The sequence below is a fragment of the Callorhinus ursinus genome, unplaced genomic scaffold (assembly GCF_003265705.2).
Source record: "Callorhinus ursinus isolate GAN/ISIS: 27379988/994484 unplaced genomic scaffold, GSC_fseal_2.0 scaffold20, whole genome shotgun sequence".
In the NCBI taxonomy this organism is placed as follows: Eukaryota; Metazoa; Chordata; class Mammalia; order Carnivora; family Otariidae; genus Callorhinus; species Callorhinus ursinus.
This window is the reverse complement of record NW_027397082.1, coordinates 20,310,384-20,454,562: the sequence shown is the minus strand read 5'-3', so window position 1 is coordinate 20,454,562 and position 144,179 is coordinate 20,310,384. Positions and strand designations below refer to the sequence as shown.

At 44.9% G+C, this 144,179-nt stretch overlaps 2 protein-coding genes, 3 long non-coding RNA genes and 2 pseudogenes across 6 annotated transcripts; 6 read left to right on the top strand and 1 right to left on the bottom strand.

The window, feature by feature from the left end:
• The first annotated feature begins 17,343 nt into the window (after positions 1 to 17,343).
• On the top strand, positions 17,344 to 17,754 carry LOC112830917 (ragulator complex protein LAMTOR3 pseudogene; annotated as a pseudogene).
• A 13,418-nt stretch (positions 17,755 to 31,172) lies between these two features.
• Positions 31,173 to 33,155, top strand: LOC112830817 (probable ATP-dependent RNA helicase DDX5 pseudogene; annotated as a pseudogene).
• Positions 33,156 to 48,122: 14,967 nt separating this feature from the next.
• Positions 48,123 to 54,151, top strand: LOC112830784 (uncharacterized). The gene is made up of 3 exons (XR_003210008.2): positions 48,123 to 48,389; positions 51,246 to 51,377; positions 53,344 to 54,151. It is a non-coding gene; the product is annotated as an uncharacterized lncRNA (long non-coding RNA).
• Positions 54,152 to 59,140: 4,989 nt separating this feature from the next.
• On the top strand, positions 59,141 to 62,728 carry NKX2-3 (NK2 homeobox 3). Its single transcript, XM_025880423.2, has 2 exons — positions 59,141 to 59,675; positions 61,176 to 62,728. Exons 1-2 carry the CDS (start codon positions 59,315 to 59,317, stop codon positions 61,919 to 61,921), a joined length of 1,107 nt encoding a protein of 368 aa, XP_025736208.1. The 5' UTR covers positions 59,141 to 59,314; the 3' UTR covers positions 61,922 to 62,728.
• A 4,485-nt stretch (positions 62,729 to 67,213) lies between these two features.
• Positions 67,214 to 139,235, top strand: LOC141374646 (uncharacterized). The gene is made up of 3 exons (XR_012381690.1): positions 67,214 to 67,338; positions 109,260 to 109,343; positions 138,205 to 139,235. It is a non-coding gene; the product is annotated as an uncharacterized lncRNA (long non-coding RNA).
• SLC25A28 (solute carrier family 25 member 28) lies at positions 121,320 to 131,169 on the bottom strand. Of its 2 annotated transcripts, none has more exons than XM_025880804.2 (4): positions 130,767 to 131,169; positions 124,747 to 124,975; positions 123,565 to 123,621; positions 121,320 to 122,172 (listed from the first exon to the last, which is right to left on the bottom strand). In XM_025880804.2, the coding sequence occupies exons 1-4, from the start codon at positions 131,055 to 131,057 to the stop codon at positions 121,655 to 121,657; spliced, it is 1,095 nt and encodes a 364-aa protein (XP_025736589.1). In that variant the 5' UTR covers positions 131,058 to 131,169; the 3' UTR covers positions 121,320 to 121,654. The 2 variants fall into 2 exon arrangements, with proteins under 2 accessions (XP_025736589.1, XP_025736590.1); XM_025880805.2 differs by lacking the exon at positions 130,767 to 131,169 and adding an exon at positions 130,458 to 130,739.
• LOC141374647 (uncharacterized) lies at positions 131,470 to 136,818 on the top strand. The gene is made up of 3 exons (XR_012381691.1): positions 131,470 to 131,588; positions 135,413 to 135,597; positions 136,746 to 136,818. It is a non-coding gene; the product is annotated as an uncharacterized lncRNA (long non-coding RNA).
• Positions 139,236 to 144,179: the final 4,944 nt, after the last annotated feature.

Sequence of the window (144,179 nt, the reverse complement as noted above, 5' to 3'; positions counted from 1 at the left end):
CTGGCTTGACTTCCTCATATATCTCAAACTTTTTTCCTTTGCCCATCAGCTCATTCTCTTTCTTACACCCAGAATCACTGCCCATTTCCATTGTTCTTTCTTTGCTTCAAAGCCCAGCTCATATCCTACCTTCTCAAGGAGATCTTCCTCCTAATGCTCTGTAGTCCACAATCCTTCCAGCTCCTGTATACGCAATTCTCGAAACAACGACAGTAGTGATGATGATACCAATAGCTAACGTTATATTAAGCTCCCTCTGTGCAGACACTGTTCTAAGTGCTTTGCACATATGATTTCATTTAATTCTAACAACCCTAAGAGGCAGTATGGCGGGAACTAAGACTGGAAGGATGGGTGACTTTCCCAAGTTGATACAACTATCAGTGTCTCAGATAGGACTCAAACCCATGCCCCAGAGTCTGCCTCATTTCTATAGTGCACTTACACTTTCATACTTCAGTACATGCCTGAGATGTCCTTGTCCTTCCTCTGCGTCTCCAGGCCATTTTCATTTGTTACTATTTCATATTTTCACCCCCTCCCCATTCAACACTGTCAAATAAGTGCTTGTGCTTTCCCTGTCGTCAGATTTACATAGTTACTTAGCAATTCCCACTGGTATCCAAATAGAAGACCTCAGCGTGTGCATGTGCAGGACTCTGACTTACAGAGATCCACTTTAGGGTGAAGTCTTTAGGGACACTTAATCTAAGAGCAGGGAGCATATGTTTATAAATCTTACCTTTGAGTTTCATCTTCTTCTTCATAATGTCTTTGACGTGTCAGCTGTAAAGCAAACCACAGAATGGCCAGACTTGAGTGAGGCAAAGATTTAATGCCGCTGCTCTAGTTCAAGTGGCTATACCTAGAACTACAGTTGTGTTTTGCCGGTCATCATGAAGTACACACACAGTGATTTAATGCAGCTTGGTTTACATTCAGAGGCAGCTCTATTCCAACAACTTGGAATGAGTGGTGGGGTTGCTATGAAAGCAAAGGGCAATTCGCTTGGTCAGGAATAGTTTTCAGGTGAAGAAAACTAGAGTTTTGGTTGAGAAAGACGTAAATCAATTCTTTTTAATTCCTTTAAATGGTTAAAGAACTTTTAGGATAAAAGTACGCTTTAAAACTTAAATGCAGACTTCCAATACTGAGCCAAGATACAGGACTGGTTTCTCCCATCTGAAACAACCGAAAAAGTTGACAAAACATCTGAAACACAATTTGAAAGGCACCAGATATTAAGCAAGGGATAGTGATCCCTGCCAGATGTGAAAAAAATGAAGTCAGCACTACAGTGGCCCTGGCTTACTGCCTTGAGAGAGTTTCCAGGTCATAGTGCAGAGAGGAGGAGCCCAGGCTGAACCAGGCAAACTCAGTGACTTGGGAAGACAAAGTTGAGAGCCTGAGGAGATCAAGGCTGCTAGTGCAGAGTATAAGAAAGGAAGGAATGGCGCAGAGAAAGGAAGCTCTGGAGGTTTGCAGAGGGTTCCCACTTGGGTATTCAGCTGAGGACTGATCAACACATACATGTAAGGAAACTATTTGAAGCCAAAGAAAGAACCATCCAAAAAGATTAGAGGCAATTGGCACTCACATAGAGCTGGGAACAGTGTCTATCCCCACCAGCTGGACTTGAAAACCTCAAGATTCATGGGCGGTGGGATGGGGGGCGGTGGGAGCATAGAGTATCCAGAAGGGTATTGCCTCAGTAGTAAGGACTAATTACTCCTAGACTGAACACTGCTCCAGTCCTGACTAAGGGATCTTAAGAACAAGACTCAAAGGATCAAACTGTTTCCAGGTGATTTAACCAAAGCCTAGAACAAAGCTCCAGAATATTTATAGAAATACAGAAATATCCAGTAACCAATAAAATAAAATCCAAATGCCTAGAATCCAATAAAAAAATTACTAACCATGCAAAAAAAGCAGGAAAGTACAATCCACAGTGAGATGAAACAGTCAACTGGAACTGATATAGGACAGATACAGATGTTAGATTGAGCAGAGAAGGATATTAAAGCAGTTGGAACTGTGTACACATGTTTCAAAAATTAAGTAAAGACACAAAAGATATATTTAAGGAAACAAATGCCATTTGTTTTATTTCTAATTATATGGTTAGAAAGAACATGTTTTTATTTTTTATTTTTTTTTTAAGATTTTATTTATTCATTTGAGACACAGAGATAGAGAGAGAGAGAGAGAGCAAGAGCAGGGGGAGAGGCAGAGGGAGAGGGAGAAGCAGGCTCCCCGCCGAGCAGGGAGCCCGATGCGGGACTCGATCCCAGGACCCTGGGATCATGACCTGAGCCGAAGGCAGACGCTTCACCATCTGAGCCACCCAGGCACCCCAGAAAGAACATGTTTTTAAAATAGACTACAGGGATGAACAATATTTTACTTTTTCCAAAAATATTTTGGCATTATGTTAATAGATTCCTTGTTTATTATCTTTTTGCTTTATAATCTAGTGTTTTGCTGTGGATTTTTTATTGTGGTAAAAATGCATAACATAAAATTTACCATGTTAACTATTTCTAAGTATACAGTTGAGTAGTGTTAAATATATTCACATTGTTTTAGAACCGATATCCAGAACTTTTTCATCTTGCAAAACTGAAACTCTATACTGATTAAACAACAATTCCACATTTCTCCCTCCCTCCTGTTCCTGGAAACCACCATTCTACTTTATGTTTCTTTAAATCTGACTACTCAAGATACCTCATATAAGTGGAATCAGACAGTATTTGTCTTCTTGTGATTTATTTTACTAAGTGTAATGTCTTTAAGTTTCATCCATGTTGTATCAAGTGTCAGAATTTCCTTCCTTTTTAAAGTTGAGTAATATTCCACTTATGTGTATACTACATTTTGTTTATCCATTCATCCATCAATAGACACTTGGGTTTCTTCTACCTCTTGGCTGTTATGAATAGTGCTGCCATGAACATGGGTGTACAAACATCTCTTTGAGATCCTGCCTTCAATTATTTTGAATATATACCCAGAAGTGCAATTTCTGTATCATATGCTAATTCTATTTTTAATTTTTTGAGGAATGGCCTTACCATTTTCCATAGTGGCTGCACCATTTTACATCCCCACCAATAGCACATAAGGGTTCCAGTTTCAACAGATTTTTACCAACACTTATTTTCTGTTGTTGCTTTTTCATAATACCTATCCCAAGGAGTGTAAGGTGATAATTCATTGTGGTTTTGATTCACAATGATTAGTGATGTTAGGCATTTTTCATATGCTTATTGGCTACTCATACATCATCTCTGGAGAAATGCTTATTTAAGTCCTTTGACCACTTTTTGATTAGGTTATTTGTTTTGTTGTTGTTGTTGTTGTTGTTGTTGAGTTGTAGGAGGAACATACACTTTGAAAAGAAAAAGATCCAAATCACATTTGTAGATATAAAAACAGCAATGTGTGAGATGAAAAAATACACTCGATGAGATTAATGGCAAGTTAGACATGGGAAAAAAAGATTAGGGACCTTGAAGATAGAGCAATAGAACTATCCAAAATAAAACAGAAAGAAAATATGGTAATTTTTACTCTGGAAAACACTATGGAGATTCCTCAAAAAGTTAAAAATAGAACTACCCTACCATCCAGCAATTGCACTACTAGGTATTTATCCACAGGATATAAAAATAGTGATTCAAAGGAGCACATGCACCCCAATGTTTATAGCAGCAATGTCCACAATAGCCAAAATATGGAAAGAGCCTAGATGTCATTGACAGATGAATGGATAAAGAATATGTGGTTTATATGTACAATGGAATATTACTCAGCCATCAAAAAGAATGAAATCTTGCCATTTGCAATGGTGTGGATGGAACGAGAGGGTATTATGCTAAGTGAAATAAGTCAGAGAAAGACAAATACCATATGATTTCACTCATATGTGAAATTTAAGAAACAAAACAGATGAACATAGGATAAGGGAAGGAAAATAAAATAAGATAAAAACAGAAAGGGTGGCAAACTATAAGAGACTCTTAATCATAGGAAACAAACTGAGGGTTGCTGGAGGGGTGGTGGATGGGGGATGGGGGAATCAGGTGATGGACATTAAGGTGGGCACTTGATATAATGAGCACTGGGTGTTACATGCAACTGATGAATTTAGTGATTCATAACCCCTGAAACTAATAATGCACTATATGCTAACTAAATTGAATTTAAATAAAAAATTTTAAAAAAAGAAAAATATGGTAATTTAAAAAAAATGGAGTATCAGCGATCTGTGGGACAATTTCAAGCAGTCTAAAATACATGTCATTAGAATTCTCTAAGGAAAGGAGAGAGAAGAGGAATGAAAATATGTTTAATAAATAATGGTAAAATTTTTTTCTGAACATAAGAAAACCCATAGATCCAAGAAGCTCAGTGACTTCTTAGCACAAGGCACATGAAAAACTATACCAAGGCACATCATAAACAAATTGCTCAAAAGGAATCATGAAGAAAATACATTAAAAGAAGCCAGAAAAAGAAAAAAAGAACACTGCTCTACAGGGGAACAAAGATAGGTTGATGGCAGATTTCTTTTTAGAAATAATGTAAACGAGACAATGGAGCAACATCATTAAAAAAAAATATATTGTCAAACAAGAATTTTTTAAAAGATTTTAGTTATTTATTTGAGAGAGAGAGAGAGCACAAGCAGGGGGAGGGGCAGGCAGAGGGAGAAGCAGGCTCCCCGCTGAGCAAGGAGCCCGATGCGGGACTTAATCCCAGGACCCTGGGATCATAACCTGAGCTGAAGGCAGACGCTTAACGGGCTGAACCACCCAGCCTTCCCTCAACCAAGAATTTTATATCTGGTGAAAATATCCTTCTAAAATAAAGGCTGAAAGAATTCATCAGCAGCAGATCCATACAAGAGAATTATTAAAGGAAGTCCTTCAGGCAGAAGAAAAATGATAACAAATGGAAATACAGATCTATACAATGGAATAAAGAAAGCTAAAAATGGTAACTACATGGCTAAATACATGAATTTCCTCTTTATTACTTAAGTCTTTTTGAAAGCTAATTGAATGTCTAAACAAAAATAATAACAATACATAAAAGTAAAATGTGTGGCAACAACAGTACAAAGGTTAGGTGGTGGGAAATGAAAGTATACTATTGTAAGGATCTTATGCTATTCATGAAGTGGTATAATATCATTTCAAGGTACACTGCGATATATTAGAGATGTGTATTATAAACACTAAAACAAATGCTAAAATAAAACAGAGTTGTAGGTAATGAATCAACAAAGACAAAATGGAGTCATTTAAAAATTTGCTTCATCCCAAAGAAGGTGAAAAAAGAGGACAGGGGTACAAAGAGTAGAAGGGACAAGTAGAAAACACATAGCAAGATGGTAGACTTAAACCTAATCATATAAATAACAACATTTATGTACATGGTCTAAATACCTCATTTAAGAGTCAGAGATTATTAGATTGGATTACATTTTTAGAAAGCAAGACCCAATTATATGCTCTATAAGGAGTGTACTTCAAATCTAAAGCTATGAATGGGTTAAAAGTAAAAAGATAGGAAAAGATACGCCACACTACACAGCAAAAGAAACCTGGAGTCGTTATGTTAATTTAAGATAGGATAGATTTCAGAGCAAAGAACATTACCAGGGATGAAAGAGTCGAGTCCAAAGGATATAACAATCTCCTAAACATTGATATACGTAATAACAGAGCTTCAAAACATATGAAGCAAAAACTGATAGAAATGTAAGAAGAAATGGACAAATCCACAATTTTAGTTTGATATTTAAGTACCCTTTTCTCACAATTGATTTTATCAATTCTATCAAAAGTAGAAAGAAAATCAGGATAGAGAAGAGTTAACCAACATTATCAATCAACTTGACCTAATTGACATTTGTAGAACATTCCACCCAACAGCAGCAGAATCCACATTCTTGTCATGTGTAAATAGAACATTCACCAAAATAAATCATACACTTAGCCCCAAACCAGTCTAAATAAATTTAAAAGAACTCAAGTCATACAAAGTATATTCTCTGACCACAATGAATTATGATATAAATAAAACCCAAAAGATCTCTGGAAAATCCCCAAGTATTTGGAAATTAAATGACAACTTCTAAATAACCCATGAATCAAAGAAGAAGTCAAAATGGATATTAGAAAATATTTTTAACTGAAAGAAAATGAAAACTCAATTTGAAAAGTTGCTTCCAAAATTCATATGGAAATGCAAAGGGCCTAGCATTGTCAAAACAACTTTGAAAAAGAACAAAAGTAGGAGGACTGACATTATTTGATTACAAAGCTACAGTAATTAGACAATGTATGAGAGTAAAACAATTAGATCAATGAACCAGAATAGAGTCCAGAAATAGATCCACACATTTATAGACAACTGATTTTCAACAAAGGTGGAAGGCAATTCAGTAGATTGTCTTTTCAACATATGACCATGAAAACATTAGATATCCATATACAAAAAATGAATTATAGGGGCGCCTGGGTGGCTCAGTTGGTTAAGGGTCCGCCTTTGGCTCAGGTCATGATCCCGGAGTCCGGGGATCAAGCTCCGCATTGGGCTCCCTGCTCAGTGGGGAGTCTGCTTCTCCTTCTCCCTCTGCTCCTCACCCTGCTCATGCTCTTTCTCTCTCTCTCAAATAAATAAATAAAATATTTTTTAAAAATGAATTATAGATTTAAATGTAAGACCTAAAACCACAACATTTCTAGAAGAAAACATACGAGAAAATCTTTGTAACCCTGGGTTAGGTAAAGATTTCTTAGACACAACCCCAAAAGCATTACATTCCATTAAAAAGTAAATTGACAGGGGCACCTGGGTGGCTCAGTCAGTTAAGCATTTGATTTTGGCTCAGGTCATGATCTCAGGGTCGAGAGATCAAGCCCCCCACTGAGTGTGGAGCCTGTTTAAGATTGTCTTTCTCTCCCTTTCCTTCTGTCCCTCCCTCCCTCAAAAACAAATAAATTGATAAATCGGACTTCATCAAAATTTCAAACTTCTGCTCCTTGAAAAACACTGCTAAGAGAATGAAAAGACAAACCATGGATGATTGAAAGGAAATATTTATAAATTACATATGTGACAAAGGACTTATATTCAGAATAAAGAACTCTCAAATGTAAAAAGAAAAAAACTACCTCATTAATTAGCAAGTAATCCACCCAATAAGTAAATGGCAAAAGATTTGAACAAATACTTCACCAAACGGTACATATAGATGGCAAATAAGTATATGAAAAGGTGCTGAACTTCATTAGTCATTAAGGAAATGCAAATTAAAATCACAACAAAATACTACTATGCACCTTCTTAGAATGACTAAAATTAAAATACAGACCATGCCAAGGGTTGCTGAGGACGTGAAGGATCTAGAACTTTCATCCACTGTTGGTGGGAATGTGAAATGGTCCAACCACTATGGAAAATAGTTTGGCAATGTCTTAAAAATTGCACATATAATTCACATGATCTAGCAATTCCACTCCAGAGTATTTACCCAAAAGAAATGAAAATATATATCTGTACAAAGATTTATACATGAATGGTCATAACAGCTTATTTGTAAATTGCCAAAAAGGGTGGTCTCTGAACCAACAGCATCCACATCAATGGGGAACTGTTAGAAATGCAAGTTCTCCTCCCCCACCTCATACCTACTGAAGGAGGTGGTTTTGGTCTCACCAGTTTCCCTTTGGACTGTGAATTGCCCCAACAATCTGAGATTAGAAACCAGACAGGTGATTCTGATGCAAACTAAAGTGTGAGAACCACAACCCCCACTACAACCCCTTAGCCCAGATGGTGCTGGTATACCACACGTTGAGAACAACTGCTTCAGAACAATGTTTCTCAAACTTCAACGAGTACATGAATCACCTGGGGAACTGCAAATTCTCATTCAGTAGGCTTGGGAGGGTTGGAGCTTGAGATTCTGTATTGTTAATAAGCTTCCAGGTAGTACTGATTCTGCTGGTCCTGGGAATTATGGTGAAGACAATTGTTGGAAGCGTCCTAACTTCTTAAATGCAGAGCACATTTGGCTATCTCAGTTCTTCTCCCAGAGAAAATCCATTGAGTGTTAATATGGGATCTTTTGCTCTAGTACTTACACAGTTTTGCAAGGAAACTAAAGCCCTTCCCTCTCCAGCAGAAAGGGACCCTGTTCTGGAATGTTCTCTTGGATGCCCTAGATTCTTACACTCCTTTAGAGCCTATCCCAGAGGTTTTCAACATTAGATTCCCCTATGGAGCTTTAAAAAAATACCAATGCCTGGGCCCCACCCCATGAGACTGTTTTAATTAGTCTGGTGTGGGGGTGTAGGTATCAGTATTTTTAAAGCTCTCCTGGTGATATTACTGTGAATCAGAGCTTAGAATCCCAGACTAGCCTCATGTGTACTCCCAGATTGCCCCCTCCCCCTCTAATATCCATTCAACAAATATTGATAAGCCATCTTCTATTTCCCATGCCCTGTGCAAATGTGCTTGGGAAACGAAGATGGTAAGCCAGATCCCTGTTCTTAGGAGGCTCATATTCTGGTAGGAGAGTCAGACAAGTGTATATACATTTTCCATACATATGATAACTGCTACAACAGAGATATTTCATTAAATAAATAGATATTGATGGAGAATTTCTAAGTTTTAGGCACCAGGAATGTTACAATAAGCAAGGCAGACACAATCCCAACTTCATGGTGCTCATGTCCACTGGAAACCCCAAATCACCTGGGACACAGAAAAGGGGTCCCTAATCCAAATTGTGAATGATCAGTAGAGGTCCCCCTAAGGTCCTGAAGCTTCTGTTGAATCTTAAAACTTCGTATCATTCAGGCCCAAGAAGAAGGGAAAATTCTCCAGGCAGAAAGAGCAGCACAGGCAAAGGCATGGAGGTCTGAAGAGCATGGCACAGTCAGAGAACTGGCAACACCAAGCTGAGGGATTTCCTGTAGCCCAACCCTTGGCATTTGTCTAAGGGTTTCTCCCTCCCTCCACCCCCATGCTTAGGGCAGCCTTCCCCCTTGCACTTAAAGCCCTCTTCATTGTTCAGTCAGACATGCACAATTCTCTTCCAGCCCATTCTATCAACACAGAACTCCACAATTCTGCCACTCTTTATGAGAGTCTCTAGTGAGGAACCCTCCTCCTCTCTTCTTCAAGACCCTAAGACCACTGCCCAGACACACCTGGATTTCACTTTTCTGCTACCACCAGGTGGAGCCCTTTCATTCAATTCTTCTGCTATTGTCAGACACACCCATTTTAGGTTCCCAACTAATTTCCTCCTCACTGAATTTCCTTCACTGGAACTATAATCATCTTTAATCTGAGGAAGAGGATCACAGGAAGTGTGTTTAAAACACAAACCAGTTGAGCTGCTCAGTTTGTGCCTTTCCCTCAATTCAAGCCATGCATGGGTTCATTCTTAGCTCTCACCTCACTTCACCAGCTTCCGTTAAAGCCCATTGTGCTCCTACCTAAAAGACTTCGCCACCAAGAGTTGGGTGTTCCCCACCCCTTGGTGAAGATTTCTTTCCACCCAGACAGTGCATGCTCAAAGAGTTGTCCTCCAGATAATTTGACATCCAGGTATGGAAGAGGGTAAATGTTTTAGGAAAAAAGTCAAGATCCGAAGTGCCAGTCCCCATTCTTACTCTCTGAGAGAGGACCAGAAGGGTCACGTAGAGGCTGCTGCTGAGATGCGACCTGCTGACTCCCTCATGGAATAACCACTATAACCTGTTTAACCTTCACAACAATTGTGGCAATTCTACCCCTAACCATTTCCCCTTGCCACCCAGCCGTGCTTAACACTTAGGCTGGAAAATAAGACCCCAACAGAAAGGTAGGAAGGACTTGTTATCAATGTTCCTGAGAGGAGAAGCCATGCCTAAGTCATCTTGGTATCCCACATAGCCCCTAGCACAGTGCCTTGACTAGTCTGGGCAGATCACTTTGTAATAGACACAAACATAGCAAAAAATATCTGATGGATTCCAGCTTCTTTGGAGAATGGAAGCTATACCAGGACAAGGCCAATTCCAGGTTTACCCAGAAGTCCACAGAGATATTCACTACTTCCCTATTTATTTCTACTTCCTCTATATGTGTTTAAAAGGTGATTCAATTGCCCCATCAAACAACATTTATTGAGTGTATGCGACCTACTGGTGCTGTGATACTATGACAGAATGAAAATTCTCAGATATAAGGACTTATCCTTCCGGTGACATAAATAACACTTCTAATGAGCTCTTCCTTAGCATGCGTGTCCACTTGAGGACCACCACAACGGCTCTGCAGTTAAAGATTAAAGATAGCTGTCGATTTTTTTTGCTATTTCTGTTGTGATGTGGAGTCTAATTCCTCTTTCCTTGGATCTGGCTGGCCTAAGTGACTTACTTGACCAATAGAATGATATGGAAGTGATGTTCTGGGACTTTCAAGACTAAATCTTAAGATTTAGGAGCTATAGTGGTTATTCCATGAGGGAGTCAGCAGGTCGCATCTCAGCAACTTCTACCCAGACCTCCTGGAACAATTGCTCTGGAGCTAGCCAGATGCCATATAAAAATCTGATTATCAGGGCATCTGGGTGGTTCAGCTGATTAAGTGTCTGCCTTTGGCTCAGGTCATGATCCCAGGCTTCTGGGATCGAGTCCTGCATCGGGCTCCCTGTTCAGCTGGGAGCCTTCTTCTCCCTCCCTCTCTGCTGCTCCCCCTGCTTATGCTCTCTCTCCGTCAGATTAAAATAAAATAAAATAAAATAAAATAAAATAAAATAAAATAAAATAAAAATCTGATTACCCTGCTGCTAAAAAGTTGGAGCTACCCACTTGGAATAGCCATGTGTAGAAAGAGATGCCTTACAAGCCCAGCTTCACATGAGGGAAGAAACCTTCAGATGGTTCTAGCCTCAGCTGGTAGCTGATAGCAACTGAAAGAACCACAAATGAGAACCACCAACCAAGCTCATCAATCATAATAAATCATTTGTTCTTAGATGCTACTCCAAAAACAACTGTGGCTAAGTAAGATATTACCATTGGGGGAAGCCGGGTGAAGGGTACACAGGAATTTTTTTGTACCATTTTGCAACTAATTCTGAGTCCTATAGTGCTATTTTTTTAAAGATTTATTTATTTATTTTAGAGAGAGAGAGAGAGCACAAACGGGAGGGGCAGGGGGAGAGGGAGAGAGCATCTCAAGCAGACTCCATGCTGGGCATGGAGCCCAAAGCGGGGCTCAATCTCACCATCCTAAGATCACTACCTGAGCTGAAACCAAGAGTCAGACACTTAACTGACTGTGCAACCTAGGCACCCCCTAAAGTGTTATTTTTTAAGTTGTTAAAAACTGAAACACTAGCCCACGTGATCTGGAAAAGGTCCATCTTAAAAGAACTAAAAACAGCTGAAGGTTTTCCCTGAGCCATGTCCCAGATGCTGACAATGCTAGTGCAGCCAACAGGTGTGTGTAACCACGTCCCTAAGCACAATTGCTGGCTTTGAAAGCTCAGGAGACGGCTCCGACCACCACGCCCACCCTCCCAATGCTAGTGACTCAGCCTCCATCCTAATGCCTCACTCATCACATTTGGCTCTCCTACCAGGGAAACACCCAGCTCTTCCTTTTGTCTAGTGAGGAAAGAGACTGCTTTAGCTCTTCATTTTTCAAAGACTGACATAACAGGCATGAAATGTCACTCAGCCAAAGGAGAGAGATTTTCTCCGCTAGTGTTTTTTAAAGACCTCTTTTCTTTGGTTCAAAAAAAAATCTCATGCAAACAAGTGAAATCATGTCCTTATTCTGCCATGCTTTAGAGATATCCCCCCATCTGTAGCTCTTCAGAGAGACCATGCCCCTCACAAATGGCATCTCTGAAGAAGAGACCCCAGCCCCACTCCCCAGATACAGCTTCCATCAGAGATGAAGTGTGGGAAGAGAACTTCTATCTCTGGTGATTTGTAGACTTGTGGTTCATGAAAAAATGGAAGCAATCACTTTGGATTAGGAGTAGGTGAGCTATAGCAAGAAAGATGAAGATTTGACAAGATCTATAGAACAATCCACAAATAGTTATTAGAGTGCCTAATTTTTCTTAGCTCTGAACCAGGTACCGTTGAGGTGTAGAAGTGTGAGAGAAAGACAAAAGATTCTAGGGGAAAAGCTTTGGACTTCCAGGACCTGAGCTGACATCCCAGTTTTGCCTCTTGCAATATGGTCTTGGGATGGTTTTTCATTCTCTCTGAGGGGTCAAGAAAGTTCTCCTGGCCACCCTCAGGGGCTTGTGAAAATCATAAGTGAGTACAGTGCTTTGTCAACTACTGGGCCAGAGAAGGCTATTATTATCCCATGCCATTGTGTACTAGGAGGTCAGAGAAGGAAGAGGGAACTGGGCAGGAGCTGTCAGGGAGGACTTTGATGGAGGACATTGGTCTAAAGTGGACCTTGGAGGAAGGAAAGGATTGGGAAGCAGAAAAGTCATTCCTCCCTAGGGGAACTGAGGGAGGGATTTGTATCCTGTGGGGGAGGGATGAAAGTAAGGAAACTTGACTTAACCTGTGAGAGGGGTTTTGATTGAGGAACCATATGGAAAATAAGTTAAGGGAGATAAGAGAGCCTCTGATTATGAAGGATCTAGAAAAACAAAGAGATAAGAAAGGGTAAAGAAACAAGGTGAAGGATGCTCACCAACTTCTTACCTGCACATCCCACAGAATATATCCAATACTCCAATATTCTGAAATATTTATTGCTCTGGTCTGTACAGCAAAACCACCATAGTGAACCATGTCATAGTGAAAACTATGACAATACTAATATAATCAGTTACATTGCTCGATGCTATATGTAGGGAAGAGGTACTGTGAAATTTTTTATGCTCTCAGAAATAAAATGATGTTTATCCAGTTGGACATCTTCTAAAAGATAAAATGATGCATCTTCCTAATTAGAAGTTTCTAGGAAAGGGAAACCTATTCTTCTTTTTCTTTCATACACTGACCCACTCCAGTATTAAATCAGCACACTGAGAAGAAAGGGCAGCACGAGTCCCTACACTGTCCTTCACCAATATTCAATCTGGCTGCAATCCCAAAATTCCAGTCTGTCATATTTCCTGACCATGGGCATCTTGCAACTATTTGTAGATTTGGGGTATCTTAGGGTAGTAAATAAATCTCCTTATAAAGATCATGAATCCCATGACAAGATCTCTCTCTCTCTCTCTCATTTGGTACAGTTGTTCCTAATGTTTCTTTGGCATCTTACTACTTACTACTTTTGGGGAGTCCCTTTTATCCTAAGCTTTAACCTAAGCTTTTTCCCCATGAAAAGGAAATAGCTAGAGGACCCTGGTTGGATGCTAGAGAAATGCAGGGATTCCAACTGTAAGAGTAAATTCAGCCATATTGTTTATCAGTTGATGCCTCGGGACTTGAAGTCTGAGATTGTCCTGCTGTTTTTTTTTTTTATTCCTGTTACCTAGCAAATAAATGTTTGTTGAATGAATAAAGGAAGACATTTAGTAAAATCTAATGGTAATAGTAATAATGTATAATGAAAATAAGAAAGGGTGATGAACTTCTGGATCCAATACAAAAAAGCAAATGAAAACGATCAGTGAAGAAATTCTGTATACCCAATATAAGTATAATCACGTCATCACCAGGAGCAAACATATATTAACTTCCCACAATGCAAAAATAACTATGCTGTCTTCTTAGTCTAGAGAGCAAAGAATAGCCATAATTCCTATCCTGAGGGAGCTTACAAATTAATGGAAAAAACAATACACAAGCTTACTCAATAGAAATATTTGAGAACAGTTATGTACAGAATGGCATGAGGAAGATGGCGTGTCAGAAATCGTGCTGGCAAGTTGGAAACTGGGTGGGGCTACTCAGGAAACATGAAATTCCTTCTCATCAACTACTATTCATTGAGGCTGATTCTCCTTGGTCATGGTGAGAAGATGAAATTAAGACTGAAAATGAGTTTGTGATTGAGAATAAGTGAAGTTGAAGTGAAAATGAAGAGCAATAAGAGGGTGGAGCCTAAGAAGGAAATAGAGACAGAGCTTGAGGAATGACTGGGGCTGGGTCACCCGTACCTTCTGGGATATTTTTATAAAAGGGATGGTGAATGGATTTCCTTTAGTACTTGAGTATACTGAGCATATCACTCATCCTGGGATAATAAAACTTTGTTCCCCCACACAATCTATGACCCCATTTTTCTTTTTTTTTTTAAATTTTATTTATTTATTTGAGAGAGAGAATGAGAGAGAGAGAGAGAGAGCACATGAAGGGGAGAGGGTCAGAGGGAGAAGCAGACTCCCTGCTGAGCAGGGAGCCCGATGCAGGACTCGATCCCAGGACTCCAGGATCATGACCTGAGCCAAAGGCAGTCACTTAACCAACTGAGCCACCCAGGCGCCCTATGACCCCATTTTTCTATGACCTTGCAGTGGAAATATACATAAAACACGTCTTGTAAAGCCGGGCACATAGTAGGTACTCAATAAATTGTGGTTGCCTTCCTCATCTATTTATCTGGTGAATGCTTTCATGAGAACGCTACAAGTTTTCTTCTCTGCCCTTGTCTTGTTGATTGTCCATGGCTGTTGGTCCTTTTTCCAACTCTGCTGTTGATTCACTATATGAACTTAGGCAAATCTGATGTTCTCTCTGAGCAAGAAAATGGGATAATGTCTGTCCAATATACCCCCCAGGCTGGTTAGGAGGATAGTGCTTGTGAAGGTACCAGGAAATGCATCAAGTGCTTAGCAAATCTAAGGTATTAGGATTAAGCCCTATTTGTATCACTCCCCCAAAGAGTATGTCCATCACCCAGTGGCTGAGGTAAGGCTAGAGAAGACTGTGTAACTTTAGTGACCTAATTATTGCACAGACCCCCTGGGATGGTTTCACCAGCTCTGTGGTTCTTCCACGGGGGAGATTTGTGCACCAAGGGTGTTTAACTGATGCTTTTAAATAAAATTTAAATAAAATTAAACTGCAGTTACAATTTGAAGTTAGAAAAGCAGACGAAATAAAATGGTTCACAAGTATTTATCAAGTAACCACGGAGACCCTTGTAAATACTCACATTATTGTAAAAATGAACATAACCTCTCACTTCCAGGAGTTTGGAGGTGATTCCATGTTGATATAAAGACAAGGTCACCAGTTACAAGCACACACACACATGCACACAGACATCCATATTCAGAGACACCAAAAGGATCATGCTTATTTTCAGGTTGCAAAATAGATTCAAGACTTCAGGAAAATATTCTGTCAAATACCCCAGGGGGCAGAGGGATTATTAGACTGTGATGGACATAGAATTCAGTTTCTGTCCTCTACATCCAAGCATACTGAGAACAAAAAATGGAGTTGATTCCTCCATGAGTTAGTTAAAATTTGTTTGTTTTGTTTTGTTTTAACACCATTATGCCATGAATTCATTGGGAATGGATCCCAGCAGCTCAGGTCCTTTCTGTTGGCTCCCAAAGAAGTGTGCTTCTCTGGGTGGAGCAGGCTGCTGCTTCACTGAACCCAGGTACCTTCCTCTTTGGCTTCCTTCTTTTTCTCATCATTTTCCTTCATACACTTCAGGAAGCTACCTCAACTCCTGGAGTGCTTAATATGCTGAATACATACTTAATTTGGGGGGCAAGAATCATGCCCTTCTTCATTATGACAATGCCAGCCGCAAGCTGGGTAACACAGTAAGCTCTTCCGGTTCTGCCATGGTAACATTTGTGGGACGAGTGCCCATTCCCTTCACAGTGACAATATCACCTCTCTTGTAGATTCCCACGTGTGCAGCCCAATGAACAACTCCATGCTTCCTAAAAGGCCTTAAGAACATATAATGGGTACCTCTCCTCTCTCCCTCTGTGTTGGTCATTTTGGCAAATTACTGGAAGATGGTGGTTCCACCCTGCCCCCCGCCCGCCCCCCAAAAAGCAGATACAGTTTTAACTTAGCTCATACAATGAGAATCACATATAATAAAAACCATGCTTGAAAAGTCCTTAAATTGGCCATGAAGTAGAATGGCTGTGCCCATACTCCCATGCTTCTCTAAAGACATACCCATAGGTTGGCCTAGCCAGTTAAAGTCTTTAACAGCAGGATCACACTCACAGCAACAGTGCTTACCGTACGACAGGCACCTGGCAAATGAGACCACAGGAGCTAAGAGCAGACTCACCTCTCCAGTCTCACTTCCTTTTGGGGCAGAATCAACCCACACTAGCATTTTAAGTCCCAGCTGTCTACTTGGCATATCCTATCTGCCTCTTTGCGGAGAGCCAAGCCTGTTTCAAAAAATCCCTTTTCAAAAAATTGACGTTATGGATATATGGTCTACAAACAATAAAATACGTCTATCTTCAGTACACAGTTTGAGGAGTTTGACAAATGTATACACTCATGTGACCAACACCACATTAAAAGGATAGAACATTGGGATGCCTGGGTGGTTCAGTCCGTTGAGTGTCAGACTCGATTTCAGGTGAGGTCATGATCTCGGGGGTCGTGGGATCCAGCACCACGTCGGGCTCCGTGCTCAGTGGGGAGCCTGCTTGAGATTCTCTCCCTCTGCCCCTCCCCTCACACGGGCGTGTGCTCTCTCTCTCAGATAGATAAATAAATGTTTAAAAAATAAAAGGATAGAATATCGCCATACCCCAAACATTCTGTTGTGCCCATTGCAGTAAATCCCCACTCCTGACACTATTGATATGCTTCTCTTTTCAAGTATTTTCTAGAATTTCATACAAATGGAATCACACAGTATGTACTCTTCTGTGAAAATGGCCCATTTAAACAAAGATTTAACCCATTCATGGAAATACAATGATTGCTATAGGTCGTAACATCTTTGAATGTAACTTAAAGGGAAAAGAAACATAGTCTGGCAATTAAGGAGGGAAGCTGTTCTATAAATATGGGGCAAATTGCCAATCTTTTAAGATAGGAGAATCAGCTGATCATTAAGCTCAGGGGACGTCAATAAGACCAACTTCAGGAGAAGGGTGGTTTGGGATGCAGCTTTGTGGAAGATGAAAGCAGATGAAATCCATTTAGATGGATGTGGAGGAAGGAAGGAGGTAAGGTAGGAAATGCCTGGAAATCAGTGTCAAACCTGATTTTGTCACTGAGAAGCCACATGACTGAACACTGTCTTCGAAGCTGTCCCTGAGTTTACAGCTGTGAGAATATGGCAGCCCAGAAGGCCGGGAGTGGAGATTGATCCTGTGGGAGAAAGTTCATCATGGTGGGTGACCTAAAGTCATTCCTGTATAAAAAATTACCAAGTGTTGAAGGACTCCATGCTACTGTTGTGTCAGATAGAAATGGAGTGCCTGCTGTTGAAGTGGCCAATGATATTGCTCCAGAGCATGCTTTGAGACCTGGTTGCTTACCTACTTTTGCCCTTGCAACAGACCAAGGAAGCAAACTCGGACTTTCAAAAAATAAAAGTATCAGCTGTTACAATAACACCCACCAGGTGGTTCAATTCAATCATTTACCTTTGGTGGTGAGTTTCACAGCCAGCAGCAATGCCAACCCAGGACTCGCTGTCAGCCTAGAAAGGGAGCTTGCTCTGTTATTTGAAGAATTTAGACAAGTCGTGGACGTTAATCTGGAGGTGGTTTTGATGTACACCTTATTTTCATTATAACAGACACAATATCAATCCAGCAATCTTTAGAACCACAATAATACTTGTATCCATGTACTCAAGAAAGGGCCCCTTTCCCCACCTTACACTAAAGAAAGAGCTTTAGATAGATATAATTTATGGACAGATTGATTGTTATCTTTTCTTGTATAGAGTCTTTTCTTAATTTAGTGAGATCTGGGGATACCACAGAAATGGTTCAGTACATTAGTTCCCACGGAGTTAGTCCAGTCACCCAATATACATGAGATGTCTATTCAGTGGGTCAGAATCAAAATGGTACTTTGGTCCACTTGTGCCATGAAGTGCTCCCTATTATGTAATATGCCCAGGACTGCAGAATGAAGAAGACCTGTTTTATTATGAATGATAATGAGGACATATTTTTCTTTACATTGTTTTCTTTCTTTGCATTGAGTGTGAGGAACATAAAATAGCTTTGTGAAAGTAATAAAATCAGTACAATAAAAAAAAAAAGGAGCCACATGACTTTAGGCAATTCATGTGCCCACTCTAATCCTGGTTCCACAAGGACACAGACAACTGTATAATAAAGGCATCAGACTAAGACATGATTTCTCAGTAGCTACATTATTGGATGTAAGTTTTGTGAAGGCAGGAACTTTGTCTTTTATTGCGGTGACCCCAGGACCTAACAAAATACTAGCACTTGATAAATACTTATTGAATGAATGAATCATCTAAGGTCTCTTCTAGCTCTGATACCCTACTACTTTGAACAGAATTGTCTGATATGATGTTGGTTAGTTTCCTAGCCCCTGCCAATAGCAATTGGGTCCCAATCTTGGCCCAAACTACCTCTTTGCCACAAAACCCATGTACGTGTGGAAACTAAAGGTTAATCTTGCCAACCCATTAAAAGCCACTAAGACCAACACTTCCCATTATACTCAAAGGGAGAAACGGCCTCCAGCCTCCCAGGAGAGCCAAAGGTAGAGGACAAAATGGGGAAAGATCTGACCCTATAATTTGTAGCAATAAAACTCATGACATATGGATCTTCTAATGGGGTACACTTGGTGGACAAATGAGGCTGAAAAGTCAGGTGTGAGACCTTCCAGAGTTAAGATGGTTGTAAGCACAGTTTTCTTTGGCTTCACAGCTTTCATTCTAACAGTTTGGTGGCCTCTGCCACATGGCAAAAAACCTTATCCCAAAGGCTGCAAACTCAAATGCCCTCAGGGGCTGGATGAGTACTGGCTGAAGGGGGTTGGGACTATGCCAATACAGAATGGGAGGAGTAAGCATGGTGACCTGGACAGGGCATACTCAAACTTAAAAAAAATCTAATTCATTTTTAGATATTGTGCTGTCAGAAATATTGCTTCCAGAATTAGGCTTCTGGTTTGTCAGGCTGCAATCCAGGTGTGTCACCTCATGACTCTACTTATGATGGCAGGAGCCTCTCAATGGCAACTCTTTGGAAAGCCCTGTTCATAGTAGGAGAGGAAGGAACCCTTCTTGAAGTACTAAGTTGTAGTGACAGACTGGGGTTTTATTGGGCTGAGGAATATGATGGACTGAGTCCCTTTTATCACCTCTTCTCTACCTTGCTTCCCAGGAAAGTGCCTGCTCCAATGTTGGCTGTTTATTCATTTCCACACTTACAGCTTAGTCCCCTTGAAGCAAACCTGGCTTCAGTGGATTCAAAACATTCCAGTTCTCAACTGTCATGCCTCCTTTCTCTCCCTCCTTCCCTCCTCAGCATGACTTCTTCCTCTGAGGGCAGAAGCTCGGTCATTTTATTCCCCCTTCCTTCATCCACTCCATGATTTTTGACCCTGGCATCCCAACTTTCTCTTCTGTAACATTCTAGGTTCACGCTTCTCTTCCTACTACAAAAACTACCCGGTAGACTTAGTCACATAAAGGTATTAATGACTCCATATGTTACTCCTCTAAGAATGTTTCAAAGGGGGTATGAGGGCAATACTGAGTGCAAAGGCAATGAAAAAAGCTGATCCTTGGCCAGTTGATCTTCCAGGTGACCCTCAGATCACAGTAGCACTTTCATCTTGTCAGTGGAATAAAGACAGTGAAGGGTCAGGGAAACTTGTTTCTTGTGCTAGGAAGTGTGAAGAATAAAGCTGACTTGGCAGAAAGTTTAGCAGCTATCCACTTAGGTTCACATTCCAAGTTTGCTTCTTACTAGAAGATCTTGGGCAAAGTACTTAACCTATCTACGCCTCAGTTTCCCCATCTCTAAGATGGAGATCACAGCAGTATCTACCTCATACATTGCTGTGAGAGGTCAAAGAGTTAATACATCCAAAATCCAAGAAGGCTTGGCACATGCTAAGAATTCAATGAGCTTTAGCTATTATTGTCAGCAAACTGGGAGCAGTGCCTCCTTGATAGATTCGGATAATTAGATGGATACCTGCATTAAGACAGTTAACACAGTAGTTAGCACACAGTAAATGCTCAGTGAATTCCTATGGTTGTTACAAGTTGTGATAGGCTGAATTATGGCCATCAAAAATATCCAGGTCCTAATCTCTGAAACCTGTGAATGTTACCTTATATGGCAAAAGAAACTTTGCAGGATCTTTTTTTTTTAATTATTTATTTATTTGAGAGAGAGAGAGAGAGAACAAGCCTGAGCGGGAGTAGGGGAAGGGCAGAGGGAGAGGGAGAAACAGACTCCCTGCTGAGCAGGAAGCTCGATGGGAGGCTTGATCCCAGGACCCTGGGATCATGACCTAAGCCAAAGGCAGACCCTTAACCAACTGAGCCATCCAGGCACCCCTGTAGGATCTTGAAATGGGGAGATTATTCTGGATTATCCAGTTGGGTCCTCAATGTAATCACGAGTGTCTTGTAAGAACCCAATTCAAAAATTAAGGAATGACTTGAATAGACATTTTCCAAAGAAGATATTTCAATGGCCCATTAGCATCTTGCTCAATAGCACTGATCATTAGGGAAATCAAATCAAAACTCCTATAGTGAGATACCACCATGTTCACACCCATTAGCATGACCCCTATCAAAACAATGGAAAGAAACAAGTGTTGGGGGGACGCCTGGGAGGCTCAGTCAGTTAAGCATCTGCCTTCGGCTCAGGTCATGATCCCAGGGTCCTGGGATCCAGCCCCACATCGGGCTCCCTCCTCTGCTGGAAGCCTGCTTCTTTTCCTTCTCCCACTCCCCTTGCTTGTGTTCCTTCTCTCGCTGTGTCTTTTATTTATCTTAAGATAAATAAAATCCTAAAAAAAAAAAAAGAAACAAGTGTTGGTAAGGATGTGGAAAAATTGAATCTCTTGTACACCGTTGGTGAGAATATAAAAATACCACCACTGTTGGTATAGCTGCTGCGGAAAACAGCATGATTGTTCCTTAAACAATAAAAATAGAATTACCATGTGATCCAGCAATTCCACTTCTGGGTATATACGCAAAAGTACTGAAAGCAGAGTCTCAAAGAGATATCTGTACACCCATGTTCACAGCACCATCAATCACAATAATTAATGCCTGAGTGCAAAGGCAATGAAAAAAGCTGATCCTTGGCAACCCAAGTGTCCATCGACAGAAGAATGGATAAGCAAAATGTGGTGTATACATACAAAATGGAATATTATTCAGCCTTAAAAGGAAGGAAATTTTGACCCATACTATAACATGGATGAACCTTGAGGACATTAGGCTCAGTGAAGGGAGCCAGCCACAGAAAGATAAATACTGTATGATTCCACTTATTTAAGATACTTAAGAGTAGTCAAATGCATACATAGAAAGCAGAATGGTGGTGCCAGGGGCTGGGAGAAGTGGGAAATGGGGAGTTAGTGTTTAATGGGTGTAGAGTTTCCGTTTTACAAGATGAAAAGAGGTATAGAGATGGGTGGTGGTGATGGGTGCACAGCATTATAAATGTATTTAACACTCACCTGTACACTCGAAGATGGTTAAGATGGCAATTTATATTATGTGTATTTTACAACAATAAAAAAAATTGAGGGAGTGAAAAAGGAGGCAGAGGGAGACTAGACCACAGAAGCGAAGGTAAGCAGATGCAGAGGGAGAAGATGCTGCCCTGCTGGCGTGGAGGATGGAGGACAGTGCAAGCCAAGGATCGACTCCAAGCATCACAGCGGGAAGGAACGAGGACTGCATCATCCCCTGGAGCCTCCAGAAGGCACCAGCCCTACCAGAATCTTGGTCTTAGCCCCATAAGATTCAGTTCAGACTTCTGGTTTCCAGAAATATACAAAGAATACATTTCTATTGTTTAAAGCCACTAACTGTGTAGTTTGTTATGGTAGCTATAGGAAACTGATACAGAGCACTCATTCTATCCTGAGTCTCTTTTATATAGCCCAGCAGGATCTTCAGGGAAGTCAGAGGGAGGCGAATCCATAGAGATAAACAGAAATATTAGCACTCTTGGGGGGAAACTCATCTCATACCTCTCTTGACCATCGCGGATATCCAATTAAACTTTCTTTCGCCCTGGGTTTGGAAGGAGGGAAAGGAGCCGATACTCTTAGTCTATTTGTAGTAGTGTGAAAGCCAACAGCCAAAATGGTCATTTTTGCAGTTAAAAAAACAAAACAAAACAATGGAGTTTGTTATTTCTTTTTTAAATGCATCAGCAGGGCCCGTGGAGAAGGTCTGGAAAATGACAGCTAAGATTAGCTTCCAACCTCCCCACTGAGACCTTGAGTGGCTGTCAGCTCTGCAGGGACAGCAGCAAACCCTCACGCAAATGGCCTATAAAAAAGGCCTTGTCAGAGGCACCTTGACCTGCCAGGGCTTCTCTGGTACTCGGATTCCCAACGGCCCTCCCAGGGTTACACTCCCTCGCATGATGTATTTCCCCTGCCTTTTTTAGAGCTGCATTATGCTTGCTCCAGGAAACAGCCTCTTCCTTCTCATAAACACAGCCTTGGGTTCCTGACCAAGCACCCTGCCACTCCACAGCTCCTCGTTCATCCATCACACTTTGCTGTCACCTTGGCCGCAATTGTGGAGAACTAGTCTAATTCCAGAGGTGAACCCAGGGTGGGGAGAAGGAAGGGGAAAGCCCTGGGAGCAGCTGAGGGTCACACACACCCCAGTTCCAGCCTGCTGACGATTTCCCTGGAAGCTGACTCGCCAGCACAGTGAGCAAACCTTTCCGATGACCCAGGGGGTCTGATGGAAAATTCTTGATAAGGTCACCACCAGAGCTAGGCTTGGCGTCTCTACTCCCTCGGCTGAGTGTGCAGTGCCCAGGAACAGGATAGAACAGAGACCTTATGGAGAGACCAAGGAGACCTAGTGAAAAGCCCTGGCTCCTTGTAAGCACGGTAGAAATGGCTAAGGGGGGATTTGAAGGGTCAACGTGACCCACCCCCAAATATACACTCCATTGGCTCTGGCGGTGCCCGTGGAATTCCCACCGGTGGCTTCAGAAGAACTTGCATTTATTGAGTGCTTACTATGTGCCAGACACTATTCTCAGCACCTCATTCAGTTTTCACCACGGTCCTGTCAAGTACATACTCTTATTGTCTCAGTTTACAGATGAGCAAATCAGGACTCAGAAATGTTAGGTAACTTGCCGAAGGTCACAGAGCTAGTAAGTCATGGAGCTGAGATCCAAACCCGGTAGTAGCCCGATGTCCACACTTCCAACATTATGCTATCCTGCTTTTCAGGGGCAGTTAAACATCGAAGTCAAGACTTCTACCCACCACGGTTTCACCTCTGGAGTTGGACCAGTTCTCTGCAATCACAGCCAAGGGCATCAAGGGCACCTGCTGGGTGCTGAAAATGTTCTTTATCGGCATGTAGATAGTGGCTATCCAGGAACATACTGCATAACAATTCATTAAGCTGCACACTTAATATTTGTGCACTTTCCTGTATGTGTTATACCTTACTTAAACACACACACATTCTCTCTCTCTCCTCTCTCTCCTTCCTCCTCTCTCCCTCTCCTCTCCCTCTCCCCCTCCCCCAGTCTCTCTCTCTATCTCATTATTACCAGGACTAGGGTAATATGAATATTTTGAAACACACAAGCTATGTAGGACATAGGGTGGTGGGGGGCAAAGAGCCTTGTTTTATAACCTCTTGGCAGATTTTTGTTTAGGAGGAAGGTAGTTTAAATGAACAACAACAGCAGATTTGAATGTAATACGTACTTGCAAGAGAGCAGAAGCTGGGAGTTGTTGGTGCAGGGAAACAGAAAGGAGTGTCCCATTACTTTGTCCTGGTTTGAGCCAGTGACCCCTATGCTCCCAGAGGAGCCTAAGGTGATGGAATGATATATGTTTATTTTATCCATACTTCATCCCATTCACAACCCTTCAAACTGGTGTTTCCTTTCCATAAACCACTCAATTCAATAACATACTCTCAGCTCTCAACACATCTAATGGTCTTTTCTCAGTTCTCATCCTCCTTGACTGTCCTGTAACCTTTGGTCCGTTGATAAGCCCTGCCTTCCTTGGTGGGGCTCTTCATCAGACTTTGGTGATGTAACACCATCCTTCTATTATTCTCTTCTCTGATGCTTCTTCTCTGTCTTCTTCATTTGTTCTTGGTTTTCTCCTTCCTTCTCCTGATGACCCTATATATGGCCTCATCCTTGGCCCACTCCACTTCCTCCTCTCTACTGTCTCCATTCATCTCCTGCCATGGCCTCTATCTACCGTTGCCTCTGCTTCAGTGATTTTTAATTCTACAGCTTCAGGTTTCCTTTTCTGAGCTGCAACCCTGAATCTCCAAAGGAACACTCGACACCTTTATCTGGATGTTTTCCAAAGGCAATAAGTCAAAGTCAATGGTTACTGCCATCCTTTCTCCAAAACCAGCTCCAAGCACAAATTCTTCCTTTCATCCAAGCTCAAGCCTTGGCATTTTCTCCAATTCCTCTTCCTCTTCCCCAGCATCCAGCAAATTCCCAAATCCATTTAGCTCTCCCTTTGCAAAATCTCCCCAAACTGCTTCCGTCCCCAAGAAAAACCCTCATGCATTTGCCTCCCACTCCAGATGGAGCAGGCGGAGGCCAGTCTTTGGAAAGGTGGTTCTTTCCCAAAATATCTTTCTCTAAAGCCCAGAATCCTATACAACCAACTCATCACTGTTCATAGAGTATAACTTCCTCCTGTGGTCCTTTTTTAAGATACAAAACTCCTGGGGGGAAGGTCATTTGGTTTTGAAGTAAGAAGATGAGCTAGAATTCCTGTTCATTAGTGTATAAGCCTATAGCAAGTTCTTAACTTCATGGAACCTTGGTTTTGTGGTCTGAGAAATGGAGATATTGTCTTCCCTAGGTACCTTACAGCTAATGTTGCCTTAAGACAAAAAAATATTTTAATTTAAATTTTAGGGGCACCTGAATGGCTCAGTCAGTTAAGTGGCTGCCTTCAGCTCAGGTCACGATCCTGGAGTCCCAGAATCAAGCCCCACATCCAGCTCCCTGCTCAGCGGGAATCTGCTTCTCCCTCTGACCCTCCCCCCTCTTGTGCTCTCTCTCTTACTCTCTCTCTTTCAAATAAATGAATAAAATCTTTTTTTTATTATGTTATGTTAGTCAACATACAGTACATCATTAATCTTTGATGTAGTGTTCCATGATTCATTATTTGCATATAATACTCAGTACTCATTGCATCATGTGCCCTCCTTAGTAGCCATCACTGGGCATTAGAGGAAGGAAGGGAAAACTGAAGGTGGGGAAATCAGAGGGGGAGACGAACCATGAGAGACTATGGACTCTGGGAAAGGAATAAAATCTTTTAAAAAATAAATTTTAGTTAGCGAACATAAAGTGCAAAATTGGTTTCTGGAGTAGAATTCAGTGATTCGTCACTTACATACATCACCCAGTGCTCATCACAACAATGCCCTCTTTGATACCCATCACCCATCTTGCACATCCCCCACCCACCTCCTGCCATCAACCCTCAGTTTGTTCTCTATCGTTAAGAGTCTCTAATGGCTTGTTTCCCTCTCTTTTTTTTCTTTTCCCCCTTCCCATATGTCCATCTGTTTTCTTCCTTAAATTCCACATATGAGTGAGATCATAAGGTATTTGCCTTCCTCTGAATGTCTTATTTAACCTAGCACAATATACTCTAGCTCCAACCACATCGTTGCAAATGGCAAGACTTCATTCTTTTTGATGGCTGAGTAATATTCCCGTGTGTGTGTGTGACTGTCCGCATCTTCTTTATCCATTCAAATCTGTATTTTTGTATCCTTCCAGTAAATACCTAATAGTGCAATTCCTGGATTGTAGGATAGTTCTATTTTTTAACTTTTTGAGGAACCCCAAAACTGTTCTCCAAAGTGCCTGTACCAGTTCTCATTCCCACCAACAGTGCAAGAGGGTTCCCCTTTCTCTGCATCCTTGCCAACACGTGTTGTTTCTTGTGTTGTTAATTTTAGCCATTCTGAAAGTTGTGAAGTGGTATCTCATTGTGGTTTTGATTTGTATTTCCATGATAGTGAGTGATGTTGAGCATTTTTCATGTGTCTCTTAGCCATCTGATGTCTTCTTTGGAAAAGTCTATTCATGTCTTCTGCCCATTTCCCAACTGGGTTATTTGTTTTTTGGGTGTTGAGTTTGATAAGTTCTTTATAGATTTTAGATACTAACCCTTCATCAGATATTTCATTTGCAAGTATCTTCTCCCATTCCATAGGCTGCCTTTTAGTTTTGTTGATTGTTTCCTTCGCTGTGCAGAAGCTTTTTATCTTGATAAAGTCCCAATAGTGCATTTTTGCTTTTCTCTTGCCTCCAGTGACATGTCTAGTAAGAAGTTGCTACAGCCGAGGTTAAAGAGGTTTCTGACTATGTTCTCCTCTAAGATTTTGATGGATTCCTGCCTCACATTTAGGTCTTTCATCCATTTTGAATTTATTTTTGTGTATGGTGTAAGGAAGTGGTCCAGTTTCATTCTTATGCATGTTGCTGTCCAGTTTTCCCAACACCATTTGTTGAAGAGATTCTCTCTTTTTTTTTTTAAGATTTTATTTATTTATTTGACAGAGAGAGACACAGCGAGAGAGGGAACACAAGCAGGGGGAATGGGAGAGGGAGAAGCAGGCTTCCCGTGGAACAGGGAGCCCGATGCAGGGCTCGATCCCAGGGCCCTGGGATCATGACCTGAGCCCAAGGCAGACGCTTAACGACCGAGCCACCCAGGTGCCCCAAGACTGTTTTTGCCACTGGGTATTCTTTTCTTCTTTGTTCAAGATTCACTGATCATAGAGTTGAGGGTCCATTTCTGGGTTCTCTTTCTGTTCCATTGATCCATGTGTCTGTTTTTGTGCAAGTACCATACTATCTTGATGACTACAGCTTTCTAATAGAGCTTGAAAAAGAAAAAAATTTAAAACTTACATGCTCTTCAATATTTATTGTGTTTTTTTTAAAGTTCCCAGCAACTTTGTGTGAATGGTTTTGTTGGGTCCCTAGAAAAAGGACAAAGGTGCTAGGTACCTCAGGACAAAGAGCTTGCTTGGGTCTACATTTTGCCTTAGGGAAGCCCTATAATTCTATCATGTAGATAGATAGTATCACAATTACTTATATGCATGTGCATATGCATCTTTGTTTATTCGTATATGTCTGTATATATGTATGTGTATGTATGCATGTATATGTATATAAATATATATACATAAATATATAAAATGACTTGGAATAATACCAGACTAAGGGGGGAATTGAGGAAGAGTAGTTTTACTAAAGCCTAAGAAAACGTATATAGGGTAAAATGTCATGATGGCCAGCAATATGTTAAAACACTCAGCAAAGAAACAGAAATAAATGAAACTCTTCAGAGTATAGGGATAGAGGGTACATACCTCAATATCATAAAAGCCATCTATGAAAAACCTACAGCGAGTATCATTCTCAATGGGGAAAGGCTGAGAGCCTTTCCCCTAAGGTCAGGAACGCGGCAGGGATGTCCACTCTCACCACTGCTATTCAACATAGTATTAGAAGTCCTAGCCACAGCAATCAGACAACAAAAAGAAATCAAAGGCATCCAGATCGGCAAAGAGGAAGTCAAACTCTCACTCTTTGCAGATGATATGATACTGTACGTGGAAAACCCAAAAGACTCCACCCCAAAACTGCTAGAACTCATACAGGAATTCAGTAAAGTAGCAGGATATAAAATCAATGCACAGAAATCAGTGGCATTCCTATACACCAACAACAAGACAGAAGAGAGACAAATCAAGGAGTCTATCCCATTTACAATTGCACCCAAAACCATTAGATACCTAGGAATAAATCTAACCAAAGAGGCAAAGGATCTGTACTCAGAAAACTATAAAATACTCATGAAAGAAATTGAAGAAGACACAAAGAAATGGAAAAACGTTCCATGCTCATGGATTGGGAGAATCAACATTGTGAAGATGTCAATGCTACCTAGAGCAATCTACACATTCAATGCAATCCCCATCAAAATACCATCCACTTTTTTCAAAGAAATGGAACAAATAATCCTAAAATTTGTATGGAACCAGAAGAGACCCCGAATAGCCAGAGGAATACTGAAAAAAAAAAGCAAAGCTGGCGGCATCACAATTCCGGACTTCCAGCTCTATTACAAAGCTGTCATCATCAAGACAGTATGGTACTGGCACAAAAACAGACGCATAGATCAATGGAACAGAATCGAGAGCCCAGAAATGGACCCTCAACTCTATGGTCAACTTATTTTTGACAAAGCAGGAAAGAATGTCCAATGGCAAAAAGACAGTCTCTTCAACAAATGGTGTTGGGAAAATTGGACAGCCACATGCAGAAGAATGAAACTGGACCATTTCCTTACACCACACACAAGAATAGACTCCAAATGGTTGAAAGACCTAAACGTGAGACAGGAGTCCATCCAAATCCTAAAGGAGAACACAGGTAGCAACCTTTTCGACCTTAGCCGCAGCAACTTCTTCCTAGAAACATCGCCAAAGGCACGGGAAGCCAGGGCAAAAATGAACTATTGGGATTTCATCAAGATAAAAAGCTTTTGCACAGCAAAAGAAACAGTCCACAAAACCAAAAGACAACCGACAGAATGGGAGAAAATATTTGCAAACGACATATCAGATAAAGGGCTAGTATCCAAAATCTATAAAGAACTTATCAAACTCAACACCCAAAGAACAAATAATCCAATCAAGAAATGGGCAGAAGACATGAACAGACATTTCTCCAAAGAAGACATCCAAATGGCCAACAGGCACATGAAAAAGTGCTCAACATCACTCGGCATCAGGGAAATCCAAATCAAAACCTCAATGAGATACCACCTCACACCCGTCAGAATGGCTAAAATTAACAAGTCAGGGAACGACAGATGTTGGCGGGGATGTGGAGAAAGGGGAACCCTCCTACACTGTTGGTGGGAATGCAAGCTGGTGCAACCCCTCTGGAAAACAGTATGGAGGTTTCTCAAACAGTTGAAATTAGAGCTACCGTTCGATCCAGCAATTGCACTACTGGGTATTTACCACAAAGATACAAATGTAGGGACCCGAAGGGGTACATGTACCCCAATGTTTATAGCAGCAATGTCCACAATAGCCAAACTGTGGAAAGAACCAAGATGCCCATCGACAGATGAATGGATAAAGAAGATGTGGTATATATACACAATGGAATATTATGCAGCCATCAAAAGGAATGAGATCTTGCCATTTGCAACGACGTGGATGGAACTGGAGGGTGTTATGCTGAGTGAAATAAGTCAATCAGAGAAAGACATGTATCACATGACCTCACTGATATGAGGAATTCTTAATCTCAGGAAACAAACTGAGTGTTACTGGAGTGGTTGGGGGTGGGAGGGATGGGATGGCTGGGTGATAGACATTGGGGAGGGTATGTGCTACGGTGAGCGCTGTGAATTGTGCAAGACTGTTGAATCACAGATCTGTACTTCTGAAACAAATAACGCAACATATTTTAAGAAAAAAGGAAAAGAAGAAGATAACAGGAGAGGAAGAAAAGGGGAGTATGTCAGAGGGGGAGACGAACCATGAGAGATGATGGACTCTGAAAAACAAACTGAGGGTTCTAGAGGGTAGGGGGGTGGGGGGATGGGTTAGCCTGGTGATGGGTATTGAGGAGGGCACGTTTTGCATGGTGCACTGGGTGTTATGAACAAACAATGAATCATGGAACACTGCATCAAAAACTAATGATGTAATATATGGTGATTAACATAACAATAAAAAAATTAAAAAAAAAGAAACAGAAATAAATGGAGTAAAAGGGGAACATGTTAATAATTTGTAAATCTAGACAGTGTGTATATGGATGTTCTATGATATTCTACTTTTACATGTTTCAAATTTTTATTAAAAATGTTAATGTATTAAAGACAGAATAATTAATAATATAGAAAATGTTCATCATATGTTATTAACTTTAAAAAGTGAGTTAAGGGGCGCCTGGGTGGCTCAGTCGGTTGGGCATCTGCCTCTGGCTCCGGTCATGATCTCAGAGTCCTGGGATTGAGTCCCACATTGAGCTCTCTGCTCAGTGGGAAGTCTGCTTCTCCTCTGTGCTCTCCCTCCCTCTCTATCTCAAATAAATAAATAATCTTTAAAAAAAAAGTTAAAAAAATAAAAATAAAAAGTGAGTTAAGAAACAATGTGTACAGGGACGCATGGGTGGCTCAGTTGTTAAGCGTCTGCCTGCCTTCGGCTCAGGTCATGATCCCAGGGTCCTGGTATCGAGCCCCGCATCGGACTCCCTGCTCCGCGGGAAGCCTGCTTCTCCCTCTCCCACTCCCCCTGCTTGTGTTCCCTCTCTCGATGTGTCTCTGTCAAATAAATAAATAAAATCTTTTTAAAAAAAGAAAAGAAACAATGTGTATGTTACCATATTTATTCAAAAAAAAAAAAAAAGAAGAAGAAAAGGAATATAAACTATAGCATTGACAGTAAATTCCCCTCAAGATTGTAACTTGGTTGTAGCTGGGTGGGATTATGGTTATTTTTTTAAAATTATTTTGTTTTTCTGTATTTTGTAAATTTTATTTAACAATCATTTACTTTTTGCATAATTACATTGTGAAAAATGTCTAAGAATAAACAAATAGGAGGGTGCCTGGGGGGCACAGTTGGTTAAGCATCTGACTCTTGGTTTCTGCACAGGTTGTGATCTCAGGGTCCCGAGATCCAGCCCCGAGTTGGGCTCTATGATCAGCGCCTAGTCAGCGTGAGTTTCTTTCTCCCTCCCTTTCCTTCTGCACCTCCCATGTGCTCTCTTTCTCTCCCTAAAATAAATAAATAAATCTTTAAAAATAAATAAATAAACAAATAGGGGCACCTGGCTGACTCGGTAGAGCATGTGCGTTCAAGCCCCAAGCTGGGTGTAGAGCTTACTTTAAAAATAAAAAAATAGACCTCATTCATTTCCACCGGTCTCTTGTCAAGCAGCTCCGGCTCCTGCCCTCGCCACCCCTCTGCCGCTGCCGCCCCCGCAAGGCTTTGCCATAGCCAAAGCCACCTGCAGCGACTCGTCGCACCCAATTCTCTCCACTTCGTTCCCCGCCAACCGCAACCATTGACACCATGTCAGGTTATTCAAGTGACCGAGACCGCAGCCGGGATCCAGGGTTTGGTGTACCTCGATTTGGGGGAAGTAGGGCAGGGCCCCTATCTGGAAAGAAGTTCGGAAACCTTGGGGAGAACCTAGTCAAAAAGAAGTGGAATCTTGATGAGCTGCCCAAATTTGAGAAGAATTTTTATCAAGAACACCCTGATTTGGCTAGGCCCACTGCACAAGAGGTGGAGACATACAGAAGGAGTAAGGAAATTACGGTTAGAGGTCACAACTGCCCAAAGCCAGTTCTGAATTTTTATGAAGCAAACTTCCCTGCAAATGTCATGGATGTGATTGCAAGACAGAATTTTACTGAACCCACTGCTATTCAAGCTCAGGGATGGCCCATTGCTCTAAGTGGATTGGATATGGTTGGAGTAGCACGGACTGGATCCGGGAAAATATTGTCTTATTTGCTGCCTGCTATCGTCCACATCAATCATCAGCCATTCCTAGAGAGAGATGATGGGCCTATTTGCTTGGTGCTGGCACCAACTCGGGAACTGGCCCAACAGGTACAGCAAGTAGCTGCTGAATACTGTAGAGCATGTCAATTGAAGTCCACTTGCATCTATGGTGGTGCTCCTAAGGGACCACAGATTGGTGATTTGGAGAGAGGTGTGGAAATCTGTATTGCAACACCTGGAAGACTGATTGACTTTTTAGAGTGTGGGAAAACCAATCTGAGAAGAACTACTTACCTTGTCCTTGATGAAGCAGATAGAATGCTTGATATGGGCTTTGAACCCCAAATAAGGAAGATTGTGGATCAGATAAGACCTGATAGGCAGACTCTAATGTGGAGTGCAACTTGGCCAAAAGAAGTAAGACAGCTTGCTGAAGATTTCCTGAAAGACTACATACATATAAACATTGGTGCACTAGAACTGAGTGCAAACCACAACATTCTTCAGATCGTGGATGTATGTCATGATGTAGAAAAGGATGAAAAACTTATTCGTCTAATGGAAGAGATAATGAGTGAGGAGAATAAAGCCATTGTTTTTGTCGAAACCAAAAGAAGATGTGATGAGCTTACTAGAAAAATGAGGAGAGATGGGTGGCCTGCCATGGGTATCCATGGTGACAAGAGTCAACAGGAGCGTGACTGGGTTCTAAATGAATTCAAACATGGAAAAGCTCCTAATTCTGATTGCTACAGATGTGGCCTCCAGAGGGCTAGATGTGGAAGATGTGAAATTTGTCGTCAATTATGACTACCCTAACTCCTCAGAGGATTATATTCATCGAATTGGAAGAACTGCTCACAGTACCCAAACAGGCATAGCATACACTTTCTTTACACCTAATAACACAAAGCAAGTGAGCCACCTTATCTCTGTGCTTCGTGAAGCTAATCAAGCAGTTAATCCCAAGTTGCTTCAGTTGGTCGAAGACAGAGTTTCAGGTCGTTCCAGGGGTAGAGGAGGCATGAAGGATGACCGCCGGGACAGATACTCTGTGGGCAAAAGGGGAGGATTTAATACCTTTAGAGATAGGGAAAATTATGACAGGTTACTCTAGTCTGCTTAAGAGAGATTTTGGGGCAAAAACTCAGAATGGTGTTTACAGTGCTGCAAATTACACCAATGGGAGCTTTGGAAGTAATTTTGTGTCTGCCGGCATACAGACCAGTTTTAGGACTGGTAATCCAACAGGGACTTACCAGAATGGTTATGATAGCACTCAGCAATATGGAAGTAACGTTCCAAATACGCACAATGGTATGAACCAACAGGCATATGCATACCCTGCTCCTGCAGCTGCGCCTATGATTGGATATCCAATGCCAACAGGATAGTCTCAATAAGACTTTAGAAGTATATGTAAATGTCTGTTTTTCATAATTGCTCTTTATATTGTGTGTTATCAGACAAGACAGTTATTTAAGAAACACGGGAAATGCAGAAATGACTGCAGTGCAGCAGTAATTATGGTGCACTTTTTCGCTATTTAAGTTGGATATTTCTCTACATTCCTGAAACAATTTTTAGGTTTTTTTTTTGTACTAGAAAATGCAGGCAGTGTTTTCACAAAAGTAAATGTACAGTGATTTGAAATACAATAAATGAAGGCAATGCATGGCCTTCCAATAAAAAATATTTGAAGACTGAAAAAATAAATTAATTAATTAATTAATTAAAAATAAATAAATAAATAAATAAATCCTATTAGATGGACAAACATTTCAGAGATTGAAACTTGTATTGGTGAAACTGTGAAAAAAGGACACTTTCTCTTTTTTTAACAGCTTTATTGAAGTATGACTCATCCACAAAGAACTGCACATATGTAATGTATACAACTTGATGACTTTGGACATAGGCATACACACCCAAGAAACCATCACCACAGTCAAGGAAATAGACATACCCATTATTTCTAAAAGTTGTCTTGTGTCTGTGTGTGTATGTCTGTCAAAGATACTTAATATGAGACCTACCCTCTTAGCAAAGTTTTAAGTGCCCAATACAATATTGTTAACTATAGGCGTTATGTTGTACAGCAGATCTCTACAACCTACTCATCTTGCTTAAATTAAGCTTTATACCAGTTGAACAACTCCCCATTTCCCCTTCCCCTAGCTCCTGGTAACCACGATTTTGTTCTCTGCTTTTGTGGTTTGATTGTTTTAGTTTCCTCATCTGAGTAGAATTATGCAGTATTTGTCCTTCTATGACTGGCTTATTTCACTTAAAATAAGGTCCTCCAGGTTTACCCATATTGTGGCTAATGGCATTATTTTCTTCTTTTTTAAGGTTGAATAACATTCAATTGTATATGTATACCACATAGTCTCTGTCCATTCATAACTGCCAACAGACTGTTGGGTTGTTTCCATATTTTGGCTGTTGTGAATAATGCAAAACAGGCTCTTTCATATATTTGGTGAGAATGTAAATTGCTATGACATTTTTAGTGTGTAATTTGGCAATTAAAATTCTAAATGTGTATATCCTATTTTTTAAAAATAAAAAATAGAAATTTAAAAGAAGAGTGAAGGAAAGACTAGGAAATAAAACCTTGAAAAGAAAAAGTAGAGATGAAATAACTCCTCAATAGTGGGTTGGCTGAATGCACTATGGTTTACCCACACCATGGAATACTATGTAGAAGTATGTGAAACAGTAGCAACAGAAAGTGCAGTTTGGTAGGGAAAGAGGTGCAGAAAACTGCGTACAGAATGCTACCACCTATGTAAAAGGCTAAAAGGGAAGAAAAAAAGAGAATGTATATGTGCACAAAATATTTCTTAAAGATACATTTGAAAAACTTGTAATATTGGTTGCCTCTAGACAAGGACACTAGGAGCTGGGCACACTGGAAAATAAGAGACTCATACATCTTGAAATTTGAAAACCATGAATTTAATAACCATTCACACAAGTAAATACAGTTAAATACAAAATACAATGAAACAAAAAAGAGAGGATGCGGTGCCAAGTCAGCACATTACCAGGTGAGGGAAATTATAAAAGAAAGAACAACCAGAATGACATCAAAGATAATTTTAGAAGCCTCTGATCCCTATTTTTTACTATGATTCTACAAAATGAAGCTACTGGGAATAACACTACTCTGTACTGATTTACAGCGTGGCTTGGGTTTTAATGATGGGTTTGGAAATTGCGGTTCTAGCTTTGAATTGCCCCTGGTGAGGCAATGGGAAGTGAGGTGTTCCTCCATCATTTTTTCTTGTAATCACACTGTCATCTGCTCCTCCAGGAGCAAGCCCTTCCCAAATGTTCAGAACTGTATCACAAAGGGCAAAACCTCATTAGGTGTACAACTTGCTTTGGTGCACTGATCACCTTTGAAATCCCTCAAGATCCAGACTTCTGGGAACCCTCTCTTCCCCTGGGAGATGTATGCTCAAGGATCTTAGCTAGCTATGCATTAGGGCAGGCAAACACAGCTCAGAGAATGTTTTCTGGAGCGAATACAGGGTGACTGGCTTGTCACATGTCAGTCTTGAATTAGTTCCAAAGTTCCCCGCTGACTAAGGAGCCCAATGCAGGACTTGATCCTGGGACCCCGGGATCATGACCTGAGCTGAAGTTCCAGTTGACATTCTGCTGTTGTGGGAATCCAAGATTCTCTTCATTACCCCCGGGTGATTAAAGAGTTAGCTGAGCATCTAGGACATAGACAATTTTATTTGATTTTTTTTTTGCATCCTCTTATATATGTCTGACTACTCTCGGAAATAAAAATTGGATGTGAGATGAGGCGCCTGAGTGGCTCAGTTGGTTAAGATCACCATACAGTGAAACTCAGTGTCCAGAACTCTACTCCTGCTCTCAGAAGCTCCAATCAGCATTTTAGGTGCCCATCCTTAATCACCACCATTCAAGTATGACCAGATATCTGAGGAAAGACATTATTACGAAATGCAGAGACAAAACAAACAAACAAATGAGCCAAACAAACAAACAAAAAACCCTAAAGCATAAAAAAATGTAACGTGGTAGATACAGCAGTTATGCAGACAGAAGAAAACACAACAAACAAAATTATCACTATTACCTTTGGAGAAATAAGAGAAGAAATTACCATCATGAAACAAGAATGGATGTGGGTTTCAACAAAGACTTTTCAGAGGACAAACTTAAAAGGAGTTCTTGAGAATTAAAAACATAGATGCCACACTGAAAAGCCAAGCCATTAGGCTGGAGATTACCAAGAAAATCTCAGGGGACGCCTGGGTGGCTCAGGCGGTTAAGCGTCTGCCTTCGACTCAGGTCATGATCCCAGGGTCCTAGAATCAAGTCCCGCATCAGGGCTCCTTATTCAGCGGGGAACCTGCTTCTCCCTCTGCCTGCCGCTCCCCCTGCTTGTGCTCTCTCTCTCTCTCTCTCTCTGACAAATAAATAAATAAAATCTTAAAAAAAAGAAAATCTCTCAGAAAGTTGAGCAAAAAGTCAGAGATTAAAAAAAAGAATGAAAAGAAAAGTTAAATAGAGGATCAGTCCAAAAGATCCAATATCCAAATAATAGAAGAGAGTAGGAGGAAAAAAAAAAAAAAAGCCCAGAGAAGCTAATGATTAGTAAGATAATCCACGAAAATTTCCAAAACCAAAGGACATGAATTGATATACTCAAAAGATCTACCAACTGCCTAGCACAATGAATGAAGGCAGACCCATATTAGGCACATTATTGTGGAATTTCACAAGATTGCGTGAAAAGAAAAGTTTGTCCAAGGTTCCAGAGAGAAAATATAGGTGATTAGGGAGGAGAACTTCTCAACACTAACAAGGAAGCTGGAAGACAATGAAGCATTGTTTTCCAAATTCTGAAGAAAACTTATCTTCCAAAAAGAATTCTATATCCAGATAAACAATCAATCAAATATGACTGTAAAAGTCACTTTAAGCCAACCTAGGACAGAGGTGAATGGAATCCCCAAGACAGTGACAGCGATCCCAAGAGAACAGTTTTCTCCCATTGAAGAGGACAGCCAGTTCAGGCTGGAGCAATAAGACCCAAGGACCATTCTTAAACACTGTCATCACCAGGATTTCCTCGGCCACTATATCATTTTTTAACCTGAGGACAGAGTGCCCAGATAAGCCTGGTCCAGTCTGCACTGGCCATGTGTGGATCAAATTCCAGTTCTCCCTTCCATGTTAGTTATAAGGGCCAACTGAAGACATTCATTTCACCCCTTGGAAGTCATCTGGAATCCAGAACATTAGAGAGAGAAACTGTAGGTGCTTAGAAGCAAAACGTATAGGGCATGTTTGTCTACGAGATATCCTGCCTCTATCCCATACTACAGCCCTTGGATTCCCTGGTTCTAGAGCCCATAGACTTCAGGACTTGTTTATGGGCTTGCCCATTGGCTTCTCCCAGGTGGTTCAAGTAAACTCTTAAGAAAGCTACAGGAGGATTATGACCCAGAGACTGTTCACCTTCCCTCCTGGGAGCCTTCATAGTAGTGGCAACATTGTCTTTTACTCACACAGCTAGATTTGTTTGACACTCAGTATCTTCCCCGGATTAAGCAATATTATGTTTAGGGATGCATACATAGGTTTAAAAAAATCTAAAGAAAAAGTTAATACTATCTAGGGGAAAAGGAAGGCATAGAGTTGGGGAAGAGCACATAGGAGACTTTTAAGTACCAACAATTTTTTTTTTACCTAGGTGGTGAGCTCATAAGTGTTTATATTATTGTGATTATTAATGAACATATGTGTTTTACACCCTCCTTTCTGGGAACTTAGTACACACACACACACACACACACACAACTATATAGAAGGGGGGAAAGTCCATAATCCCAACACCTAGATTCAACGAGTGTTAACCTTTATAAGTATTTCCTATCATCTTTTTTCTGTGCATTTTACATCATTGAGATCATATGGTGCATACATTTTTGATACATGCTTTTTTTGAGAGGCTATATGATATAAGTACCTTATGTTTTTAAATGCTTTGCATATTTATCATTTTAGGGATCATTGTAATAGTATATTGAAACTCTTCCCCGTTTCAAAAACCGTAGCTCTAGGAAATGACATGCTCTGAATCTTTGTGCTAGTGGAAGCTTGTTCCCTGAAAGCTTGTACCCTGAAAATGTTCTCAGGATAATCCAGACTGTCTTCCCACCACCCAATCACCTTGTCAAAACACACCCTTCTTCAGGCTCCCTCAAATCTCTCCACCTCCAGGAAGCCCCAGCACCATCCAGGGAAACCTTCTTTAACCTTCCAGGCTGTTACGTCTTCTGCCTCTTTTTATAGCTGTTTGTGTTCATTTCTTTTCTCCCCTCGTGCACTATAAATTCTTAGGTCTGAGACCTGTCTCCAGAGGACCTGGAAAATACTAAGTACTCCATAAATAATAAGTGAATAAATTCGAAAGACTACTTTTTTATTCTTTGCTTTAATATCCTGCATTACAAATAGTGTTTGTCTATATAATTAAGTCACTTATAGGCTTTCACCTAAATTGAAGTTTCTCAGATGGAAACACATTCTGTTTACCCATAATGCCACATTCAGAAATTGGGAACATGACCACCCCTGCTGTCTCTAATATTAGATTTGTTATTTGCTTTGAGGGTTGGATTAAGGAATGTTCAAGCTCTAAAGATAACAATTTGTGTTTATTGAAGGCCTAGTATGTGCCAGACACCAACCAGCCTAAACAGTTTGTATACATCTGCAATTTAATTCTCACAGAACTGCCGTGAGATAAAAGCTGTTTAGTTTCCTCATTTTACACCTGAAGACACAGAGTCTCCTGTGCAGGGTCAACTAGGTTGTACATGGAGGAATTAGAACTCCAACCCAGACCTACCTGTGTCCCATACTCCTCACTTCTAGGCAAAACTCTCTCCTCAGAAATGAAAGTATTATAAGATCTACATCCCGATCTTCAACTCTCAATTCCATATTGCAAAATGAGTTATCCATCAAATGGCTAGCACTTGAGACACTTGTGAATATACATTTATACTGATAGGTGCAAAAGAATGGCAGATAATGTTTAAGAGAGATATAAGAAGGAAATCTGTCATTTAAAGAGGGGGGAGGAATCCTCAGACAGTTGCCTATGTACTTTCAAAAAAAAAGATTTATTTATTCGAGAGAGAGAGAGAGAGAGAGAGAGAGTTGGGGGGGAGGCACAAAGGGAGAGGGAAACCCAAGCTGACCCGGCACTGAGCATGGAGCCCTATGAGGGGCTTGGTCTCATGACCTGAGATCACAACCTGAGCTGTAACCAAGAGTCCGACGCTCAACCGCCTGCGCTACCCAGGTGCCCAGATGTGTATGTGATTTAAGCAGCAGAGTCTGTTGAGTGGTAAAGACCAGAGCGGCACCAAAGGCAAATATCATCAGCTCTCCTGCAGCTTTGCCTGGGGCTCATCTTGCATCAGATGGAAACCTGGGAATAGAACACAGATAAAGTGTAATTAACAAGGAGTTGGTTTCCGGCACACTCAAAGATAGCCAGCATGTAGCACAGAACTCCTGAATGAGAAGAGGCGGCAGAAGCACAGGCTTGTGCTTTGAGTATCATATGTTATGTCTCTAGCTGCTGAATATATAGCAAAAAATATAACTTACTAGAAAATGTTGAACTTCAGCTACATTCTTAATTCCTTAAAAATTTTGTTGTGTTTGAGTAGAGTTGACACACAACATTATATTGTGTACAACACAGTGATTCAACGTCTCTGTATGTTATGCTATGCTCACAGTGTTCCCCTGCAACACTATCTCAATACCATCGACCATATTCCCTTTGCTATCTTGTATTTCCATGACTTATGCATTCCATACCTGGAAACCTGTATCTCCCACTCCCCCTCACTCATTTTGCCCATGCTCCACTCTCCTCTCCTCTGGCAATCATCAGTCTGTTCTCTATATTTATAGGTCTGATTCTGCTTTTTGTTTATTTGTTTGTTTTGATCTTTATATTCCACATATGAGCGAAACCACATGGCATTTGTGGTCTTTTTTTTTTTTTGGTATGACTTATTTCACTTAGTGTAATACCCTCTAGGTCCATCCACGTCATCACAAATGGCACAATCTCATCCTTTCATATGGCCATGTAATGTTCCCGTGTGTGTGTGTGTGTGTGTGTGTGTGTGTGTGCCCATGCCACATCTTTTTAAGTTTATTTGTCTACTGATGGACACTTGGGTTGCTTCCATATCATGGCTATTGTAAATATTGCTGCAATAAACATAGGGGTGCATATATCTGTTCGAATTAGTGTTTTTGTTTTCTTGGAGTAAATACCCAGTAGTGGAATTATTGGATCATTTTAATGTTTCTATTTTTAATTTTTTGAGGAACCTCTGTACTATTTTCCACAGTGACTGCATGACTGTGCACAAGGGTTATTTTTTCTCCATATCCTCACCAACACTTGTTATTTCTTGTCTTTTTGATGCATTCTTAATTCTTAAATCTTAAATTCTTAATTCTTGTTCAGTTATTGGAAGTCCATTTTTCTGGGAAAGACGCCAGGCAAACATTTCTTGTCTCCCCCTTCCTCCCCACTTCTGCTCCTGTCTCCTTTCCCCTCTGCTGTCTCTCTCTCTCCCTTTGGTAGGCAGACTAACTAATGGTCTCTAAAAATCCTCATACCTGAATCCCTGGAACCTGTGAATATGTTATCTTGCATGGCAAATTTGTACTGTGATTAAGGATACACACCTTGATACGGGGAGATTATCCTGGATTATCCAGATGAACCCAACCTAATCACATGAATCCTTAATAGGAGAGAAACCTTGCCAACTGTGGTCAGAGTGAGACTTGACTACAGAAGGGTCAGAGAGAGAACCAGTGGGGTGGCAGCTGAGAAGGCCATAATCAGTCATTGCTGGCTTCAAAGATAGAGGAAAGGAGCTATTAGCTAAGAAATGGGGGCAGCCTCTAGAAGCTGGAAAAGGCAAGGAAATAGATTCTCCCCTAGAGCCTCTAGGAAGCCTAACACTCCTTTTAGCCCAGTGAGACCCATGTCAAATTTCTAATCCATAGAACTGTAAGATAATACAGTTATGCTGTTTTAAATCATTACGTTTGTGGTAATTTGTTACAGAAGCAGTTGAAAACTAATTCTATTTTTCCCCCCTGCCCTCTCTCCCTCTTTCTCTTTCTCCCTCTGTTAATTGTGTCCTTATTGACTAGTGTGTGTAACTGTGCTTGATTCTCCAGTCCTTTGTATATCCTTGAATTCCTCCGAGACCACCTTCCCAGGGACAGGTACTGCAGTAACTTCCCTGCACTTCAACCTCCAGATTCTCAAGTCCACTCATCTCAAAAAGAAAATCAGGAAACAAACAGCAACTCTAGGGGTCACTCTCTGCACTGACTAAAGGGACTGAGGACAGAAATCTTGTCTGTCTTATTTATTGCTGAATGCCCAACACCTAGAACAATGTTTCGTACACAATAGTAACTCAGTAAACATTTCTTGCTTGATTACTTGATTGATGAATTTAATTTAGAAACTTGTATCTTTTTCCCAAGCCGTGCGCTGGAGCAAATTGCTACTACTGACATTCTGAGTATCACCATGACCCCATCTTCCTCCAAGGAGAAGGGTGAATGCAATGGGTCCACTGGTGTGGAACTGAGGTTGAAACCAACCCCAGAAGTAGCTCCACTTAGTCAATGAGGACTTTGTGTAAGTATAGCTGATGCTGTGCCTTATACATACAAAGCTTCCTTAATCCTTCATCCAACCAAAATTAAGAGTCTGTATTTGCAGCACCCTGTGCTATGGCCTAAGGACACAAAGATAAATAGGATACAGTCACTGCCATCCCAACATTGACAACCGACAACCTAGGAATGGCTATTGCCTGATTTACAATATGATGGACACTCTTTTTTTTTTTAAACATTTTTTATTTATTTCTTTGACAGAGACAAAGCGAGAGAAGGAACACAAGCAGGGGGAGTGGGAGAGGAAGAAGCAGGCTTCCCGCTGAGCAGGGAGCCCGATGCGGGGCTCGATCCCAGGACCCTGGGATCATGACCTGAGCCGAAGGCAGACGCTTAACGACTGAGCCACCCAGGTGCCCCTGGACACTCTTTTTTTTAAAGATTTTGTTTTTAAGTAACCTCTGCACCCAATGGGGGGCTCACACTTACAACCCCGAGATCAAGAGTCGCATGCTCCACCGACTGAGCCAGCCAGGCACCCCTGTTAACACTCTTTCACACACAATGATCTCATTTAAATCTTCGAACAACGCTCCAGAGAAATAGGTATCATTAGTCTCATTTTATGGATGAAGAAACCGAGCCTGCAAGGTTAAAGAACTTCTACAAATGGCAAGTAAGTGGTATATGCCAGGCTTGGAATCCAGGTCCATCTGGTTCCAAAAACATGTAGTAAACTATTCACATTGTAGAGTGGCTTACAGTTTACAAAGCACCTTTATCATGCATTATCTTACTGCTTCCAACAAGTTTATGAAAGAGGCATTACTATACTCATTTTACCAGAGAAAACTCAAATTCAAATTATTTGCCCAAATCAGAAACTTCCTAAGTGACAAAAACAGAACTGAACCCAATCTTCTGACTCTTGACCCTGTTCCCTTTCCACTCTTCCCTGTTTGTATTAAACTCTAAAATCTGCACACAGACCCACCTGCTAGCCCAGTGAGAGTGTGATGTGAGACCCTGATGAAGACACGTGTGAGAAGACAAAGGGAGGCAAATGGTACTGCTAAAGTTGAAGCTCACTCCAGGTGAAAACTGGTTTGTTAGAGTTGCGTTTACTCTTGCACTGTCTAGTCTAATCACTTGTTTGGCCTGGAGCCAGCAGTGTGTGTCATAACTATCCTCCAGTGTCCTGTTGGGTATATCTTGCACATTTCTTAACATTTGGAAGAAGCCCCACTTTGTTCAACATTTTGACATTATAATGGTGCTCATCAAACCTCATGGTCTAACTAGTCAACTTTTACAATAGAAAAGACAGGTCCCCAACTAATCATGATGCTGCAAGCTCTTCTTCCCTTCCAATAAGCCCTCTTTGGCCTCCGGTGATTGCACAAACATCAAATCAGACCTGGGTCAAAAGAGATCTGATGATTATCAGGGTTACTTAAGATTGGTGGGGATAAGAGCAGGTGTCTGAAAATCTCTTAAGGGTAGTGATCATCTCTTTATTCATTTATGTATCTTTTATAGTATCTAGGACCAGGCCTGGTCCGTAGCATCCATTGAGTGAATGAATGAATGAAAGCTCCCAAAGTGCCAACAATGGTAAGACTTTGTAAAGGAGCTCAGAATTCAGGAGCACTGAAAACAAAAAAGAAGCCAGTACAGAGAGCTGATGGAGAAGTTTACATAGGCCACAGGGATGTGGCTTGCCACTGACCATGAATTATGCCCTGAACTAGCCACCATCAAGTGTGACAACTAAACTTGGCATTTCAGTATGGTGGAATTTAGACCTGCCTCTGCCACTAGAAATGTGGCCTTTGGCAAGTTTCTATTCTGATGGGTAAAATATGGGATCAAAGAGGGGTGGGGACCAGTTAATATCCAAAGTTTTTCCAGAGCCTCTGCCAACCTGTTGGAACCCTTCACCAAAATGTCCCATTCCAGCTTCTTTCCCTGGTGTTCTCCATGCCCCAGCTTGCTGTGCCCTCCACATTCCTTGTGTACCACCTCAAAGTGATGGTAGAACTTTTGCCGAGAACCCCCGCTTTGCCACCCCACCTCTCAGCTCTCCAGGGGGTCTTCTTTCCTTATATCATCCACGCAGCCAACCAAAGTGCTGATCAGTGAAGTCCTGATAGACTTGGCATGAAAATAATCCTTTGATTATTAAGTTTAAAATACACTTTTCTGGGTCTCCCCAAATCTCAGAAGGGGCCCCAGAATTTTCTAACACCCCCAGAAGATTCTGTTGTAGGTGATCCAAAGACCACTTCTTGAGATGAAATGGTCTAAAATTTGATCCTAGACCAGTGGTTCTTAACCTGGCAGTTTATGGATTCCCGAGGGACCTGAGGATAGAATTCAGGGGATTCATGACCTTGAAAGGGGAAAAATATATATCTTTATTTTTTATCAGTTCCAACTGTAATTTAGCACTTCCTTTAGTTTTGAATGTAGGTAACAAACTCAGTAGTATTAGTAGTACCTGTGACTTTGTCACCAATAGAAATCCTTCATATTGTCATAGCACATTACTGCTGCAGCAGACACCTTGAATTCCATTTATATTCATCACTACTTTGAATTATGGTTGTTATTAGACTCGCCACTAGCTTCTGTTATTGAATCAGTAAAGAAGCATATAAGGGCGCCTGGGTGGCTCAGTCGTTAAGCATCTGCCTTTGGCTCAGGTCATGATCCCAGGGTCCTGGGATCGAGTCCCGTATCAGGCTCTCCTTGCTCGGTGCGAAGCCTGCTTCTCCCTCTCCCACTCCCCCTGCTTGTATTCCCTCTCTCACTGTCTCTCTGTCAAAAAATAAATAAAATATTTTTTTAAAAAAGAAGCACATATATTACTATATCACTATTTTTAAAAAAAACATTTTGATAACTGGGGTGCCTGGGTGGCATAGTCTCTTGAGCATCCAACTCTTGGTTTTGGCTATGGCCTTGATCTTGGGATCCTGAGATGGAGGCCTGCAATGGGCTCCATGCTCAGTGTGGAGTCTGCTTGAGACTCTCTCTCTCTCTCTCTCTCTCCCTTTGGCCTCCCCCCCCCATGCTCTGTCTTTCTCTCACTCTCTCTAAAATAAATAAATAAATTTTTTAAAAACATTTTGAAAACTGTATCTTAATATCATTGTATATATTCAATTTTAAGCATTTAAAATATTATTGGGGGGGGGTGTCTATAGGCTTCACCAGACCAACTTTTGTCAAAGTTGTCAAAGGGGTCCTTGGCACAGGGACAAAAAAATGGTTAAAAGACCTTGCTCTAGATAGAATCAGTTACACTAAGGGACCAAAACCAATTTCTGTCACCCTTCTGCTCCCTGCTTTTTCTCTATTGCCCCTCCCCAAAAGCCAACTCATTAGCCAGGTGGAAGATCTCACAAGAATTACTGAACTCTCAGGGCTACAGAAGGAGCTGCCTCCAGGCACGGACTATGTCCTGAAAGTGACCTTGGTAAAGGTTAGGAGAGTCTAGGTTCTACTGAAGCTTCCCTTAGCCTGGCCTGGGGAATTTGTTTATCTCTTTGTTTTCTCAATCAATCAGAGACACCTTTCCTAGTTCAAAATCCTCTGTTTTGTCAGTATAAATATTGACTTGAGGGGGTAAGAAAACCACACTCCAGATGAGCAGAAACTTCCCAGAACAGGTCATTAGATATTCATCAGAAAGAGAAACTCAAGCAGAGAAGGAGGACTGTCTCCTGTGCTGGGTGCCAGAACCATCAGCCTGACTTGATTTCATATACCGGCTGGCTCAAGAGTAAATAAGGAGGGTATTTCCTTTTGGAAAGAAAAGCAGAAGCAAGACCATACAAGCTGGCAAAATGAGTGCCCCAGGTCACAGGGTGCCTGGGCAGTGCCCACCAGTTATAATTCTCCTGTGCTTTATAGACTCCTAAGTAGCTGCGGAAAGCACCATCCAGTTTACAAATGGGAAAGGAGCCTGAAACACAAGCATTCTGGCCCCTGGCACCATCTACACTGGTTGCTCTCTAAGAGCTCCTGGGGACCTGCGGAGCTTATCTGTGCCCCTACAGCCGGAAAGGAATCAGCATTCCTGGGGTTGTGACTTAAAGAAAATTAATGGCTGGGCTAGACGTGTCCTGGGGACTCCCTACCCTTGAAGTCCTAACACCCAGGGCGGCATTTCTAGGTTGGGGTAATGCCCTACCTTCTGGCTTTGGTCAAAATTGGGATTTCTTAGAAGGTTGGGGGCCCGATCAGGGGCCATAAATCTTGGAGAACCTTCACCGTTTTACAAGGGAGTTTGCGGGGGCTGCTCTTCTCCTTCTCGCAGTCTATTTACAACGCCAAAATCTCCGTGTTAATGGACCTGGGATAATGGTGTTTACTTTACCGCGATAAAGCGCTCAGCTCCCTGGGGGAGCGGCTGTAAAATGTCCTGGAGGTAGAAGTGAAGGGGGGCGCCGTAAAAGCGGGCGCTGGAAGGGGCGAGGCACCGGCTTCTCTTCCAGGCGGGCTCTCGCCCTGCACCCCCTAGGCCCGGCTGAGCGGCGCAGGCCGCGCGGGTGAGGACGGTTCCCACATAAATCACCAGCGCCAGAGTCTCGGGAAAAGGCGCATTTTTCATTGCTAGCTGCAGGGCAACTCCCGACAGCGAACGAGAAACAGAAGTTCTCTTTAGATAAACCGTTTACCGGAGCGCGCGTCCTGGCAGCGCGGCCCACAGAGCATAGGGCAACGGGGTCCTGGCGCTGCGCCCCCACCAGCCGAGTACCTTGCGGAGGCCCCCAAGAAAACCCAGATCCTCCAAGGGGCTGGCCCCACGTCTTCCCAGCGGAGGAGAGAACGTGAGAGCCAAGAGGGAAGCAAAAGGAGAACTTCGGGGTCTGGGGAGACTGAAGTGGTGCACCGAGAGACTCTAGAGTCCGAAGACCTGAGAGTTCAACTCCACATTTACTAGCTGTGTGATCTTGAGGAAATGACTTTACTTCTCTGAACTCCAGGAATCTTCCGTTACACAACGGATATAAAAAGTACTACCTTCCTAGTCTATGTTCAGAATTAAGAAATTATATCAAACGCGATTTTTATAACCTGTAAAGCCAAAATGATTAAATGTCCATGGGAGCGCCTAGGGGGTTCCAAGAAGCACCTGGAATTGTTGACAGAGGGCTGCATGTGCCCATGCGCATTCTTCCGGGGAGAGGGTCCATAGCTTACATCAGGTCCCAAACAGGTGCTGCAACCCCAAAAGGTGAACGATTACCGTTCTAGTCCTGTAGTGTACTGCATGTTCGGGTCCTAGTGCCACGCTGGCTGTGAGACCTTGCCCAAATTACCTAAACCTTCTGTTTCCTCCTCTGTAAAATGGGATAATAGTTCCTAGGATCTTTGGGGAGGATACAAATGTTTGGCATGGTGTCTGGCGCATAGTAAATGCTGACTAAATGTGAGATATTTTTACACACCAACCCTAGCCCTGTAGTAAAGATGTTTGGCTCTAACGTCAGTAATTCCAGGCCTAGTCTTTTCAAGCTGAGGGCTGCCAGGTCTCCAAAACCTTCCCTGGTCCTGGGCACCAGCGAGCGTGCCACTTGCCGGCTTTCCAATGGCGGCCCTTCCACCGCGCAGGGTGGGTGCGCAGGCCGCGTTTTGCCCCCGAGTGCTCAGTGGGCGTGCGGGTGCACACCTAGGGCCAGGTGCGGTGGAGCCTCTCCAGTTTGAGGAGCTGCGCGCTTGCTGGGCGGCCCCCTTTGAAGGCAGCTCTAACCATGCCGGCCGCCAGGCGCCCGGGGCTCAGCCATAATCCGGATTTGGAGGCCAAAGCACTAAGCTGGCCGCCACCGACAGGGGGAATCAAAGCGGCCGCCGTCCTGGTAGCTCCAAGTCTTGTTTACTTGTTGACGTGTGCGCACCCAAGCGGGACGACCTCGAGTGTTCAATCAGCCTTGAGAGAAGAGAGCACCCCCCCACCCCGCTCACTCTCCCTCTCTCTCTCTCTCTCTCTCTCCCGCTCACCCACACCCACCCACACACACCCCCACACACACACACACACACCGGGAGCAGTCACCTCCAGCCTCCACCCCACCGGAGGCCGAAGCTTCCTATCGCGAGCAGACACGTTTCCTTCCCTCCTAAGGTCAGAGGTCGAACCCAGGAGGGGCCTGCTCCCTCTTCCCTCGCGGCCCACCCCGCGCGGCTGCCCGGCCCCGGAGCCCCGTTTCCAGCCGCTCCTCCCCGCCCCCCCCCCCAGCTCGCCATCCATTAGTGTAATCCGCTGTCCAAACACTGCGGCCGGGACGGCCAGACATTGGTGTAAACAGACCCCGGGGGACAATTCTAACGATATAAATAAAATAACCATTAATAGCGAAAATTGTTCGATGAGCAGGAGGCCGAGCACCCGGGACTCCGGTCTTGCTCGGGTTTGTGTACACAGCGTGGACACCACGCATCTGTCAGGTGAACTGGAGGTCCTTGTCCCCACCGAAATCTAAATCCAGCGCAGGTGAGGTCCCCGCAGGCGCGTCAACGGCCACCAGGCTCCTGACACGCACAGGCCTCAACACCACGGCTCGGGACAGACGCACACGCCCAGAGCGCAGTGTCGCTGGTGCTCGAGGTAACGTAACCGCCAGAGCCCGGCCCCAAACACAGCGCCTTAACCCGGCTCTCCCCCCAAAATTCGCGCGCCTGTGTTTAGCCACGGCCCCCCCACCTCGGGCGCCACCCGGCCCCATCTGCGGCCTCGGTGGGCTCAGGGACGCAGAGCTCACACCCAGAAACAGAAAAAGTCAGCCTCCACTAGTCCCGGGGTCAATAATAATAAACTAACATTTATTGAGCTGGGCACCGCGCTAAGTGCTTCACAGAGGTAATCTCCTCTAATCCTCAGAGCGACCTATGAGGTAGGTATTTCTAGTATTCCCAAGTCTCCAAGTCGGTAAAGTAGGGCTTGGCGCTAAGGAGTTCACCCAGAGACAGAGCAGAGACAGGATTTGAACCCACCACTGTTCTCCAGGAAGCGCGCCGTGCACACCCGAGAAAGGCAGGCACTTGCTCAGATTCTGACGCCTGGCTCCAGCGTGTCCCGGGCCCCGCCAGGCTGCGGTGATTTTCCAGTGGGAAATTGCTACTTCTGCGGAGGGCGTGGGCAGAGTGGCCTGAGATGTCGGGACAGTGAAGGAAGGGAGCTGCCTGGAAAAGCCCCGGTGGCCTATTCTGGGTGCCCGGGAGTTGGTGGCTGAAAGCGCTCCCAGAGGCCTCGGCCCAGCGGCTGTGCTCTGGTGTTGAAGCTGTGTCCGCAGCTCTGCGACTGACCGAGGCCGCCTGGGCCAGGCCGGGGAGGAGGTGCTCCCAGACCAGAACCGGGGCCTCCAGGCTAGGGAGTCGGCTCAAGCAGAAGATCTCCTTGGGGCCAGGTGGCTGTGAAGTCCAGGTTCCTGGAGTTGGGCTGGAGTAGGGCATTCTCTCCAGCCCACCCAAGCCTTGGAGTCTTGTAATGGCATCTAGCTCACAAGCCTGAAGTCTTGCATCCACCTCTTACCTGCTCTGGGACCTTGGGCAAATCATTTCGTTTTTGTGAACCTCAATTTCCATGGCTCTAAAATGAGGGGGAGAAGCAATATCTGTCCCATGGGGATCCTGTAACAATAGGGAAGAGATCACACATGCGGAATGCTTTGTTCACCCGCGGGAGGTTTATTATCAGGATTAGTATGAACTCCATGGCAGGTGCCTCAGAAGGCAGAGCAGAGGGCTGGCAGCCCCTCTTCTTTCTGAAGAGAAAGCAAGAAAGGACAGAGATGGGGAGAAAGGAAGCAGCTCTGAGGGGGTGCTGGTAGGGAGAAGAGGAGAGGGGGCTCCACAGCTCAGCCCCCACCTCCAAGGCATGCTTATCTTCAAGGCAGCTTTCATTCAGTCCCAGGGCGTGGGGCTTGTGGACGACTGCCTGGGCCCTTGTAGGAAGATTTGTGGTGGGGGTGGGCTGTCCACTACCCAGCAGGAATTCACAAAAGCAGAGAGAACAGTGCCTGGGCAAGCATTCCCTTCCTGCCTGGTGCACAGCCTGCTAACACTGGGGCTGCCCAGGGAAGGGAGAGGAGCAAAGGGAGGGAGCTCAGTGTGAAAGGCAAGGAACTTAACCTTGGGCAAGTTAGTCACCTTACCTCTCAAGAGCCTCAGTTTCTTACTCTATATAATGATTACATTAATGAGGCCATTAGACAAGACCTGTTGCAAGAAGCAGAAACAATAACCAGGATGGACACTCAGAAGAGTTTACAACAGGCCTAGTGCCAGTCTCCCCTCTTCATACCCGTGACTCTCCCAGCCCCACCAAGGCAGCTTGCCCACAGTCTGACAGTTTATGCATGAGTTGGTGAGTGGGGAGGCTCTTTTTTTTAATTATGTTAATCACCATACATTACATCATTAGTTTTTGGTGTAGTGTTCCATGATTCATTGTTTGCTTATAACACCCAGTGCTCCACGCAGAACGTGCCCTCTTTAATACCCATCACCAGGATAACCCATCCCCCCACCCCCTCCCCTCTAGAACCCTCAGTTTGTTTCTCAGAGTCCATCCTCTCTCATGGTTCGTCTCCCCCTCCGACTTACTCCCCTTCATTCTTCCCCTCCTGCTATCTTCTTCTCCTTCTTCTTCTTCTTCTTCTTCTTCTTCTCCTTCTCCTTCTCCTTCTCCTTCTCCTTCTCCTTCTCCTTCTCCTTCTCCTTCTCCTTCTCTTCTTCTTAACATATAATGTATTATTTGTTTCAGAGGCACTTAATCACGGGGCCTTACTGTGTGCTTGTAGGAAAGCCCTGAATGGTGGCCTATGTTATCTATATGACCACTGCCTTATGAGAGGATTATTGTTGTTACTGTTAGCAGCAGTATTCTTCTACAGTTACTAGTGCTCCCTCCCAATCCCAAGATGTAGGAATCATTAACTCCTCTGTACAGACAAGGAAGCAGGCTCAGAGAGGATAAGGGACTTGCCTGAAGTCACACAGCAGATCTGGGACAGAGTGAAAAGATTAGAAACCAAGCAATTTCGTAGGCCAGCTGTTCTCCCATCCCAGAAGGGAAAAGGAGAGAAGCAGGAACGCAGGGCGTTGGGTTGAGGCCGGGTGGGGGAGGGACGCCCCCCCTCGCCCCCCACCAGGGTAGGTCCAGGGCAGCTGATTTATTTACATTCCAGTGTGGACACCAATTGGCCAGATCTTTATCTAAACATGATAACAATGACATGAGTCTTTGGGGATTTGTTTACTGCTGCTAAAAATGATGCATTTGTGGGAGCGGGAAGCTCAGTCTGGGTGTGGGATTTGTTTGCCGAAGCTCCAGAGGGTGGGGAGTGGGAGTGCCGGAGGCTAAGAGGGGGCTGTTGGTCCCAAGAGTATATCCTAAAACTCCAACGATTAAGAGAACTGGTCTCCTTGTTTGGGGACAAAAAAAAAAAAAAAAAAAACCCACACACACACACATACACACAAAATTTGATTGATAGTTTAATAATGCTTCCCCCCACTCCCGAAGTAAGAAAAAGGAGCGCCTGGGAATCCAGCTCCCTGATCTCTGCTCAGTGGAGGAGAGGTTCAGAGACTCCCTCCTTGAGCTAAACCACCACCCCACGTGTCCCCTTTCACATTTACTACCTGGCTCTCTGTGCTCAGAGCTCTGTAAGTGCTTTCCTTCCATCATTTCTTTAATTCTACTGCAAGCCTATAAAGTCCAAACCATTATTATCTCCTTTTTGTAGGTGAGAAAACTGAAGCTTAGCAAGGTTGAAGGACTGACTCAAGGTTACAAGATGACAAAGTGACAGGACGGGGCTCCAAACCCCTCTGATGGACTCCAGGGTTACTGCTTTGGCCCAAGACAGACAGAGGAGGTATGATCATGATTTAGAGAAAGCCACGTCTCCCCCCACCCCGCCATGGCCCACCCCAAACCCAGCCTCCTTCACTCTGTGGGCTCTCCCTGCAGAAGAGGGTGTCATAGGTACGATGCTTGTGAGGTTTGCATGCCTCCTATAATAATGGGGGAGGAGCATGTAAAGTTTTTTCAAAGTCTAAATTACAGAATAATTTCAGTGTAGTTTGATTACTTTCAAGAACACACACAGTCATTACAACTCTAGTAATAAAACCTATGCCCTCTTCTCTAACTGCAGTGATCCCCGTGGGGCCACTTTGTACAAGACTAATTGTAACAATCCCATAAATTGCCCGTATGGAAATAGTGCGTTGCATAGTCGTGGAAGCTAGTTTTATGCTTGGACCATTTAAACATTTCTCTCCAAACCTCATGTCACTACCAGCAATCACATTATTGTGGGAAAGAAAAAGAAGGGAGAGGGATTCAGAATGAGTGTTGGCCCAGCCCCCCTGTTTTGCCCACACTCTCTAAAAGAGCAGAGCCCTAACATGGAGTCTACATTTGTGGGCACAGTCCTGGGAGCCTCCTTGCCCATGCCCATCCACACGTGCACACACTAATGTGTTCGCACAAGAAAGCACCTTTCTTTTCATCCGAAGAGAAAGAGAAGTCCACTGAAACATACATGTCAGGTCTGTGTCCATCTGTTGGAAACCCATATTTATCAGAGTGATGCAAGTGTCATCAACCTCAGAAACATGGTTGCAGATGGGATGGAAAAGGGTAGAGGTGGCCAGCTGCCTACCATGCAGCTGGGGATCCTGACTCACAGGGGATCAGGCCCCAGACCCTGTCTCCTCTCCAGAGGCCAATGACTCAGTGGCCCCACGGACCCCATACCCAGTAGCTAGGAAGAGGATAAGAGATTATAGGTGGGCTGAGAACAGTTACAGCGTGCTCAGTCCTTGCGCCTGCTGGCCAGTGTGAGCCAGGGTCTCATTCTCCTCTCCCAGATTTGGCCCCTGCATTTTAAGGCAATCTCTGAAACACTTCCCAGCTGGGGTGATCTCAAGGCCCCTAATCTAAAGTGGGGCTGGCAGGAAAGAAACAGGAGGAAAGATCAGTTCAGTTGGATAGTGCTCCTGTGTAGTGGGGGAGGGGGCCAGCCCTGATCTGGGAGCCCCGATCTGTGCTCTCAAGGGATGTCTGGGGCCCAGGCCTTACTGTTGCCTTTAGCTCCGCTGTGATCCTCTCCAGACTGCCACAATAGTAGGAAACGGAGGCCCCGCAGGATCTGCCTGGAGCGGGGATTTCCACAGGGAGGGTGGCCAAGCCTGCCACCTGGAGCCCCACAGACCCATCAGGGCCCTCAGTAGAGGTTGCTTGGGGTTGGGGGGCTGGAGCAGGGTGCAGAGGAGTGTGCCTATCACAAACTCAAAAGTGCTTGGGCATCTTTAGGAGCCGCTCCTGAGGTAGAGTGTGAGAGCATGAGTAGAATAGGGGAGAGGGGTCTGGGGCTCAGGAAAGAGGCCATGCTCAACTAGTCTGACCCCATCCTGTGCAGCCCCCTCTGGCACACATTTCAAACACCTGCAGGGGCCAGGGACAAAAATGCTTGAGAGCTTCAGAGTGGAGAAGGGGGGTGGAGGCGTGATGAGATAAGATGGGGGGAAAGGAAGAGAGAGTGAAAAAATCAGAGTGGGAAAGGTAGGGAGGAATGGAGATGGAGTGAGAAAGGAGGCCCGGGACAGGAGGAGGTGAGGAAGAAAGGGGGAGTGAGGAAGGGAAGGGGTAGAGGAGTAGAGCTGGGCCCAGTACAAGAGGGAGGAGCTCAAAGGGGAAAAGGGTTGGCTGCAAGGGGTAAGAGGCGAACTGCCACGGAAGTTCTGGGGTCCCAGGCTCCGAGGCTCTGCAGGGTTTCTGGCTCTCAGGGTGCCAGGAGCCCCGAGAGGTAAGAGAGTATTTCTCTCCCTTGGCAGGAGCGCGGAGAGGTCAAGAGGAGTTCCAGAACCTACAGGCATGTCCAAGGACAGAGGCGAGACCCAGCCCGCATCTCCCAGGGGAGCTCCTCGCTAAGGTCCCAGGCTCTTGGCCCGCAGCCAGAGAGAAGTGCGCCCAGGACAAAGCCCAGCACTCAGAGCCCCAGCCCGCGTGGACAGAGTGCTCGGGCTTGGCGACAGGGCGCGGAGTGAGCCCTGGCAACCTTACAGTCCCCCTAGCCTTGATGCCATCGAACTCTTGACCTCCGACCTGACACACCGGAGTCTCTACAGGGCAAAACCGTGAAACCCAGAGACCCAGAGTTGTGGACCTGGGCCTGGCTCCTCAGGCGAGTGGTGCCTTCCGTCCCTGGGACTGTGCGCCCTGGCGTGCCGCGGCTGCCCGGGGCCTTGGTCCTTTCCAGGTCCGGTCCTTGGCCAGTTCTGAGCAAGGCCAGCCCCTGCCCCGGCAACATTCCTGCAGAGTCAGACAAGCTGGAACTGTTGCCAGAGCAGTGGGAATTGTTGGGTACCCCCAGAGCTTCAGGAAACCAAGGGCAAGTGGGCGACTAGGCCAGCCGACCCCGATGCCCACTGATGCAGCAAACGTTCCTCCTGAGTCTTGGGATTCGCTCTCCCCAGTGCGGACCAAAGACCGGGACCTCAAGGCTGGATGCACTGTAGGCGGGATAAGACTTTTATTAAGCCACAAGAATGTGGCAAACGTTTCTTTCCAAATGAGAAAAGTCTTTTTCCTTCTCAAACGATTTTAAGTGAGATTTTCGTAAAGATTTCTATGTCCTAGGAAGCTGGGGTCCGTGGCTTGCGGTTGAAAGCAGACAGGACTGGGAAGATCGCACTAGAAAGAGTTACCAAGAATCTCTGCTTCTTGGAACGCGATAACCACATTCCCCCACCCTTCTACCCTTACTGCTCAGAGATCTGCACAGAGCAGGCAGGCACTCTGGTTTCAAAGAATTAATCTGCCAAAGACTGCAGCCGTTCTTCTGAATATTTTAAAAGGTCTATAGACATTGAAACTTCGCTACAGGAAGTTAAACTCGCACTAAAAAAAATAATAATAAAAGTTAAGGAATGCATCTAGAATTCCAATTTAATCCCCAAGTTAAAACTGTTCACTGCACTCCCAAATAGTACATGCAAATAGCACAAATAAATGTCTGTATAGGCATCCTTTATGTAGGTATTCCTGTTTTAAAAAAATACTTAATTTTCATTCGACAAAGTTAGGCTTTCTTGTGTGTTTTATCAGCAGAACAGAACTGGTTTTGTTGACAAAAGCTGTATTTACATTGTATTTACATTATCTTCACATTTTCTGGAGTGGGGCAGATACACATAAGATAGATGTGGAAGATTCTCTCCTTGAGAAATCGAAACTCACTTCCTCAGTAAGGGCCTGTAATTTACAAAGAACTACTTGCATTATTGAACTTGGACTGATTTTCTACCAGGGAAGGGAAGTGGTGGGTTATTTAGAAAACTCCGTTCCAAATACAATCTGGGGGAAATCTGACATTTATACAAACACATGCAAAATAATTTTTTAAAAATCTAAATGCTCAAAAATCCATTTTAAAATCTCTCTTACAAAATTACCAAAACTTGGAAAAAATTCCTCTCAAGGAATTAGATGATTTTAATGCTTTCTGGGACTGACCTCCCTACTTGACATTTCTTTAAAAGTAGAAAAAGTATTTACCCTTCTCACAAAATACTATTGCCTCTGGATTGCTCAAAAATTTTGGAGAGCTTTCCAATATCCTTCAACTAAAAACCAAACCAAAACACGGACTTACACACCACCATCAACAACAACAAAATAACAAGAACCTATTTAGTGCTACTGCCAAAGAAGAAATGTCTTTTTTTTGGGTAAGATGTCATTGAATGACATTTCTAGAAGAGCAGTAAAAATGAAACATGCAATGAAAAAAATTTACCTGCAATGTTCTATAGTTTTGGCTAGCTGTGTTCGTCGCGGGATTATTTCTCACACTTTAATAGACAATTACTTCTGACTGTGGTGCTACATTTAGATTAGAAGCCGTGATAACTTTCAACTTTTTTGTGACCGTGGTTACACAATTAAATCTTTATTTGAATAGTTGAAAGGTAATAACATAAGTAGTGGCCCATATAACGAAAATAATCGGTATCTGCCTGTATTTCTATGTGTATTAAACAATTTTTGTGTAGAGAATAGTAACTTATGGGAACATTTTATAGTTTTCAAGGAATAATCATATTTTAATTTGATAATATATTTATTGCAATGGTTAGCATGTGGCTTTTCTCCAAAAAAGATATAATTTTGTATATTGCTTATGCATCTATACAGCATTTCCCCCTCATAGAATTTGCCATCATTTTACTATGCTCTTTGATCATATATGGGCAGAGGGGGATTTGCATAAATGTGTAATGTGACAAAATCGCAGGTAGGTAGGCAGATACACTCGATTAAAATAACATCAAATGCTTCCTTGGTTGCAGCGATATTTATCTGACAGTAATTAGCTAAACTGACTGGAACAAAAACCTATTACTAGTCGAGCACAACTCCAAGATTTCAAAGATCCTCTTTTCCGACAAGAGAATGCAAATGCCCCAGAACGCGATCGTAACTGGATACGCGCGTCGGAACCAGATTCCACATTCTGATAAGTGACTCCCGAGAACCCGGCTGCTGTAGTGTATCTACAGCCCTGGCATTGTCCTCCCGGACATCGGAGCGAAGCTGGCCTCGCACACGCTCACGACCGTCCAGGCTGAGAGCGCGGGAATGGCAGGCTGCCTAGATGGGATTGACCTGGTGGGCATCCTTGGCAGGAAACTCCCCTGTAGCGGAACCAAGACTGACCGAAGGGAGCCTGAACCACCAGGAGGAAGGCATCTGGAGACGACCTAAGCCCCAGCTCGAATCATAAGGCCAAGATCAGCTCTAAGTAGCGGGTGGAAGTCTCCCGCCCACTAGATCGGCCCTGTGCAGGGTTAGGGATGAGAAGAGAAAGGGGGGACAGGGCACGCTAGGCCCCTGTGCTGCCCACGCTCTGGATCCTCACGCCTCCAGCCGGTCGGGCCTGAACTATGTCCCTTGGGAGGCCTGCCGAGGAGCAATCTTGTCAGAAGCTGCAAGAGAGAACCACTCAAGCCTGGCACAAGTGTACCTGGCGGGGTAGTGGTGGCAGTGGGTTTGGGGGAGAGCGGACTGCGCGGGCCTGCGAGTGGGGAGGAGACAGCTTTCTTCGTACCCAGTGAAGAGGCAAGCTGGTGCACTCCCGGCAGCAGCAGCAGCAGCAGCAGCGGGTGTGTGGGCGTGTTCCCAGCGCCCCTGGCCACGGGTTCTAAGATGGGGTTTTTTAGGGATGGACTTAGGGAAGGCCTAAGAACGAAGAGCTGCGGAGAAGCAGGAGACTGTAGCAAAGAGAAATGCAAACTTCGTTGGAAACTGGGGAGAGAAAGTTTCGGTAGCTTTTGTCTTTTACCTTTTTTTCTCTTAAAATCACCCAAAACAACAAACAAAAAAAGGACACCACCCAAAGAGGCGGAAAAAATTGGGAACCAGAAACATTCTCCGAGATGGTCTAGCTCAGGGGGGATGGGAGTGGAGGAGTGGGGTTGGAGCACAGCTTCCTTATTTTAGGCTTGCCTGCCAATGCGACGCACACCCACTAGGACCCCCACCCCACAGTGCCGCGCACTCACCCCCACCTCTCTCTGGATCTTTTGCGCCCGAGGGATTGCGATCCGCTGCAAAACCAGGCGCATTCTTCTCTCTGCTGCCCCTGGCCTGGTTTGGAGACGCCGGCCCCTCCTGGGACGTCAAAAGTCTCAATGCCGAGAAGACAGGCACCGGGCGGCCCTGCGGCTGAAGAACGGGTGTACCAGTGCAAGGTCCTGCCCACAGAGGGTCTCTCCCACCACCCGCCGGTCGCCGCCACCCTAAGTACTCCCGGGTGCACGTGGCCCGCGCCGCATCCCAGCTCCCCGGGCGGCCTCAGAGGCTGACACCCCGCACCATTTCCGCTCCCTCCTGAACAGCCCCGCCTCTCTCCCCTCCCGCCTTTCTCTCCTTGGCCTTGGGCACCCACAACTCCCAACACCGCGGGACCCGCAGGGCAGGTCGCCACTCTCGCCGCCACTCCATCCCGTGTGTGCCGCGCTCGGGGGCGTTGTCCACAGTCCCCGCACCTTTCACCCTCCCCTGCCAGCTGAGACCGGTCTCCCCCCCACCCCCACCCCCGCTCCACCATCTTGGCCGCCAAAAAGTGCTTGGGGCGGCCGGGGGCGGATGTCGGGTGCCTCGGTTAGGCTGGAACCGGTCTCTGTATTTTTCAAGGCCAGTGCTGCGCCTGGGTCTTTCTGTGGGCCTCACAGTAGCGACCGCTGCTCCTCACTGGCGAGGCGTGGCGGCTGGCGAACGCCTATCGTGCGGAAGGTGATCCCCACCAACGTAGAGTTCCCAGAACGTCAGGGGACCCCACAGATTCGCCCAGAAAACACCCGGGGGCCGCACGAGGGCGCCAGAAGACGTATAGGTTGGAGAAATCAGACACCTCCGAGGGTAAAGGCCTAGATCCAGGGCCCCGGTTTCAATATGCAGAGAAGAAGGCCTCCATGGCTGGGTCAACTCCCTTGTGACAGATACTGCTCTCAAGACCCTACGAGGCCACCCAATGTGTGCAGCACTCCAGCCACGCCAGCACCAATGCAGTCAACAAGCACTGATGCAGAATAGTGGGAGTTGAGGTGTACTGAGCACTTAACATGTGTGGGGCCCTGCACTAAGCTCCTGACATGTTTTGTCATTTATCCCTGGCAACCACCCCTGAAGAAGTATTACGGATTCCTTTTTGTAGACAAAGAAACTGCGGCTTAGAAACGCCCAAGGCCACACACCGACTAGCTCAGGATTCGAACCAAGACCTGTCAACCAACCAAGTTCAGTAAGAACACCATCCTCCTGTCTCTCACATACCTGCTTAGTGCGGCAGCTGCAAGAGCTACAAGGACAAATGCAACCGGGACCCTTCCCCCCCCGGGGCGGGGGGCTCATAGTTTACCCTGGGCCACCAGGCCGGCAATATCTAGTACTAGGTGGGAAGTGATAAGTGACACGAATGTCCTTTACTAACATGCGCTGCAAGTTCAGATGCAGGAGAGATGACTTCCGGATAGACGATCAGGGAGCGCTTCCTTGCAGGAGGTGGTATTTGAGCAGAGCCTTGGAGAACAGCTTTCCACTCATGGAGACAAGGGCAGGGAAGACATTCCAAGTGGAAGGAACAGCTCGAGCAAAGTCAACAAGTCGGGAACAGACACGTTGCCCATCCATTGGTACCCAAAACATTCCGTCTTCTTGGGAATCCAGAGGCCGGTATTTACAGGCCAGGAAGTTTTCTTGCCCTGCAGCAGCTGGAAAAACCACGCTCCTGGGCCATCTTTCCCGGCAGTTGGCTCGTGGACAAGAAGCCTCCGCGAACTGGCCGTGGCCGGGAAGGTACGGCCAGGCGGGGCGGGAATCGGTCGTTCGGGTACCCGGGGCAGTGCCGCCTCGCCCACAACGACTTGGACTTCGCGACTCTATACTAGTCCTTTATTTCTGGTAGCGCCACAGCACCCCACTCAGTGGATGCGGGGGGCGTGGTCCACATGAGCCGGAACCAATGGGGAGGGATGCCGAGGCGAGAGCCCCGCCCCCGACGTGACGCACGACCTCCGGACACAGGCTTCGCAGCCCCGGCCCCAGTCCCTGCAGTGGCTGTAACAAAACCCAGACCCCCAGGTCCGGGCCAATGGAGGCGATTTAGACTGGAGCCGGACCGCGTCTGTCAAAAGCCCGACTCGGCAGCAGCGGCAGAGTCCAGGAGAGCTGGAGCCGCAGCGCTGCTTCCCCGCCCCCGCCGGGATTTATTGAGTATTTGGACTGGACAATTAAGTGGCCCTGATGATGTTACCAAGCCCGGTCACCTCCACCCCTTTCTCAGTCAAAGACATTTTGAATCTGGAGCAGCAGCAGCAACAGCACTTCCACGGCGCGCACTTACAGGCGGACTTGGAGCACCACTTTCACTCGGCGCCGTGCATGCTGGCCGCCACCGAGGGGACGCAGTTTTCTGACGGAGGAGAGGAGGACGAGGAAGAAGAGGGCGAGAAACTGTCCTATTTGAACTCACTAGCCACAGCCGACGGCCACGGGGCTTCGGGGCTCTGTCCCCAGAGCTATGTCCACACAGTCCTGCGAGACTCGTGTAGCGGGCCTAAGGAACATGAAGAGGAGCCCGAGGTCGTGAGGGACCGGAGCCAAAGTGAGTAGAGGGGGAAAGAAAACGCACCCGCACATCTGGAGCAATGGCGGAGCGCCCACAAACAGCCCACAAACCTTGCCAGCACTGCTTCCCGCCCCTTTAACCTTTGCCTGGGGTCATGCCTCACCCTGGTCAACGACAGCTCCGCAAAGCACAGGTGCCTGCGAGGGAGCCGGGGCGGAGGGAGAAGGACGAGGTGACCCCGACAACTACTCCACCGGGACAGGAGAGGCGATGCAAGCCCCCAAGGGAAGGGAAAGTAGTTCTTGCTGCCCTGACGCTGATAAGCAACACGGGCTCATGCTGGATTCTGACAACTCACAGCATTTTTGTTCTTCCCAAGACCCAGAGAGACAAGAGCTCAAATCTCTTCCTCTTTCCCCCTAGGGCGAGACGAGGTCTTTGAGGCCGGGACAGCCGTCCCCTCTTCTCCAAAAAGACGATCCAGGCAGGTTGTGTTGGCAGGGCGCAGGAACTTTGGTAGAGACCAGCTGGGTGGTTTCCTCACTTCTCTGCTTGGAGTTCAGTGTCCCGGCACCCACAGCACCCGGCGGAGAGGGCGGGGATGGTCGGGGAGTGCGTGGGAACACAGTCCATTACCCGCGTGCATAGCATTCACACCCCTGAGGAGCTGGCCTTTTTTGAAAACTCATAACGTTATGCTTTGTGTCCTGGGCTGTGGGGCTGCAGGCCGAGTGAAAAACGCAAACTTAGTCCTAGATCCCAGCCGCTCACATGGGACGGGAGGTGAACTGCGTAGGGAGATCGGATAACTGAATAAAGCCCCCAAGGAAGTGTTTGTTTCTGAGGGGAGAGAGTCAAAGAATCTCTTCCCCAAGAGGAGGTTTGATGGGGCGGCAGCCAAGGCCTATACTCCTGACAATTCCCCTGGGCCTAAAATCGACACGAAACGGTATAAATCAATCAAATTTCTTTTTCTCTTTAAGGTAACACAGACATCGTCACGCGGACATTTAGCTGGAGGCCTGTTGTCTTTTAAAAGCAAAAAAAAAAAAAAAGTTCCTAGGCAATACAGGAGCGTTACACTCAAGCATTTCCGAACAGAAAGATTTATTCACACGACTCACGCCTACCGGCCCCCAAATACCAATATGCTTCACACCTTCAGCTATCTGTAAAGCAAATGAGTTTGCAAATACTCTAGTTGTTACGTAGCTGCAAACTTTCATCCTGAAAATAGTCATTAGCACGCCGAGCCGCACATTTAGTAGTCTCTTTCTCACAGATGCTCAAATTCTAAATAAACCCGCACTAACTACCCCTCCCCATGGAACACGCTTCTGCCCGCTACGGGCGTTCTGAGGGTACTTGGGCTGTCGCAGGGTCCCATGGCGCCAGGAACCACAAACTTTCCAGAAAGTTCAGGCATTTACTACCGCATGCTCCGCGCTGCCACCAAAAGGGCCACAGTGCTCTGGGATAGGAACCGCGGTTAGGCGGGGAACTAAGCTGAGGGACGCTGTTGTGCTTCTTCCGCAGAAAGCTGCCAGCTGAAGAAGCCTCTGGAGACGGCCGGAGACTGTAAGGCGGTGGAGGAGAGCGAGAGGCCCAAGCCACGCAGCCGCCGGAAGCCCCGGGTCCTCTTCTCGCAAGCCCAGGTCTTCGAGCTGGAACGCAGGTTCAAGCAGCAGCGGTACCTGTCGGCGCCCGAGCGCGAGCACCTCGCCAGCAGCCTGAAGCTCACGTCCACGCAGGTGAAGATCTGGTTCCAGAATCGCAGGTACAAGTGCAAGAGGCAGCGGCAGGACAAGTCTCTGGAGCTGGGCGCGCACGCGCCCCCGCCGCCGCCGCGCCGCGTGGCCGTGCCGGTGCTGGTGCGGGACGGCAAGCCGTGCGTGACGCCGGGCGCGCAAGCCTACGGCGCGCCCTACAGCGTGGGCGCGGGCGCCTACTCCTACAACAGCTTCCCCGCCTACGGCTATGGGAACTCGGCCGCCGCCGCCGCCGCTGCCGCCGCCGCCGCCGCCGCCGCCGCGGCCTACAGCGGCAGCTACGGCTGTGCGTACCCGGCGGGCGGGGGCGGCGGGGGCGGCGGGGGCGGCGGGGCTACCGCGGCGGCCGCGGCCATGCAACCCGCCTGCAGCGCGGCCGGAGGCGGCCCCTTTGTGAACGTGAGCAACCTGGGCGGCTTCGCCGGCGGTGGCGGCGCGCAGCCGTTGCACCAGGGTGCCACGGCCGGGGCAGCGTGCGCGCAGGGCACCTTGCAGGGCATCCGGGCCTGGTAGGGACGCGGCGGCTCACGCGGCGGGCGCCCCACTGCAGCCTGGCACCGCGGGACTGAAGCGCGAGAAAGGCTGGATCCCAGGGCCAGGGCCTCTCGTTAAAAAGCAAAAACAAAAAACAAAAAACACATGTCTCGCTCCCCAGGGCCCCGGAACACAGCTCCCGCGAAGCCTAGAAGGGGGCTGAGGGGCGAGGAGGATCCCCGGGACCGGACGCGGAGACTGTCTCTGAGGCAGAAACTCCGGCTTGGTGCCGGGGAGGACAATGGCCCCGACTCTGGCCCCGAAGAGAGTGCGAGAAGCTGGGACTCTGCCGCTTGGTTCTCCCAGAGCAAGAAGGCCCTCTGTCCCCTCCGCCTTCCCGCGCCCTCCTCGAAATGTCGACAGAAAACCCAAGGACAAAAAGAAAAAAGAAAAGCATGAAGGAGAGAAAAAAGGGTGTCGTGGCTTGAGAAATCCCCAAGCCCTTACCGACACCTCTGCCCCTTTTGCGGCCCGGAGCGTCACACCACAGTCGATTTTCCTTTTCCCTACCGCCCGCCCTCCGCAGCAGATACCTCGGCCTGGATCTCCGGATTGTCAGGGAGTAGAACTCTGCGAGAAAAACCAGCGAAGCAAGATCAAACATGGGGGGGTGGGGCTGAACAAATCTGGGAGCTGGTGGCCCACCGGAGGTGTTACCAGGTTTCGTTTCTGTTTCGTATTCTGTATTCAGCACATATAATATATCTATAACTGTATCCACACGCCGTGTACACACCCGCTGCCATACACTACAGGAGTCAATAAACAAGGTGCAATATTTCCAAACCATTGGCTACAGACTTTGTCTCACTCCCCAAAAGTGGAGAGGGATCCTTTGAACAGGGCGGGTAGGGAAGGAAAAGGTGTGTAAGGGAAAGCAATCTTTCCTGGGCGTTCGCAGGCTTGGCCTCTTCTGGGCCAGCCCCGGGCTGCAAGTTTTGCGTCCTCTTGGTTTCGTTCATTAATTTCTCTTTACTGTTGTGGAAGAACAGATCGGAGACTCAGGGCCTTTGGAGGTCCCCGGCTTTGTAATCCCCACAAGTTTTACCAGATGCTTTGGCTAGTGTTTGGGCCTGCGTTAGACCAAGGCTTAGACTCTGCCCCACCTCGAAGTTCGCCGAGGAAAAGGAAACCTCGCCCCCTGGGCCAGCCGGAGGCGGCGCGAAGGCGGCTCCTTCAGCGGCCGCCGTTGGGGCCTCCAGCGCGCCCAGGGGCGCTGCGCCCCGCCGCGGCCGAATTCTCCCCCTCGGCCGCCCTCCCTTCTCCCCCGGCGGCCGCGGCTTTATGCGCCTCCTTGTCACTTGCGGAGAATGCCTGTGCGAGGCCTGTGCTGCCACACGGCCGATTGTGAGCGTGCCAAGGCGGGTGAATGGGGAGGCCTCAGAGCGCCGCGCCATTGTGGGGCCGGGCCTCGCTGAAAGACGGCTCCGGGCCGGGAAGGTGCGGAAAGAATGGCTTTTTATTGGAGTCCCGAACAAAAGGTGTGGTAGGAAGGCGAAGTCCCCTGCGCGAACAAAAACCCCAGCGCGTCGGGATTGACGTCCCCCCCGAGCTCCCCATTGCTTCTCAGAGCGGGGGCTTTGTGTAGCAGTCTGCTCAACAGAGGGACGGAGAAATGCGCGGGGGTTTTGTTCCCCACTTTTTGTGCGCTGGGGGAGGGAGCGGCAAGGGGGGACGGGGGCTGGGCGGGCAGCAAGGAGGGGCGCGTTGATTAGGCCGGCCAGCCGCGGCGCGGAGACGTTCAGCGGGAGTCGGCGGCCTGAATGCAGGGTCATTATTGCTACAAGTTTAGCAATTTCGCCCTTACAGGAGGGGGCGGGGGCTGCTAGGCTGCTGCGGGGCCGCCGGGCTGCGGATCCGCAGAGACCCGGAGGAGGAGGAGGAGGAGGAGGAGGAGGAAAAAGGAGGGGAGGAAGGGAGGGAGGCAGGCAGGCAAGGGAATCCTCCAAAACCCGCTGACCGCCCAGGATGAGGCTTGGACGGGTCCAAAAGGGCCTAGCGGGCGGCTGGAGAGGCGGTGCCTAGGGGCGAAGACCCTCCCTCCCCTCGCCTCTTCCCAGGCAGAAAAACCCTGGAGTTCAGTGTGAGTTGTAGTGCACTAGATTGCCGGTCCCTCAGCTACTTGCCGCCAGTTCCCTCCTCTCCTAAGCCTCCCTGGAGCTGGGACAACTCCTCCCACACCCTTATCACCGCCGTGTCCCCCAAGTCCCCTTCCTAGCGAGCCCTCTTCTGAAGCTATTATATTCCCATGAGTTGCTTAGGCTAAGGGCTGGGGAGGAAATTCTCACTTCCTAACACGTTTCTCACTGCCTGCAGCCTCGGACCACTGATTCATCCATCCATCCAGTAATATTTACTGAGCACCTGCTAATATATGTTCACTTGCACTGTTCTGGATGCTGAGGATGGTGAAAAAAAAAAAACCGATGTCCACAGGCTTGTGGAGTTTATTTTAAGGAGTGTGCATGGGGGGAGGGAGTTAGACAACAAACAAGTAAATGTAAAAATAAGTAGATTAATTCTAAAAAGGAACTAGAAGCAAGTGCTGAAGGGACGGTTCTTTTGGAAAGCCACTTAAGTTGATACCTGAATGACAGAAGGGAAGCCAGTCCAAACAGGGCTTTGCTGTTCCAACCCCATGCCTCTGCACTTGCCCCTCCCCACGATATGGATTGCCCTTCCACCCCCATCTTTCTGGTGAACTCTTGCTCCCCCATCAAGGCCAGTCTTCTTTCCTGAACCACCCAAGTGGAGGTAATCACTCCCTCATATATGCCACAGAGTCTTAGGTACTTTCCAGTACCACAACATAGTGTCATGCGAAGATTTATTTGTTTCTTTCGCTCCTCATGAGGTCCTAGTGAGGTCATGGGCAACCAGGTTGACATCTTTTTCCTCTGGGACAGATAACACAGTAAGTAGGAGATCATGGGACCAGAGTCCTTACATGCCACCCTCCGCAGCACATGCAGTGGCCCCGGTGACGTGGAGCTGCGGCATTGGGTGCTGGTGGCAAGGGACATGCTGAGCTGGACTCTTAGTCCACCTGGGCGGGGCCAAGGCACCTGAAATTGCCCGCAGAGACGCACAACCCATGGAGATCCCAGAGAAAAGCCCTGCCTTTGGTACCCTGCAATGCTGCCTGGAGACACAGCTTCCTGCAAGAGATTGTTACCCCTCACCCTACACCTCAAAACATAGTAAAGGAGGCTGAGAACTTGGTGATGACCTGATACCCTGGGCACAAAGTTTAGGAAATGGGAGGGACAGGAGACAGGAGATAGCAAGGACTCAGGAGGGGAGGGGTCAGGAGCTGAGATGTGTACGATAAATCTGCGACCTGCAACATTTTTCCAACATTCGCTAGCTGAGGGGTATGGTAGGTGATCAAGAGGCTGCCCTTGAACTCCAGGAGTGCTCACTTCTAACTGGATTTCATCACCTGCGCTCTAGGAACCCAAGATTCTGGGAGCAGATGTCCTCGCTCCGCTGGGGGTTTCCTAAGTAAGCAACTCCTTTTTCTCCAACCTAGTCTGTGTCCCGCGGGCCATGGCCTCTCGATGCTCCCAGCACCAGATCCCCACCTTCCATGCCCGGCTTCCTCCCAGCCCCACATTCATTTTCCTCCGCTCTGCATCCTCTCCCGTTTCGAAAAGAGGCGTGTGACCGTGGTAGAGGAAACAGAACTGGTTCTATGGATTGGCTTCCACACAGTTTGCGTGTCTTGAGATACTTAAAGCCAGACTGAACCAGCTCCCTCCCTGGCTCACTACTCTTCCCCAGAGCCTCCCGTCTCTGGGTATAAATAGCTCCCATTTCTTGGGCTAAAGGATTTCCTTACTGCTAGTTGCCGGCCCTCAAAGGGTGAAAACCCTTGACCAACACAGCCACCTCTCTTTGAGCTCCCCCTGCAGGGGAAGAGACACACCCCACCCGCAGGCTCAAATCGCGGCTTCACTGAATAGTTTTGTGAGCCTGGAGGAAGAGTAAAATATCTTCTAATGATCTAAAGGGAGACTTTGAGCAGGTGAAGTAAGTCATCCCTTTGGGTTCTGGTTTCCGAGCTCTAAGGCAGAGAAGGATAAACCGTATGATTTCAGAAGTCACTTCTGGCTCAAACTCCCCTTACTTCCCTGAATGCATGGATAACCCCTCCCTACGCAGTGACTGGTACTACGCTGGGCTTATGAGGTGGGTAGGTGCTACTGGTAAGAGAGGTGGGAAAGGTTAAGACGAGCAATTTTTTCTTGCAGAGCCTAAGCTTGAGGGGGGTTAAGAGGTTGGCTCTGGAGTCAGGCTTCCTGCATTCTAATATCAATGCCACCACAACCAGTGGTAGAGACTTTGAGTTAGGAGCACTCTGAAACTCAGTTTCCTCCTCTATAAAATGGGTATAGCGCTTCTCTCGTAGGTTTTTTTTTTTTTACCTAAGCAAAACGCACGAATAATAAGTGTGCAATTAAACGAGTGTTTATATATGAAAACACTTATGTACCAATCACCTTGCCTTTGGAAATTAAATGAGGTGATCCTTGTAAAAGCAACTTAGCACAGTGTCTAGTATACCTCAGGCCTTGCACCGCTAGTGTAGGCCAGGCCGGCGCTCGCTGCCTTGTATGCAGAGAAGCCCAGGACTCTGTTCTGCCTTTGCGGCACTCCCAGGTCCGAGGGGGAGCGCGGCAGGCCGGGGGATTCGCCACCCCAACGCGGCAGGCACGCATCACCACGGGCAGGCGGAGCCCAGCGGGGCCTGCAGAGCTCGGAGAGCTTCGCGGAGGCTTGGACCTTGGCGGGTTCTGGGGAACTCAACTGAAGGGGAAGGTGAAAGGAAGTTCCGGGCCGAGCGGCGACCCCCCCTCGGGCTTATCAGTGCGCGGAAGACAGGGTCGGGAGGGGAAACCCAGCCCCTCTGCGGAGGGCTTCCCCGGGGCCCCGCGCCCGGCTGGTCCCGGGCCCCGCCGGCGTGACCCCGGGCCGCGCGACCCCGCGAGGGTGGCGCCGGGAGGGCGGGCGCTCCCTTGGAGAAAGGCGCGTGCGGGGGGCGGGTTGGTTCGGCGCCTCACTCGTAGTAGCCTCCTCCTCCCGCGTTTACCGGTCTGGGCCCCGGAGCGGACTCCGCGGGCGCCTTCTCCCGAACCGAGGGCCCGAGCCCTGGGAGGCCGGCGGACTCTCCGCCAGCGGAGTTCGGCGCTCGGCCGCGGCTGGGCCGGGCGCGAAGGGGGAGGATCCTCGGACCTGCCGGGGGCAGCGCAGGTGCCGCGCGGCCGGGCACCGCCTCCCGGACAGGCCTGGCGCGGGAGCGCACCCGCGAGCCCCGGGAGAGCCTGGCCGCCTCTCGCGGTGGCCGCCCGAACCTGCGGAGCCGGCCGTCCCGACGACGCGACCCGGGCGCCCAGGTAGGACGCGCCGGGGAGGGGGTGGTGGGTCCGGAAGGCCTCGGTGGGGAGTCCGGGGCAGGCCTCTCCGGGAGGGGCCGCTGATCCCAAGGCCACATTTGCTTTTTTGAAAGGTCGCGCTTTTTCTCAGCCTAGACCGTAGGTGACATTAGTAACAGCAAAGTTTTCTGACGGGGCTTAGAAAATGTATCAAAGTATGAAACACGTGCAGAAACGACGTCAGTGTACCACTGGCTGAATCCTCAGAAGGCGAACACTGGCCATGAGACCAAATCCCGATGAAGAAACAGAACATTACCAGCCCCCCAAGTCCCCACGGGTTCCCTTGTTGTCACTGTCCCCACCGCCAAAGGTAACCAACTATCGTGGCTTCTAACAGCACAGATTAGTTTTGCCTGGTTGGAACAGTATATACACGGAAGCCTGTAGAACGTCCTCTTCTATGCCTGGCTTCTTTCGTTTGTGACATTTATCGATCTTGCAGCGTGCACTTGTACATAGTTCACTCTCATTGCTTTAGAGTATTCCATCGTATCAGTGTGCCGCAGATAAATTTATCCGTTCTGTTCCTGGTGGGCCTGTGGGTAGTTTCTAGTGTTTGTTGTGAATGGTGCCGCCACAGACATTCTAGAACAGCATCCAGTAGAACTTTTCTGCGGTGATGGCAATGTTCTCAGTCTGTGCTGGCCAGTGAGGCTACTAGTCACATTTGGCTCCTGAGCACTTGAAATGTGGTTGGCTGAGGAATTGGATTTTTTAATTTTCTTAAATTGTCATTAATTTAAAGAACCCCATGCATCAGGCAGCACAGTTCTAACATGTCTTTCGAGGACTGTAATAAATGTTTCTAGTCAGTATACACCTAGGAGTGTGATTGATCTGTTAGAGGGAATGAATACCAGCTTCCAGATTGTACTGAGCAGTTGTCTCAAGTTGGTGCATCTGTTTTCACTCCCATGGGCAGTAGCACCACATGCTCCTCAACTCTTAATATTTTCATTTCATTTCTTTTTCATATTAGCCATTCTGCTGAGCGTGTAGTTAAAATGAGGCTTTTGTTCGCTTTGAAGTAAGATTATGAAAATTGCCACTTAACCATGGTAAAGGTGATGATGATGGTTGGAGGGGTTCTTGGGGACTGAGAGTTGTTATCGGGTCTTAAGTTTACCCTTTATACCACCCACCCCTGCGTCAGGCCTCCCACCCAATCAGCCTTCTCCCCCAGAAACTGGACCTGGGTTAGCAGGGCATTAGGAAGGGGCCATGTGTTTGGAGGTGATCCATTTACCATAGCTCTTGTTACATTATGCCTTCTTCAAATCAGCGCGCTTCTTCCTTTACTGTTACTTATCGGAATAGCCCACTAGAGGGGATGATGAGATTGCCTGGCAGCTACAGCCATGGCAGAGAAGCCAGATTTGGGGCTGGCTCAGTTTTTGTTTGCAACTTGGCTCTGCCTTCTATAAAATGGCATTAACACTCTCTGGGTGTGCTACTTCACTGGTTTGCTGAGAAGCAAAGTAAGCTCTGAGGAGGCAGCAGAAGTTGGCCTACTATGTGTCAGGGTGTGTGTGTGTGTGTGTGTGTGTGTGTGTGAGAGAGAGAGAGAGAGAGAGAGAGAGAGAGACTTTGTAGAAATTCTTTGTAATCCTCAGAATAGTCATGTGAGTTAGGTATTCCTTCTTTACACTTGCAGACACTGAGGCTACAGGACACTGAACCGCTCTCCTCTAGGCCACACAGCTAGTAAACAGCAGTAACCCCAATAGGACTTTCCACCCGTGCCACCAAAAACAGTTCTGACGTTTTTTAAAATCTCCCTTCCCTGGGTAAACAGAGCCCTGGCTGGTGAAGATCTTGAAATTCTGGATCAAATTAGATATCCTCTGTGAAGACTCCCTTTGGACAGAACCAAACTGATCATTAACCTCTTGTGTGTGGCTTGTTAAGCAGAGAAATTGTTTGTTATGTTGTAATAACAGTGAAATTCACTTTGTGTGATACACAGGATCTTGGAAAGCTGTGTGCAAAGAGCCTTTTGCTTGTGGGGAGGGAGAAAAATTGAGTACATTTTAAGTTCATCCGGGAATTTGTTGCCTAAAAGTATCCCCAAATGAGTTATTTTTAAAGTGAAGGATCCTTCTGAAATATGAATAATAACACAGCATTTGGGGCACCTGGTGGCTCGGTAGGTTAAGCAACTGTCTTAGGCTGAGGTCATGGTCTGGGGGTCCTGGGATCCAACCCCATGTCAGGCTCCCTGCTCAGTGGGGAGTCCGCTTCTCCCTCTCCATGCTTGTGCTCTTTCTCTCACTTGCTCTCTCTCTCAATGAATAAAATCTTTTTTAAAAAATAACACAGCATTTGCTTTGTAAGTTTGGGTTTTCAAGTAATAAACAAGAGCAACTCAAAATCATATATAAGATTCATCAACATTTCGCACGTATTTCCTCTTTTATTGAGAAGGGTTTTCATGAAAGACTCACCTGGACCATCTTGACGTCTCGAGTTCTCTGGGAGGTCCACAAATTAGTTCTCTATCCAGATGAGAAGTAAGTAGAAAGCCAGTACCCCCAGTGGCTACTGGTGGATTCAGGCTTCGCTTGGGTGGGTTTTACAGTCCCTGATCATTCGGTGAGCCTCTGAGAGGGGGCTCAGGAGTCAAATGGGTTATTAGATTAGATGACCTTCAAGGTCCCTTTCAGCCATGAGATTCTTTAAATTTGTTACATACCTATAGATTCAGCATAAATTTCAGCTGTGCTGGTAAGAAGGGCCTCAGAAATTGCCGGAGTCCAACTCTTTCTTGATGCTGAATCCTGTGTGCAGCATCCCGGGCAAGTAACTCTCCCATGTCTCCTGGACACCACCCATGGGAGAACCACTGACTCTTTCACTCCCAAGTGTGAGAAAGTTCTGCCTTATAGTCAGGTGAAATCTTCCTCCTGCATCTTCATCAGCAGCTCCTCTTTTCTTTCTTTCTTTTTCTTTCTTTCTTTCTTTCTTTCTTTCTTTCTTTCTTTCTTTCTTTCTTTCTTTTTTTAGATTTTATTTATTTGAGAGAGAGAATGAGAGATAGAGAGAGAGCATGAGAGGGGGGAGGGTCAGAGGGAGAAGCAGACTCCCCGCTGAGCAGGGAGCCCGATGCGGGACTCGATCCCGGGACTCCAGGATCATGACCTGAGCCGAAGGCAGTCGCTTAACCATCTGAGCCACCCAGGCGCCCATATAAATGAAATAAATAAATATGAAATGAAATTTAGGAGAAAATGCTCAGAAAAGTATAAGGGTAATATAAGTTAAGTATATTATTCTTAAAAATACTCATGTCGTAAACATTGGCAAAATTTATTACCTGATTGATACTGAGCACAGGTTTAGCAAACAGCAGGAACTTGAGGGATTCAAGAAAGAAGAGCCAAACCCAGAATCCCGGCTCTTCCTCCTCCTCCTGTTTAATCCTTAACAATGCCTCCGTGCCCTCTCCTCATGAATGTGTGAAAGGAGAGACACTTACATTGTCCCATCGATGGTTGGCTTCAAGGACAAGGAACACTTGTCTGTTCAGCACCTTAGCGCAATGCCCGGAACATGCTGGATGTTTTGATAGGCACTTGACAAAACAACGAACTGGGCATACGACTTGCTGCAGATGCTGACGTTGTCCGACGTTTCCACTTCCTCTGGGGTCCTCTTCCTGCTCCCCCATGTGAAATGAGAGAGTGTCAGAGCTAGGATATCAGCCCAACCTACTCATGTTAAGGATGAAAAAAATGATCCTAGAGAGGAGGGTGTCTGGCCCCAGGTCACCCCCCTTAGTGGCCTTCTGATCCTTTGTCCAGTTCTGTGTTTCCTCACTGTATTTCAATAACTCCCTCTTTTCAGTGTTCTGTCCCCACACCTATCCCCAGCCCTTCTTCCTCTCTGGCAAGTTTCCTTTCCCACATCCCCTCTCCCAGCTCTGCACTCTGCATGCCCCCAATTTGTGTTTAATGCTGTACAACAGTGTCTCTTGGGAGTGTTAAAAAAAAAAAAAATACCTCCGAGGTTGTGAGCACACACACTTTAATAAATGTGTGACTCTTTGGGAGGAACAAGTTACGGTTCAGAATCTCTTTAGGGGCTCTCTCTAGGGCTCAAATACCCTTTCAGAATTTCCATGAGTCTAGAAACGCAGGTGGGATTTTTATAGTAATAAACCATAGTCCAGATGCCTAAAGTGCCAGGCAGTGTACTAGACAGCCTAGAAGGCTCTTGGCACCCTCTGCAACTCCAAGTCATGATAGGTCCATTTTACAGATGAGTAAACTGAGGCTCAGAGAAGTAAAAACAACTTGCTTAAGGTTACTCAGCTAGTATAGAGCAGGGGATTGAACTGATCTATTTGCCTTCTCCAGAAAACTCTGAGACACACTGACCAACTGTTGGCCGCTTCAGATGGCTATCCACTTCCTCTTCCATGGCTGCTCTTGGTAAGGTTTCTCATCTAAGAACTGTCTCCATGCCCAGGCTCTATCACTGATCCCATGTGTTTAGCCTCTCTGGACCCCAGGAAGCAGGTCCCTGCCTATGCCCTCTAGTGGTCACAGGAAGATGCACAACCCTTTCAGGCATTCAGGACCTCTTTCAGCACCGTCTGGTGCGGGCTAGGGACCCAAGGCCACGTGGAGTCAGACTTCAGAGGTGCCTAAGTCTCCCAGGCTTCCCTGGACCGAGGAAGGAGCTGGCTTCTCTGGGCCCTCACTCCTGCTAGTCCTTTAAGAAAGACCCACCCATGTTTGACAATGGCCAAAATTAGATTAAGAGAGGGCCTTGGCATCAGCCCCAAATTCCTCTTCAGAGAGTCAGCAAGAGCAGCTGACTCAGAGTCTATATAATTGATGTCTATTCTTAGTGTCCACCGTTCTTTGTTCATTGACACCCCTATGCCTGGTGTGCTAAGGTCCCAATGCACTTGTGTGCTCTTGAGTAGGTCTCAGTCTTTCTGAGCAACAGTCCCCATCTGGCAACAGGGAACACCTGCCTCATTTACCTCACAGGGATGTGATGAGGATCGAGCCAGAGAGCAAATGTAAAATGGGGTTGAGGTTTGAGATGGTCCGCCCTCTCCCCCTCCATCTTGGGGGCGCTGAGCCCGTGTGCAGATCCAGCCTCTAGAACTGCTCACAATCGGCTCAGCATTTCCTCAGATAAATAGCAAACTTGCTCTGAGTGGATTCTGGGTCACAGACAACCATGGGACATCCCATCTGTGGTAGTCTGCTCAGGCTGCCCTAACAAAGTACCACAGATCAGTGGCTTACACAATACAAATTTATTTGTCCTTTAGACAAATTAGAAAAAACCGTTGCTTCCTCCAAATGGACATGGCTTTGCCAGGTGCTTGGCTTGGTGAGTAGATACAGGTGTCTCTTGATCTAGGCACCCTTGTTCAGTGAATAACCCACACAACCAAACGTGGGGGCTTTGGTACCACAGGCATCTCCAAATCCCTCTAGTCCCCGAATAACATGACACTGAATGGAAAGTGAACAAAGTGCTCTGGGAATTCAGGACTTAATAAACTCAAAGCCAGTCAGCAAGACTGCCTGCTAATTGCATGTCACAGCCTAGTGGGGAAAAGGAATCACATGGCTTGTTGCAGAAGGTACTTAGAGGATGCAGAAGGGCAGACAGAAACAGGAGCTGCTGATGTCGGTGAGAGAGGCGCTGGGTGTGTGCTGAGTGCTGAAAGGAAAACAGATCATCTTCTGTGTCCATGGCCCGTATCCCTGGCCCCTCCATTAGAGTGAACTATTGTGCGTGAATGCAAATTTGACATGTAATCTATAGACTTTGGGGTTGAATCTGATTTTGTCCACCTGGTAAATGAGTGTAGGTTAAATGATTTATCTTCTCCCTGGAGATCAGAATTCCATTTAAGTGGCAACTGGGTCTTTTTAAGCTGTTAGAATTCTTGTCGCTCCTGCAGCATCCTCACATTACATACCCTGTGTTATTATATTTGTTGTGTTCAACAAATAGGTTCTACTCAAGGTTTTGTCATGAACTGACTGTATGACCTTGGAGAAATCATGTAATTTCTCAGGCCCTCCATTTCTGTCTTGTGGGGGGTGCACTGACACGATCTATTTGCTTTCTCCAGGAAACTTGGGGTAAGTGAAGTAAAACCGTTTCTGTAAAAGGAAAAGTGGGAAGTTGGTGGGAGAGAGGGTTAAAAGATTACTGGGGACAAGTGGTGCTCACTTGTGTCACTATGAATTCTTCCCACATTGAAATCTTCCCTCTGTGTTGTGGGAGAAATAGGTAGATATGCATAGGTTTTGTTTTGACTCTAGGAACAATTTCCTTTGGCTTTAAAGTTTACATTGGGGTAGTAAGGGAAACTGCAGAGGAGACAGGTAAAGGGGTACTATCTGTTCAATTTTTCTGTAAATCTGAAAATGTCCTAAAAACTAAAGCCTATTAATTCTTTAAAAACCCTGTGTTTGGTTACTTAATTTATTTTGGATGGTGGGGGCAGCCAAAGTTATCTTCATTGTCACTGAGAACACGGAACTCCCTGTTCCGTGGAGGTCTGACAAGGAGCCTTGCTTCCTTCCCACCCCTATTTCTCCTTAGTCCTTCCCCTTCTCAGTCAAGGGCACCACCCCTCCCCCTGCTCAGTCTCCCTTTGTCTCCCTCACCCCACATCTAGAGTGTCATCGAGTTCTGTAGGTAGGTTGTGCTTTAAGCTCCCTCTGCAGCCCATCCAGTTTGCTGCGTCTCCTAGTCCTCTCCTCTGGAACGAGCCACCACCATCCTCTTCTTCCCAGCCTGGCTTCTTCAATGGCCTCTTAAGTAGACATCCCATCTGTGGTAGTCTGCTCAGGCTGCCCTAACAAAGTACCACAGATCAGTGGCTTACACAATACAAATTTATTTTCGCACAATTCTGGAGGCTGGAAGTTTAAGATCGTGGTGTTGGCAGGGGTGATTTCTTCTGAGGCCTTTCTCCCTGTCTTCACATGGTCTTCCCTTCATGCCTGTGTATCTGTGACCTAATCTCCTCTTCTTATAAGGATACCAGTCATAGTGGATTAGGGCTCACCCTAATGAACTCACTTTAACTTAATAACCAAATAAAGTCACGATCTGAGGTATTGGGACTAGCACTTCAACATATGAATTGGGAGGGGGGACACAAATCAGCACATAATATTACTTCTATTCTTGTGTCCCTCTGACCATTTTTCATGTAGTCACCAGAGTGATCTTCTGAAAATATAAGTCAGACCGAGTTATGTACTGCTTAAAAGCCTTCAGTGGCTTCCCAGTGTACTAGAGTGAAATCCAGACTCTTCCCCGTGGCCTGCAAGGCATGGTCTGAGCCCTGTGACCTCCCAAAACTCTCTGTGCCTCTACCCCTTGCTCACCACTGTGCAGCCACATGCCCTTCCTCGAGTTTCTAAAACACAGTACACTCTTTTATACTCTGCCCACTCTTCACCTGACTGCCTTCTACTCAGTCTTCAGTTCTCGGAGACCCCTTCCCTGCATGCCTGGTCTCACGTAGGCACCCACTGTGTTTCTCTCCTCTAGCCCTCAGTTCCTGTACGTGGCAGCTCTTTGTAACAGGATGATGTTATTTCATGGTTTTGCATGATTCTTTTGTCTCCTCCAGTAGTTTGCAAGCTTCCTGAGGACAAAGATCATTTCTGTTTTGTTCACACCTGTATACTTGTCCCTAGCATGGTGCCCCAGAGAAAGTGCCCATCAACTGCTGAAAGAGTGACAGAGTGCATGGGGAGTTAGACTTTATTTTGCAGGCATGGGAAGCTGCCAAAGGATTTCTCGCAGAGAAACAAAATGGTCAGATGCACTAAATTACAGAGATCACTCGCCACAGTGGGGAGGGGTGGATTAGGAGGCCAACCCTGGAGTTGGGGAAACTAGTGGGGAGACTACTGCATTAGTCCAAGTGAGAAACGATGAACCAGGATCATGGAAATGGGACAGAAAAGGAGAGCACATTTATAAGATGTGACAGTTTATCAGATGTAAGCGGTGAAGGAGGGGGGGAGACTCCGGGGTGACTTCTGGTTCTAAGGCTAGGAGAGAAGGTGAATGGGAGTATCTTTCATGAAAACTGAAAGAGGAGAGGGAGAATTGGGGGGTAAATTAGGACACTTATCTCCCTGCTAAAGGGCTCCCCTTAAAGACAGGAACTGTGTTGACATTCCCATTTAAAAATGCCTTGCACATAGTAGGCTCTCGGTAATCCCAGGACAATGAGTGCAGGCAGGCCCTTAGTCACATGCACAATGTCAGTTGTGGAGACACTCACACCTGCCCACAAACCCTGACACCCTGGGGATGTTGGTTCTCCGAATTCCCATGTCACTCATATCTTCCAGCCCTGCTCAGCCTGTTCCATTCCTGATGGCCACTCACTCTTTGCTTGTTTTCAGCCCTGGTAGAAACAAAGCAAGCCCCAAATACACCAGCCAACTGGCAAGTGATGAGTGATTAGCTGCCTGGCTCTAAAAGGCTGGAATGAGGCAGCCTTTCAGTGCTAAGTGCAGTAACCCTAGCCCTTGGCTTGCTGTAATTCTAGATGGAGGTGGTCTGGGATTGGGTGTGGACAGGGCAGCAAGAATAGACCCTGGAGGTCCTCAGCCAGGCAGTGGGAAGAGAGTGCATCTCTCTGCAGTCAATTGAAAGTATGAAATTAACACTCAAATGGAGGTAAAGGAGATGTGCTAGATTATGTGACAGGATGAGTGGTTCTTTTTACTAAGGGAAGGCTCTCTGCCACGCTTGGTGGACTTACTTAATCTTCCTTCTTGCTCCTAATCTAAGATAAGGACCATATTTACAGGGAGCAAGATTCCTATTTCTTTTTTCTTCACCCTATTTCTGCCAAATGTTCTATAGCTCCCTGACTTTGAAACTCAGTTTCGTCTTTGATGAAGTGGGAGTCATGGCCCACACCTCAAAGGGTTGCTGTGAGATTCTCAATGAGCTAAAGGATTTAAAGGAATGACTGGCTTATAGGAGGCATTCCACCACCTAGGTGGTTAGCTCTTACTAAAACAAGTCTCTATTTCAGAAATACCAGGGCGCTGGAGAAATGCAATCAGCTCTCAGATGTCCGTGGTATACAATGTGATTAGTATTTATGTGCTCATTTAAACTGTGCTCTAGGGAAGGTCAGTGCCTTAATGGAGAATATACAAGAGTGGCTGGCTAGTATTTAATCAAATATTCACTGCTGCTGTGGGGGCATCAGCCATTAATATCTCCCATTAGTACCAGAACATTGTAATTAGCTCAATAAATGTATTAGGTATTCACTGGGAGAAGAATGTGGCTTGTTAATAAACCCAGTTAGAAATAAGTTTTCATCATTAAAATCAGTGTTATATTGGGGCGCCTGGGTGGCTCATTGGGTTAAGCATCTGCTTTCAGGTCAGGTCATGATCTCAGGGTCCCGGGATTAAGCCCCACGTGGGGCTCCCTGCTCAGCGGGGAGCCTGCTTCTCCCTCTCCCTCGGCAGCTCCCCCTGCTTGCGCTCTCTCGCTCACTTTCTCTCTCTCAAATAAATAAATAAATAAAATCTTTAAAAAATAAAATCAGTGGTATGGAAGATCTGCACATTGACTAAGATAGTTTACAGTTGCTCCCCACCCTTGCACAGTAGGAAAAAAGAATTTTTTGAGTTCTGTTTATTTTGCCTTTCTGGACGGTTCCTGAGGCTACATTCTAACATGGTCCTGTGTCCAGCTATGATGTCAAAGAATTTGATTTACCGGAAGCCTTAGGGTTAACTCAATTCTGCTTCTAGATCATGGAGTTCCCTGGAATAAGCCATGCCAGGTCTGATTAGAGCCCCTGAAAGGACAGAGCTGTGATTAGCTTTCAGGACAGATTTTATGTCCACTCACTGATAAAAGTGTGTCTAATAAATGCCCAAGATGTGGTGGAATTGGATCTGAAATGTGTGTGAAGCTGTGGGGGGGGGCAGCTGGCTCTCACTATCCCATAATGTCTACCAAAACAACCTAATAATTTGTGCATAATTAAATTTGTTTAGGTCAGTTTATAACAGCTACTGTTAATATATATTATTGCTGAGGATTTCATTTACCTTATTTCATTCAAACTTCAGAACAAAGTCATGAGGTAGGTCCTATCATTATTCCTTAAAAACAAAACAAAACAGTAAACGCCAGTCCAGAGATCTTAATGTCTTGCCCAAGATCACATAGCGAATGAGTAACGGATCAGGATTTGAACCCAGGACCAGCTGAACCCAGAGACCTGACACGTAATCACTACACGAGACTTTCTGATAGTATTTGAGGGTTTGACTTTGAACAACTTTTCTCCTCAAACAGGGTCAGTCTGTAGTCTGAGTCACCTAACGGCTCTGCCTTCCTCATCTCATCGCCCCCCTGCTAAGAAACCAGCACCTCCAGCTGAGAGGGAGCTGCCTCACAGTGATGCCTCTGTCACAAATTCTGGCCACAGCCCTCTCTTGACTCTCTCTTTTCACAGCTTCCTTTTTCCGGTTTTCCTCCCTCCCCCTTCATATAGACTCTTATGATGTCACAGTTGGAACATCCAGTCCCCTGCTAGGGGAATACATGAATACACAGAGTCCCAGAGGTGCTTCTCCATCCTGGCTTGAATGCAGCCCAGATTGGGCATTGATGCCGTATTCAGATGGCTCCAATCCCTCGGGAGTCTTTCTTCTTATTGACCAGACTGCCTTCTTGTCATTCCATCCACTGGTCCTGACTGCCCACTGGAGTCACTCAGAAGCCCCATCCCTGTGTCTCATGACAGCTCTTCAGCTATGTTAGGATGGATTCATGTGTCACTAAGTGTGCTCTCTTCGGGAGGATCTAAGGATGCCAGATGCCTTGAGATATAACGTGGGGTCTTTCCAGGTTCTGCAGGTCTCCCCACAGGAAGCTTTGGAACCTGAGAGACTGTGGCTTCACAGGAGTGTCTTCTGTCTTCTGACCAGTTTTCCAGAGTCAAAAAGGGAAGCTGCTAAAGCCCTCTCCCCCTTTACTATTCTTTTTAATTGAACTATAACTTATACAGTTCTTTACACAACTTTTTTGTTTTTAAAAAATTTTTGTTGAGATACAATTTATACACCATAAAATTCACTATTTTAAAATGTATAATTCAGTGATTTTTTAATATATACACAGAGTTAGGCAACCGTTTTCATCACCCCCAAAAGAAACCCCATGCCCATTTACAGGGACTCCCATTCCCCCTCCCCACAACCCCTGCAACCACTAACCTACTTTCCGTCTCTGGGGATCTTCCAATTCTGGAATCTTGCAATATGTGGTCTTATGTGACTGACTTCCTTTACTTCTCATATGGTTATCAAGGTTCATCCGTGTTGTAGCAGGTGTCAGGATTTCCTTCCTTTTTATGGCCAAATGATATTCCTTGCATGGATATACCACATTTGAGTTCTGTTCATTTTGCCTTTCTGGACGGTTCCTGAGGCTACATTCTAACATGGTCCTGTGTCCAGCTATGATGTCAAAGAATTTGATTTACCTGAAGCCTTAGGGTTAACTCAATTCTGCTTCTAGATCATGGAGTTCCCTAGAACAAGCCATGCCAGGTCTGATTAGAGCCCCTGAAAGGACAGAGCTGTGATTAGCTTTCAGGACAGATTTTATGTCTACTCACTGATAAAAGTGTGTCTAATAAATGCCCAAGATGTGGTGGAGTTGGATCTGAAATGTGTGTGAAGTTGTAGGGGTGGGGGGCAGCTGGCTCTCACTATCCCATAATGTCTACCAAAACAACCTAATAATTTGTGCATTTTGTTTATCCGTTCATCAGTTGGTGGACATTTGGGTTGTTTCCACTTTGGGGCTGTTATGAACAATATCGCTGCGAACATTTGGGAACAAACTTGTGTGTGAACATGTTTTCCATTCTCTGGGTCTGTACCTGGTTGGGGATCGCAGCTGCACAGCTTTAAGTGTATGTCTGAGGCATTTCAGGTCAAGCTCTTTTCACACATAGAGGTTTCAGCCAGGGCTTGGGACTTAGGTGAGCAGTCCAGGGCTATCTCACCAACGAAGGGTGACGGGATCCAAGTCATCTGGAAACGCCCAGCCAGAATCCTACCAGCAATTCTTTTTCCTCTCTCCCATGCCCTGAGGGGCTCAGTGGTTTCTTTAATTCAAAGATGCCATCCATCTGATAATATTTCAGAGGGCTAGGGTAGAGGAAGTTGTAGCAGGGAAGTTTCTTCGGACATTGACTGTAAGGTACCTCCTGATTTCAAAATGTTAAATTGTTTTTCGAAGGGATTATCAGACTTGGGGAGATTAATTATAGCCTTAAAGTAAAAGGTTACCCTCAGAGTCCAACCCAGCATTTTTACAGAGGAGGAAAGGGAGGGATCGTTCCGTAGTTTAGACAACAGCCACAGGCCAACACTTACCACTGAGGCTGTGGAGGGCAAGTGCTGTAGACACAGAAGAGGTAGGCGGTTGGGGCTGGGCCGAAGTCCATCCCTGGAGCTTCTCTGATGTGGCCTCTAGGGACACCCTGTGGAGGAAGAGGTTACTCTGTGCTGCATCAGACACTAAAGGTTAGGGATCTGCTCCTCCATCCTCCGTACCTTGGCGTCTCGGGAGCTACAGTTCTCTCCATAATGCTTCAAATCACTTCACCTCTCCGGGCCTGGGTGTCCTGCTCTGCGGTCAGGGGAGTGGTGCCTTCCCCGCCTGACTCACCTGGTTGTTATCAGGACCAAACCAAATGAGATAACGAGGAGGGAAGCCTCCTCGTTAAAAGCCTTCCTTTAAAATGAAGACTACATGGTGGGTGATGATTTATTGTGGGCCTGGATTCGTTTAAACTCATGTAGCTAGCTATTCATGCCACAGATAGGAACGAGTACTTAGTTATAGTTGAACCTCAGCTGCCTCTTCAGGTAGCTGCCACGACATTTTGATTACCCACTGTATACTTTTGTTTGTCCTAAACCACTCTATCTAACTTGAAAAGGTGTTCCTTAGGGCTTCCTCCTAATACTCACACCTTCCTGGAACTACGGTTTTTCTGGCAGTCTCCTCGGGTCAGAGCCTCATGCAGCATGTACCGCAGTTGGCTGCAGATCGACAAAACACTCTCCGGGTTGCCTCTAATGCTCTTTCCAGCAGTGCCCGGTGGGCACCTTCTAAGATAGGAATCTTTCAGGCTTCAGTAAAGATTTAAGAACTCGAGGCAACCTCCTCACAGCATTCACTTAATGTTGTCTTTTCATTACCATATGCCAGGCTTACCAATGAGGCACGTAACACTCCTTGATGTTCTGATGGCTTTGTAATTACACAAGTGGCAAGAAAGGAAACTTGAAAAGTTAACGGCACAACCCAAATTGTCCATCAGTGCGTGAATGGATACACAAAATGTGGTATATACATGCAATGGAATATCACTCCACCTTAAAAGGAATGAAGTACTGATCCATGCTACAACATAGATGAACCTTGAAGACATTATGCTGAGTGAAATAAGCCAGTCACACAAAGACAAATACTGTATGATCTAACTTATGTGAGGTACTGAGAAGAGTCACATTCATAGAGAAAGAAAACAGAACAATGGTTACCAAGGGCTGGGGGGGGAGGAGAGAATAGTAAACACTAAATTTTAGATTATGTAATATATGTATGCATATAATCATATGTATATATAATATGCATAAATATATATATGTCACAAATTATTCATTCAGCTGGTTGATGAACATCTGGATATTTGGCTTCTTTCCAGGGTTTGACTATTATGAATAAACCCACTAAAAAAAAAAGTCTAAGGCAGCAGCATTTAGAAAGAGTGTTGTGATCTGGGAAGGGGATAGGTAGGTTATCAAAAGCTGTCCACCATCTTTCCATACCGCCGTAATGGCATTTGTGAACATCCTGGCCAACGCTCTGCTCTCAAGGGCATCAACACTGCTGAGAAGAGAGGCAAACAGTAGGCTCTTATTTAGGCTGTGCTCCAAAGGCATTTCTAACTGATGCTGAAGCATGCTTACGTGGGTCAATGTGAAACCATTAATTATCACAGACCTGGGGGAATCGTTGTGAACCTACGCTCAGGTTAAACAAGTGTGGAGTGATCGACCCCAGATTTGGTATGCAATTCAGTGATGTAGAAAAATGACAGAACAATCTGCTCTCATCCCATCAGTTTGGTTTCACTGTGCTGATGACCTCAGCTGTCATCATAGACCAAGAGGAAGCAACGCTAAAACAGATAGGACAGAAAATCCTGAGATTCCTTTATTGGGATGTACTACATACATACAAATACAATGCCTCAATGAACAACAACAAAAAAGACTCTTGTTTCTTTACTGCTATACGTATGTGTGGTAAGAAGTCTTAGATAACTATCACCCAAATGCAAAGACTGAATAGCTCTGTATGGTGGGATTATGAATAATTTTTTTTCTTTTATTTCCTTTTTATTTTTTCTTTAAATATTTTATTGATTTATTTGTTTGAGAGAGAAAGAGAGGGAGCACATGAGCACAGAGAGAGAAGCAGATTCCCCGCTGAGCAGAGAGCGGAACCCGGGACTCGATCCCAAGACACTGAGATCATGACCTGAGCCGAAGGCACTCGCCCAACCATCTGAGCCACCCAGGCGCCCTCTTTCCTTTTTCTTCATAATTTTATTATTTGTATGGTACAAAAAGTACATAAAATTGTTTTCTAGTGTATATCTCTGCTTCCCCCTCGCCGTGGTAGAGAACTCAAGTAAGGAGATAACGGATTTTTCTTCTAATGATTTTACTGTTTCTTTTCCAGTATGTTCTTACGTGTTTACATGTTGAGAGGAGCTGTGGCTCAAGAGCGGAGCCCATGGCCTTGGAAAAGTCACTTAATCTCTCTGAGCCTCTGTTCCTTTACTCTTTACATGAGAATAGTGATAATAGTAACAACAATAGTAAAACGGACCTTTGTTGTCCAGAAGAGCGCAATATGATATGGAAGCACTCGAAATGCAACTGATGTCAGTTACTCTCCACTACTGAAGGTCCTGCCAGCATCACGCAGATTACCACTGGAAGTAGGGTTGAGGGGAATATTTTCTGGATCGTCCCCTATAGTGAACTAAGTTAAAACTGTTACCTCCTTGCCTTCCTCACCTTCACCTGCACATCTTTAATGACTAGAATGTCCTAGAAAACAACCACTAGGGGGCATAATTTCATCACTTGAAAACCTGGGTCCAGCTTGTTAACCAGTGCATTATTTCCATCAAAAATTGTGTGAGTATGAACCTATTAAGGAAGCTTTCAGGTGGAGGGAAACCCAAGGTCATAGGCTCACCGTTCCCCCCTTTATGGGTCGACTCCTCCCTTGCCTTCTTTCATCCTCTCTTTCATAAACGGCATCCGTTTCCCTCGCCATGTTGGCAGGGCCTCATCAACTCAGCCAGACGTTGCCAGAAACAAACTTTTTTCCCCTTAGTGGACGGGGTGGCTAAATGTTATATGTTATTTCCAAGCACTGCTCAAGGCTGCTATGGAAAACTCTTTGGTTTGAAGGACTTTTTTCTTTGCTTTGACCCAGCTCAGTGTAGCTGTCAAGGTCAGAACTATCTCCCTTTTTCTCTTCCACCTACCAGCTCCTTAGCCAGTGGTCTAAGGCTATTCCTTAAAAAATTTTTTTTTTCATTTGGGGAATGGTCAAGCTTTCCCAGTCAATCTACTATTGATGATGACACGGGTACCCGAATCCCTGCTTTGCTTCTCAGACTTAGAAGGCTCACTGCCTCTTCTCTTTCCGATGCTAAGATTTTTAAAGACTAGCAATTCTCAGACTTTGGTATGAGTGACAGTCAAGTGGAGGATCGTGTTACACCCCTTTGGATGGCTATTATAACACTGAGGGGGGGAAAAAAACAGAAAATAACAAGTGGTGGAGGGTATGTGGAGAAATTGGAAGCTCGTGCATTGCTGGTGAGAATGTAAAATGGTGCAGCCGCTGAGGAAAACAGGGTTGGTTATGATGGTTCCTTAAAAAACTAAACATAGAATTACCCTTTGATCCAGCAAGTCCACTTCTGGGTACACGCCCCATAGAATTGGAAGCAGGATCTTGAAGAGATATCTGCACACCCATGTTCATAGCAGCATTATTCACGGTAGCCAAAAGTTGGACGCAACCCAAGTATCCACTGATGGATGAATGGATACACAAAATGTGGTCTATACATACAGAGGAACAGCATTCCACCTTAAAAAGGGAATGAAATTCTGACACATACTACAACATGGATGAACCTTGAAGACATTGTGCTGAGTGACAAAAGGACAAATATTGTGTGATTCCAATCATATGAGATATCTAGAATAGGTAAATTTGTAGAGACAGAAAATAGAATGGGGGTTACCAGGGACTGTGGGACGGGCATTGGGAGTTGTTTAATGGGTACAGAGTTTTAGTTTGGGATGATGAAAAAGTTCTGGAGATGGATGGTAGTGATAGTTAAGTACATTCACAATAGTGTGAATTCACATTATTCTGAACGTACTTAATGCCACTGAACTATACACTTGGAAACAGTCAAAATGGTAAGTTTTTATGTTATATATATTTTAGCACAATGAAAGAATGTCTTTAGTAAAGTCTTAAAGTGGAGGGTTTCATACTACTGATTCCATAGGTCTGGATTGAAGTGTAGGAATCTGCCTTTTTTTTTTTTTTTTTAATGTAGGCTTCATGCCCAGCTTGGAGCCCAATGCAGGGCTTGAACTCATGACCCTGAGATCAAGACCAGAACTGAGATCAAGAGTCAGACACTCAACCAACTGAGCCACCCAAGCATCCTGGAGTCTGTCTTTTTTAAGTCACTGGGGGTTTCATTGCATGTGGCTATGGAGAAACATTGGCATTCAGTGCCTGTGGCTATGTTCATGCTTCCCAAAAGCCCTGCATGAGGATCAGCCACCCGGGCTTTAAAGTATAGACTGCCACTTACCAGTATGTGAGAAGCCACTGGACCTTTCTGTGCTTCAGATTTTTCATCTTTATAAAATGAGACTAATAATCCTACCTACCTAATAGGGTCTTTGTAAAAAATTGAAGAGTTGATATATACAAAGTGATTTTTTTAAATGATTCTAACACTTCATGGCAGGGTCTCCTTTTTACATGACTGTGAATATTCTCAAGGGCCAGGAAGCTGTTGCAAATTTTAATGAGTTTAATTAATGAAGCAGGGTTGGGAGTTAGAGGCATCTCTGCTTCTGCAAAGGGTTTGGTGGTGAGGATCTTATCCAATGAGAAGCAATGACATTCTGTCAAGTGGTGGTGGGGGTCGCGATACATCTGATAGAGTTCTAATAGGTTTATTTTAAATTATTCAGATGCATTTTAAAAGAATCTCTTGAAAGAATTCATACTATGTTAATAGAGGAGTAGGATTTGTGGCAGAAGGTAAAGGGGAACTTCCACTTGTCATCCTATTTACTTCTGGGTTGTTATGTTTATTTTATACTGTGAGGCTCTGTATTACTTTTGTACTTAGGGAAAAAAGAGGTTTTTTAGTAGGTATGAAACGTGGCTGTCCTTTCCCATTCAAAACAGGATTGGCAGTAAAAACACAAATACCCACTCAAAATGATATCCTTACATCATAATATGGATGATGTTACCTTATACTTAGTAATTCACAAAGCATGTTCACATCCATTGTCTCGTTTAATCCGTGGCATGGTTTGGTGAAGTAGGTGCATTTTACAGCTGAGAAGCAGAATGCACAGGATATGCACATCCCTGTTGTCCCAGCTGCATTTCACTCCCTCCTTATCCTCTGAGTGTTGCCCTTGTTTTACTCTGCTGTAGTGCTTCTAGCACTTATTCCAGTCCTACAATAAAATATATTTGTAATTCATTTACCTGTGGATAACATCCTTCACCGAAATGGCCCAAATTGAAGAGACTGTTTAGACATGAGATGGGCAAACATTGCAACGCTTGCCAGGTAAGAGCTAGTGCTGTTGTGTTTGTTTGCCTCCAGAGGTTGTCGTAACAAAATTCCTAAAAACGAAATATTTCACGCGTATATGTTTTAACAGAACCATCATCTTGTTTAGTCTGCTTGGCAGGCAGAAACCACGTGAGATTTTTATTGTGCAGACCTTTCTTTCACAAAAAGCTGAAATGTCAGGTAGTCTCTGAAGGGCTGTAAATGCGTTTCCAGTTCGGGTAGAGTGAACCTCATCATCCGAGAGGAGGTATTCCTGCTGACAAATGTGTTACTCTTAAGTGATCAGAAAAATACGGATGATTTTATGTTGTTTGCACTGTAGCTTCAAAGATTTATTTGGATATTTATTGTTTAATGATGGGCATCAGTGGCCACACAAAAATGAAAGTGTCTTTGAGTTGCCTCAGACAGCACTTGTAAACCAAGGGTTTCTCCAGGATTGGCTAAATAGTTTGCACAGCCCAGTTAAGATGAAAGTGAAGAGCTCCTTGCTCAAAAATTATTAAAAATTTCAAGATGGCAACATCAGAGCATTAAACCAAGTGCAGGGCCCTTTGCAGGTGCACAGGTGGTACCTCTGTGAAGCCAGCCCTGGGTTTCTCTTACATTTAAAAAGTGTTTATGTATTTGTAGATATGACATTAAAATATTAAAAATTTTACAAGATACAAAAGTAAGTCTTGGGGTACCTGAGTGGTTTAGTGGATTAAGCTTCTGACTTCGGCTCAGGTCATGATTTCAGGGTCCTGGAATCGAACCCTGCCTCTGGCTCTGTGCTCAGTGGGGAGTCAGCTTGTCCCTTTCCCTTTCCCTTTGCCCCTTTCCCCCCCCCCCCCCCGGCTCATGCTCTCTCTCTCTCTCTCTTTCAAATAAATAAATAAAACCTTCAAAAAGTTTAAAAAATAAAAGTAAGTCTCTAGGGAAGGGAAATCTCTCTTAGTCGTTTCTTATGTATCTTTCCAGAGATTTCATTCATTTACAAACATACATATATACAATATATTATCTCTCCTCTCTCAAGACACATATACATACATATAGTAGCATTCTTTACACATTGCTCTGCATTTATTTATTATTTATTTGAGAGAGAGAGCACAAGCAGGGGAGAGGGGGAGAGGGAGAGGGAGAAGCAGACTCCGCTGAGCAAGGAGCCCAATGCAGGGCTCAGTCCCAGAACCCTGAGATCATGACCTGAGCCGAAGGCAGACACTTTGTCCGAATGAGCCACCCAGGCGCCCCTGCATTTTTTGTTTTCTTAACAATATATCTTGCAGATCATTCCTGATCACTTACATAATTCTTTTCCATGGCCACATAATATTCTGCTCTGTATATGTAATATAATTATTTAACTAGTTCCCTTTGATGGATATATAAGTTGCTTTCAATGACCAAAAATACTGCAACAAAAATCTTTGCAGATCATCTTTTTACATGTGTGAGTTATTCTGTGGAATTGTCAAGTCAAAGGTTATGATTTGTTTTAAATTGTGATAGATCTTGCCCATTGCCCTCTAAAGAGACTGTATAAAGATACACCCTCACCAATATAGATTTTCATCAGATTTTTGGGTCTTTGTCAGTCCCCTGGGTGGGACACAGTGCTTCATTGTAGCCTTGATTTTCATTTCTCTTATTATCAGTGAAACTGAATATCTTTCATTGAATATCTGGGAGTCAGTCTGTTCTGTGAACTCTCTGTCCTCATGATTTCTTCATCGTATTGTTCATTCATTTTTTTCTTATGATTGGTATACGTGCTTTATCCATTGAAGAAATATGTTCTTGGTTTGTGAGGCATTGAAAATATTTCCCTCGGTTGGTTTTATCTTTCGAACTCTGTTTTGCCATGCAGAGTATTTTTAAAATGTAGTTGAATTTGTATTTGTATACTCAGAAAGACCTCCACTCCCATCCTTCCTTCAGGTATTTCTTTGATTTCATTCCTTCACATAAGCCTTTACTCCATTTGAAATTTAGTTCAGTGTAAAGTGTGAAATAGGGATCCAGCTTTATTTGTTTTCCAGATGGCTACCTAACTGTCCGACCAATAGTTATTAAATAATTCACCTTTTCCCTCACTGATTTGAAGTTCTGTCTTTATCTATAGTGAGTTCCTATATGTGTTTGTGTCTATTTCTGAACATTTTATTTCATTTACAGGAATTGTTAAGCGTAATGTGTCAAAAATTTTTTTTTCTGGGGTGTCTGAGTGGCTCAGTCAGTTAAGCGTCTGCCTTCAGCTCAGGTCATGATCTCAGGGTCCAGGGATCGCCTTCTTGGGCTCCCTGCTCAGCAAGAAGTCAGCTTCTTCCTCTCCCTCTGCTCCTCCCCCTCACTTGTGTGCTCTCTCGCTCTCTTTCTCTCTCTCTCAACTAAATAAATAAAATCTTAAAGAAATTTTTTTTTCTAAACTTTTTTCTAGTTTGAGGAGTGGTCACGCAGAGATATGGCTTGTCCAGAGCCTCCTAATTCAACACAGTAATCCCTGAAAGGTTAATAGATGTTTAATTTTGTAAGTATTTGAAGGAAAAAAATTATTATGATGGTTAAGAACATGGATTTGGGAGTCACACCTGGGTTTTGATCTCAGTTCCACACTTACTTTAGCTGTGTGACCTTAGGTGAGTTACTTGCCTTATCTGATCCTCGATTTCCTCATTTGTAAAACAAAAATATAGTACCTGCCTCATTGAGTTAGTTGAGAAGTAAATGAATGTAAAGTACTTAGACCAGTGCCTGATGCAGAGTAAATTGTTGTTGTTGTTTACTCATAGGGTGACCAACTCATACCTGTTTGTCTGGGGTTTCCCTGGTTTTATCACTGAAAGTCCCAGGTCTTGGAAAATCCCTCAGTCCTGAGAAAACTAGGACATTTGGTCACCCTTAACCTTATTGCTATGTGCAGTGTGTGCCTCAAAACCACACTACTCAGTACCTACATTGATTAGCTCAACTTTTATAGATACATCACCAAATGAAATTTTTTTTTCATACACATAAAATCCATGCTCTTATCTCATTCCAGTTGAGTGCCCACCCCCCACCCTGGGGCTTACAGACATTCTTTGTCCATCAGAGCCTAATCTAGGATTTCCTCTGGTTTCCACGGGAGCCAAGATCAAAGAGCCCCCTCCCACTGCCAAGAAGGAGAAGGTGTTGGGAGAGAAGGGGGGGTGGGGGTCAACGTAGGGCTAGACAGAAACACAAGGTACGATGACTCCAGGATATTGGAGACTGGGAACACTTTGCTTCTAGAATAAAGAAACAGAACAGGCTCCCCAGGTATAACTTGCTAGAATGTAAAAGGACAGTTGTTCTCCTCACTGACCATTCTAACTTCAGCTCTGTAATAGACTAGTAGGATGTATATATCACTGGGGAGGGAGCACGGTTATGTGTTTATCAGATCCTGCCACCAAAGCTGTGCCTACTCAGAGGAGGTGTGTGGCAGTTTCTGAATCCATTAGGACAAAAGTGCCAGGTGCCTGGCTGGTTGGAGGGGAGAGAAAAGAGCATTATTTGCATTGAAGCAATCAAGACTTGGGCTTAATTAGACTAAATTTAACGGTGACTTTCTGGACTGAAAGTCAGAAAACTTAAAATGAAGTTCTCATCCCATCCCTTTCTTGAACTAACTCTAACCCCAAGGACACATGACATCCACAGAAGCCTGTGAATGTGCTCCCTTAGAGCCCACAATACAGGGACCCCCCCACACACACATCTTCCCATGCCCTCCATTTCTTCCTTTATAAAATGAAGGACTAAATTTGATGAGTCTTTATCATTCCATTGGAAGTCTTTTTTTTTTTTTTTTTTTAGTAAGTTCTACACCCAACGTGGGGCTTGAACTCCCAACCCCAGGATCAAGAGTCACATGCTCCACTGACTGAGCCAGGCAGGTATGCCCAACTGACAGTCTTTATGGTTCAGTTCTAAGCACCACACTGGGAGAAATGGGATCCTGGCACACAAAGCTCCTTCAGTAAGTGTCGATTGGAAAAACACTGTATTCTAGGTTTCTTCGACTCTTTCCCTGGAGAGTAAAGTGGTAGAAACTAACAAGATGATAATGACAAGGACATCTGTTGTTTCAGCTTCACCTGCATCCATTCACCCTTCTTTTGGTGACTGTTCTTAATTTTACTTTGGGGAATCACCTCTCCTAATTGGACAAAGTCTGGCCAGTGAAGGCACCCCAGTCTCCCCTGGCCAAAGAATGAGCAAGTGACCCAAGTTCTGCCAATCAGATGCCCTCTTATCTTGAATTTGAATCTTAAGCCAAGTGATGTGAAGATTGAAAATGGAGTAGATCTATGCCAAAATGTCCCCTAAAGCAGGGGTTAGCAGACTATGGTCATGGACCAAATCCAGCCCTCTGGTAATATTCATAATTAAAGTTTTATTGGGACACAGACAAAATCATTTGTTTACTTGTTGTCTGTGACTTTCATGCTACAATGACAAAATTGAGTAGTTATGTTAGAGACTGTCCCACAAAGCCTAAAATACTCACTGTCTGGACCTTTGCAGTATAAGTTTGCTCATCTCTACCCTAAAGGGATTTCCCATTAATTCCTGCTACCTAAATCCCAGGAGCTGTACTGGTTCCTGCCCATTTCAAATTCTGGTTCTTCAGGTTTTCTTGGCTTCTGTGAGCTACTCCATATTTTTCTAAGAAATTTCCTTCCTGGGGCGCCTGGGTGGCTCAGTTGTTAAGCGTCTGCCTTCGGCTCAGGTCATGATCCCAGCGTCCTGGGATCGAGCCCCACATCGGGCTCCCTGCTCGGCGGGAAGCCTGCTTCTCCCTCTCCCACTCCCGCTGCTTGTGTTCCTGCTCTCGCTATCTCTCTCTGTGAAATAAATAAATACAATCTTTAAAAAAAAAAAAAAATTTCCTTCCTTCCTTCCTTCCTTCCTTCCTTCCTTCCTTCCTTCCTTCCTTCCTTCCTCCCTCTCTTTTGCTTAAGTTAGAGTGAGTTGGTTTCTGTTGTTTACAACCAAAGGAGCCAACTTTTTGGCATTTAAATATGTTTTTAATTTTTAAAATCATTTAGAGAAATAAATATTTGACTAAATTTTTCTATCTGGCTATATGTGACCCTTTAATGTAGCACTGATAGGGGAGGGACCATATCTCTGTGGAGCAGCACAGATGTGGCAATGAAAGCAAGTGGTATAAGAGTTTGAACGAATATAAAAATGAGTGGTATTTTAAAAAATAAGAGTATTTATTTTAAAAATTCCCATTGCTTTGGTCTGTTTTATCCACAATATTTTATGTATTTTAAATTTTCAAATAATATTAAAGGAAAACATGAGATGTTCATGTTTGGCTAAAGAGAACACAAGCTTATTGGGTTTTTTAAAGATTTATTTATTTATTTTGGGGGGCAAAAGTGGGGGGAGGGGCAGAGGGGAGAATCTCAAGCAGAGCCCTCACTGACCAGGGACCCTAATGTGGGGCTTGATCTCACAACCCATGAATCATGACCTGAGCTGAAATCAAGAGTCGGACACTTAACCAACTGAGCTACCCATGCACCCCAAGCTTATTGTTTTATAGCAGAAATAATAACTGAATCGTGGAATGAACATTGGGTTAGAAATCCAGAATTCTGGGTCCACATTCTGCCTCTTGGATAATAGCACTCTGTATGTGAACATCACCTCCACATAAGGTGATACACAATTGCATTATGTTATAATTATTGGTGGAAGGAAAAGAGAGTACAGTCACAGATCATTTCTTTAACTTGGGCCAAGAACCAGAGCCTGGTTGGTGCCGGTGATTTCAGAAATGAATCCAGTGCTGATGCTTGTGTGAAGGAAGGAGACTGATCCTCTGGATTTGCAGAGTCCTGGAAAATACCTCCAGTGATGAAAAACATCTCTTTGGATTAGGCAGCCTCCAATAAGTAGGTGGATTATCCAGCTTCCTTCGTTCAGAACTGACTGGACTTGTTAGACGACTTCCTAACTGTCAGGAAGGAAGAGGGAGGGATGTGCATGTTAAATCTAGTGCAAATATGAAGTGTGCTGAATTGGAAGACAAGCTTCTTTCTGTGTATGAACAGAGGATGACCAGGGAGTAGAAGTGGCTGGGGCTGGGCTGATGGCTAGAGATGGGAGAAACCCCCAAATTAATTCCAAATGATCACATAGTCATGGGAGCCAGAGAGGCTGGTGGTTTGAGGAGAAGGGATAGAAAAAAAAAAAAAAAAGAAACGGGAAAGAGATTTGGAAATAATTTCTTCCCTTCACCTTTCTTAGGCTAATAAGCATAGAAATTCTGTGGAGCAGATGTCTCTTGAGCTAGAAGCCACTATCCCTTGCAAAATTCAGGAGGTTTCGGTGAACTCGGTTGGGGAAAAAAAGTGACATCTTTATTTTCCCTAACATAAAATAAGATGTAGTATTTCCTTCAGTTACAAAATGTACACCACAGACCAGCTGTATTGGTGAAGCTGAGACTTGTCGCCAAAAGAAATCACGGATGTTTTCAAATCAAGTTATTGTGTTGCAGATCTCATGAAATATTTGTGTCCATCATTACTTTGGAATTATGATAGAAATTAGACTCACTGCAGTCTTGTTCCTTAATGTGCAAAGAAGTATGTGTTATTACTGTATTCCATATTTTTATTTTGATAATTGTATTTCAGTGTAATTGATTTCTTTGGTGATCCTATATACCTTATTTTATACATTTGGAAGTATGACTGTGAGAAGGGGTCCTGAGGTTTCACCAGACTCTAAGGGCTCTGTCCCTAGAGCTCTGCTCTAGACACTGACCTGTGGAATAGCCCAACACCTTCCACCCCCTCCGCCCATGCCTTCCACCCCTTGACCCAAGCCTTTAAGAAAGCTCTGTAGAAACATGGACGAATGTTTCAGATAACGTGCTAAAAGAGTATTTCAGCATGGCTATAAGGAGGTAAAAGTATTTGTTCTGGTTCTTGTATGGGGACAAGAACTGGAAAATAATTAACAAAAATGAAACTAGCTCCGTTCACTTTTAAAGTATTATTACATTGTCTTTCCAGTACTATTTGTAAAAAGAATGTGATCTCTTTTCTACATAAGTAATATATTTTCTTTGTTGAAAAATCATAAAATGTACGTGAGTAAAAAGAAAATATGTCCAATCTTCCTTTTTTTTTTAAAGATTTTATTTATTTATTTGAGAGAGAGAGAATGAGAGATAGAGAGCATGAAAGGGAAGAGGGTCAGAGGGAGAAGCAGACTCCCCGCTCAGCAGGGAGCCCGAAGTGGGACTCGATCCAGGGACTCCAGAATCATGACCTGAGCCGAAGGCAGTCGCCCAACCAGCTGAGCCACCCAGGCGCCCATGTCCAATCTTCCTTAACCAGTTTTTAAAAAGTAGGCTGCATTCTATGTAGCATTTTAAAAAATGATACAGAGCTATATATTCTGACATGGCAAGATTTCTATCATACAGTAAGTGGAGAAGAAAACATAGTACATAAAACAGAATCTCAGTTTTGGTTTTTTTTAAACCTATGTATGAAAATGCCTAGGAGGGCACCCATCCAACAAGCATTGGTGTTAACAATTGGCAATTATGTGCTAATATTAGTCAATACCAGTTTTCTCACAGGAAAGGAAATCCTTCAAGGAAAAGCACAGTGTTGACGCTAGGATTAGCAGCTTCAGGGTGTGCCAGGTATATCCTGTGGCAGCCCATAGAGGTGGCTCCTTGTGTCAGATGGCTGGTGCCTGGGAGGGGCCCGCCGGGCACCCCCGCAGAGACTCCTGGGCCTGAGCCTCAGCTTTACAGGCTGGAAACCCAGAAAATATAAACACTTTCAGCTGCCTCAGTTATACCCACAGTCAAGCTGGGTCTTCCTGAAGATGCCCTCCCCACCCCAGCCTCTCAGGTTACTTTGATTGGATTTTGGTGTTCACAAATTTTCTTGGGACTTCTTTCTTAAGACTTTTTTTTATTTTTATTTTTAAAAAGATTTTATTTATCTATTGGAGAGAGAGAGGGAGAGAGAGAGGGAGAGAGAATCTGAAGCTGACTCCGCACTGAGCACAGAGCCTGACATGGGGCTTGATCCCACAATTGAGAGATCATGACCTGAGCCAAAACCAAGAGTTGGATGCTTAACTGACTGAGCCACAGAGGCACCCTTAAGACTTAGTGTTTTTAGAGCAGTTTTAGGTTCACAACTAAATTAAGAGGAAAGTGTAGAGATTTCCCCCATGCTCCCCTGCCCTCACACATGCAGAGCCTCCCCCTTTATCAGCCTCCCCTACCAGAGTAGCACTTGTTAGCATTGATACACCCATATAGACACATCATACTCACCCAGGGTCCATAGTTTACACTAGGGACAAACGTATAATGACATGTATCCACCATTATAGTATCATGCAGATTATTTTCACTGCCCTAAAAATCCTCTGTGTTCCACCCATTCATACTTCCCCCCATCTTGAGACATTTTAAAGATGGCAACTCTAATTCCTAAAAACTGGATCCAGTCCCTTTTCATTGTCAGAGTGGGACTGTCGGCCCATTAAACGGAGCACACATCCTTTCCCCATCCCACGGTCCAGGATCCTCCAAACCCCAGGGAACTGAGCCCTATTGACAGAGGTGTGAATTGAGGGCCCCTGAGTTTGGGCCTGTAGATGTGGGTGTGCCCTTTTAGGCATAACCACTGTGAGCTTAGTCCACCCAGGCTCCAGGCAGGGGCTGCTGAGACCGAGGGTATCCTGCCCCTGGACAGCTGGGACCAGGCTCTCTGGCTTGTTCTAGGACCTGACTCCGGACCCTGGGCTCAAAGGAGCATGGTTCTCTTGGCAAGTCTGTAGGAGGACTGAGGTATTGGGCTGAGTGTGGTCTGGTGCGAGCTTGTTGGGGCTTGAGAGGGCTGTAGAAGCTGCTAGTCCTTTCTCTCAGCTGGACTTCACTACAGGCCCACGAGGGCTTGAGGCGGTGCTGTTTTCATTCCTGGCCATTATTCCGAGACAGTGGATTTCTTGTCAGCAACAGTATTTCTTTATTATTGAAAGACATGCTGCTGACAAAAATGTTTCACCAAAGCCTTCCCTTCCACCTCTGACCTTCTGTGCAAAAGATACTGTCCACCTGCTCCCACTGCACCCTTGGGGTATACCCAGGCCATCGTCACTGCATTGGCCATATCCAAATCCTGCGTGTCTTATTTCCTTAACATTTTCCTTTAAATGTGCTCCCTTTTCTCTTAAATAAATTAATTTTGTTAGGAACTATGTCAGAAATATCTGTGAAATTACAGATTTAATGAGCTACATTTTTCTGAATATATTAAAATAAATACATAAGTATGAAACATTTAAACATTTTCCCATGGGTCCTCTAAAACCACCCTCCCCAGGTGCCCCTGACCAGTGGTATCCCAGCCCAGCCACAGGAAACCCCAGCAAGGTCTGTAAACTCCTCAGGAGATGTTTCTGGGTCATCCGTGTCGTCACTGCTGACTTAGTTCTCTGAAACCACTCAGTCTGCATCTGTGGGCAGATTCTGCATCTCCACTTGAGGTCCCACCCTGGGAGTGGGGAGTTCCGTGGCGAGGTGCCTGCTTCCAATCAAAGTTAGATTTCCTTCATCTCTGGTAGAGAGAGACCCATTCTTTTACTGGTCAACGATGAAAACAGGGTGAGGATTCTAAGTGGCTTACCTCCCTGAGGAGTGATGGCCAGACAAGGCCCTGGAAAAGGGGGCATCAAATGAGGATCGAAGCTGGGGGCTGCCATGGAGAGAGGATGGGCTTGCTCGACTGTCTAATTGAAGGACAGACGGTTGCCTCTTTTCACAAAGGTAACTGATGGATAAATGTTTGCCTCTTTTCCACAGAGTATTTGAGGCATGGGTGGCTGTGAAAACCTGAGGGCTTTGTGGGTCCCAGGTCCATCAGCTACCAGCCGTGCAGCCCCAGGCAAATCCCTTCATCTGCCTGAACCTCAGCTCCTTCCAGTAGAACGGGATTGGTGACATTTAGTCACACTTGTCTTATCTGCTATCCAGGCTGTGGCAAGGATTAAATGAGCAAAGGAAAGCATGACTGATCTGAACACTCTAAGGCAGGGTTCTCAATGCTGGATGCACTCTGGAATAATGTGGTGGGGGAGAGGGGTAACTTAAAAAACAACCACCAAAATCAATGCTGTGAGGCCCAAACCCAGAGACTCTGATTTAACTGGTCTGGAGTGGGTCCTGGGCATCTGGATTTTGAAATGTGCTTCTGGTGATTCTCATGTGCAGCCAAGATTGAGAACCACTTCCCTAGAGATGTGCCATCCAATATAGTAGCCACTTGCTACATGTAGTTATTTCAACTTAAATTAGTTAGAATAAAGTAAAATTTAAAATTAAATTCCTGGCATCAGGGAAATCCAAATCAAAACCTCAATGAGATACCACCTCACACCCGTCAGAATGGCTAAAATTAACAAGTCAGGGAACGACAGATGTTGGCGGGGATGTGGAGAAAGGGGAACCCTCCTACACTGTTGGTGGGAATGCAAGCTGGTGCAACCCCTCTGGAAAACAGTATGGAGGTTCCTCAAACAGTTGAAATTAGAGCTACCGTTCGATCCAGCAATTGCACTACTGGGTATTTACCACAAAGATACAAATGTAGGGACCCGAAGGGGTACATGTACCCCAATGTTTATAGCAGCAATGTCCACAATAGCCAAACTGTGGAAAGAGCCAAGATGCCCATTGACAGATGAATGGATAAAGAAGATGTGGTATATATACACAATGGAATATTATGCAGCCATCAAAAGGAATGAGATCTTGCCATTTGCAACGACGTGGATGGAACTGGAGGGTGTTATGCTGAGTGAAATAAGTCAATCAGAGAAAGACATGTATCACATGACCTCACTGATATGAGGAATTCTTAATCTCAGGAAACAAACTGAGTGTTACTGGAGTGGTTGGGGGTGGGAGGGATGGGATGGCTGGGTGATAGACATTGGGGAGGGTATGTGCTACGGTGAGCGCTGTGAATTGTGCAAGACTGCTGAATCACAGATCTGTACTTCTGAAACAAATAACGCAACATATTTTAAGAAAAAAGGAAAAGAAGAAGATAACAGGAGAGGAAGAAAAGGGGAGTATGTCAGAGGGGGAGACGAACCATGAGAGATGATGGACTCTGAAAAACAAACTGAGGGTTCTAGAGGGTAGGGGGGTGGGGGGATGGGTTAGCCTGGTGATGGGTATTGAGGAGGGCACGTTCTGCATGGAGCACTGGGTGTTATGAACAAACAATGAATCATGGAACACTGCATCAAAAACTAATGATGTAATATATGGTGATTAACATAATAAAAAAATTAAAAAAAAATTTAAAATTAAATTCCTTACACTAACCACATTTCAAGTACTCAGTGGTCACATGTGGCTACTGGCTTACCCTATTGGACAGTGCAGAGATGGAATATTTCTGTCATCACAGAGAATTCTTTTTTTTTAAAATAATTTATGTATTTGAGGGGCGCCTGGGTGGCTCAGTCAGTTAAGCATCTGCCTTCGGCTCGGGTCATGATCCCAGGGTCCTGGGATGGAGCCCCGCATCGGGCTCCCTGCTCGGCGGGAAGCCTGCTTCTCTTGCTGTCTCTCTCTCTCTGTCAAATAAATAAATTCTTTGAGACAGCAAGAGTGGGAACACAAGCAGGGGGAGTGGGAGAGGGAGAAGCAGGCTTCCCGCCGAGCAGGGAGCCCGATGCGGGGCTCCATCCCAGGACCCTGGGATCATGACCCGAGCCGAAGGCAGATGCTTAACTGACTGAGCCACCCAGGCGCCCCAATCACAGAGAATTCTTTTGCCTCTTAAACCATTGCCCGTGGACCAACAGCATCAGTGTCCCTGGGAGCTTGTTAAGAATGCATACTCTCAGGCCAGCGCCCAACCTACTGAATCAGAATCTCGATTTTAACAGAATTGAACAAGATCTCTAGCGTCTTCTTCAAGTTTGTGAAGCACTGCTCTAAAGCATACATTTCACTTATTCATTCTTTTAACCAGTGTTTATCAGATGCCTGGCATGTGCCACGTACATTCAGGTGATGGAGAGCGATCAGGGAAAAAAGAGCAGTGTTTACCATTCCAGCTGGAGGAAACAGTCATTGCACAAGAGAACCAATAGGCTAACTCAGTTCAGAGTGACAAAAGTAATATAGGAGAATTTGCTAGAGAGGCATGATGCGGGCATGGCGGCTACTTTAAATTGGGAAAGAGGGTCAGAGAGCATCTCTCTAAGGAGGGCACATTTGAGTGGAGCCTCAGTAACAAGGAGCTGGCCAAGGGAAGATGTGGGGGTGGTGTGTTCTGGACAGATAACAGCAAGTACAAATGCCTCGAAAGGAGATTGCCAGATTTAGCAAATAAAAATACAAAACGTTCACTTAAATTTCTCCTAAACCATGAATAATTTTTAATATATCTGAAATACTGCGTGGGACATACTTTTTTTTTTAAAGATTTTATTATTTGAGAGAGAGAGCAGAAGAGAGAGTGCACAAGCAGGGGGAGCTGCAGAGAGAGAGGGAGAAGGAGGCTCCCCGCTGAGCAGGAGCCCCATGTGGGCCTCGATCCCAGGACCCCAGGATCATGACCTGAGCTGAAGGCAGATGCTTAATCTACTGAGCCACCCAGGCGCCCCTACATGGGACATACTTATACTAAAAAATGTATGTGTGGTTTACCTGAAATTCGAATTTAACTCCATAAAATCCTATATTTTATGGAGACCTTACCTGAAAGAGGACCAAGGAGGGAGCAGTGTTGGAGGAGCAAGTGACTGGGATAGTTGGAGGTAGAGTGCCATGAGGAGGGGTGGGAGAGATAGCAGGGCCCAAATCTTGGGCTACATAAAAGCAAGTTTTAAAAACCACTGCTGTTTCTTTCCTTTGGTGAAGTCATTGGCTTTACCTTCCTGCAACCCTGTGGTTTCTGGGAAGGCCTTCTTGGAAGATGAACAATTGTCTAGGCCGTTACTCCTGGGTGGTGCTGGGGGAGACCGCGGACCACTAGTTGACCTGCCTGAGCATAGCGTGCAGTATATATTGTTTGGTCTGAGCTTTTAAGTGCTCTTTCCCTGTTTGTTTGTTTAATTCCTGTGCTTTTGTATGTGATCCCCTATAAATCTCCCTTTCCTTAAGGACCGTGTTTGACAACTTCATTTCCCCCCAACTGGAGACATTTCCCCTGCTAAGGGTCAAAAAGACTAATTACCCTAAACGAAGTACTGGAGACACCCTCAGGCCACCCATGACCCAGAAGTGCCTGATCCCGGTCATATGAATAGAAGAATTCAGTGAGAGCAGACGTGAGCCCAGAAGCAGTGACGTCCTCGAAGCCCAACTGTATTCTTGTCAGAAAATAAACTCCTGACCCCTTCAGCAACAAATGTGAGGAAGCTCACTGTAGAAGAGACCATAAAGGATCTTCCATTCAGACACTTTAGTTTACATGTGAGGAAACTGAGGCCCTGGGAGGATCATGATTTGCTGAAGGGTCCCAAATAGATGATAGGGCTGGGATGTGAGCTCAGAGCTTCCTAAATCTCTGTCCAGTGCTCCTTCCACCCACGTTGGGCTTGGTGTGGGGGACTGTGGGAAGGGCAGCAAAGCAGCAGCTGACTCTCATCAAGTGCTTTAACACTTAGAAAGCACTTCTCTGTGTTATCTCATTCGAGGCGGGTACAATTTCCATTTTGCAAGTGGGAAAGCTGGAGCTCAGAGAGGTTAAGTGACTTGTCCAGGATCACACAGCTGTTAAGTGACACAACCTGCAGTAAAAATGCAGATTCAGGCTCCTTGGTCTATTTCCACTATTACCTGGAAAAAATGAGCAAGAGGGAGTAGCACACTGGCCACCAGTATTATCCGAGATCAAGGGCCGGCAGGTGGGAGGGAAAGGTGGCTTGAGAAATCAGAAAGAAGATTGCTCACAGGGAGCCATGTTGGCACTTTGCATGCATAATCCCCTTCAACTGTCATATCAGATTTACACTTGAGGAATTGAGGCTTGGAGAGATTGGCTGGTCACTCAGCTGGTTAGTATCCGAGCTGGGACTTCGATCCAGATCTGTCGAATTGAGAGCCTCGGCAGGTCCCTACTGGGGTTTTATGGAGTCAGTGAAAGTGCAGGATGAAACAGGACATGAGGGAGGCACAGAGAACATGCAAGAAAAAAGGACCAGGAAGGCTTACAGGGACAATGAATGATCCTGGGGGGGGGAGGGGGTGTGAAGCCTCTTCATCCCTCTCCATGGCTCCCCCCTCTACTCTGCATGCAAATATTGTCCCAGAAGCATTAGCTAAATCCCCTCTTCTTTTTAAAGTCTGTAGATTTGCTTGGGGGTCGAACTGGGGCTCTACTTACATTGCTAGTTGGTTCTGTCCTTGGAACTGCAGTTTTCTGGCCCCCTGGCTTCTCTGGCCACACCTAACAGGGCCTCCTTCCCCCTGAGCCCCCCTCCCCCCACTTCCAAAGACCACCAGCATTAGGCAGGAAACAGAGCTGGATTGTCTTGTTTTCATGCGGGAACTTGTTCCGTCTTCTCCTGCCTCCCTCCCCCCACATCCCAGCTTCTAATTTTGTTTCCAAAATAATTGTGAGGTTTTCCCCAGCTGAGGGTCCCTGATTGACTACTAGTGGGGAAATTCCTACCAAGGCTCCCTTGTCTTTTCTAGTCAACCATCTTGCTTGTCTGTTGATAGAGGGCAGAATCATTGAGTCTTCTCATTTACCCGGGGAACTTGATTCAGTCCTGATGAGTAGTAGGTTCACATGAATCTTTCTGCCCTGAATTGACAGTACAGGGAGTAAGAGGCAGAATTATTCTGTGCGGCTGTCATCACTAATGTTTTCCTTGTTTAGATATCTTTTGTAGCTGGAGAATCTCTCAAGCCTGGCGTCTAGGACATTCCTCAGAAGCCTCCCCATTAGGCGAGTCACTGGATGACCCTCTTGTCCTTTGGGGGAATGCTGGGAGTCGACACATCTGTTCCCGGGGCTCACAGTTCACACATGGTCAGTGGAGCCTGCCACCCACCAGTCAGCTGCCACATTATCATTGCCCTTGGACAGTGTCTGCAATCCTCAAAAAATGAATGAAAATTTAAGTCCAAGGGAATATAAAAATGTTGTCAGAAAATGTAATTAATATTTACTCCAGGCAGTAAAAGGCCAACATTTGGGGCATGTGGGTGGCAGTTGTACGGGGATTCTTCATATTGTTTTTGCAACATAACTGTTGATATCTGAAAATAAAATGTTTTTTGGACAGATGGACAAAATACGTTTTGCAACGAGATTGAGTAAGTGAGCAAGAACATGAGGAACAGCATGGAGCAGAGGCAGGAAGTGAAGCAGTTAAGATGAGGGCCTCGGGGTCAGGGCTGGTGGGGTTGGCCTGTTGCTTTCCAACGTAAGAGCTGTCGTACCTTGAACAGGTTACTTAACCTCTTCAAGTTCCAATTTTTATCATCTGGAAAATGGGGATGTGAATGTCGACCTCCCTAGAATATCAGATTACATGAGATAATGCACGTACAATATTTAGGACGATGCCTGAGGCTTAGTAAGGGGTCACTACATGGTAGGAAGAGGGCAAAAGAGACAGAAAGTACAAAGTCTTTCCTCATCCATCTCAATCTCTGCCTTTTGAGGCCCCAGACCCTACACCAGAGACCCACCACACTGTTGTCCTCAGCCCCTGGTTTTGACTGGCTATTGCCCGTGGGATGAAAGAGGCTTCCCACAGAATGTTGCCCAACATTCCCACCTGGTCATCTTAAAGGGCCAGCAGGAAGGTGCGTATGGATGCTTCTTAGCTTGTGACCTTGGCGCCATAGTCATTCATTCATTCAACAGAATTTCACTGGGTAAGGGTAGTGGGAACCGTGGACCAGCCACTGAAGTTGGCACGGGGATATAGCACAGAACAAAACTGACCTGGTCCTTGACCTCCAGCTGCTTAAATTCTAGGAACTAGCCTTTCCCTATGGTTTTCTCTGGCTCCCCTCCTCGGCAACACCCAGGCTTAGTCATTCTTCCAGAATGCAAAACCCCCTTTACTGTAGCACGCAGGCAACTCAGGCTCACAAACTCAGGCAGGGCACAATGACAAGATGTTGGCAGTTACTGGGCCTGATCGTTCTTTAGCTGCACTTGTTGGGTATAATTTGGCCTTTGGAGAAATGCAGGGTAGCCAGTGGTACAAAGCTGCAACTGCCTTATCTACAAGTACTTACACTCTAATTGGCTGCCCCACCCACCCCACTTCCATGCCCACTGTATTTTTTTAAAGCTAGTGTCTGCCCTAGAATCTCTCTTCCTTCTCTCTGTAATCCCTATCAGTCTGAAACCCTTTTTCCAAACAGCTTTCTTTTGTCATCAAATAAGCCCTCCACCACCCCCCGCCCCGTCCTGCCCCACCCTCACCCTGCCTCCCCAACCAAAGCCGCGCTACCCATCCAACTCCACCAGGAGGTCATGCTTCCTAGTGTCTTGGATACCAAGTAATCACAAAATCAGCATTAGCAAACCTGCCCAGCCTCTCTGTCTGCCAATTTTTCCATTCATTTGTTTTACAGGAAATCTGGAGTAACAATCCAAAACAATACAAACTGAAGGAGAAAGAATTTCATCTCTCTTACACTCTTTTCACGTTCACAACTGTTAGTAAACCCCTCATTTATGAAAACTGTTTACCTTGAATGTTCTCAAGAATATATTGCTCTTGCTTCCCTTTAGAACATCATTTCAATATTATTTATTGAGAACTGCTTGTGTTTTACAACCTGTAGAGGAAGTCTTATATATTCTTCACAAATAAGACCTACAATATGCCAAAAAATATAACTAAGCACATACGAATGGAGGGATTCCAGTGAGTTCTGTATGGTGAGATTGTAAGACTCAATCTCTGAAAGGTGAACTGTGTGTGTGTGTGTGTGTGTGTGTGTGTGTGTGTGTGTGTGTGTGTGTGTTTGGCCAAGCCAAAAAAAAGATATTTACCAATTATTTTGTGATTTTTTTATATGAAAAAAAAATCTATGTGAAAAATAAGTCTCCATGAAACCTAAAAAGAAAACAAAAGGAGGGCACCTGGGTGGCTCAGTTGGTTAAGCAACTGCCTTCGGCTTAAGTCATGATCCTGGAGTCCCAGGATCGAGTCCCACATCGGGCTCCCTGCTCGGTGGGGAGTCTGCTTCTCCCTCTGACCCTCTTCCCTCTTGTGCTCTCTATCTCTCATTCTATCTCTCTCAAATAAATAAAATCTTAAAAAAAAAAAAAGAAAACAAAACAAAAGGAGCCCGCCCAGGTTCTGGACTCAGAGAGAGTCCAGGTCTTATTCTCCTTTCCACCACATCCTTGCTTGTAGAATTGGTATAAAAATGAAAAGAGAGAATAGATATAAATTGATTACCACAGTGCTTCAATAAATCGTATCACAGACTGCTACCTGTGTGCTCCCAAATCTATTCTCTTTCTTTTAGTATCATAACCTTGATTTTCATCTGAGCATATAGACTTCCTTGCAGCTAGGTGCAGCCATGTGACTAGGCCAATAAGTTCTGAGCAGAAGCATTGCATGGGACTTCCTAGTAAGTCTCCCTAAAGAGAGAAGACACTCTTCATCATCCTTATTCTGCCTATTACTGGTCTGGACTCTAGATGTGATGGCTGGTGCCCCAGCTGCTATTTTGGAGCATGAGGAGGAGGGCCACACTCTGAGGGTGGCTAGCATTGCAGAGAGCTAAAGAGTTTGGGTCCTTGATGAGCAGGGAGCTGCCATTCCAGCTTTGAACTTCCTGAGGATTTCTTTTCAGAAAGCATAAATTAATTTTCTCATATCTAAACCGTTATTTTTTTTTGGTCTTAGTTTCCCTAAGTGAAGCTAATCCTAACTGATATACTATAATTATTATTGTCATCATTATTTTATTAGCACTAGCCCCCAATCCTGCTCACTCACAGATTCCTTTTTTAGGCCAGTAGAAAGAGCCTAAATGGTATCCATAGCACAATGAATTTTGCCTTTGTTCTGATCTCTGTTGCCAATCTATTCATGCCTTTAATGTGGGGGGCCCCACATCCTCCTGGCCCCTGAATGCATGTCTGGTATCCCCACTGCTTTCCCTCTTCTGTCTCCCTCTCTTTCTAAATTCCTGACTCTAGGTCTTTCCCCACTTACCATGGCTCTTCCTGAAGAATTCTCACTGGACTGGGTGGGACTGAAGTACCCTGAAAACAGAGGAGGGTTTGGACTAGGTAGAAAGGAGAGGGAAGCATTCCAGTGGAAAGAAAACATAAGCAAAAGGGAAAAGCAGATGGAGCGTAATTGGGGGCCAAGATTTCTGCTGAGGATGGTAGGAGATCAGATTGAGTTGGGTATGGGGGGTGGTACCCTATTATGGAGGGTCCCCAGGACCCAGTAGAGGAGTTGGGACTTGATCCTGGAGGAAATAGTCACTACAAGTTACTGAGGGGGCAGCGACATGAGGCAAGTGATGTTTCCAAAAGAATGAATCTGGCTGAAGTGTGCAAAACAGATTGAAGACCGGAAGAGCCTGGAGACAGGGAGACCAGTATAAATCTTCCACCCAGTAATCAGATGGTCAAACATTGTCAACAGACTTTGAAAGGGGCCGTATGAAACAGCAACATTAAAGTGTAGTGATTTCAGTTAAACAGAATAAGAAGCCTTAAACAAAGTCTTTCCCCAGAACTTCTCACACAGGGAAACTAGCAAGCATCCAAATAGTGAAAATTGGTTCAATCCTCTTGGAAAACAATTTGGCACTATGGATCAAGAGCCTTAAGAATGTTCACACCCTTTGACCCAGTAATTCTACTTTCTGGGAATGCTAGGGAATTAATCCAAATTAGAGAAAGAAAAAAAATGCATAGAGATCTTAATCACAGCACACTGGATAATAGCAAATAATGAGAAACCATCTAAATGCTCAGCAACAGAAGGATGGTTAAGCAAACCATGGTTCTCAGTTACATCTCACTCAGCCATTAACTCTGAGGAATAAGAACACCAGACGATGAAATGGAAATGTCTGTGACATAACTCGAGGAAAACAGGATACAAAATACATTGAATGTATATCACACAACAAACACCCCAATTGTAGAAAAGTAATAATCTGAATTTCTCTTGGTGGTTTCATTTAAGTGAGAAGACTATAGATTTTGTTTCTTCTCTCTTAAAAAAAAATGTTTTTTCCCCAATATGCTTTTGTTACATCTATACTTTTAATTATAGGGAATGTCAAGAAGAAGTCATACTTTTCATTCTACTCTGAATTGTTTGGCTTGATAAGAATAACCACATATGACTTGTATGGTTTTTTAAAAAAGTAAATGATTTTTCAAAAACAAAATATATTGATAAAAGTGGGGAAGCCTTGAGAAATTCTCATGTCATCACAGGCATAGATATTTATATTCATCTTCTCTATGATGTGGTTTAAAAAAAAAGTATAGGCTTTCATGTGTGTGTATATGTGGGGGAGGGAGGGTCTAAGTTTGAATCCCACCTTAGCTGGATGACCATGGCTACCTCATCTGTGAAGTAGGGAATAATGCCTTCCATGCATAATTATTGAGGAAATTAAGGGAGAGAAAGTACAGAGAAAGAAAGTAAGAGAAATCTCCTTAGCACAGTGCTTTGCATTTAGGAGACCCACAGTAATGGTGGCTTTGAAGACTGAGTGCTGTTCTGTTCTCCATTCTGCTTTCTGAATTTTGCAGGTGGGTAGCTGTCAGTTTATGGGGTGACTGTCCGAGGAGGGAGACAGAGCTCTGAGCAGTGTCCTCAGCCTCAGTCACCTCATGCCTCTGGGTGGCTGCCACCCTGACATCTCCCCACCCTGACCCCACCCGGCAGTTTTGGCTCCTTTATCTACCTTTACAGTGCTTTTCCCTCTGCCTGGACCATACTTTTGTGACAGTATATAATGAACTGATTGTACAAGACAAAGTTTATCTTTAAAAGGAAGTCTTATCCTTCATATACTCAGCCAGCACATACTTAAGAATGGTTTTATGTTTTCAGTGTTAAGGTTGGAACATAACGTGGCCTTTGTGTGCTGAGATATTCTGCTATAGCTCCCTTGACCCCAGCCTTATGCACATCCCAGGGTACAGCCCTGCACAAAACGGCACAGGTCTGTGCAAGATGTTCTATAGTGTTAAAGGGCCACTGAGATTAGGAGAGAGACAAAGGAGGAAGAAGGCAAGGGTAACTAGGAGACCACGTAAGGCAGAGCAAATTAATGCCAAAAATTTCCCCCAACATCCTGCTTTTTTAAACCTTTATACTCAGTCATCTTTTCTAAGTTTCTCAAGAACTATTTCAGTGTGGGAACCCATTCAAAACCTTATTAAAATCAGAGAGATGATGTTTATTGGCTCTGCGTGGTTGGCTAAACCTGCTGGTCTGTCCAGGGATGGCTCGGATTGACTCCATGGCGTTCCCAGCATACCAGGCACTGATGCTCTGGGAGAAAGGAAGTCCCCTTCGCTCCCCGCCCTGGATTCTGTCCTCGAGCCGAGGATGTGGCCAGTCTGGGAATAAGAACACTGTATGTGACTCTGGCACCATAGATTCTGTCCCTCCAAAAAGAGGGAAGCCAAGAGGAATGGAGCACTAGGTGTTCTATGCAACTAATGAATCGTTGAACACTACAACAAAAACTTACGATGTACTATATGCTGGCTAACTGAACATAATTAAAAAATAAATTAATTGGGCGCCTGGGTGGCTCAGTTGGTTAAGCAACTGCCTTCGGCTCAAGTCATGATCCTGGAGTCCCGGGATCGAGTCCCGCATCGGGCTCCCTGCTCGGCAGGGAGTCTGCTTCTCCCTCTGACCCTCCCCCGCCCCCATGTGCTTTCTCTCTCTCTCAAAAGTAAATAAATAAAAAGTCTTTAAAAAAATAAAAAAAATAAAAAATAAATTAATTAAATAATTAAAATTAAAATTAAAAAGTACAAAATTAAAAAAAAGAGAGAGATCGAGAGAGAGATGGTCACACGAGAGAACAAAGCTGGGCTTGGGACCGTGTTCTCTTTCCCCCCTGCACAGCTGCTCCTGGCCCTTTTGGGCCCAGGGCTTGCTCACTGAGTCATCTGGTTTCATTTTTCAGTGATCAGTGCTCTATCGTGAGCTGGCTTAGAACGAAGGCTGTTGAATTCCCAGCACCAATTACCTACTAGGTGTTTAGTGACATTTGGTGTATAAATGAATACATGCACGCATGAACTAATGAAACTTTTGTTTATTCCCACACCGCATGTTTTCCCTCGTCCTGGGTCCTAGCTCCCACTGGCAGAGGAAAAATTATGGTGATTCATTGCTATGCGTCAGGCCATCTTTCCTTGTTACTGACTTTTAAAAGAATTATGACTTTAAAAGGAAAAAAAACCTAGAATATTATTTAAATACAAACAAGAAATTTGAATTCTATAACCGTGTGGAGCAGAACTGCCCCGCGAACGGGAACCCCAGTGCTAAACTGTATGTGATGAGAAATATCTATCTTCTTGAAATAGAAAGAGAAAATAAGGAAGGGGGGAGGACAAGGAGAGAGGGAAGACAGAAAGAAGGAGAAAGTAGCAGAGAAAGATTGAGAAAAGAAATTTGAATTCTGATCCTTTGGCCCCAACTTGGCCACTCATGGCTTTGTAACCTCGATCCTCAGTCTTCCCAACTGAGATGTTGACAGGTCGGTTCTCAGACTTTATGTGTGCATCTGAGTCATGGTGGTGTTGCGGGGGCGGGGAGGTGTCAAAGTCTTTGCCGGGGTGAGGGTGGGACCGCTATTAAAGATGCAGATTCCTGAGCCCTGCCCCCAAAGACTTTGACTCTGGCCTGGGGCCCGAGGACAGAAGCCGTTCCAAGAGCTCACTTTGAGAAAACAGGACCCAGTGGTCTCAGAGAGGATGTGGCTCTGACTCCTCAAGGGACTGGGAGGTGCATAGCACTCCTCACCTCTTGGGGTAACAGCCAACCACTTCGGGGCACGCTCTAGCTCTGGCTTAGAAGGGAATGACTTGGTAAGTGTTGGAGGCAAAGGGAATGGTACGTGAGCTTCTTAGAGACTGGCAGACTCAAGGTCGCCTTTGCTCCCTGGGTTGTCAGGACTTGTTAAACGGGACGGGGATGAATGCAAGCACACCAGCTCCCGGGCTGCACTCCTGTGGGTGGCGGAGGACAGCAACGGGACCTCCCGTAGAGGGGTGCTTTGAGTACCTTCCCCTACATGCTGTCATCTGAACTTCAGGGCATAGATTTTCACCTTCGTTTCACTGATGGGGAAACTGAGGCACAGAGGCTTCTTGCCAGTGTATACGCTGCTCCTTATTGGCACGCTCAGGGCAAGATGTCAGATCGCCTGATTCCTGGTGTAATGGTCTCCCCAGTGTACCGTGTTGCAGAGAACTAACTGTGTATTTATTAAGCGAAAAGACTGAGGAATTATTAGCAATACGTTTCTAAAACGTCTTACTTAGCCAGAACAATGATAAAGTTCCAGTATAGACTGCAATTACTGCTCTGATGAAATTAATGATGAAAATGCCTGAGGGTGCAGCCTGTGCAGTCCAGTCTGGTGGTGAGGGGCCATGAGCGTATATGATACACATTTGCATACATGGGCTTTGGAAAAGAGATTGAAAGGGGTATATAAAATGGTAACAGTGATTATGAGTAGTGGAATTACAGGTGATTTTTATTTTCTTTATACTTTTTATATATCGATTGTATTGGTTATATTTTCTGTAATGAGTCATTTTTCATAAGAAAAAACATACACGTAACACATCTCTGTGTTTACAGATACTTGAGAGTTTCCAAGATGCATTCACAGATTTGTTAGTGGGTTTTGTTCTTACTCCATAAAGGTACTCTGAGCAGCTATTATTTTATTATCCCCATTTGCAAAGGAAGTAACCTCCCTTATGGCACACCACATAGCTTATCAGAGGCGGGCTGTGACATGAACCCAGATCCATCAGCTGCTTTTCATGTTTCTTTGCTCCCTGAGACCCTGTGTTTGCTCGTTTGAGTGAGCTCCGGACCCTCGCCACCCTCTCACGCACGGACCTGTGGTCGTGCCTCACTCCGCCCCCCTCCGGTGGCCTCAGCCTAATACAAGGAATCCAAAAGTGGGTCTTTCCCTGTGTTTCCACCTTCACGGTGCTGGGAGCACCCTGCTGCCCACGGCAGGGCGGACGTCCACACGTTGGTGCGATGGATTCTTTCACTCACCACGGGGCCTGTTGAGACGGGAGTGCAGGTGCCCTGCAGCAGGGCTCCTGGGGGAAGGCCAGGAGGGAGGCAGAGAGACGAGTGTCCCTTGCAACACCAGGGAGGTTGAGCCACTCTTTCTGTCTGGAGGGTGACCCGACCGTGCTGCCCTGGATTCTGGGTGGCAGAGGGAAGGGAGGAAGTGACACTGAGGTGCCTGCCCAGGGATTGTAAATGGCTCTCTTGGGGAGTGTTGGGTTTCTTTCCTTTCTACAAACAGTGAACAGTCCCCGGACCACAGAACAGTGGGCTGAATCAAGGGAGGAGAAGAGAGCAATGTGGGGCCAGGAAGGTGGTGTGGGAATGAGAGGGGCCTGGGCATACATCCAGGCCCACGGGCAGGCCCTGCATGACTCGACTTGCCAGATAACTTTTATATGCCTGGTCCCTTATTTTTAAAATGGTGATGAGGTTCATGATGTCAAGGATGCCTTTCTTGGAGGATTGTTGTAAGGTTCAAATTGGTTCACTTCCTCAACCAATTATGTATTACCTGTTGTGTTTCCAGATCCTGTTTTAGGTGCTGGGGGTAGAGCAGTAACTGAGACAGAAATAGGCCCAGTCTTCATTTGGGGAGACACACAATAAGCAGGTAAGTGTATAATAAAACTTCAGACTGGTGAGACATAAAGCTGAGTAAAGGACATAAAGGGGTAGCGGGAGCTATTTTATTTCATTTTATTCCATTTCATTTCATTTTATTATCTTTTAATTTTTGTCATCCCTACCCCCAGTGTGGGGCTCAAACTCATGACCCCAACATCAAGAGTCATATGCTCTACTGACTGAGCCAGCCAGGCGCCCCAGGAAGCTCTTTTAGATAAGGAGTCAGAGGAGGACCTCTCTTGGGAGGTGGGACTGTAGCAGAGGCCAGGAGAAGTGAGAGAGTGAGCCGGGTGGCATCTGGGGAAGCGTATGCAACACAGCAAGGGCCGCAGAGTGGGTTTAAGCGTGACAACAGATGTGACAGTCCCGGCCTATCAAATGGGAACAGAAGGACCCTCCAAAGTGGCCACTCCTCACTGGTCTCTTGACTTTCTGACAACTAACAAAGAAATGAGCAGTCGCAGAAAGACAAGAATTAAACTTGACATTTCCACTGGTCCTGGGGTCCTGCCCATGTGCACCATCACAGGAGTAGGCTGAAAGAAAAAGAAAGTACTTTCTTTGTGCCTCCATTAGAGCCAGGAGCATCTTAATTTCATGATTTGTTTATATGTTGGTCTCCTCACGGGGAGATGACTTCTGGGGACAGGAGTGCCTCTCACTTCTCAAAATTATACGTTGCTCAGGGACAGTGCCCACATTCCAGACGCCTGGCATACAGTAAGTGCTCAATACATTTTGTGGAATGGAAGCTTTAGCATAAGAAAATGCTGCACGAAGGGCACCTGGGTGGCTCAGATGGTTAAGCGTCTGCCTTCGGCTCAGGTCATGATCCCAGGGTCCTGGGATCGAGTCCCGTGTCAGGCTCCCTGCTCCTTGGGAGCCTGCTTCTCCCTCTGCCTCTCTCTCTGTCTTTCATGAATAAATAAATAAAATCTTTAAAAAAAAAAAAAGGAAAATGTTGCACAAAGAATTTCATATTCTTCTGTGGCTATTGCCAGGGGATCTGCAGTGCCCCCAGGAGGGACGCAGCCATCGTCTTGGAACACCTGTGAGACAGGCCAGCGAGCTACATCCCAGACTCTCTTAACTCCTTGCTCCAGGGCCCGTTTTACTGTCTTGTTCTCAGATGGAAAACATGTCAAGCCGTTAACTTGATAAGAACAGATACAGTGCCTGATCTTTGCCTGTAACTAAAAAGCAGCCCCTTTGCTTCCCATCTGGCACTGGCTGTCTTCCAGCTTCTGCACATGGGGTCTCCCCTCAGCTCTCTCTGGAGCCCCATATGGGCCTTGTACTCACCCCTTGGTGCCGTGTTGTAGTCATCTCTGTGATTTGTGGAAAGCAGTCTTAGAATCAGGTGAGCTGGGCAGAAGATAAAGCAGAGATCTCAGGATTTGGCCAGATGTAAAACATACCTTAAGTTCACATGTTTCAAAGGTGAGCCCAGCAACAACCAGCTTGGTTCATAATTACCCATGTCATTGTGTGGCTTAGAAAAATTGAAACAAGCAGCTCATGGTCCTGGAAAAGAGGATTTGAAGGGAACAGGGGAGAACACCTCAAGTGGAAGAACTGGGTGCTTGCATGGCTACAGTTGGCTGATGGCAGGAGGCAGCTGGGGAGTGGGAGTGCATTCCAAGGGGCTGGCAGGAGCATCTGCAGAACAAGCCGTAGGAAAGTATCTCCCCAGGGATTTCCTCCTTGCTTGCTCCAATTCCAAGCAACTACCAGCATTTTGCTTGCTTTCCTAAGACCCAACCCTGGCATGAAGAAATAATGGTGACCTTGAGACCTCACCCTCCCTCTGTCTTGTGCAACCTGATGTAATGCAGATTGAATGTGTCTTCCCCCACTTCTCTGAGTCAGGAGTAGGGGACTGGAGAGTGTTTATGTCTTCTAAAAGATGGGGAGGTGACCGGAGGGCTGGTCCCCTTGCCCTCACCTCTACTTCCATTCCTTGGGTTCTTTGTCCAGGCAGGCCAGACTCAGCTGAGTGACCCTTGAGTGAGCTGCGTTACTGACCTTTGGTGAACCAATGCCAGGAATTTGGTGTGGTTAGTTGAAGTGGGCCGCAGATCTAGGCCAAAGTGATGTTTGACACTGGAGGGCTCTGTTAATACCGTGTACATGAACTGAGGGACAAAGTAAGGTGTAGGGATCCCCAAAATAAGAGTCCAAAGAGCTGGTGGACAGCCCTTGGCTGTGTGGCTGTGAGCGAGTGCCTTCACCTTTTCTAGCATTTGTTTTTTCTACTATAATGTGGGAATAATTCCTGCCACACCTAACACACAGGGTTCTTATGGGATTCACGTCTGAGCAGATTTACAACACGTGATATCAAGTGGTAGAAAGTACATGGTATCCCTCACACGGTGGTTGTGAGGCTCACCCAAGCAGTTAACTCAATGACCAGAACATACTAGATGCTCAATAAAGCATTATAAATAATTCTCATTGTTGCTCATAAGAATTCTGTGTGTGCAAATGTGATCTTAGACCACAGAGCCATATATAAAATGTGAGTTCTTATTTTCATTGTTATTTTTTTAAAGATTTTATTTATTTATTCATGAAAGACAGAGAGAGAGAGAGAGAGAGGCAGAGGGAGAAGCAGGCTCCCAAGGAGCAGGGAGCCCGACACGGGACTCGATCCCGGGACCCTGGGATCATGACCTGAGCCGAAGGCAGACGCTTAACCCTCTGAGCCTCCCAGGCGCATTGTTATTATCTGTGGTTACACCACCACTTGTCCCAGCCCAGGCAGCTACGTCTCATCCAGGTGATTTTAGTAATCCCCCTTCTATCCTCCTTGCATTTGCAACTCCCCAATTCAGCCCCACACAGTCTCTTCCTCACACATCATAACGATTGCATTGTTTCTCTTGAAGAACAATGTCTTTGGTGGGCATATGACCTCAGCACCCTCCAGATCGGTCTTTGATGCAAACCCCCTTCTCTGCTGTGGGGATCTGACCTCTCTTCCCCAGACCTCTGCTTATCCCTTGAGCTGTCACTGCCAGGTGGAGCACCCTTGTCTCTTCTCTCATCTTTCCTCAGTCTCAACCCGTGACAGTCCATATCAGCTCCTTTCTTCAGGAAACTTCCTCTGGTTTACCCACCGCACAGATCACTCAGCTTATATGGGCTCGGTTTGTGTTTTATGATTTTACTTTGGCCTGCCCACTACTTTCTAGACAGGCTTTGAGCCATGTGGCACAGACTAGGTTTTTGGTTTCTTTTGGATTCCTGGCTGGCTCATAGTGGGATGTGCTATACACATCTGAGGAGGTTGTCCTTGACCATGAGGCTCTCACCTCATTATCTCCATTCTAGGCCCCATTTGAGAGAGAGAGAGAGAGGCAGAGAGAGCACAAGCAGGGGGAGGGGCAGAGGGAGAGGGAGAAACAGACTCCCCGCTGAGCAGGGAGCCCGATGTGGGACTCAATCCCAGGACCCTGAGATCATGACCTGAGCCAAAGGCAGGTGCTTAACCATCTGAGCCACTCAGGTGCCCCCCCTTTTTAAAGGACTTTATTTATTCATTTGAGAGAGAGAGAGAGAAGGCCCCTCTTTAGCAGCAGAAGTCCCTTGGGGAGCAGTGCCACCCTTCCATGAAACATCTTATGTCAGATGCCAAGGTGAGTCCCTACCTCCCACCACACCCAGGGAAAGCTTTTAACTCATGCCTGCAAATGGTAAACCCTGCATGACTCACCATGGTCCTACTCAGGTATAATTGCTCTTGCTCTCTAATTTGGCAGGGACCTTGAAACCAAAAGAAACCCATGCAAGGAGTATGTCAGAGCCTTGGGTCAGTGTCTCTTCAGCAAACTGAGATTTTTCTCCTAGTTTAGTTTTCTATGTATACCTATAGATAAATGCCCAGGCTGGGTTTCCCTTTCCCCCACCCACCTCTCTGCGCTCTGGTTTGGTTATAGGCCTCCCTGGGAGAGAGCAGTCCTGAGCTCCATGTGCAGATTTGCTCCCAAGTTTCTCTTCCCTCCTTTGGTTTCTGTTTGCTTGGCATTTGTATGTGTGCTTGGCACTTGGCACAGATACAAGATAAATGGGAACCTGTCTTCTCTGGAGAATCTTACAAGGTGGTGGAACTTTCTCCTCCGCTTGTAAGAGACTTCTGAAGAGGGCTCCTGGATTCCTGCTCTCTTCTCTTGCTCCCCTAAACTTTTGGGGTTAAAGTCCACTTTGAGAATATTTTGAAAGCTATGGATTCTCTCCCCGAAAAGGTACACATATCCAATAGTTTGCATTAAACTCCAGGGGGTTTATAGACCCCATCAAGCCCATCCACAAACCTACAGGCCCTAGGTAAGGAATACTTCTGCTCTTAAAAAAAGTAACAAGGATGAGGAGAGGGGAAAAAACCCCCTCAAAACCACCTAAAAATGGAACACAAATAGAAACAAATGAACCTAACTCTATTTCAAATAAATAACATTACTATCCTGAAGGGAGAGTAAACAAACAAACAAAAACTAATGAACATTGAATTCTAGCTGAAGGAGTTCTTCCTATAGTGGCATGGGTTAGCAATCCCAAAATGTTTTTGTGTGCTGTAGAACTGAGCAATGAATAAATATATTGAGGATAATGGGAGCCAGTTCTTGCTGTTGGAGAAGAGAGTTACAAAGACAAAGAGAAGGAAGACTAAAATCAATCTTATGGTATTGAATTAGAATGGGAGGTATCTATATGAGGTCATGGTTGTGTGCATGTACAGATACTGAAATAAGATATCAATACCAACTTATATTTCTTAGTTCTGTCTGCTAAAAGGCTTAGAAGTGGACACCCAGTAGCCCTGAGCACACCTGGCATCTATATCTTGGTTTCTAAATACCTTTCGCCACTAAAAGGAACCAGGACTCTTTGGAGAAATGGCTGGTTTCAGGGCTCAGAGAGGGAAAATACAAGATGAACCTAGGATATCATGTTGTTCCAGAAATCAAGGAGGTGCTAAAAAGATAGTGGCGATATGTCAAAAGGACAGAGGAATCAGAAGAGGCTCCCACTGGTCAAATCTGGGGCAATCTGAACATTAAATAACAATAGTAACATTCCCACAGAGCATTCATAGAATAAAATAAGAATCTGTGAACTCATAGTGTCCAGAATATATAAAGAACTTACACAACTCAGCACCCAAAAAATAAATAATCCAATTTAAGAATGGGCAGAAGACAGAGACATTCTCCAAAGAAGAAAGACATACAGGTCAACAGACACATGAAAAGATGCTCAATGTCACTCATCATCAGGGAAATCAAAATGACAATGAGATATCACCTCATGCCTGTCAGAATGGCTAGAATCAACAACACAAGAAGTAACAAGTGTTGGTGAGGATGTGGAGAAAAAGGAACATTTGGCACTGTTTGTGGGAATGTACTGGTGTAGCCAGTATAGAAAACAGTATGGAGGTTCCTCAAAATGCTAAAAATAGAACTCCCGTACGATTCAGTAATCATGCTACTGGGTATTTACCCCCCAAAATACAAAAACGGTAATTCAAAGGGATACATGCACCCCTATGTTTACTGCAGCATTATTTACAATAGCCAAATTTTGGAAGCAGCCCAAGTGTCCATCAATAGATGAAGATAAAGAAGATGTCTCACACACACACACACACACACACACACACACACACACACAGGAATATTATTCAGCCATAAAAAGAATGAAATTTTATCATTTGCAACAACATGGTGGAGCTAGAGAATATAATGCTAAGTAAAATGAATCAGAGAAAGACAAATACCATATGATTGCACTCATTTGTGGAATTCAAGAAACAAAGCAAACAAAGGAAAAGAAAAGTGAGTGAGAGAGAGAAGCCAAGAAACAGACTCAACTATATAGTCTGATGGTTATGGAGGGGAGGTGGGGGGGATGAAGAGTACACTTATCGTGATGGTCACTGAGTCATGTATAGAATTGTTGAGTCACTGTATTGTACACCTGAAATTAATATAACACTGTATGTTAACTATACTGGAATTAAAATAAAAAATTTTAAAAAAGAATCTATATATAATATAAATAACAAATAAATAAGGGAGAACTCTCATAGAAGAATATCAATGAATAAATGTAGAAGGAATGATGAAGCTAGAATATCATCATTGTGCAACCATTAGTAATCATTGACATAGACAAGAATCATCAGTGGATGCTACAACTTGGAAGTTTGATGATGAACAGGATATTTACATAAACTGAAAGCACCTCTGTACAGATTGCTTACTAGCTTCAAAGGGAAAATTAGTAATTCTACCGTGGGTTTACCTGGTGAACACAACCATAAACAATCAGTTAATGATACCAATGAAGAGACAAACCGACCTCGTGTGCCTCCTGATACAGTGTCCTGAGAAGGACTCGGTATCATCTCTACGGTGCATCTGCCAAAACTGCACAGCCTGAATCTAATAATGGGGAACTGTCATCAAACTAAAGGCCATTCGACAGGATAACTGGCCTGTAATCTAAATTTAAAAAAAAATCGAGTCCATGAGATTAATAAAAAGCTGAGGACCTGATCTCGATTAAAGAAGACTTAAAGAGATATGAATATGTAGTAAGTGCAATGTGTGATCCTGGATTGGATGCCGGGTCAGGGGGAAGAAACAGCCATGAAGTAGGACATTGTTGGGACAGTTGGTGAAATTTGCATATGACCTGTAGATCAGATAATAATTTTGTATCAATGTTACATATATACACACATATGGTATTGAATTAGAATATATACACACACATATACACGTTTATACAATACCTATTTCTACACACACACACACACACAAACGCGCGCGCGCGTTCTCTTGGGCACAAGCGAAAGCTGCAGTTCACAGGTGGAACTTCTTCAGGCAAACTTCAGTTCTGCTCTTAAGCCCTTTCCACTGATTGAATGAGGCCCACCCAGATTATCTAGGATAATCTTCCTTACTTAAAATAAACTGATCATATCCGCAAATACCTTCACAGCAACGTCTAGGTCAGTATTTGACTGAAAAACTGGAGATGATAGCCTTGCCACATTGTCACCAAAAAACTGACCATCACATAGGCCCAACATCTACCCTGGGACCCCTACCTGCTCAGTACACATTTGTGAAGTGAGATGGCCCATTCCTAACCCCAGCACCACTTCCCCAGGCAGGCCTCAGTGTCTGCCCACAACAATATATTCATCCCACTGTCAGCAGGTGGTTCCTCAAGCCCAGTGCAGGGGATGGTACCAAAGAGGCACCATTCTACAGATTCCCCCACTCTAGGGAGACAAAACACAGCCAGAGGAGCGCAAGATGACCTACAGGTCCATTCCCACATGAATGTCTAAACCACCAAGTCCCTTTGATCTTCTTGTAACTACCTTTCCCAGGTTCCTCTTTTCTAGATGATGACAGCCCCTCGGCCAGAGCTCCCGTCTCTAGCTGGCTCCCCATCCAGGTCGTCCTCTGTCTGGGCTGTTGGTGTTGTCCTCAGACATGACTTCAGTCATCTCCCTCCCTGCTTAAGAACCGCAAGAGCTCCTCATTAGCTGCCAAGTCAAGTCTAGACACCTCTGCCTGGCTTTCAGGCTCCCCATAATCTGGCCCTCCCTGAGTGCCACGACAGCTGTCTTCATAGTTGTGAGGGGCTGTCGGAAGAATGATTAGTCTGATTCCGTGCTGCTCCAGCAGGCAGAAGGAGATCCTAGGTGGAAACCATGGGGAGACCTAGGTGCCTCAATAGAAAGAACTACTCTCCTTTGTTTTTGGTGTGTGAATGTGGGCTGTGGGGGTGGGGGGGTAAGGTGGTGTGTGCGGAGCTCTGACGACACGTGGAATATTGTACACAGCAGCCACAGGACTTCTCTACTTACCAGCCTCAGGGGCAGGAAATCACAAAACACTGCACGTCCAGTCTGAACATCAATCGTGTGACGTTTCTGATAGTTTAGACAGACTATTGTTTACCAAGCCTCCTAAATCAATGAGTGGAGACAAGAGGAGGAATATTTTAGATTCTCAAGAAAATACGTGTTTGTTTTGAATGCCTCGTGTTTGTGTGGTAAGCTGGGGTTAGAGGGATGGGCGGGAGCCTATTGATGGAAAGCCCTGTTGGCCATGGTGAGGAATTCGGCAACTGAAGCAGGGCTGTGACATGATCCTAGAATGGAAGCAGGAGACCAAGAAGAATGAACTTTCTAACAGCAATGAACTTGGCAGCGGTGTCATGGATGGCCTCGAGCAGCAGTGAGCTCCTGGACACAGGAGTGGGGATGGGGAACCCCCTCTCAGGGATGCTGCAGAGTGAAGTGGGGTTCCAGGAGGGATGCTGAGCAAGATGACTTCCAAGAACCCTCCCACCTCTGACATTCTCTGGGTGGCCTCCCGTCCTCCCCTCCAACTCCAGATTTCCAGCCAAGATATCTTCAGTGTCTGCCGAGAGGTGGCGCCAAACTGACTCCCCACTCAGAACCCTCTCTGCACACCAACCTGCTCTCCTTTTTGTCATTCAGATTCTATCTACCCACAGCAATGCTCTTGACAATAAATTATTACAAGGGTGCAACTGAGTGACAGAATAAGCTATTGTACATTCATATAATGGAATGGTGTGTGGCTATTTACGTTGAAGTGATGGAAGATTTAATAATATGGAAAGATGGGCACCATGTACTATCATGTGAAAGAAGCTGGTTACAGTGTGACCTGAATTTTGAATGTTTTTTTTAAAGACTTTATTTATTCATCTGAGACAGAGAGATACAGAGAGAAAGAGAGAGCATGAGCAGGGCGAGAGGCAGAAGCAGGCGCCCCACTGAGCAGGGAGCCCGATGTGGGGCTCGATTTCAGGACCCTGGGATCACGAACCGAGCCAAAGGCAGACGCTTAACCATCTGAGCCACCCAGGTGCCCCTGAATTTTGAATGTTAACAAAAAAATGCATAGAAAAAAATACTAGATGATGAGTACATCAAAATGTTGTCATATTTTCTGGGTAATGGGATTGGAGTTACTTTCTTTTTATCTATTTTTAGAAATTTTATAAAATTAGCGTGATTTGTCTTTTATTGGCTTTTGCAAAATTATTTTTTATTTCTATTCATCAAAGCCTCCTCTTTCCCATGACCTCTGACCTACACTTATCTTTTCTGTCTCTAACTCTTCTTGTTGGTTCTGTATAATGTACTACACAGCTGTATTCTGTCGTGTGTTATTACAAGATTGTTTCATTCATGTTAGTCTTGTCTCTACAATTAAGAAGGAAAGTTTTCTCTGGCTAACCTGTGACTACTTTTGTTGCTTTGGCATAGAGGCGTGCTTTGGCATGATTTCTTGCATGGCATAGCACTGTGCAGGAATTGACCACTTGATAGTGGCTTGGTCCTGGATCCTCAAGGTGCCACATGACCTACCTGGCTTTCCAGAGAGGCCCTGGACCTGGGAATGCCCCAAATGCCCACAGCTCTCATGGGGATGAAAGCGAAGCTTGGCTCCTGACCCAGGTATTCAGGAACCAAGATTGTTCAACCCTCTCACACTATTCTGTCTCTATCCGCTCTCGTGATTGGATGAAGAGACCTGCAGGACCTAAGGCCCTGTCCGGATTCCAAACCAAGGGTCCTCCAGCAGCTAGGGCACAATTGGAGACTGGAAGGTGACTTTTGCATTCTTTTCCTCATTGTTTGCGAACGACATTAGAGCTGAGAGAATCTTTAGTGACTATCATCCTTTCAGACGTTACCCCGTCTCCTATTCTTTTTTTTAAAATATTTTATTTATTTATTTGAGAACGAGAATGAGATAGAGAGAGCATGAGAGGGAGTAGGGTCAGAGGGAGAAGCAGACTCCCTGCTCAGCAGGGAGCCGATGTGGGATTCGATCCCAGGACTCCAGGATCATGACCTGAGCCGAAGGCAGTCGCTTAACCAACTGAGCCACCCAGGCGCCCTACCCCGTCTCCTATTTTTAAGAAATGGTCATATTGCCACAGTGCCTACTGTGGTCTGCATACCACGCCAGACAGCAGCTCTGTCCAGCCGACTGCAGGGACAGGTCTGGAGAGGCATCCCTTTGTTCTCACATTCCATCTGTGCTGGAAGGCAGTGACTCTCTTACATTTTTACCGGCAAACCCTGTGAAATGGCCTCTGCAATGATTTCCTCATGCTCGTTTTATTCCATGGGCGACTCAAACTCCGGTGGCCACAATTTAGCCATTACCATCTCTCTTTTCCATCGCTAAAGCCGAGGGGCAGCGCAGCTTTAGCAAGGCTTAGAACAGGAGAGTCTGCTGTTCCCTTGAAGGTTTTTTCAAGTGTATTCAGACACGGTTCTCCACAGATTCTTGAAGGGCTGTCAGGTAGGAGGAGGGCAAGATTTATTCTGTAATGGATTTCTATTGCAACCCTAACATCACGCCAGTCTGGCACTTTCTGTCTCCCTTGCCACAGTCCCGGTCCAGGCCACCGGGCAGCCTTGCCTGCGTGACTGTGACAGCCTCCCAACAGGTCGGCCTGCTGGTCCAGTCTTGCTCCTCTAATCCCTCCTCAGAGAGCCTCAGTGATCTGTTTAAATTGTAAATCTGATCACACTACACCTCTGCTTAAAACCCTGTAATGCGTCTGTATTGCCTTCAGGATAAACTCTAAACTCTTTAGCATTGCTTTTAAGACTCAGCGCCTGCTTTGCTCTCCGGGTGCATGCCTTGCCCAGATTGTCAGCCCTACCAAGTCCCTTGCACACTGATCCCTGAGCACTTCTTACTCTCTCTCACCTCTCTCCTCTAGAACATTTCACTTCCTCTCTTCGCCTAGTTTGGCTAATTTGCCTTCCAGGTGTCACCTCAAATGTCACTTCCTCCAGAAGCCTCCCCAGTCACCCGAGGCCAGGCTGGGTATTCTTACGCATGTTTCTTGCCATTTGATCTTGTAGGTGACTGTTTACATTTGCCTTCCTCTCCAACAATAAGCTCGTTGAGGGCTGGGATGGCTTTATTTATCACTATAACCCCAACATCAGTGTCTGACGCAGGGACACTCAGTAGTTACTGAGTGAATGAATGAATGAATGAATGAATGACAGATGACATAACAAGGATGACAGATGGGTGTTCTTGGACGTAGATTTCCACTCTGTGTACTGAAGAACTTGCTAATAACTGGTGCTATCCAAACAAAGGGACAGACCAACCCAGGAAGCACAGTGAAAGCCCCATCCCTGGAAGTCTCCAGACAGAGCCTAGTCAGGGGGGAGCTCCCTCAGGAGGCAGGTTGCAGTATGAGCCCTCTACGCATTTCCTGTCTGCAGGAAGGCACAATTAGGCTCACTTCCGGGAGCAAAAGATCTGGTTTGGGGTTTTAGTTCTGCACTTGCTGTGAGAACTTGAGCAAGGGACAGCCTCTCTGAGCTTTCCTTACCTGTAAAATAGAGATGATGCTTGCACTGCCTACTTCACAGATTTTGTGAGAACCAAATGAAGTCATGTACAGTAAAGTACTTTGTAAAAGCCTTAAAGCCAAATGAAAGGTATTATTTACCACATAATCTTTAGGTCTTGCAGCTTCACTAACTCCTGTTCTGCAACAACATTAGAAAACAAAGTGCCACATGGGAAGTTGTACTTTGGCAGGCAGAGCTGGGAGAGTAATCTACCTCTTCTGTTGGCACATCAGTGTCCCGGGAAGGCAGTAGTGGGGATCAAGAGTGCCTGTTTAGCTAGGATCTGTCAAAGGCCATGTTCCTGCCATCAGGGAGATTCCTTGAAGCCTACTGTAAAACAAAGGGAGTAGGGCTCCAATGTCTTAAGTCACTGTGAAAATCAGCAGAAACCCAAACTATGGACATATGCGATAAAGCTTCCCTTTGGGCCCCTTGATTCATGCTTGAAGTCAAGAGCAGTTGACAGCATTTCACTTCCCCTTTGGCAAAACAAACCCAAGGAAACCATTGAATTTAAAGGCTTTTTATTAGGAACCACGGGAATGAGCTGCTTATCCCTCTAGAATAGTCTAGAGCAGGTCATCAGGCCCAGGCTGGAGAGAGGCTGTCAAAGGTGCCGTGGTGTGCTTTGCTGCACTTGCTGAGGGCCCGGAAGGGAAGGTGGCGGCAACGGAGGCTGACAGGCACTGGTGTTAGCCAAAACACCACGAGCCTGGGGGGAGCCCTCTGCCTCCCTTCCAACTCCACTCAAGGCTGGAGCATGCCAGGAGACGGAGAACGTGGCTGGAACAGGCAGGACGCAGCAGTGCTGAGCGCTTGGCAGCGTTCTCCGCCGCTTCACTTCACTTGCCTGCCCTCCGCTCTTCTTGCCGCTTGGTGATCAGGTATTTGAAGAACTCGTACACAGACCATGCGATGGCTGTGGAGGGGATCTGGTAAATGACTCGAGCCTGCACCCCTCGGAAGTAGGCGGTCACCCCGCCTACTTGATACACCGTCCTGAAGGCACTGGCCATGCCTGTGATGTGTCCTGTGATGTTCGAGTTCAAAGCCAGGGATTCCTGCGTGTTGAGCAGTGTTTTGCAAACGTCCAGTGGGGTTGTGGCAGCAGCAGCTACAGCTCCAGCACAGGCTCCAGAGAGAACGTGGGAGCTGGGGTTGTACCGTCTCTGGGGGTTAAAGTGCTCCTGCAGGAACTCATAGGTCATGAAGTGAATGGCTTGGAAGGGAACATTCATGGTCAGCTGCGTGGTGTAGCTACGATAAAAGGCGCCGGCCCCTTCATTTTGCCACACTGCCCGTACACAGTCTGTCACCCGGTGGTACGGTGAGTTGTACATCTGCATCCTCTGCTTGACCACTGGTGGTGCCGTCAACATGAAGGAAGGAAACGATGCCAGCAATCAACCGGTGAGCAAGCATATCCAGATTCAGAGTCCCAAGTCAGCGGGTCAGCCATTGGAATGGAGAGAGGAAAAAAAATATGAGTGACCTGTCACTAATATGTTAATACGTTAATGTCTCATACGTTAAGGTTTCCCTTTTTTGAGAGGGAATAGGAGAAGACTGATAAAGGGCCAAAATATAACAGACCCACTTCTAGTAGGATTTCCTTAAAACCAACCAGTGAGGGGCACCTGGGTGACTCAGTTGGTTGGGCATCTGCCTTCAGCTCAGGTCATGATCCCGGGGTCCTGGGATGGAGCCCCGCATCGGGTTCTCTGCCCAGTGGGGAGTCTGCTTCTCCCTCTGCCTCTGCCCCTTTCCCTGCTCATTCTCTCTCTCACTCTCAAATAAATAAATAAAATCTTAAAAAAAAAAAAAACCAACCAGCCAGTGAACACATAATACATGTATGATTTAGACTCCAGAGGGTTTCCCTGAAATAAGTACCTACCTACTATCATTATCTTACCCATTCATAAAACTCAAGACAAGAAATGACTCAGTGGCAGTGAACATAATAATGAAGAGATAGCCCTAATAATCCCAATCCTCAAGTATGCAGAGCACCCAACTCTTATGACACGAGGATAGTTAATCCTCCTAGAGGAGAAAGGCTACCAAAAAGAAAACAAAATTCTTAACCAGGAAGACTGTGGCTTCAGTTTCCAAACATCTACTCCCTCAAGTGGATAACATGGTGCGAGCTCTAGATCTTCAGCTTAGGTTTGGCCCTTTCCACACCATGACCTAGCCAAGACAGGTAAAGAACTGAACTTAAAGAACATGGCAACCATGTTATCCCTTCATATTTGTTTTGAGTACCTCATTCTCCACCTGGAAAGCCAAGATCCAAGCAGCCATGCAGGAACTGAGCTCTACAATTTCCCCTTTCATTCCTATTTCAACTATCTTCATTCCAACAAGAAAGGCAAGATTTTTAAATGTTAAAATCCATCTTCACCTCTTTGAAGAAAAGTGAAATAATCCGTTAAATTTTCAGAGATCAAATCCACTACGGAGAGGACTTCCAAGAAGGCCCAGGAATAGGCCAAGTAGAGCCATATCTTTTTTCAGAGAAGCCCCAAAGACGAATGGAATCTCAATGAGTTTGCTTCCTAGGGGCTCCTCCTCAGTACCGACAACATGGAGGGAGCGCCCTCTACTGGTAAGGCACAGTAGCAGAGAAGGCTTTCCCCCCAAAACCGACCAGCTGCTCCCTGGCTTTCTTCCACAAACAGAAATAAAAGGAAAATCCCAGAAATGCCGATGCAGCTGCCCACAGAAGGAAAGGCGGCGGAATCGTTACCTTCTGCTGGATTCATGGCCGCATCATGCAGTAATGTGGCTACGCACCCGGCCGCACCTGCAAAGGAGAAAACAACTGCCACATGCAAGGCCAGGAGAGGTCAAACAATCCACTGAGGCCTGGGGTGGGGGTGGGGGTTGGGGGATGGCCAAGCCACAGTAGGACGAGGGTTATAAGAGCCAGTTCAAAAGATGGGGACCCACTACTCCTAAACCCCCATTCTGAGAAATGAAGATATTTGCTCCCACCAGCTGAGTAACCTATGGTGACCACAGGTATACTAGGAAGGCCTGGAAGAGCCTAGGAAAACAGCCCAGATTTTATAAAGACACTTCTGAGAATAAACGCAGTTCACGCCCCAGATAGGAACCAGAGCCACTGAGGCCAAGGGATGCCGGCATCGGCTGCCTCCAGTGGAGGGAGAACATGACATGAGGGGTGGCGGGGTGGTCAGATTTGCACCACAGCATCTCATCTTCCATCCTGCTGCCCCTGTGCTGCCCAGTCCATCTCCAAACTCTACATCTGTCCAACTAGACCTTTCCTTTGGGTCCTGAACTGCCATATCCCTCACCACTCCTCTCCACTCCCAATTTGGTTTTCAATCCTCAAGCACCAGGCTGCTGTCTCTTCCCTTACTTCCACATAACCTCCAACCCTCTGGTTTCTCTGTGCATAAGTCCCTTGGCCCCACCCCAATTCACTTGTTGAGGCCTGGTCATGTCATCAACACCACAAACTGCCTCTGGTCAGTTAGGATCCTGAAAAGGTGAGGCAAAGAGCGGGGGCTCCATTGTCTTCCTTGGGTGGCCGGGTCACCTCTGATCCTGCCCTGAGGAGGACAGCACTCGACTATCAAGAAATACACAGTGTGTGTGGGGGGGTAGCTCAGTGTGTCTCCACATTACCAGGGCATTAGAAGTTGATGCAGGGAGATGAAAGAGTCGAACTGGTAGGTAAGGGAAGATACTGTAACACTTTGTTGAGGTGGTCCCCAAAGAGGGGTGGGGTTGAAGCAGGCCGTTGGCTGAGAACATCAGGTTTGGAAGTCCCTCCCCTATAATCTGGCCTAGCCCAGCCCAGAGCTTCAGCTCCAAGCCATGCTGAGACTGGAAAGCATTAACAGCAGCAAAGCCCAGAGAGGTGACAAAGTGGGGGAACCAGCACAGGAAGGCTCAATACCGTTGGCAATATGGCTATTGCCCCCAGGGTGGATTACATCACTCAATGTCTTTTTTAACTTTTCGTAGCAGGCAAAATAGAGGGCATGGGCAGGCCCTGCGCCTGTCGCTGTGACGTTCAGCCCTCGCATAGGCCTCCACAGGCCCTCTGTTCTTATAATCCTCCAGAGTGCCTCCAACACATTGCGATAGCGGGCGGCTGGGTCAGGCTGTAGGCTCTGCATCCGGGTCTGCAATTATAGAAAGAAGTGCAGGGTCAGCGATGCCAACTTCTCATTCAACTTCCCAACTTCGACACTAAGGCTGCGGGCACTTCTACGTGAAATCGTGCCAACGTGCAGGAGTACCACCTGGCACCCAGTTTTACTGCCTTCCAAATTTGTGTCCCATCTTTCTAAGACGTGGACCTTTCTTTTGCTAGTCATCGATGAGGGGAACACCGTTGCTGTCTCTGAGAATATCACCGCTTGGGAAGTATCCTTGAACTCTGAAATGATTCATAGCCTCAGCAACAAATACCAAGCCTGTGTTTCAGGAGAAGTTGCTTCTGTGCCTTAATAAACTCGGGGCCAAGAGTTCTTTATAAATGGATTTTAAAGTCAACTATTTACTGTCTACAACATACTTTATGCATTATTTGCATGAGGCCCAACATTGGTCCTAGGCCTGCTTCCTGATTGCACACTACATTAATGAGATGATAGCTCATCCTCTGTTATATCCTGGATGATTACCTGAACTTCTCGGATTATTCGGCATTGGCAACTGGGCCGGTAGGTTGAATTCTTGGCAAAGGTAGCAATTGTAATCGATGCTACTCTAATGTCCTGGGAAAGAACATTTACCCTGAAACTATGAAAGGTGGAAACCAACCTAGTCCCTAAAACTGAAGGGATTTCCAGATCTCTACTCTAAACTGAATGAATCCCCAAATTGGCATCAAATAATATCAGTCTTCATGAAACATAATCCTTGGAATTTCCAGAGGATTCAATGACTGGGACAAAAGTACATGGTAGACACTTTGTATAATGTTCCTGGACAAAGCTGGATTGAAATTTGGGAAATCAATCTTTTCAAAACATTCCCCAAATCACCGACTCTCAGGGGAAGGGTGTGTCTCCTCATGAAAATCTCTTCTTGTCTGTTGATCCATTTCAAGATTAAGGTAGCATGGAGACTAACAATATAAAACCAATGTCCAGTGCCTGGAACAGAGTACGCATTCAAGATTTGTTTGCTGAAAGAATGAATGAATGAATGAACGAACAAATGAATCTTAGCTGTCTGCACCAGTTCACAAAGTAAGAAGTAGGCTATCAGTGAGTCAGTAGGCGCAACTAATGCCCAAGTACAGTTTAAATTCCTGCTTCACTCCGATTACTGATTCAATTTGAACCTTCCTTTAGCCATCTGGAATCCAAGAGTACTGCCTCTTCTCAAGAGCAAGGGGTGGGGGTGGGGGGGCGCCGAGGACTAACCAGATTAACAGGTCCTAGTTAGCTGCAAGCAATCCACATTCCTCTAAAGTTATTTTCTCCTCCTTGCTACCAACAAAGAACTGGAAGCTTAAAAGATTACTGCAAGTTCAATCAGAAATACAGTATCACTTTTTACAATCTGACACATTCATTCTACTTCTCAAAAAAAAAAAAAAACCACCAAACACCATAAATTTCCAATAAAGGATATGCTTATGAATCTTTCATATCACCCAGGGGTATAGAATCCATTAGAGGAGTTATTCAGTGACTACAGGTTTTTGCTGGCTACGGCTGCTGATAAAGATAAACTGGGTCTGGTTTCCATGATATGTGTTTCCATAGGTTTGTTTGAAACTGATCTTGTATAGGGAGACTGTTCAGAAATTGCATTGCTCTGCTGAAGTCAGTGGCATTATTTGGGCAACCAGGCTTGAAAGGTCTGGCCTGAGATTTGCAATCTTTCAACCTCAAGAGAAACCTGGACTGAAAGTTACTTTGAACATTTTATACACACCTCTACATCTAACTCACAATTCTACTTATACCCTTATGGAAAGGACCCAGGCATAAGCTATGCCAAATATAAAAATCAATATGGCTTCCCAAATGTGTGAGCCAATAAATCTTTCTTCTGGAGAAAAATGAAATCTCTACAAGTTTATGAATAGCCTTCAGTTATTAAACAAAAAACAAAACAAAACACTGGCTTTGAAGAAAAGTGAAATGAACTTAATAGGGAGATAAGTGGTTTGGTAAAAGACAAGCCACATTTGAGTCAGAAAGCTTGAGTATGAGCCCCTGCTTTGCTAGATGTGTGGTCTTGGATATGTCACTTAACCTGAGTTTCAATGTTGTCATCTAAAACATGAGACTAAGAATGGCTCATGGGGCTGTTGTGTGGATCCAGAGAGGGCATATAAAAGCCACTGGTAGTTTATGAAGCACTAGAAATAAAAGGCTTTTTATTGTATCCAAACACGGTTCGTGGACATATTTGTTCATATCGTAGAATTTATAGATCATGGCAGTGTTGTCTCTTGTATACATCATTTCACAACTGTACATGGGCAACTAACTGGCTCTTAGCCACTAGTAAATCAGGTTTAATTTTGTATTTTTTTGTTTTTACTTTAAAGTTTCTCTGTGGCTATAATGATTTTTATGTCCAGCTATTAATCTGGAGGTCATGTTGAGGAACGAGCACTATTGTGAAACTCTGTGCCTTGCTTGGCTCTGGAAATCTACTTCTGGGAGACTGCATGGAAGGCCTGAGAGTCAGACTGGGTTCAAATCATGATGGTGCCACTTAACTTGCTTCCTTTTCTTCATCTGTAAAATAATGAAAATGATGTATACTTCATGAAATTACTTCAAGGATTAAATGAATAAATATATGTAAGGCACATCAGTTAGTGCTTAGCAAACAAGAACAAGTGCCATTTATTGAATAATAAGTATTATTATTAGATACAAGGAAGTCAAATAAGCCAGTGTTTCCTAACCTTTCATTGGTGAATGTGTACAGATAACCGTTTACATCTGGAGTTTGGAAAAGATTTCCCTTGCTCTTTCTCTTTAACTTATTATGTAAGTAGATTATTTATGTCACCATTACAGAGCCAAAAAGTAGCACGTTGGTGACAGGTGGGTACTTAGCCAGATGATTTGGGGAAGATTCTGACTACTTTGGCTGTGGAGCCTATCCCTATAGATAGTCTGGTGTTTGCCTCTGAGGCCCAGTAAAGGAAAACTGGGATATATTTGGGCTCCCAAACCTCCCTATTGTGACCATGTAAATAGTTGGCTGAATAACTGTGGCCTGGTGAGGTTATGCTAGGTTCCTCCCAATGATATTTTAAATCAACTTGACCCTGATAAGTGGCTGGGGTGCACAGGCTTGCATGCCAAGAGGCAATGTCAACTTTCATTTGCAAACACTGTGGTTGCTGTTTAGGCTCCAACACAGATACCTGCCTCTAGTCTTAGGGATGGTTGGGCTGCTCTTCTTCTCTACCACCATTTATGCTAAAAGAGGAACTGGGAAGCCCTGGGACAAGTGAACTTCCTGGGAAGTCCTTTCTGAAGGAAGAGATCTGAACTTTCACGTCTGCACAAGAATGTCTAATATCCTACGGACATTAAATCTTACAACCTAGTTGTTCTCTCTAGTCGTTTAAATCCCAGCATTAATGGCAAATGAAAATGATTCTTCTAAAATGAGTTTTTGTATCTTTGAAGACTCTTGAGCATTTTTTTCCCTCTGGATCAAATAATTATTTCTTTAATATAGGGCTTTGAGGCATGACTATAATGTCATCTGACTAATTTTTTAAAAACAAACACTGCAAAGTTTATGTAAATGAATAAGAACTATTCTTCAAAACAGTTACCTTGGAAGGCTATAAGTAACTTATTCCAGCAATGCTGTGATTATGCAAAATATTTCTGGAACTCCTCTTTCAGAAGTGTTCCCGCAGTGGGTTTATCAGCCTCAAGAATAAATCAGTCTCCTTGCTTTCTGGTCCTACCTTCTCTTTGTCTCCAATCAGTATTACCCATTTTGATCTTCCACTTATCTATCATTTTTTATTCCAAATGGTCTGTTACTAAAAAACAAACAAACAAACAACTCCATTTTGTCACAGGGCAAAGCTTTGCCCTCTTTAAGAATATTCACCCAAATATTCTAGAGGCATTTCTAGCAGAGGAATCTATAAAATATTTACAGCAACAATATTATGTAAAGATATGGAATAAGGAGATAGCCCCCCAAGGTAATGGGACAACACATAAGTTATAGTAATATTTCTAAGTCAGTCACATTATTACATTGTATTTTTCAAGTCATTAAATAATTTCCATTGCTTTCCTCGATCTAGTTTTCATTTGATACCCATCCTGAAACATAGCACCCTAGTCCCCCCTGCTCTCTACTCACAGTCTAAGTATAGTGAAGTTACTTTACTTTGCAGTTTGGTCATTTTAATTTTTTGATATATAGCATTAACAGCTCACAGTCATTCAACCTAGACTTTACTACATAAATGTCTGAATCTTTTTTATTTGTACTTACCCACTTTACATTTTAATACTGTTAGAGCATTAACCATCCTCTTACTTCTCTTGCATGGATTTTACTGTTTGTTTCTATTCCTCTCAATTGACAAGGGTATTTAAAATTCTAATATCCATTTTAACCAAGTGCATCTACCAGTTTCAATGGGTATGACTATTGGTAGGAGTTGCCTTGCAATGTGCTAGAAAACTATCAACTCAATGTCATTCACAAAGCTTAATGAGCACTTTCCCCACTTATTCATTCACACTACTAATGAAAACATGTGAGAGTACCAGAACCAGGGAGAAGCAGAAAGGATAAGACTTTGTATTTCCCAACTCAGAATACTCTCTCCTTTTGAATATGTAACATTTTCCTAATTTGAGGAAAAAACACACATCAAAGAGCTGTGAGGATACTGTTTGACCATTACCCTTAACATGTAAAGGAGGTGTCAGTCTCTGTCAATACATTTATTTCAACAGTCCCCTGGAATTTACTTTTTATTCAATTTAGTCCTCACTTTTAGAGGTTGGTACCTTTGCTAATGCACAAGAATAAGAACTATAAAGAACAACCTGTTCCCCTCTTCACCTGACTTCTTTACCCACTAACCAGTCTGCTTGGTTGTGGCTGCAATTAGTTTTTACGTTCACAGGAATCATGCCTTCATGTTGCTCCCCTTTCATTTTCAGTATCATCAGCCTTCCCTTCTAGGCAACACTCCCCTTTTGTCAACTTCACGTAGCTAAAGAAATACACTGTCAGGTCCATCTCTTGTCTGGGGGCTGATGTGCTCCCTGCACATACGAAATCCTAATCCCAGCTTAGTTTTCACGTTCAGGAAATAGGTGGGGTATCATGCTTGCTGCAGAGAAACCGAAACCTTTTCCTGAACATGGTCTTTCCCAGATTACTTCCAGTCTGGAACTATGAATTCTGACTGCACAAATGATTTCCAGTCACTCATGGGCTAAGATTTAATACGTAAATACTTCATCTAGCTGAGAGATTTCAGATTTCGGTTCCTGCCCCATCACTTCTAAGGACAGACACAGCAAGAAGCTTGTAAAAGCACTCGCCCAGAGAACATCTCAAGCCATTAAGATCCTATTCAGGGTCTGATTCTCCCCAGTTGGCTTAACCTTAAATCAAGTCAGTATTACTTACCTGTTCCATCCCATCCCACCCTATTCCTGTTTAGTCCCAGCTAGGATCCAGGACTTTGGCTGACAGATTTTCTTTCCACAGTCCCGATTCATATCTCACTGACGGTTAGAAATGGGTCCTGGTTCCTGGGTGGGTTCAATTCCCAGCCGGGACCTTGCTTGCATGGAGTATCGGTCGAATCGTATGGCGGTGGCAGGAGCCAGGAAGAAACCCATGTTGGCTACGGCTCTCGGCCGGGATCCTGGCTCTGGACAGGACCCAGGGGTGGGGTCAGCTCCAGGTCGGATTCGGAGCCGGTCCAGGTCTCACCTTGACGCAGTCGATGGGATACATCACGCAGTGCTCCAGGATCCCTGCCACGGCGCCCGCCACCATGTGCGTGGTGACAGTGGCTCCAGCCGGCAGCGCCTCGTAGTCCGGGCCGGAGTCCGGATCCTGCCGTACCGGGGGCCTGCAGGCCCCGGCGTCCCCGCCGCCGGCCCCCCGGCCCACGCCCCGCTGCAGCCACCCGTCCAGCAGCGCCGACTCCCCGGGGCTCCGCCCCGGCCCAGCCGCCGGCCCCCCCGCCACACCGCCAGCACCCCGCCCCTCCAACTCCATCCACCCGGGCCAGCTGCGGCGCCCACCCTCGCCGCCGCTGCCGCTGCCGCCACCGCCCCCCGGCCCCGTCGTGTCCGCCTCAGGCGCGGCCCAGAGAGCCCGGGGCCTCCGGCTCCCGCTTGGCCCACGGACACACCCCTCAGCCAGCCATTGGTGCAGGCGCCAAGTTAGCCCCGCCCCTTTGCTTACGTACGAAAAAGATGTCTGTGGTATTAGAGAAGTTGCCTGTCATTCCTCCGCCCTGCGGCGTTGCTACGGTTTAGATCCCACCCCTTCCCCTTTGATCTTGGAAGCTTCTTGTTTATTGGCCATTGATTGGCCAACATGTAAGAACAACCCGCCCACTGACTTTTCTGGGGGGCGGGAGAAACTTAAGGGGGAACTTTGATAGGCTCAACCACTCTTGATACTTTGACCGCGGCCATTGGCCCTCACCACGTCGGGATCCGATTGGCTACGGGAAGAGAGCGAAGAGCCCAGGGGCGAGAGAGACCGGATTTGGACCCCAGACTAGTGCTTGGGGAGGTGCAGGTGCTGCAGGCCGGGTTCTCTCGGGGCGGGACGGGGGGTGCCAGGCCTTCAAGGTCAAACCGCTGCAGTCTGCCGTTGGAACTGCGTTCGAGCGCGGACCCCAAATCCCCAGACACGCGGGGTCGCGGGCGGGCGGCCCTGGCCCAAGAGCTCTGTTCCCGCGGGATCTCGGACCGGCGTGAGGTGGAGCCAGCTTGGGCCGGTTATACCCTGGCGCGGCCCGCGGGCCTGTCCGGGAAGCTGTTGCGACATGCGGGCGGTGGCCCGTTAGACTCCGGTTGGAGCTGGCGTGCTGTCGTCTCCCCGCCCCATGTCGCGCGCAAGCCGACTGACTCCCGAGGGCCCTGTGCTCCTCAGGCCTCGGCGTGCCGCCCTGGGCTTGCACCCGAAGTCGCCCAGTAAACCCCGCGGTTGTTGAATGAATGAGTTCTCGGGGCCCGCTGTCGCTGGGTCCTGCGCCAGGCCGAGAGCTGGAGGCAGGAAAAAGAGATGTCGAAATGGGGCGGGATGATTCAGACAGGTGGAGAGGCCGGTCTGGAGGCAGCTGCCCAAACAGCACAGAAAGTACGGCGACTGTGGAGAAGCTCGGACATAAGAGTTTTTCCCTGAGCTGACGCACTGATGACCACCGCTGCCTGGTGGTGATTGCCTTTTGTGATAAGACCGCTGTCTCTCCCAGGCCGGTCGGGCGGCTCGGCCAGAGTTTGAGAGGGGCACTCACTGGTTAAAGAACAATGCCAGCGATTCCCAGCCTGGAGCACCACCTCCTGGGCCGTGACGTTGCGCGGGAGCTACACGAGGGCTGCTGGCTCTGTTGAGGAACGCAGGAGCTTTCTCCACTCCTCCGTAGTCCGTGCTTCAGTATCCCTTGTCTGGAGCGTGTTTGCACAAGCCTCCCCAGTGTTTCCAGCTCTGCCCTTACTACCTATTTTACCGAGATGATGATGCAGTTGTGAATTTCTCCATCTCGTTATAGCTTTTCTTCAAGGAAGAGGCTTTCCTTTTTTTCTTTAAAGCTTAGCCCTTCTCTGGGCCTCTGGGGGTTTTTGTTTGTTTTTAACTGTTTTATTCATCTGTTCTCCTCCTTAGCAATGGTTATTAACCTTTAGGGCTGGACCTTTGCGAAAGCAACAAAACTACAAATGCTCTTCCCTCCACTTCCCACCCCCCATGCACACATCTAAGGGTCCATGAACTTTAGGTTAAGAACCCTTCTCTACATCTTCCCTCTTCTCTAGCTCGCTTCCCTTGAGAAATGAGTAGGTCTCCTCAAAAGATAAACCACCGAATCCTGCTAGAGTACTAATTCCCTCTACTGCCAAACAACTACAGTAATGATATCTGCTATATCCTTTCTCTCCTTAACCCCTATATTTTTAAAATTAAAAAAAAAAAAGATTTTATAGGAGAGAGAGTGAGCAAGAGAGAACACGAGCAGGGGCAGAGGGAGAAGCACACTCCCTGCTGAGCAGGAAGCCCCATGTGGGGCTCCATCCCAGGACCCTGAGCGGAAGGCGACACTTAACGGACTGAGCCACCCAGGCACCCCAACCCCTGCATTTTCACTCCTTTATTCAGTGGCCACAAATGACCTTTCCAAATGCAATAGTCTTTTTCTCATTCCCCCTTGCCCCCACTGACCCATCCCCTCACTGAAATTTTTTCCTCCCTAGGAACCACTCTGTTGTACGTTTTAGACTTCTCAGTCTTCTATACTTCTCTAAACACAGAGGGAAAACATTCCTAAAGGGTTAATGCTTCTTGTTCATTTTCAGTACCTTAGAGGAACTTACCATTTCAAATGTTTTCCCCATTGAACCTATATTTCCCTTCCTTCCTTTCTTTCTTCCTTTTCTTTTTCTTTCTTTTCTTCCTTCCTTCCTTCCTTTTTCTTTCTTTCTTTCTTTCTTTCTTTCTTTCTTTCTTTCTTTCTTTCTTTCTTTTCTTCTTTTAACTTAAACTTTAGTGAACATACAGTGCAATATTGGCTTCTGGAGTAGAATTAAGTGATTGATCACTTACATACAACACCCAGTGCTCATGATAACGAGTGCCCTCTAATACCTATCACCCATATAGCCCACACCCACCCACTTCCCTCCATCAACCCTCAGTTTCTCTATCATTAAGAGTGTCTTATGGCTTGTTTCCCTCCTTTTTTTTTTTTTTAAAGATTTTATTTATTTGACAGAGAGAGACAGCGAGAGCGGGAACACAAGCAGGGGGAGTGGGAGAGGGAGAAGCAGGCTTCCCGCGGAGCAAGGAGCCCGATGCGGGGCTCGATCCCAGGACCCTGGGATCATGACCTGAGCCGAAGGCAGACCCTTAACGACTGAGCCACCCAGGCGCCCTCCCTCCTTTTTTTCTTTTCACCATTGCCATGTGTTCATCTGTTTTCTTTCTTAAATTTCACATCTGAGTGAGATCATACGGTATTTGTCTTTCTCTGACTTATTTCACTTAGCATAATACATTCTGGCTCCAACCATGTTGTTGCAAATGGCAAGATTTCATTCTTTTCCATGGCTGAGTAATACTCCATTAAATATATACAAACCATGTCTTCTTTATCCATTCATCAGTCAATGGACATTTGAGCTCTCTTCATAGTTTGGCTATTGTTAATCATGCTGCTATAAAGATCGAGGTGCGTGTGTCCCATTGAATCTGTATTTTTGTATCCTTCAGGTAAATACCTAGTAGTACAATTGCTGGATCATAGGGTAGTTCTAGTTTTAACTTTTTGAGGAACCTCCATACTCTTCTCCAGAGTGGCTGCACCAGTTTGCTTTTCCACCAAGAGTGGAAGAGGGTTCCCCTTTTTCTGCATCCTCACCAACACCTGTTGTTTCTTTTTAATTTTAGCCATCCTGACAGGTGTGAGATGGTATCTTATCATGGTTTTGATTAGATTTCCCTCATGATGAGTGATGTTGAGCATCTTTTTTTAGCCATCTGGATGTCTTTTTTTAGAAATGTGTCTATTCATGTCTTCTGCCCATTTCTTAACTGGGTTTTTTGTTTCTGGAGGTTCATTGCATACTTCTTAACTGAAATTTCCACGTGAACATTCAGTAAATATTTATTGAGGACCAGTTCTGTGCCTGGCACTGTACTTGAAGCTGGTGACACGGGACACAGTCCATGGAGCTCTCATGGAGCTTGCTTTTTAATGAGGGGAGGGGGATAGACAAAAATACCAGTTAGCTCTAGGTACTATTCTGATAACTGAAATAGGGAGATATGATAAAGTGTGAATAGGTGGCTACATTTATTGGGCCCGGGAAAGCCTTTCTGAGAAGATTAAATGACAGGCAGGAGCTCATGATGAACCCAGAGAAGAGCATTCCAGAAGAAACACTAGGTACAATGACCCTAAGGTGAGAACAAGGTTGGTGTATGAAGGAACAGAAAGTCACTGTGGCTGGAACATGGTGAGAGAAAGGGGGAGTGACACAGGATGAGATTGGGTGAATATCCACCTTAATTTCTGGCATGACTTGGCATGTTCATTCCAAATTTAGCCTTTGAACTTCCCACCCCAACCAATTCCTCCAAAATTTTTCTTTTCTACCCAACCAGACTCTAAAGCTGGGAGTCTTCTGCAGCTACCCTTCAGAAATACTCTGAAATGTTTCTTTTGTTTGTGCTTTCCTTTTCGTTCCAATTGATATAGTTCCCCAGTACCTGATCCCTTCACATCTATATTGTAATAACCGTTGAATGTCCTCACTACCTCTGGGATCCCCTGGCTTCATCAGTATTTTGATTCCCATCCTTCCAGGTACATGGTAGGATTGTTCTTCCCACTTCCTTAACGATAGGCAATGGCTATGGATTTGCTTTGACCAATGAAATGTGAGAGAAGCGTGAGAGCCACACACTAACTTTCCCTGCCACATGACTGGTGGTGTTTAGAAGGTCCCATCAGCCTGAGGCCCTGGTGAAGATTATGAAGCAAAGTTGCCTACTTGCCACCCCCTTCCTCCCAGATGGACATTCACCACGAGTAAGAAATAATCTTTGTTTTTTTTTTTATTTTTTAAAGATTTATTTGAAAGAGAGAGAGCAGAAGAGAGAGGGAACACAAGCAGGAGGAGTGGGAGAGGGAGAAGCAGGCTTCCTGTGGAGCAGGGAGCCCGATGTGGGGCTCGATCCCAGGACCCTGGAATCATGACCTGAGCCGAAGGCAGACGCTTAATGACTGAGCCACCCAGGTGCCCCATAATCTGTTTTTAAAACAGATTTTAGGATAATTCTATACCATAGCAAAATCTAGCCCACTGCCACTCAGACTTTAATGTGATATTAGTCACCTGAAGAATTTGTTAAAATGCAGATTGTTACTCTGTAATGGGGTCTGAGATTCTGTATTTCTTACAAGTCCCCAGGTGACACTGATGCTATTAGACCCTGGACCACACTTTGAATAGAAAGAACCCATCCTGACTATATGATATACCACTCTCAACACATCTACACACACTACCCTACATCTCGCCAGCACCTAAACTTCCTTAAACCAATTAGCAAGCAAAGAAGTTTCTTGGAGATATTTTTTTATAAGCCCTCAGTAGCTCCTATACCTGCAGCTCCTCAGTCGGGCATTGCAGAATCTTATTTTCTTATATCCCTAGGGTAATCATTTCCATATTCTCCCTTCTATACTGTCTTTTTTCTTTTTTACCTCTACCTATGGGACTATTCATTGTCTCACTACTGAGTCTCATTTATTTTCTTTAGTAACAGACACCCTGAGTTTTAGCTTGGAGCTAAAAGTCCAGCTGAAGTCCATATTTCCCCCAGCTTCCTCTACAGCCAGTGTTAGCTATGTGACTGAGTTCTATCTAATGGGATGTGAGTGTAAGTGGCATGAAATACCTGGGTTCTGCCTTTAAAAGGAAAGATTATGGGGGCACCTGGGTGGCTCAGTCAGTTAAGCATCTGACTTCAGCTCAGGTCATAATCTCAGTCAGAGTCCTGGGATGGAGCCCCATGTTAGGCTCCTCACTCAGCGGGGAGTCTGCTTGTCCCTCTACCCCTCCCCCCAGCTCATACTCTCTCACTCTCTCAAATTATTTTAAAAAAATAAAAATAAATGAAAGATGATGTTCTCTGAGTATTTTTTCGCCCATGTTCTCCCTTCTTGTCATTTAGAATATAGCCCAGAAGATGTCAACCATTTTTGGCCATGAGACAAGGCTCCCTACTTGAGGTGGCAGAGCAAAAGGTAGAAGAAACCTGCTGCCTTATGGGCAGTAACAGTAGTACCTTTGGACTACTCATGTGCTGCTACATGAGAGAACTTGTTTAAACAGTTGCTGTTAGTCTGAATCTTTGTTACAGCATCAGATTTATATCCTTACTGACACATCTTCATCCCTAGAATGCATCTCACCCTTTGTTCTTATCAAAATTCTCATTCTTGAAGGTCCAAAACAAGTCCCACTACTCCTTCCAGCTTACATGACCATTACCCTCTTTCCCTGAACTGCCATCCCACATGACCATATAAGGTATGCCTATTATACAGAATGAGACTGATTCCAGCAGCCACACATGAAAATTAGACTGACTTCTTTACAGTCACTTAAAGAGAAATTGATTCCTAAATTATGAAGAGTAGACCCTAAGAGCTGTAGGAATTCAGAGATGGGGCAATCAGTGAGGACAGAAGACATAAAATGACATTATGTGTTTGAGCAGTTTACAAATGGAGAGTGTGCACAGGAAGATATTTCAAGAAGGGTGTGGGAACAGTTTCAAGGGAATCAATTTGTTATTCCTTGTCTTCAGCATCTTTGCTAAAATTCATCTGAGAAAGCATTTGAAGCATCTCTCCTTTCCTCCCTCCATTTCTTAGTCTGTCCTCCCACCTTATGAAAGAAGGGTGCCTTCACCTATCCATCTTGCTACAGTTCATTGCCCTGGGACATACAGATCTCCAGGTAGCTGAGTGGTCCTGGTGCTAGCAAGGCCCCCTTCAATCAAGGCACAACTGTAGATGTCATGTCTTTCTCTGGCTTATGTATATTTCAATTAGGGCAAAAGATGGCTTTAGAAATGGGTATTGTGGTCCTTGTGGGATATTTGGTGTACATATAGTACAGTGGAGTAAAGGGTTTTTAATTTAACCACATCACCTAGTCCAACCCCTGTTATCAAAGAATACGTTGTTTCTGAGGGAGATTCCCCTTAGAATACAGCAAAAAGAGCATAATTAAATGTTAAAGGTAGTAGTGCCTTATTTCATTCAGCTGACACACTCCTGGTAAGGTCTGTGTCTTATCTATTTATCCTGGGGCAAGGATAGTCAAGATTTATAAAAATGTATGCTGGGAAGTAATAATGTGCTACAAAGTACAATGCTCCCTCTCTAGTGAGAAACAAGAAAGCTGAGTGATGCTCTTCATTTACTCATGTCTCAACTTTGGTCTCAGTTTTATATTTTGCATAATTTCTATAAGAATAGGGAAAGTCCTGTTTAACTTTCACAGATCAACACCATGCCTCCAACTAAAAGGAAATATGTCAAAAGTAAATTCATATTTTTGTTTTTTCTTGAATATTTATTCAGGCTTGTACTAAAAACATACTCATTTTCTTTTGTCAACAGATTATTGGCTATACCATTTCACACCCCCTGGGATGGCTATAGTCAAAAACACAGAAAATACGTGTTGACAAGGATGTGGAGACATTGGAATCCTCACACATCGCTGCTGGGACCATAAAATGGTTCAGCCACTGTGGAATATAGTTTAGCGGGTCCTCAAAAAGTTAAACGTAGAGTTATCGAATGACCCAGCAATTCCACTCCTTGGTATATTGAAAAGAAGTACTTAAACAAGTACATGTATATGCTTGTTTATAGCAGCACTTTTCACAGAGGCAAAAAGTGGGAACAGTGCGCATAAACAGAAGAATGGATAAACAAATTGTGTGCATACACAAGATGAATATAATTCCGCTGTAGAAAGGACTGAAGGAGTGACATATATTACCATGTGAATGAACCTCAAAAATATGTTAAATGAAAGAAGCTACTTATATGAAATATCCAGAAGAGGTGGCTCTATAGAGACAGAATGCAGACTGGTAGTTACCGAGGCCGGCGGGGGGAGGGGGGAGGTGATGAGATAGGAGAAAGTGCTTAATGTGTACAGGATACATCACCTTTTGGGGGTGATGAGATGGTTTGGAACTAGGTAAAGGTATTGGTTGCACAACATTGTGAATCCACTAAATGCCACTGAATTGTTCACTTTAAGATGGTTTAATTTTATGTTATACAACTTTCACCTCCATGGTAAAAAGACAAGATTGGCTAGCACCCCACAGATGAGCTGAAGAAACTAGGACCTCATTATCCTCTCAAATGTTTGTGCCTCTGTAACTCCAAACAGCAGCTCTACACCAGTCTTTGTACAATTCCTAGGTTGTCTCACATCAACTTGAAGAAAACCTATCTTGGACAAAAGTGAAAGATCTGGGCAGCGATTGTTAATGGATACAAAGTTACTTTTTGGTTGATGAAAATGTTTTCAATTTATACTGTGATGGTTGCACAACCCTGTGATTATACTAAAACCCACTGAATTGGGTGAATTTTATGGTAAATAAATTACATCTCAATAAAGCTATTCTTAACACACCAGAAGGTCTAATTGAGATACGTTGAAGAGTATCTTTTTCTGGAACTCCAGTTTCATCATCTTTAAGCAATAAACTGTAACCCTCTGCACATATATTTGGGGGGGTAGTTACTGTAATCACACCATTCTTGTCTCTTAAAATTTCTCCAAAAGGATCTTGTTTAGGAAAGAAAAAAAGCCAAAACAAGGAAAATTACTAACTTTGATCTAAGAAACAAACATAATCTCACCTCTGACTCATAGGCAAAAATCCAGAAAAATTACTTTGCTTCACTGGTTCTTGTCTAGTAGAAAGTTTCTGTTCAATTCATACTCAAATTGAGTTGAAACAGACACAGGAAAAAAAATATTGTAGTCTTATTTGGGCACCAGTTTCCTTATTGCCACTCATTTTCATGCTCATTTATACATTTCTATCATATCCTTATTACTTTGACAGAAACACGTAAATTCTGGAAATAATGCCCCCAAACAATTATTTTTACACTTTTTTGTAAGCCCTGTACCTAACCGTCATATAATACCTTCTCTTCTTTTTGCTGTTTATTTCCACAAAGTAAAATGCACCCTTATTTTTTTTAAGATTTTATTTATCTATTTGAAAGAAGTGGGGGCACGAGCAGGGGGAGGAGCTGAGGGAGAGAGAAAATTTCAAGCAGACGTGGGGCCCTATCTCACAACCCTGAGATCAAGACCCTGAGATCATGACCTGAGCTGAAATCAAGAGTCAGATGCTTAACCGACTAAGCCACCCAGGCGCCCCTAAAACTTCACTTTGAAAAGCATCTACTTATGTACCTGGTAAGACAAAGTGTACCACAAATATAATTTAAGATATAATGTCCTGAACTTGAAGAAACCATTTCATTTAATTAGAATATCTCCTTCTCAGATGGTGACATGTTCTTTTAATTCTATCAAATGTATAATTTTAAACTTTAAATCTTGAAATGAAATTACAAACCTGTATATAATATTTTTACTATACCAATTTCTACCCATCTGTGATGTCTCCCTAAGGCACTTTAATATGACCTAAATTAACTGAAATAGGCCTTTGTTCATAATCAACAAGAAAAATTATGAAACACAACCAATTTTGTGGGGTTTTGGCTCCAAAACCAGAATAGCTTTGAGTGAGAGAGAAACAAGAACAACTAATAGTCACTTGACTTTTGTGTCTCTTCCAGACACTGAAAAAATGATTACTCACATGAGTAACACATCCTTTTGCAAATGAGATGGTTCCTAATCCTTTTACAAAATTTAAGGAGATGGAAAAATTGGGACAAAGATTTGGCAAAACTCTATTCATTCATTTGTTTTTGTTTTGTTTTGCATTCACTTATTTTTGTAAAAATTTTACTTGGTACCTACCTATAATAGGACAAGAATTGGTGATGCACTCCATCTCACTCTATCAGAAGGTAACAGTCATCTAATGATCCATGATGTAATCTAAAATATTCTAAAAGCCCCATCCATCTATGAAGAGGTACAGTCCAATAAATTTTACTTTTTTTTTAAGTAGGCTCCCCACTTAGCGTGGAGCCCAACGCGGGGCCCAAACTCATGACCCCAAGATCAAGACTCAACCTCAGACCAAGAGTCAGATACTTAACTAACAGAGGCACCCAGGCACCCCTTACTTTTTATGCAGGTAATTATTCATCAGAATCTTATATTGTTTTCATATTCCAACTCAATCATTATTTCCCTGATGCCCCAGGCTGATCGGTTCCCCCATCACGTGCCTCAGGTCCTCTACTTTGTAGAGCTTAGATAGTTATAATTTTGCATATGTTTATAAAATTATTTCATTAATGTCTGTATTACTAGTAGATGGTAAGCCAGCCCCATCAGGGCAGGGAGCATCTTTTTACTTTCTTTTTTTCCCCTGCACCTTTATATCTTCAGAATAGCATTGTACTTCAAACTCTCTAAGTACTTGGTAACATTTATTTGAATAAGAGACATTGATGGATCTTGGGCCTGAGCTACTATGTCTCCCCTTGAGTGGTGGCAATGACTCATCCAGTGAGTTCCAGTTCTTTCGCTTGGCTCCCTCCAACCCAAGGCCTAACCATCTCAGGTGTCCTGGCAGTTGCAACCAGGGACACCACCCAACAGGGTGCTAGCAAAAGTCATCCCTGTCCTAATCTTGGCATGAATTTTGGGAAGCACTCTTGGAAGAGACAGGCCCTACAGTGAGTTCAGGAGCCACGACTGGAAAAAGCCAATGTCACTACTTTGTAAGAGTTTATTAAAAGGTCACATTTGAAATAGGATCCTAAAGATATGGAGAGTTAATTAAGCTAAGTCAGATGGGGGTGGTAAAAGGCATAAGGGAGGCAAAACCTTCTGGACAAGAACACCATATTACAAAAGTCCTGTAATGAGAGGACTGGGCCAGTGATTCAGGGCTAGGGGAAGCGGTTTTGAGATAAGCCTGGGAGTGAGTAGGGGCCACACCATGAGAGGCTCTGAAGTCATATTAAGGGAATCAGTTTATATTAAGAAAAATGGGATACCATTGTGGATTTTAAGTTGAAGCGAGATAACATGGTCAATTTTGCGTTTTGGAAAGGTCACTTTGGCTGCGAAGAAAGATTGAGGGCAGTAGCCCTGGAAGTTGAGTCATTATTCTTATTTTATGGATAAGAAAATGAATATAACTTCTTCAAAGCCACATAGTAAGTAATGAAACCAAGCTTCAAACACAGGTCTGAAAACTTAACCACAGTCGGCTGCCTTTCTAGATCAAGGTAATAAACCACCAAAATAGTTAGTTAAAATGACTTTTTTTTTTAAGTTAGAAACAAGAGGCTTATCTCTGATTCATCCTGACTTTACCTTGGTCACGACTGTTAGAAAATGAGAAGGAGGAGCTGAAGTTCCATGACTTGACCTAAGCTTCAGTTACCTCATCTGTAACATGGTAATAACATGTATTTTATTGGATTGTCTCAGGATTCTATCAGAAAAAGAATAAAGTTGTTACTCTAATATCAGTCATATAGTTAGAACTTGACAAAGGTTGGGGTGCCTGGGTGGCTCAGTCGTTAAGCGTCTGCTTTTGGCTCAGGTCATGATCCCCAGGGTCCTGGGATCGAGCCCGGCATCGGGCTCCCTGCTCCGCGGGAGCCCTGCTTCTTCCTCTCCCACTCCACCGCTTGTGTTCCCTCTCTCGCTGTGTCTCTCTGTCAAATAAATAAATAAAATCTTTAAAAAAAAAAGAACTTGACAAAGGTTGATCACTATCGCTATCATCATAATTACTATTACCTGTTTTTCCTTTTTGACTGTCCATCCGGCTATCACAGAAATTGCTGGCAACATGTCACCTAACTGCTGACCAAGAAACCACGACTAGTCACTGTCCTTTGCTAGACTGGAGCACCAAATGTGGGATATCTCACAAATAAGCCTGCTTTTCTCTGAACAATAATATTCTTACTTCAGGTCCATGTCATGTGTATCCTCAATTACTGTATGAACTTCATACCATAAAGAGTAGATTTAAATATCCTTAATTCCTTAGGTAAAATGTCTAGAATTACAAAACTTCCCTTGAATATTATCAAAGAACGTAATGGTCTATTGTCCATGACAAACAAAGAAGTAAGCTATCAGCAGGGGATGAGGCTTAGGTCATTTATCTAAGTAGATATGATGTATTTTTAATGCTCTATGGTGTTGAATCCTTCATAAATATGGCATATATTCTCAAAGTAACTAGCCACAGTTATGGAGGCAACAAACATTATCGACAATAGAAACAACATAATTACCAACAAACAATAAATTATGGCAGCAGATGTGGGTCTCCAACCCATGAACCTTGAAGCCCTGATTTATCCGTGTGGTTTTCCTGGTTGTCCTCTGGGTCCAATTCCCATTTTTTACTCTTTTTTATACAGGCACATCCCTGACCCTCTTACCTGGTCTCCGCCTTATCCAATGCTCATTTCTTCATTATCTCCTTTTAATTAATCAAATCTTTTCTCTTCATCCCTTAGTCTTCCTTGCCTTTACAGCTTATTCATTACAAAATAATGTATAAAAGCCCAGGCATTTACATTAATTTACATTAATTGTAACAAAGGGGTTATTCAAATATTTTAGGTAGTGGAAAATTATCCTTATAGTGACAAAGATAAAACTGTTTCACCTTTGGATTTCATTGCCTCCCTTTGAGTTTCTTACTGGGCTTCAGCTGTATGTGTGCCCAGCACTGTGCTGAGAGGCTAAAAAGGATGAGGAGAGGCAGAGAGTGCAAAAAGAAAAAAAAAGGAATGAACTGAAATCCTCCTTTGCAAGAAATTTGCAATTGCTAGTGAAAAAAAACCCATATGTGCATTACACAACGATAACAGCCACCTTTTATGAAGGGCTTACTATGTGCCAGCCAACGTATATATTATTTCTTTTAATCCCGGGTGGTTGTAAATTAGTTATCTACTGCTCTGTGACAAATTACTATAAAACGTAGTGGCTTAAAACAGCAGTAAACATTTATTATCAGTTTCTGCAGGTGAGGTATATGATAGTGGTTTAGATGGAGGGTTAGGGCTTGGCATGTCTCATGAAGTGCCAGTCAAGCTGTCAGCAGGGGTTGCAGATACATGAAGGCTTAACTAGGGCTGGAGAATCCATTTCCACAATGACTCATTCACACAAACTGTCAAGTTGATACTGCCTGTTGGCAGAAGGCCTCAGTTCCTCTCCACATGGGCCTCTCCAGAGAGCTGCTAAGGGTCCTCATGACATTGCAGCACACGGTACAACATTCTTGGCAAATTACTGTCTTTTTGATTATAGTCATTCTAGTGGGGATGTAGTAGCATCTCCTTCTAGTTTTTTTTCTTTTTTAAGATTTTATTTATTTATTTGACACAGAGAGACACAGCGAGAGAGGGAACACAAGCAGGGGAGT

Excerpts from the sequence above, each read along its gene's own strand:
- SLC25A28 (XM_025880804.2), bottom strand. The coding sequence starts at position 131,057 with ATGGAGTTGGAGGGGCGGGGTGCTGGCGGTGTGGCGGGGGGGCCGGCG. Across the intron at positions 123,622-124,746 it reads CAATAGCCATATTGCCAACG|GTGCGGCCGGGTGCGTAGCC; the intron begins GTATTGAGCCTT and ends TCTCCTTTGCAG. Across the intron at positions 122,173-123,564 it reads GGCCATGAATCCAGCAGAAG|TGGTCAAGCAGAGGATGCAG; the intron begins GTAACGATTCCG and ends CGGCACCACCAG.
- NKX2-3 (XM_025880423.2), top strand. The coding sequence starts at position 59,315 with ATGATGTTACCAAGCCCGGTCACCTCCACCCCTTTCTCAGTCAAAGAC. Across the intron at positions 59,676-61,175 it reads CGTGAGGGACCGGAGCCAAA|AAAGCTGCCAGCTGAAGAAG; the intron begins GTGAGTAGAGGG and ends CTTCTTCCGCAG.